Source organism: Dasypus novemcinctus, chromosome 10, assembly GCF_030445035.2.
Source record: "Dasypus novemcinctus isolate mDasNov1 chromosome 10, mDasNov1.1.hap2, whole genome shotgun sequence".
Classification (NCBI taxonomy): domain Eukaryota; kingdom Metazoa; phylum Chordata; class Mammalia; order Cingulata; family Dasypodidae; genus Dasypus; species Dasypus novemcinctus.
Window position 1 is genome coordinate 394,609 of NC_080682.1, and position 135,349 is coordinate 529,957.

Below are 135,349 nucleotides of genomic sequence, written 5' to 3' on the forward strand. Positions count from 1 at the left end.
ACCTCACACCATATACAAAAATTAACTCAGGGAGCAGCTGTAGCTCAGTGGTTGAGCACCTGCTTCCCACATGAAAGGTCCCAGAATCAATCCCTGGTGCCTCCTAAAAAATCTTTTTTTAAAAGTTAACTCACCCAACAAAAGAGAAAGAAACTGAGCATCTGAGTAAACTACAACCTGATCAGATGCCGACACATCAGCAAACCATCACGAGTCATACTAAGAAAATGGAAGAAAAGGAATGTACCAAAGCCCCAGAAGAGGTGCAGGATTGGAGAGAATTTAGCGAGATGCACACGTTTCCAAAATCAAATTAATGAGTTGAAAGACAATATGACTAAAGAGATAAATGACATCAAAAAGATACTGAGTGAGTGCAAAGAAGAATTTGAAATCCTGAGCAGAATAGTAACAGTTCATGGGAATGAAAGACACAATAGGTGAGATAAAAAGCACAGTAGAGGCATAGATCAGCAGACTTGAAATGATAGAAGAATAAGTAATACAGAAGACAAAACAGCTGAAATTGAAGAAACAAATGATCAGAGAGAAAAGAACAGGAAAAAAAATTAGCAGGGGCTCAGAGAGTTGAACGACAACATGAAACACAACAACACACCTGTCGTGGGAGTTCCAGAAGGAGAAGAGAAAGGAAAAGGGGCAAAAAATGTATTTGAGGAAATAATCACTGAAAATTTCCCAATTTTCATGAAAGAAATGAAATTTTATGTCCAAGAAGTGCACTGTACCCCAATCAGAATAAACCCAAATAGACCTACTCTAAAACACATACTACTCAGAATGTCAAATGTCAAAGATAAAGAGAAAATTCTCAGAGCAGCAAAGGAGAAGCAAAGCATCACCTACAAATGAGGCCCAGAAAGGCAGTGTGGATTCTCTTCCAAAACCATGGAAGCAAGAAGACAATGGTATGATACAATTAGGATCCAAAAAGAGAAAAACTGCCAGGCTGCTTTGAAGGAAAATTGTCCCTCAAAATTGAGGGTGAGAATAAAATATCCACAAACAGAAACTAAGAGAGTTTGCAAAAAAGAATCTACCATTGCATGAAATATTAAAGGAAGACTTAGAACCTGAAATAAAAGGACAGGAGAGAGAGGTCTGAAGGAGAGTGTAGAAGAAAGAACAGAGAAAGGATAACCAAAAGAGTAAAAAGACAGACAAATATGATATGACATATGAAAACCAAAGAATAGGGGGTGGGGGGTATATGGGGACCTCATATTTTTTGAATGTGAGATTTAAAAATGAATAAAGACAAAAAAAAAAAAGTAAAAACACCTGAACTTAAAAAAGAAAACCAAAGAATAAAATGGTAGAAGTGGATAATGCATTTACAGTACTATCATTGAATGTGAATGGATTAAACTCCCCAGTCAAAAGATACAGGTTCACAGAATGGATGAAAAAACATGAGCCATCCATATGCTGCTTACAAGAGACTCACCTTAGACCCAGGGATACAAAATGGCTGAAAGTGAAAGGCTGGAAAAAGATACTCCATGCACATAGTAACCAAAAAGAACAGCAGTAGCTATAACTAATATCGGAAAAAACAGACTTTAAATGCAAAAAAACGTTATAAGATATACGGAAGGCCATTATATATTAATACATGAGACAAACTCTGGGATAACTGAAGAGAGAAACAGACATCTTTACAATAATCACTGGAGACTTCAACACCCCACTCACAACATAAAATACAACAACTAGACAGAAGATCAACAAGGAAACAGAGAACTTGAACAATGTGATAAACAAGTACTACTTAACAAACATATACAGAATACTACATCCAAACTCAGAGGGTGTATTAGTCAGCCAAAGGGGTGCTGATGCAAAATACCAGAAATTGGTTGGTTTTTATAAAGGGTATTTATTTGAAGTAGGAGCTGACAGATACCAGGCCATAAAGTGTAAGTTTCTTCCCTCACCAAAGTCTATTGTCACGTGTTGGAGCAAGATGGCTGCCGACGTCTGCGAGGGTTCAGGCTTCCTGGGCTCCTCTGGGCGCAGCTCCTCTCTTTCCTCCACAAGGTCAGCTGTAGACTATGAGGCCAACGGCTCTGTCTCTCTCCCTGGGGTTTCTGCCGTGTCTAAGGAGCCATGTCTATTCCTCTGTGTTCTTCTCCTGGCTCAGGTCCTCTCTTCCTGGCTTCTCTTTCCCTGGGTACTGACTTCTCAGGGCTCCAGCTTAAGGCTTCAGCATCAAACTCTAACATCAAACTCCAACATCAAAAGCCCTTAACTCTGTCCTTTGCTGCCTTTTATCTGTGAGTTCCCACCCACCAAGGGGGGGACACAATGCTCTAATGATGTGGCCCAGTCAAAGCCCTAATCATAACTTAATCATGTCCAGGTACCGACCAGATTACAAACATAACCCAATATCTATTTTTGGAATTCATAACCATATCAAACTGCTCTAGTGGGTTCTACATTCTTCTCAAGTGCCCATGAATCTTTCTCCAGGATAGACCACATGTTAGGACACAATGCAGCTCTCAATAAATATAAGAAGACTGAAATTAATCAATGTGCCTTCTCAGATCAAAATGAAATGAAACTGGAAATAAGTAACAGACAGGAAAAAAGTAAATTTGCAAAGGTATGGAGGCTGAATAACACACTCCTAAATAAGCAGTGGGTCAAAGAAGAAATTCCAAGTGAAATCAGGAAATACATTGAGACAAATGAAAATGAGAACACAGCTTATCAAAACTTATGAGATACAGCAAAGGCAGGCTTGAGAAAGAAAATTATAACCTTAAACACCTAGATTAAAAAAGAAGAAGAAGAAGAAAAAAGAAGAGCTAAACTAAAAAAAATTAACTGAACAACTAGAGAAACTAGAAAAAGAGCAGCAAACCTATCTCAAAGCAAGCAGGAGCAAAGGAATAATAAAGATTAGAGCAGAAGTAAATGAAATTGAGAATAGAGAAATTCAACAAAACCAAAAGGTGGTTCTTTAAGAAGATCAATAAAATTGACAACCCACTAGCTAGACTAACAAAGAAAGAGAGAAGACAGAAAGAGATGCAATCCAAAATGAAAGGGGGAAGTTACAACTGACCCCACAGAAAAGAATCATAAGAAAATATTATGAGAAACTGTATGCCAACAATCTAGACAACCTAGATGAAATGAACACATTCCTAAAAATGCACAAACAACCTACACTGATGCTACAAGAAATACAAGTACGTAACAAACCAATCACATTTAAAGAGATTGAATCCATCATCAAAAATCTCCTAGCAAAGAAAAGTCCAGGACCAGACAGCTTCACAGGTGAATTCTACCAAGCATTTTGAAAAAAATTAACACCAATCCTGTTTAAACTCTTTCAAAAATTGAAAAGGAAGGAAAACTACCCAACACATTTTATGAAGCCAACATCACCCCAATACCAAAATCAGATAAAGATACTACAAGAAAATTATAGACCAATCTCTCTAATGAACATAGATGCAAAAACTCTCAACAAAATACTTGCAAATCGAATCCAACAGCATATCAAAAGACTTAGACATCATGACCAAGTGGGATTTATTCCTGGTATGCAAGTCTAGTTCAACAAGAAGAAAATCAATACACAACAGTAACAAATTGAAGGAAAAAAACACAATCTCAATCGATGCAGAAAAGGCATTCAACAAAATACAGCATCCTTTCTTGATAAAAACACTTGGAAAGATAGGCAGAGAAGGAAAATTCCTCAATCTGATAAAAGTTAAGTATGAAAAACCCACAGCCTACATCGTACTCAATGGGGAAAGACTGAAAGTTTTCCCTCTAAGATCAGGAACAAGACAAGGACGCCCACTGTCACCACCATTATTCAGTTTTGTAGTAGAAGTCTAGGGCAATCAGACAAGAAAAAATAAATAAACAAAAGGCATCCAAGTAAGGAAAGAGGAAGTAAAACTCTCACTGCAGACGACATGATCCTGTATTTAGAAAATTCTGAGGTATCCACAACAAAGCTTCTTGAGCTAATAAAAGAGTTCAGCAAAGTGGCAGGATACAAGATCAACAGGCAAAATCAGTAATGTTCTATACACTAGTACTGAACAATCTGAGGAGGAAATCGGGGGAAAGTCTATTTACAATAGCAACAAAAATTCCTCAGAAACCTAGGAATTAGTTTAACCCAAGAAGTACAGGACTTATATAAAAGAAAACAGCAAAATGATGCTAAACGAAGTCAATGAAGACCCACCGAATGGCAGAACACTCTGTGTTCGTGGGTTGGAAGAATAAGTACCGCGGAGATGTTAATCTTCTCCAAACTGATTCATAGATTCAACGCATTATCAATCAAAACTCCAAGAGCCTACTCTACAGGAAAAGTGCACCTGAATAGCCAAAAGCATTCTTTTTTAAATTTTTTATTTTTTCATTTATCCCCCCCTCCATTGTCTGCTCTCTGTGTCCATTCACTGTGTGTTCTTCTGTGTCAGCTTGTATTCCTGTCAGCGGCACCGGGAATCTGTGTCTCTTCTTGTTGCGTCATCTTGCTGCATCAGCTCTCCGTGTGTGCAGCACCATTCCTGGGCTGGCTGCACTTTTTTCGCACTGGGTGGTTCTCCTTACAGGGTGCACTCCTTGCGCGTGGGGCTCCCCTACGCGGGGGACACCCCTGTATGGCACGGCACTCCTTGCGCACATCAGCACTGCGTGTGGGCCAGCTCATCACACTGTCAGGAGGCGCAGGGTTTGAACCTTGTACCTACCATGTGGCAGGCCGACGCTCTATCCGTTGGGCCAAATCTGCTTCCCACCAAAAGCATTCTAAAAAAGAAGAGCGATGTAGGAATAATTTCTCTGCCTGACCTTGAAGCATATGACAAAGCTACAGTGGTCAAAACAGCATGGTACTGGCATAAAGATAGACACATTGATAAGTGGAATAGAACTGAGAACCCAGAAATAAACCCTCACCTCTACAGTCAACTAGTTTTTTTTACAAACCTACCAAGTCAATGGTTTTTTTCTTGTTTTTTTTTAATGTTACACTGAAAAAATGAGGTTCCCATATAGCCCCCACCCCCCTCACCCCACTCCTCCCACATCAACAGCCTCTTTCATCATCGTGGCACATTATTTGGTGAATACGTTTTGGAGCACTGCTGCACCACATGGATAATGGTTTACATTGTAGTCTACACTCTACCCCATCCACCCAGCGGGCCATGGCAGGACACACAATGTCCAGCATCTGTCCCAGCAGCACGACCCAGGACAACTCCAAGTGCTGAAAATGCCCCCACATCACATCTCTTCCTCCCACTCCCTGCCCCCAGCAGCTACGGTGGCCACTTTCTCCACATTAACCAAGTCAATGTTAATGGGACTAAACAGTCTTTTCAACAGTGTTCAACAACTGAATATCTATAACCAAAAGAATGAAAGCGGACCCCTATCTTGCTCCCTATACAAGAATCAACTCAAAATGGATAAAAGGCAGGACTATAAAACTCCTAGAAGAAAATGTAGGGAGCCATCTTCAAGACCTTGTAGTAGGTGGTGGTTTCTTGGACCTTACATCCAAAGCACATGCAACAAATGAAAAAACAAATGGGACCTCCTCAAAATTAAACACTGTTGCACCTCACAGGGCTTCCTCAAAATGGAGAAAAGGTAGCAACTCAATGGGAGAAAATACCTGGAAGTCACATATCTGATTAGGGTTTAATATCCAGGATATATAAAAAGATATTATAACTTAACGATAAAAAGACAAATAACCCAACTTAAAAATGGGCAAAAGACTTGAACAGACATTTGTCCAAAGAAGAAATAATACAAAAGACAAAAAAAAAAAAAAACACATGAAGAAATGTTCAACATCACTAATGATTAGGGAAATACAAATCAAAACTACAATGAGATCATTTCATACCTATTTGAATAGCCACTATTAAAAAGACAGAGAACTACAAGTATTGAGAGGATGTGGAGAAATAGGAACATTTATTCATTGTTGTGGGAATGCAGAATGGTCCAGCCACTGTGGAGGACTGTCTGGCAGTTCCTAAAGAAGTTGGACATAGACTTGCCATGTGACCCTGCACTATCACTACTGGGTAAATACCCAGAAGACCTGAGAGCAGAGACATGAACAGACATCTCACACCCATGCTCATAGCAGCGTTATTCGCGATTGTTAAAAGTTGGAAACCCTGATGAACATCAACCGATGAATGGATAAACAAACTGTGGTGTATACACACGATGGAATATTATGCAACGGTAAGAAGAAATGAAGTTGTGAAACATCTGACAACATGGATGAACCTAGAGGGCATTATATTGAGTGAAGCAAGCCAGACACAAAAGGACAGATACGGTATGATTGCCCTATTATGATCTAAATATATTGTGTAAACTCTTGGAGTTGATACCTAGAATATGGGTCACCAGAAAAATAGAACGAAGTTAGAGAACAGAAAGCTGAGGTTTAATCTGTGCAGAATTGGTAAAAAGGTTGCCTGTAAATCTTGGGAAATGAATAGAAATGGTGAAAGCAAATCATAATGTTTATAACTGGCAGTGCTATTATAAGGGTATGACAGTGACTGATAAGCAAAGGTCATGTATATTACTAGAAGGAAAGCTAAAAGATGTAACATGGCACGGGACAGCATAATAAAATCTCATGTGAAATACGAGTATGGATAGTACTGCACATATAAGGCTGTTTACAAAATATAAATACCAATAAACTAGAGAGATGGCAACAGAATAGAAGGTACAGCAAGGGAAGCAGAGAGAGATTGAGAGGTAATAGTTTTGTCTATTTTTAAAATTATTATTGGAATAATGAAAGTGTTCTAATAATGACTGAAATGATGAAGGCACAACTGTGAGATTATACCAAATACCATTGATTGTATACTTTGGATGGACTGTATGCTTTATTAATATACATCAATAAAATTTACTTTTTAAAAATTGTAGAAAAAATATAGAAAATCTGCTTGATCTTGGGTGTGTTGGTAAGTTTTTAGAGAAAACACCAAAAGCACAATATGTGAAAGTAAAAACTATTAAATCAGACTATATAAAAATGTAAAACTTATGCTCAGTAAAAATGGTGAAAAGAACAGACTGGGAGCAAATATTTTCAAATTCAATAAGAAAACAAACTACCCAGTAATGACAAATAACCGAACATACACTTTATCAAGTAAGGTAAACATATGGCAGATAAACACATGGGAAGATGCTCAGTATTCAAGCCACTGTGAGGTACAACTGCATACCCATTAGAGTGCTAAAATCCAAAACACCAACAAAACCAAATGCTGACAAGGATGCAGTGCAACTGAGCTCACATTCACTGTCGGTGAGAATAGAAATGGTCCAGCCACTTTGTACATTTTGGCCATTTCTTACAAACCCAAAGATCATTTAATATATGGTTTTTAAAAAAATTTATCTATTTATTTCTCTCCCCTTCCCCCCCCCCCCCCCCCCGCATTGTCTCTTCTCTGTGTCTATTTGCTGCATCTTCTTTGTCTGCTTCTGTTGTCAGTGGCACGGGAATCTGTGTTTCTTTTTGTTGCACCGTCTCGTGTGTCAGCTCTCCGTGTGTGCGGCACCATTCCTGGGCAGGCTGCACTTCCTTTTGCGCTGGGCGGCTCTCCTTACGGGGCACACTCCTTGCGCGTGGGGCTCCCCTACGCGGGGACACCCCTGCGTGGCAGGGCACTCCTTGCGCACATCAGCACTGTGCATGGGCCAGCTCCACACGGGTCAAGGAGGCCCAGGGTTTGAACCGCGGACCTCCCATGCGGTAGACGGACGCCCTAACCACTGAGCCAAGTCCACCGACCAATATATATATGGGTTTTTATGCAACTGATTTAAAACTTACGTTCACATAAAGCCTGCATATAAATATTTAGAGCAGCTGTATTCATAATTGCTAAGAAGTGAAAGCAACCAAGATGTCCTTCGACAAGGAAATGGATGGACTGAGGTATGTCTGTAAAATAGAATACTATTCAACAACGAAAAGGAATGAGCTATTGAGTCACACAATGATGTGACTGATTCTCATATGTTTTGCTTCGTGAGGGAAGCCAGACCCAAAACATGAGGCTACGTGTTGTAAATGCCCATTCGTGTAACACTCGGGAAGGCAAAGCTACAGAGTGGACACGCGGCAGGGCTGCCAGGCGCTGCTGCAGGGGCGCTGTGCCACTGAACCCCAGCAGGCCCTGCCCTGCAGGGCGGCCAGCAGGGCCTCCCGGACCTCCCCAGGGCAGGGCCGCTGCGTCCCAGGAGGCCGGATGCCAGGGTGGGCAGCCCCGACGTCTCGCAGGGGAACTCGCATCGTGAGCGGCAGCCTCCGGCCACGGCAGCCTGCTGGGGACACGTCCGCGCCTGGACGCGCCAGGGCAAGCGCTCTGCAGGTGGCGCTGGCCGAGGGAAGAGGGCGGGGCTGCGCATGGGACGCACCCTGAGCCCTTGGAGGCTGCTTCCAGGGGCTTGGGGGGGAGCCTGAGGGGGTGGGGATGCGGTCCACAGACGGCCACAAAGGGACGCACGGACACGCGCTGCCCTGTCCGGTGCTGCAGAGTGGACAGGCGATTCGAGGCTAAAGCCGACAGCAAAGAACCAACAGTGACTATGCGACTGAAAGGAACCACCCGGGACGTACGGAGGTACCTGCATTTCACTGTGTGTAGATTTTACTCCAAAAAGAAATAAAGGACGCAGCTCCGCGCCCTCCAGGCCACGCCGAGCCTGGGTTTTGGGGTCAGGGTTAAACAAAGCTGACGTGACACATGGGCCACCTGCCCTCAGCTCCTTCCCCAGGCCAGCCTCGCTCACGCCTGCGCCCGCCCGCTCCATTTGCAACACCGCGAGGACGCAGGGGGAGCTGGGCAGTCACCGGGCGGGACATCCAAGTCGGGGGCCCTCTGCCGGCGGGTGGGGGGGGCAGGTGTCGGGGCCGAGCCCACCACCATGGGCACGACAGGTAGTGACTCTTTCCTGCCGGGTGGCTCCGAAACCCCGTGACTTGGCAGTGAGGCAGCCAGTCAGTGACGGGTGCTGCTGTGGCCAAACCGGCGCCCCGGGGACCATGGAGCTGAGCGCCAGTCCCCACAGCAGGAGAGCGGGCAGGAGAGCAGTGGGGGCCGGCTCAGCGGGCGCTGACCCGCGCCTCGCCCCGCCCACCCCCGTCCTGTGCCCGCTGCGGACCCCCAGCCCTGCTCGCCCTGCAGGGCGCCTTGGGGTGGCGGTGCAGAGCCTGCCGTGCTGCACAGGGTGCCCAGGAGACTTCCCAGGGGCCCAGGAACCCCCCTCCCCAGGATTCGGGGCATGGCGGCCTCACCACCCAGGTTGGGGACCCCAGGGCCCTGCGCCCACTCTGGGGCCCCCGGCGCCTGCTGTGAGCTGATGGCCCCCACGAGGACGCCTCCTGGGCGCTGGCCGCACTGTGGACTGGACGGGCACAGGTGTTGGGACCCGCAGCAGGAGGGACGCCCTGGCGTCTCGGGTACTCCCTGGGCCCTCAGGGAACCACACGCTCTCCCAGGCCGTCGTCGTCCCCCCCCCCCCAACAGCCTCCCTGGGGCCTGTTCATCCTCGTCCCTGGGCCTCTGCCCCCACCCGGGGCCCTGCTGGCCGCCCTTCATGTCCACGCAGCCACGTGGGCCCTTCGGTGCTTCAGGACTGGGTGGGACGCCCGGGGTGGCCCCAATCCCCGGAGCCCCTGAGCCCGGAGCCCCTGGTGCGCCCAGTGCAGGCGGCAGGCGGCCAGGCCACCCGACACCAGCCCTGCAAAGCCAGGTGCATGGGGTGCCCCGCGCCCGCCCGGCGCCCACCCCGGGTGGAGCCCGCTCCAGGAAGAGGCGGGAGCCGGCGGCCGTGGCTGGAGGGCAGGGGTATGTCCCAGGCGGGCCGGCTGGACCCCAGGAAGCGCCAGGGCCGCTCATGCCGCAGGACTTGGCGGCGTGACCTGGGGGTGCTCCCCAGCCTGCCCCCTGCTGGGGCGCCCAGGCCCATGTGTCACTCCCCCCGGGGCGGCTGCTCCCCCAGCCTGGGGCCTGCGCCCTGCAGTCCCTGCGAGCACCTCGTGCCCCTGGGCAGGGACCTGCCCGCGCCTCGGCCACTGCGGCCGCCCAGAGAGTCCTCTGCGTGAGAAACTTCCAGAACCCAGGTGAGGCGCCGCGTCCCTCCCCCAGCGACGGGGAAGGCTCAGAGAAGACGCGGAACGACAGGCGCAGCACGGGGCAGGGGCGTCCCGAGCCACAGGGCCTCTCCTGGGCCGTGGCTGTGGCTGCCGGACAGCAGGGGCGATCCTGACCAGTGGCCGAGATGGAGCCTGAGCCTCTGGACGCCGGGCCAGCCCGACCGCACGCCCCTGCCCCGGGGTCAGCAGCCCCCGCCCCGTGGCGTCCTCAGGGTCAGAGCAGGGGCGCTGGGCACAACCCGGTGGACGTGGCACCCCAGGTCAGGGCTGGCCCCAGGGCTGCCCTCCTCCGCGAAGCCTGAAGAGCCCCGGAGGCCGCGGGTGAGTGGGCGCCAGCCTGACCCCCGCGGGCCGGTGCGCCCCCTCCTGGGCCTCCCAGCACCAAGACGCACAAGCACGAGGGCAGGCCCATGGGGCGGCACCGCCTTCCACGCTCAGCTTGTCTCCGCACCCTCGCCCGGCCGGCCCCAACACCGCCCTCCGCCCCGACCACCGGGCTCTCCTCGGCTTCCAGCCTCTCCCGCCAACACCAGCCACGGCCGCCCTAGGCTGACGCAAGCCAGTCCCTGCAGGCCCGAGGGCCGAGCGGCTGAGCCAGGCCGGCGGCCCCGGCAGCAGTGGATGCCGCCTGCTGGTCCAGGTGCGAGGGCCCGCCGTGCTGGGCCTCCCATATGGGGGCTGGACAGCCAAGCCCTGGTGCTCCCACCGCCCCGGCCAGGCCCCCCGGAGACCGTGTCCTCCCTGTGCCCCAAAGAAGCCAAGCGGCAGCTCGCGGGGGTAACCGTGACGCGCCGTAGCGGGGGCAGCAGTGCCAGGGCAGGCAGCACAGGCCCCACTTCTGGGGGCACGGGCGTGGGTCCCTGGCTCTGCCACCCCTGTCGGGACCCTCGGGAGGGGCCGGGGCCTGAGAAGCCCAGAGGTGGCGAGGGCCTCAGGCTCCTGGCTGGCCGCGGGCCAGAGCCCAGGGGTCGCGGGGCCTCCTCATGGAGCGCCCAGGGCCCTCGTGCCTGGAGCGAGGCCAGACACCCGGCTCCCCAGCTCAGAGCCAGACTGCAGATCAGGACCTTCCAATAATTTACTGTGGTTCAGCCCCCACCCCGCGGGGCCAGGAGGGGGCGCCGCCGGTCGCGGCGCCGGGACAGTTCACGACAGTCTGTGCACGGCGTCCGGGAAGCTGAGATCACTGCTGTCCACCGTCCTGGGGCTGGCCGGGCGCCGGCGGCACTTCCTTCCTGCCAGCTTCCTTCCGCCTGCGCCCCCTCCCTGCGTCCTGCACCCTCACGCCTGCGCCTGCACCAGGAGAAGACAGAGGGTCGGTGACCGGCCGCCCTCGCCCTGGGCTGTGGGCAGGGCAGGGGGCGCCCGAGCCGCCTCACCTCGCGGTCAGCACAGCGTGCACTTGCAGTCGGCGCAGCCGGGGCCGCTCTCGTCGGGGGGGTTCAGCTTCCGCAGCTTGTGTTGCCGGATCTCCCGCACCAGCGTGTAAAACGCGTCTTCCACGCCCTGAGGAGGGGGGCGGCTCAGGGGCCCGCCGGCACCGCGCCTCGAGAGGCTCCCGCCCCCACCGCTCCCCAGGTCTGGCTTGGGGCTGGACCACTCTGCGCCCACGCCTGCCTGAGCTCCGGCCACGTCTGCAGCGGCCCCAGGAGGGGCTGAGAGCTGGCTGGGTGTGTGAGCCAGAAGGGCAGGGGTCCCCGGGCGGGGTGCCCCGGGGGGAGGGGCCAGGGTCACCGCTCCGGCCTGGCTCAGGGCTCTCCAGGGACCTCCGCCCCCCCGGGCTGTGTCCGCCCAGCCCGCGGCCCTCGCCCCCCTCTGCCCTGCCATCGGGGGGACTTACAGCGCGAGGGGCCGCTGGGGTCGCTGGGTCACACAGGTCCCGGGGGGCCCCGGGGGGTCCCGGAGCTGAAGCCAGGGCCAGAGCGGCTGCCCTGCGCAGAGGGAAAGGGCGATGAGCGTGGCCCTGGCGAGGGTGGGCGTGGCCCCGGGGCGTGGGCGGGGCGTCCCTGCACTAGCTCCGGGCGGGGCGGGGCTCACCTGCCGGGTCTTGGCGGACGTCTCCACGTAGGGGAGGCCGTAGCTGCAGGCAAGCTCTTGGGCCTGCCTCGCGTCCACAGTGCGGGCGGGCAGGTCGCACTTGTTCCCCACCAGCACCATGGGCACGTCGTCCGAGTCCTTGACCCGCTTGATCTGCTCCCTGCAAGGACGGGCGCGTGAGCCGCTGGAGGGACCTGGGCGCGGCGGATCAGGGCGCGGGCAGACGCTCACCTGTACTGATGGATGTCCTCGAAGGACTTGGTGTTGTTGATGGCGAACACGCAGAGGAAGCCCTCGCCCGTGCGCATGTACTGGTCTCGCATGGCGCTGTACTCCTCTTGGCCCGCCGTGTCCAGAATGTCCAGCAGACACGTCTCCCCGTCGATGACCACCTGCTTCCGGTACGAGTCCTGCGAAGGACACGACCCGGGGATCCTCACCCCTCTTCGGCTGGAGCGTTTAACCTACCAGTCCCTCCCCGGTTCTAAATCCAGGATTCCCCACCGTGGGGCAGGTGCCACGGGAGGGCAACGCCCCCAGCCCGTCTGCTCCGCACGCGTCTGCACGGGCCCGGGAGGTGCGTGTGTGGCAGCGGCACAGCGTGGCTCACCTCTATGGTGGGGTCGTACTCGTCCACAAAGTGGTTCTGGATCAGCTGGATGGTCAGGGCGCTTTTCCCCACGCCCCCAGCGCCCACCACCACCAGCTTATACTCCGTCATCGCTCCTCAAGGCCCTGGCGAAGGGCACGCAGCACCGTCTCGCTTGCCCCACCTGCCAAGAAAGATGCATCAGTGCAGAAGCAACCCGGCAGGGTGGCCTGAAGGGGAGGCCCTGCCCAGCTCCCCGGGCGGCCTGCCCTGGCCCTGCCATCCACGGGGAGGCTGGACCGGGCCAGCTGCTCACCTGTGGCACCTCCAACCCAGGGGGAGGCCGAGGGAACACCCGGTCCAGTTGCACTTAACAAGAGCACGAGGGAGGCAGACAGCCAGCCCCCTCCCCCCCCCCAGACAGAAGTAACAGCTGACGGCGACTACCAACTACGCACCCAAATTAGAAGCTGCTGGGTCGGCGGAAAGCCTAGGCTGGAGGCGCCCGAAGGCTGAGGTTCCCCCCCCCTCCAAGAACAGGTCCTGCCACAGCCCGAGCTCTCCTCGGCGTGCCCAGGCAGGCCGGCACCAGCAAGCCACCGCTGGGAGCGCACAGCGGCTCAAGCCCATGCGCTGGACACCCGTGCAGAGTGCTGCTGGGCAGGTGCTGTCCTAGCCGCAGGGTGGCCCTGACAGAGGGACGCAGGCATCCTGAGAGCATGGGACAGTCCCTGGGTTGCAGAAAAACCCTGGAGGAAAAGCCAGCGGGGCGGGCCAAGGCCCCCAGAGAAGCCGGCCCTCGCCCAAAGATCCAGAGGAAGTGGAGAGAGAGAAAGCAAAGGGCTCTGGGAGTGGAGGCCCCACATGGGGCTCACGGGGGACCCTCACCCCGGACGAGCAGCTGTGATGGGCCCGGGGCCTCCAGCCACCTGGACGACCTCATCTGGCATCACGACCACAGGCCAAAGCCCGGCCCTGGGGGCAGCCCCACTCTAGGGTGCGCTTGGGGGACCCCCCAAGAGTAAGGGGGCTGGGAGCCAGACACCCGGAGAAACCAGTTTGGGCCAAGTAAAAAGGTCACACCCACCTAAACAGTGTACTCACAGATAAACCTATGACAGAAAGCTGCCCGCCTGCCCCCGAGGCTCACCTGCGCCCCCACCCGCCCCCAGGGGCTCACCTGCGCCCCCACCCGGTCCCGAGGATCCCTGCACAACCCCCTATCTCCGAGGCTCACCTGCACTTACCCCCCGCCCGCCCCCGCGGCTCACCTGCGCCCCCGCCCGCCGCCGCAGCCTCCCGCACCGATGACAAGCCAGTCGGCCGCCCGTCCTCCGCAAGGTGGGGCCCGGCCCCGCACGGCCCCGCGCGCTCCCGCCGCCGCCCCCGCCCGCGCCCCGCTCGGGGACAGAGCCTGCGCCTCGGAGGGGGAGGGGGCGCCCGGCCCACCCCACGCGCGCGCCGCGGCCCCGACCCCTCGCCCGCCACTCACCGCCCGCTGGCGCGTCTGCCCCCGGGGCCGGGGCGGAGGCTGGGGCCGGGGCCGGGGCGGGAGCGCAGCTCGCCCCGCGCATGGGATCCGTCCGCGGCGGGTGCGGCTCCGGCTGCGGGCGGCGCGGGCGGCGTCGGCGTCGACTCAGCCCGGCCCGCGCACGCCCCGCCCCGCGTCCGTCCGTCATCCCGCAGCGGCCCGCCATTGGCCCGCCCGACAGGGCCCCGGCCCGCGTCCGTCCGTCAGCTCGACGCGGCCTGCCATTGGTCTGCCCGATCTGGCCCCGCCCCGAGGCCGCCCCCAGCCCCGACCGCTCTTCGGTTGGCCACGCGGCCCGCCCGTCAAATCGCGGCAGGGCGGGACTTCCCGGAGCGCCGCGGAGGGCGGCCCACCCGGAGCGGGGCTCGCGGCTGCGGGCGCGGCGCGGGCGGAGCCCGACTCGGGGCGCGGGGCGAGCGGGGTCTGCTGCGGGCCGCCGAGGGCGGCGGCTTCTCCCGGGAGGATCCACGGCCTGGGTCCAGCCCCGCCGCGGCGCCTCCCCCCACCCCGGGCGGGGCCTCGCCCTCACCCGCCCCCGCCCCCCCCCGGCCTGCAGCTCCCCCCCACCCGGAGGCTCCGGCCGTGAGCCCCGAGGGGCTCAGCTCGGACTTGCACGCCCCCAGCCCCAAAAGTTGCCCTCGGGGGCTGAACCGCCAGTGTCCCCCGCCCCAAGAAGACTCAAAAAGATAGTTTCAGACGTTTTCTTGAATTTCCTTGTTTAAAATAAAAGGAAAGGGCCGCCGAGAAGGCTCCGGTCCCCTTGCCGGCCAGCTGCGCCCCACGCGGGGGGCCGCGTCCTCCGCCCCCCGGGCCCCCGCCCCGCCGGTCCCGCGCGGGGGGCTGGGCCTCGGTCCGCCTCGGGGAGGGCCCCACGCGGGAGGGGGCCGCGCGCCCGGAGCCCCCAGGGCTGCTCCAGCAACTGCTGCCGGGGCGGCTCGGCCCGCGGGGCTCGGCGGCGGGGACCCCCGCGGCTCCTGCGTGCTAGGCCCCGCCCGCGTTGCCATGGCGCCCGGGCCCGCAACCCCGCGGCCGGAAGAACAGCCCCCAGTCCCGGAGAGCGCCCGGCGGTGGAGGGCGCCCAGGCCGAGCCCCCAGGTGAGAGCCGAGCGCGCCCTCGGGCCGGGGCCTCAGGCACCCCGACCTGCCCCGTGCCATCGGGGGAAACTGAGGCGCGCCGCGGGGGGGCAGCGCAAGTCGGAAGCGTTGATGGTCGCAGGTGTCAGAGCTGGTCCCCTGGGGACACAGACCCTGGCCATGTTTTGGGAGGAGTCTCCCATTAGGGTACCCCCAAGTGCTGCCCCCAGGGGGGAAGACAAAGACCGGGACCCAGGCTCTGCTCTGGGGGTCTCCACGGGGGGGGGGGGGGGGAGACACAGGAGAGAGGAACCAGTTCCACAGGACCTCATGCACTGGGGTCACAGGACGGGAGCAGCCCTGCACCCCCCATGCGGAGGAGGGAACCCGGCGAGCTGAAGGGGGGCGGGAGCACGCGGGGAGTGCGGGGCTTGAGGCTGCGGAATGGCGGGGCGGGTGCTACCGGGTCGTGAGAGCGGTGGGTGGCACCAGTGTTCGGCTGGGGGCTCGGGCCAGGCTCTCGCCCTGGAGGTCGCTGGGAGCCCTGGCGCTCCCTGCCCACCTCCCCCCCGCCCCCCGGAGCGCAGCACCCTGGCTCATACCCTCCCCACGGCCTGGAGCTGGCAGGCCGAGAGTGGGGCGAGGGGTGGTGGGCACGTCGGCCCGAGAAGGGGCAGGGGATGGGGGTCACAGCAGGAGGCTTGGGGCCGTGTGGAGGCTGGACATGCGCAGCAGCAGGTGGAGCCTCTGGAAAGAAACCCCGCGCCCTGCTCTACGGGGGCGTCCCCGGAGCCATCTTAATTTCCTGCTCCCCAGGCCGACCTCACATCAAACCCAGGAGGGGGGCAGACAAGCGGCCAGGCCGGGCTGCAGCGTCCCTCCCCCGGCCCACGACTGCCTGGCCCATTTTGCTGCCAAGGGCTCAGCTTTCGCTGAGTCCCCCGGCTGGGGTCCCCCAGCTGTCCCCAGCCCTTCTGCTCGACTCTGACCACGGCACCCCAGTGCCCAGCTCCGAAGGGGCTCTCGCCTGAGCAAGGCTGTGCCACGGGGCAGAGCCAGCTTGCTTCTCCACGGCCGGCCGGCCCTCCTGTCGCACCCCAAGTCCAGCCTGCACCCCACTCTCACTCCATGTGCCCATGTGGCCGGGGCACTCCCAGCGAGCTGGGGTGGGATGTTGGAGGGTGGGGAGGGGTCAGGCAAGGGGCCGCAGGCCCTGCAGCTGGAGGCGGGAGCTCGGAGCCGGCCTGCTTCCCAGGAGAGCAGTTGCAGAAAAGCCTCCCGCTCAGCTGTCCCCGGCTTTAAGGAAATTGTCAAGGATCTTTAGCTGCGAAGATGCTCATCAGAGCACTTATGAGGCTCTATTTGCGGGGCCTGCTGGTGAGAGGGGCGATTAGTTCATTTGACACGTCTTCACCTACCCCATCCTCCCTGAGGGGCTGAGGTGGGAAACGGAGCTGGGCAGACCTGCCCTCGGCCCAATTCCACGTGGCGACGTGGACCTTCCAGGCAGCGACGCAGCAGCCGGCCAGGGACGGGGACGGCAGCCCCGGGCTTGCAGCTCACAGGCCCCAGGCCCCTCTCAGCACGTGCCGCCACAGGCCGGCCTGGCCCTGACCCCACGCCCAGGTGCTCGCCATCCACTCAGGGAGCACGTGCTTGTGCGGCGCGTGGCTGTGCGCGTGGGCGTGGCCAGCACGTAGGAAGCGAGCCACACTGTGGGTCATTGCAGGCAGGCCAGTGGGCCCAGGCCGGAGCCGGGCACTGAGCAACAAAGGTGGAGTGGGCGCTGGACTCGGGCGTCCAGGCCCCTCCAGGACTTGCCTCTGGGGAGGGCTTGGAGGGGCTGGGGGTCACGGGATGGCACAGAGCGGGCCGACCCCAGGCACAGGGGTGACTTTTTAGCAGGCACGGGGGAGGGAGGGGGGGGCCCGGGGAGCCTGGGTGTGGGCCGCCCGCCCTGAGGTCACTGGCTCTGTCCTGTCCTCCTCGACTGAGCCGGGTGCCCCGTGAGGATGGCCGAGTGCTGACCGCCCCCTCCACACACACGACCTCAGCCGGCCTGGCCCGCTGGACGGGCAGGAGGTGTGAGGGCGGGGGCCGGGCTGGGGCCTGCCTCCCGGCCCACCCCTCGGCGTGCTGGCGCGGCCTGGAGACTGACCGGCTCTCATTGGCAGGCGCCGCCTAGGGCAGCATGCCACCCCCCCGCCCGGATGTCTGACTCACGGCCGGAGAAGGCAGCCGCCTGCAGGTATGGACGAGGCCCCACCGTGCCGCGCCAGTGTCGGGGCGTCGGGGCGAGACCGCCGGGCGGAGAGGGGCCGGGACAGGGTCCGCGCTGGCCCAGGGAGCCCGCCAGGGGCTTGACGCGGCAGGGAGGACCTGGGGCCCCGTCCCCCTGTGGGCTCTGGAGGACGGTGGAAGCGCAGGCTGCGCCCCGGGCTGGGTGGGGGCCCAGGCTGGGGGAAGACCCCCAGAGCAGGGCAGGGGTGGCCGGTGGGCTGCAGCTTCCACGGAGCACGCGGCGCCCTCGGGGCCAGCCCTGGAGCCTTCCCTGGGGAGGGGGGTGTGGGGCAACCTGTGCGAGCCCTGAAGAGGCCAGGCGCTGGTGGGGGTCCCAGGGCACGGTTACCTCCAGAGGCGGGGGGCCCCAGAGGCAGGAGAGCACCCTGCAGGGGCGGCACCGGGCACCTGGCTGTCTGCCTGCGCCCTGCAGCGCTGGCCTCTGGGCGCCGGGGCCTGGGTCTCATGCCATCCGCTCCGGCCGAGGGGTTGGTCTGTGCACCTGACGACTGGGGCACTGAGAGGGTGCGACTCTCCAAGTAAGAATCGGGGCTCGCGGTGAGAGGCAGGGGATACAGAGCCCCTGCATGAGCGGCCGGCCCTGGTGGCGTCCCCTGGCGGCTTAGCCACGCAGCTGGTCCGGAGCCCGTGCCAGAGGCCCGACGCCCCACCAGCCTGAGTACTGCAGCCCCCACCCCAGCCGGGACCCAGAGCTCAGGACAGGGGCTGGGCGGCCCCTCAGGAAGCCACCCACTCGCACAGCTTGTGCCAGGCCAGATTGTCCAGAACCAGCCACGGCAGGCACTGGACACACGGCACTGAAAGGCCGACAGGCCCAGGGGAGCTGTGCCCACCAGCCGCAGAGCACAGGGCAGGTGACCATAGCGTGACGTGGACACTCATCGAGGATGTGCCAGGCTTGTGCAGGGGCGAGGGTGGCAGCTGGCGTGGCTGCTGGCCTCCGGGGCTGGGGCCGGGGGCCATGGGCACTGAGACCCCAAGGCCTGACGTGGGCCTGGAGTGGGGAAGGGGAGACCCAGGTGTGCTGGTGCGGAGATGTGGGGGAGGGGAGGCAACCGGGCAGGTGGGGGCGCGGGGCAGGCAGGGTGTGCCCGGGGCTCCTGGACCCCGCCCGGCGCGCCGCCCTCTCAGCACCCGGCCAGCGGTTGAAGCGCGCTCGCTCTGCTGCAGCCCTTCGCGTGGCTCTGCTCTCGACAGGCCCATAGCCGCAGCGGGAACCAACTCCTGGATCTTTGCTCACTTCCCGTTGGCATCCTAGGACGGCCAGTCCTGGGGGCCTGGACAACACTGCCCTGGACAACAGGCGCCAGCACACGCTGGTACACGCCAGCACACGTGCTAGTATACACTGGCACACACCAGCACATACTACCACACACTGGCACACACGTTAGCACACACTCCGGCACACACCGGCGCACATGGGCACACGTGCCGACCCATCAGCACACACCAGCGCACACACATTTTTGTATTCTCCCTCTGGGGTTCCTGCTGGTTGGTTGCTGCAGATCCCGGGTTAATTTTGGCCACGTATTGTCCGTTTTTTTGTGCTGCATCCTGTTAGGTTCCCACAACTTCATTTTCTGGACCATCAGTTGAATGTTCCTTTTGTGGGGGAGCGGGGGAAGAGCATCGTACTTTCGGTCTTTCGGAGCCCTGGTCCCTGTGCAGCGTTGTTTTTGGAGAAGTGGGGGTGCAGGACCACCGTGGGGAGAGGCAGGCTCCCACCCCCCTGCTGGAGCCCCTCGCAGGTGGGGACACGAGGTAGTCGAGGAACGACGTTTGTATCGTTGTTCTGTTAACCCCCCGTGGTCTCACTGCGGGGTGCTGCCTGGGTAGTTCGTAGATTTAAGAGTTTTAGTTCTAGCACCGTGGAACGAGCAGCTGCCCTCGCGGGGTAACCCCGTGCTGTGGGTCCCGCTCTCCAGGCTGGGCCCCCAGCCTGGCCCCGGGGGCCACGTTCTCCAGCCTGTCCCGGCCGCCCCAGCAGGTCTGTCCCGGCGTCACGCGGCTCTCGTCTCCACCCTTGACCGGGTCGTCCTGATGGTCAGTGCCCCCCCTTGGCCCCCGTGGTCGGGCTGGGCCCACCCTCGAGGCAGACATCCAGGTGGCTGGCACGGGCCACCTAGGGTGCCTGCCCCCGCCCGGGGCCCCCACTGCCTCTTCACACCTCGCCCAGGTCGCGGCTGCCAGAGCCTTGACCGGGTCGGCGCTGGGCTGGGGCCAGCAAGGCCGGGTCGAGCGGCGCCAGGTCCCCCGCTCCGGGCTCCAGGCCCCCACTCTGGACTCCGCTGTGCCCCTCGGCACTGCCCCCAGGCCTGGGCCCCCTGAGGCCCGTCGTCCCGCCCTCACGAGGGTGGGCCCAGCCCGGCCAGTCCAACATCCTGGCCAAGCCCAGGACACGGAGGCGAGTCTCCAGCCCCCGCCCGGCCCAGGATGCAGCAGCGCGTGGCCGCAGGCTTTGCGCCTCTGCCCTGCGCCGGGTGAGCCCTGGGGGCACCAAGATGGGGGGACCAGGCGGGAAGGTGCCGGAGGGTCGAGGGGGGCGGCTGCCCACTCCCCCCGCCGCGCCGTCCTCAGACCCCACCTGCCCCAGCCCCACGGCCACTTAGCGCCTTGAACTGCCCAGCAGACATCAGCCGCCGGGCAGGTCTGGGGGGCCCCTGCCAGGTTACCCCGAAACCCCATCCTCCACTTGGCCTGAGCCCACTGCAATTGGGCTTCTTGGGTGTCCCCACCCAGGGCACCCCGAGGAGCCGTGGGGGTGGGTTCAGAAGCTGGCGCCTGGTCCAGCAGGTGCTCCACGACGTGCACCCAGTGGCTGGAGAGCAGCGTCCATCCCAGCGCGGCCTCGGGTGTGCGCAGAGCCAGGGCTGGCGCCACCCGGCAGACAGTGGGTCGTCCCTCTGTCTGGGTGGGGGGCTCCTGTGCCAGGGCTGCCGGGGGCAGGCGGCGCAGGCTGGGGGCGCCCATGGGGCGTGGGGAGGGCACGGCCCAGGGCGGCGGAGGTGGGCCAGAGACCCCCAGGGACAGCCAGCTGGGTCCTGCCTGTCCGGCAGGTGGGACGTGGATGGACCCTGCCTGGGACGGAGCCCGTGGGCCTCGGCCGAGCTCGGCCAGCGTCCGGGTGCGGGAGCTGAGCCAGCAGCGCCTGCAGAACCCCCGCCCGCGGAGCAAGGGCCCAGGTGGCCGCAGCGAGCAGCTGGTGGAGGGACGCCTGACGCCCGCCCGGCTGGTGAGTTGTCCGCGCCGTCCCTCTGCCCGTGCCAGCCCGCCCAGCCGGTGGCCGCCCCGGCCCAGCAGCCACGGGTGTACCATCCCCTGCGCTGCGCCCCCCACCTGGGCCCCAACAGCCCGAGGGGCTCGCGGGTGGCAGAAGGGCTGAGGCAGGAGATCCCACCTGGGTGCTGGACTCCGGGGACCCCTCCCCAAACCAGAGGAGACCCCAGGCTGGAGGCGACGCCTGGCAGGTCCCTGTAGCAGCGGAAACCGTGTGGCCGCGTGGCTGCAGGAAGCCCAGGGCGCCAGGGAGACGGCCACCGGCCGCGAGGGCACCCGGGCAGCCGGAGGGCCTGCAGTTCTGACCTTGGTGGTCTGGGAGGGCTCGCTGGGAAGGCGGAGCTGACGGGGGCCGTGGAGTTGGCCCCATCCGGCCGGCCTGTGCAAAGGCCCTGGGGCGGAGGAGCCGTGCAGCGGGGGCTCGGGAGGCTTGGACCTGGGCTTGCGCGCAGCGAGGGGCACTCGGCTCTGTGCGCGTCACAGACGCGTCCAGACGGGTCGCTGTGCAGGGGGGTCAGCCGCCTCCAGCGTCACTGTCACCTGGGAGCGCGGGCTGTGGAGGGGCAGGTGGGGCTGGACCGGATGTGTGGCCGGGCGCTGGGGGACGCCTGCGGGGGCAGCAGGAGGGACGCCCGGACCGGAACGGGGGACGCTGGGCTCGCAGGCTCGGCCGGGGCCGCCTCGCCCCCTTGGGTGGAAGGGTGGGGCCAGCTTGGGGCCCCCCGGGCGTCTCGGGGCAGCAGGCCCAGGTGTTCCCGGACTGGAGCTCACCCCACAGTCACCCCACAGGCCTCCCGCCCAGGCCGCGCCTCCTTGGACCTGCGGCCCCTGCCCCCAGGCTGCCCCCAGACCAGCCCCACGCCCGCCCACCACGCCCTGGCGGCCGCGCACTCTCCCCACTGGCCCTTCTGGGAGCCCCAACCTGGGAGGCAGCCTCCTCCCCACCCACCGAGCTCTGCGCCAGCCCCAGGAGACAGCTCGCTGCTGTGGCCACGCCAGGTCCCAGCCAGCCCTGGGGTCCTGAGTGCCGGGCCGATGGAGGAGGCAGCATGAGGACGGTCCCCGGCAGGAGGGGGCGGGCCGTGTCCAGAGGGGCAGGTCCAGCTGGGAGCCAGGAGCTGAGCGCAGCAAGGGGCAGAGGGCGGCAGGTCTGGAGCTGTGCCAAGGTCGGTGGGACCGGTCGAGCCCCCCTTGACGCCTGTCCCAGGGCTGCACCCCGTCAGACATTTCTGGGTGACTCTTGGATGCCTACTGACAGAGGAGATGGCCTTCTCCTTGTTGGGTCTCCGTGTCAGTCAGCTACAGCCACAGATGCTGCAAAACAAACTGCCCAAACTCGGTGCTTCCAATGGCCTGCATCGTTCTCAGCCCGCGGGCCTGCAGGCTGTTGGCTGCGCATCGAGACCACCCTCGGAGGAGGCTGAAGGGGCAGTGGCCACCCAGAACTCAGAACTGACCTCATTTGGAAAAGGCCTCTTTGCCTAAGTAGTTGGTGAAGATGAGGTCGCGGAGCAGGACACACCCTGCATCCAGCGGCCGGTGTCCTTTCAATAAGAGGAGGGGGACGGGCAGACCGAAGGACGCCAGGCCTTGCCGGCTGCCCCAGGCGCCAGGAGAGAGGCAGAGGGAGCGCGCCCGCCAGCCCCTTGGCTTCGGACCTCGGCCTCCAGAGCTGGGAGAGTTGGTGGTCCTTCACCCCGGGCCCACCCGGCCAGCCCCAGGCAGCGGCCGCTCCTGCTCACCACGCCCATGCCCTCGGCCGGAGCAGGACACGGCCTGGCCTCCGCTGGGCCTCGCGTGCCGTGGATGGTCACACGCTTCGTGCGGGGAGGCTGTGATGCACGACTCTAGCGCAGGAGGGAGTGGAGTGGGGGCGAGGACCCCGCCCTCCCCCGCTGCAGCGCTGGCGTCCTGGGCTCCCCAGTCGCATTCAGGCGGCCCGGCACCTTGGGAGGGAGTATTTGCAGGTCACAGGTGCAACCAGGGCCTTGCCAGGAGGCTGCTGGAGGTGAGACCAGGTGGGGGTGCCCCGGGCAGCGGCTAGTCCCGCTGGGCAGAGGCTGGGAGCAGGGGCCTGGACGCCACAGGGCGGGGCTCCAGCCCGCTCTGCAGAGGGGACTCGCTCCCTGCCATGCGGACACCTGCTAAGCAGCCGACCATACTTGCTTTTTAAAAGTTTACCTTATCTTGAAACGAGTGCAAACTGTCAGGACAGTTACAAAAGTAACACAAACCCAAAATACCCCAACACCTCTGCCCATCATGCCCAGATCCACCAATTTTAACATTTCCCCACATGTGCCAAATCTTTCTATCCATCTATCAATCCATTTTCTTAATCCTGCCACGTACATTCCTAGGAACAGGGACACTCACGTGCGCCCGCCGCACAGCCGCCGAGGCCGAGCAGCTGACCGCGGATATGCAGCATCTTTCTGTGTTCCAGTTTCAGCCTCTTCTCCCTTTCCAGAGCGCATCCAGGGCCTTTGATCATCACCGTCCCTTCCTTGTTCTTGCTTGCTTTACACACAACGTAAACTCTCCCATCCCAACTGTTGGAGAGAAATGGCGCTTACTGGGACACGGAGACTGATCGACTATAGACAAAGATTTATTGGGACGCTCTCCCAACGCAGGGGGTCTGAAGAACAGACCAGCATGGTGGGGTCTGAAGAGAGACTTCAGTTCCCTCCTGGAAGGGGGGACTTGAATTTATACAGAACTTTCCTGGGCGGGGGAATGACGGTGGGAGGGGTGAGGGTCCGAGTGAGGGGCAGGGGCCAACAGGAAGCCCTGGCGGTGGCAAAGGTGGCAATGTTCCTGGGCAGTGGCTAGGAGACAGCGGGTTAGGGAGCTAGGGTTTCTTGGAATGTGGCAGGAGCAGCTGTTTCTTTGTTCTGTAGGAATTTTATCTCCCTCTGGTAAGCAGGTAGGGAAGGTTTCCATGTCCCTTTGCTCGCGTCTTTATGGGGTTTCTGTATCTAACCTGTGGGAAGTGCCTGCCCTTGGACACGTAGGCTTATGGGGATGGGTTAGCCTTTCCCCAGTGCGTATCAGGGGATCTGGGCTGCAGCTTGTTAATTACCGGGAACCTCTAACACCAGCCCTCCCTCGCGCACGGTTCTGGGGCTACTCACACTCGCATTGCGCACCTCACCACCTTCTGTCTCCCCAAACAAACCTACCCCCGTTTTGCACCAAATCTCCACGGGCCCTGCTGCCAGCCCCTGCCAACCTGCACCTAGCTTCTGTCGCTGTGACCTTGCAGATTCTCCAGTATTTCCTTTGTACTTGACTCAGGTTTAAATGTAACATCCTAGATCTGCAACCATCTTGTTTGCTTTGGTACCAAACTCAATGTGTGTATGAACCATGTTCCTGTACCCATAGCCCCTCCACCTTCCCTAGCTCTTGCGTACCTGGTTGTTTTTTGCTGTACCAGATTCAAGACACTGTATGCCAGCATCTACGCCCTGCAGCCGCCTGTTTTCCAAAGAGCTACTTATTTATTCCCCCCCATTGCCTGTACTCGCTGTGTCTGTTCGTTGTGTGCTCATCTTTTTTTTCAGGAGGCACTGGAACTGAACCAGGGACCTCCCGTGTGGGAGGGAGGCGCCTAATCACTTAAGCCACCTCCACTTCCTGCTTTGTTGTGTCTCTCATCTGTGTTCCTCCTTGTGCCTCTTTGTTGCATCATCTTGTTGCGTCAGCTTGCCACACCAGCCCGCCGGGTCAGCTGCTGTCTTGCTCGTCTTCTTTAGGAGGCACTGGGAACCAAACCCAGGACCTCCCGTGTGGTAGGCGGGAGCCACATCCACTTCCCCTGCAACCACCTTTGGCCACTCTTCCCTCTAGGCTAGACCGTGGAAGCTCAGGGCGCGTGGGGCTTCCTTGGGGTTGCGTCTTGTCTCCTCCCGCGAGCCCCTGCCCCCGTGGCTGAAACATGCACGCAGCAGTCTGGGGTTTTCTGAGACTGCATCTGCCTGGGACCTTCTAACTCCAAACACTTCTCAATCATTTCACTGATTGGAGTTAAGAAATCATCTTCTTTTTCAAGCCTGCATGTCCCCTTCCTCAGCTCTCTCTATTCCTTTGAATTCTGTTTTCCTTTCCACCTTATCCAATGCAACCAACCACTGCCGGTGCGCTCTGCCAGCGTCCTGCCTTGAGACGTCTTTGTCCAGAGCCACGGGTCCCTTGTCTGCATTCCTGCCATTCCAGGTCATCCAGGAGACAGTTTTGCCACGTGTTTCACCCCCAAAGTACATGGGTTGCCATCTTCCAGCCCTAAAATCCAAGGCCATGTAGTTTAGGTTTTTTCTATGAAAGCAATTGGAACGACATGTAAGTCCCAACTTTTGTATGAGTCAACTATTGGTGCGATGATGCTACGTAACAAACAGCCACAGAACTCAGCGGCTCAGTGTATTTCTTGGTCGTGAGCCTGAAGTAGGCTGGGGCTCAGCTCTGCGGGCTGAGCTGTGTATCCTGTGTGCCTTCTTGGGGACCGGCCAGCTCTCCTCTTTGGGACGCCCCCAGCCTCTGCTCCCATCACACCCCTCCTGTCCCACCGAAGGCCCATGGCAGAGCCCACAGAGGTGAGGCAGGAGAAGGCCTGTCACCTGCCCCGGGGCGAGGGCACCCCTGCACCTGAGGCACGGCCGCGCACGGCAGCGGAGCCCAGAGCCCGTGCCGCCCGCCAGGCTGACTCCCTGTTCCTGCAGCAGGCCCTGGCCCAGGCGGACGACCTGAGAGGGGTGAGCGTGCTGGACATGCGTGTCGACACCCACGAGAGCAGCCTGGGTAGCTTTGGTGAGGCGCCCCTTCTCCGTGAGCGGCAGCGGGCCCTGCCCGGGGGCAGCCCACCTGCCAGGGCGCCCGGCGCGGAGGTCTTGGGCAGGCGGGCATGGCTGTTTGCAGCGCTCCACCCCCCACACCTGCCCGCCGTCAGCCCCAGCTAGAACAGGGCCAGGCCCGTCGCGGCGGCACCCGGTGCGCTCTTGAACCTGACCTGGAAGCAATTCCAAACATACGGGAACTCTTGTATGCCCCTCTCCCGATGCCCAGCAGGGCACGGTTGCCTTGCCGTCCCCTCTGCCTCTCGTGCATGTACACACGGGCACGCACACGTGACCCACACGTGTGCACATACGCGCTGGTGCAGCGTGCTCGCATGCATAGACACGTGCCCTGTGTGCACTCGGACATGCAGGCGTGGCCCTGCACACGGGCTCACACACGTGCGCGCACACACCATTAGGCGTCCTTACGGGCCCTCACGCTGGAGGTGCCCCTTTTACCACTGACACTTCAGGGAGCGGTTCCCAGGTTTAAGGATCAGAGCGGGGAGCCTGGCGCCACGCCCTGCGCTTAGCTCTAGTCAAAACCCCGAAACCTCGCCGGCTGCCCCCCCCCCCTTCGCCCTCCTCCCTCGTCTGGGCGGGGCGTGGCCCCTGGAGTGAAGCCGCCGGCGGTCAGGGCTGCCGCTGCAGCCGGGAGGGACAGCTGCAGCCGGTGGGTGCCCCCGCGAGCAGCAGGGGCCGGGGCGCTGATGCCCCTGGAGGCCCGGCGGGGAGAAGGCCCCAGGCCGGCGCCAGCCTGCTCTTGTCGCCCCCAGGGCTGCACCTGCCCAGCCTGAGCCAGCTGAAGTTGACCGGCAGCCGCCTGGCCTCCATCAGGTGAGTGCTCCCGCGCCCGGGGCAGGCGCCCTGAAGCAGGCGCACAAGGGGGCTGGGCTAAGGGTGGCCCCAAGGGGCCTGGGACACGCTGGCCTGGGCTCTCACCAGGCCGGGGGCTCTCCAGGGGGTCCCTGCAGAGAGGACGGGCCCGGGGCCTGGCCGGCCCAATGTCCCTGTGCTGGGGGCCTTCGTCCCGTGTCCCGTGGGTGGACCCCGTCAGGGCCGGGCCGTCCGGCGAGGTCGTGGCTGGTGGTCCCCAAGGGCCCGTCCTGGGGCCCCCGAAAGGCCCCTTGTGCCCTGGGCAGAGACCCCAGCGAGGGGCCGGAGGCTGCGTCTCCGCTGGACGACTTTCTGGTGCCCCTGCCTGGGGCCTGGGGCGGGGCCAGGTGCTGGTCTCTCCCCCTGTGGCCCAGCGGGCGCAGACAGACCCCTGGGCACCGTGAAGCGTCGTCCCACCGTGGAGGCCACTCGCCCCACACAAATACCGAATTCAAAACCAATGACAGTTTAATGGGTTTTGTAAGAACAAAGCTGAAATAGCAGCGGCTTTATATTGTTGCCGCTTGAGCAAAGTGGGTTTTGCAGTAACACCTGGTTTTGTGTAGCCAGTGTCAGCCAGGGGGAAGCCGGACAAAACTCCGGATGTTAACTGGGCTGTAAGTCACTATAGCCAATTATTTCCAGGTGCGCCAATAAGAATGTTTAGCGAACAGTCTCACTTTAAATACTTTTCAACTTTATTTATTTATACCACTGTGTGTCAAATACCTAAAAAGAATTTAATAAAACATACAAAGATCAGGAAATGGTAAAGAAAAAGAAAGGTCCCCCCTGGCTCTCCAGAGCCTTTGGGAAAGAAGCCTGGAATTCCCACCTGGACTCAAACAGGCATCCAGGAGAACTGGAACTGGAAGCAGGTACAGATTTGGAAAGTGAACTTTGTAGAAATGTGCCTTAAACACACAATTAAATGATATCCTAACACAAGTGTTAATACTTTTTTAGTCTGGCATATTAGTTCAATGAACGATGAAAGGATTTGAGCACATAAATTCAATGAAGAGCGCAAGCTATGAAAGAGAGGTGAATGTGTTATAAAATTAATATGCTATACCCTTTGAAACAAATAAATCATTAATACCAGTAAAATGATTAGATCATAAGTCATATGAAAATGTTTTTCAATAGCAGCAGTGAACACGGTGGTGAGCCTTTAGGTTCTTTATGTTCTTGGACCCTCACGCTTGGCCGTGTGATGTCTGCAAATCTTCATGGATGAAGGTGAACAAAAATGTGTTAAAGGAAACTAATTAAATGTGATGGTCCATGTAGCAGTTTGATATGGTTATGAGTTCCAAAAATAGATACTGGATTATGTTTGTAATCTGATCCGTACCTGGGCCTGATTGAGTTATGATTAGTCTCCACCAAGGGGTGGGGACACACAGATAAAAGGCCAAGAACAGAGGTGAGGGTTTCTGATGTTAAGAGTTTTGATGTTGGAGTTTGATGCTGAAGACTTAAGCTGGAGCCCTGGGAAGTCAGCATGTGGAGGAAAGAGAAGCAAGCCCCAGGAAGGAAGGAACCTTGAACCCAGAGAAAAGCAAGCCCCAGGAACGCAGGAACCCAGGAAGCCTGAGCACTCGCAGACGTCGGCAGCCATCTTGCTCCAAAAAGCGAAAATAGACTTTGGTGAGGGAAGTAACTTATTCCTTTTTTTTTTTCCTCTCCCCTTCCCCCACTCCCACCCCCCACTCCCATTGTCTGCTCCCTGTGTCCATTCCCTGTGTGTTCTTCTGTGTCTGCTTGTACTCTTGTCAGTGGCACCGGGAATCTGTCTCTTCGTTGCATCGTCTTGCTGCGTCCTCTCCGTATGTGTAGCGCCACTCCTGGGCAGGCTGTGCTTTTTTCTCGTGGGGCGGCTCTCCTTACGGGGCGCACTCCTTGCTCATGGGGCTCCCCTATGTGGGGGACACCCCTGTGTGGCACGGCACTCCTTGCACACATCAGCACTGCGCATGGGCCAGCTCATCACACAGGCCAGGAGGCCCTGGGTTTGAACCCTGGACCTCCCAGGTGGTAGGCAGATGCTCTACCAGTTGAGCCACATCTGCTTCCCAGTAGCTTATTCTTTATGGCCTGGTATCTGTAAGCTCCTACCTCAAATAAACACCCTTGATAACGCCCAGCAGACTTCTGGTATTTTGCATCAGCGCCCCTGTGGCTGACTAATGCAGTCCAATAACTGTTTTGTAACTTAGCTGATTGTAGAGATATTAAATATATTAACTTCTCAGTATTAGAGGACTGGAAAAGCCCTTATAATATAACAATACATATCATAATACAATTAAAAGTGGACTGTATGTTCTTCGGAAGCCGAGAGAGAACTCCGTGCCGTGAAGACATCCACGACGTGAAGACAGAGCTGCGCGGACGGGCCCCGTCACCCAGCGGGCGCCCGGGGATCAGGAGCACTTCCGCCAGCCAGGCTCGGCAGGCGTCGTTTACGCAGCACTGCTGCTGGGAAAAGGTCATGAGGACAACGTCTGGACTGCCTTGGGGCTCCCTGCAGTAAGTGGACAGGTTTCCCTACGACCTCATCACTTACGTTTCTCCCATTGCTAGGATGCTGACCCTCTCTTCACGGACCGGTTACTGTTTGTGTTTCCCCCGAGCCAGTTTTTCGGGTGGCTCTTGTCCTGCCCTCATTGATGTCTGCAAGTTCCCTGTCTATCCGGGTGCATTTCAGACCTGCAAGGTTCTTCCTCAGGCTCTTCTTGTTGACCTTGTCGCTGGCATCCTTCACTGAATAGAAATCCTTCATTTTTTTGGGGTGACATCCACCAATTCTGGTTTATGCTTTTGGATTTTATTTAAGAAGTTTGACCACATCCCCAGGGTCACGGAGATCTGCTTTTTCTTCTTTCCACTTTGTGGTCTCACTTGTCCCTTTCAGGTCTTTAATCCAATCATCTTCAGTGTCACCTCCGACTGGTCTGAGGCAGGGACTCGGCTTTATTTTCACCATGCAGTGAGTCGGTTTCCCACCATAACCTACCAAGCGACCTGGCGTTCCCTACTGATTGTAGTAACCATCTCTCTCGTTTATCAGGTTCACGTTTAGATGTGAGCATCGGTGAGCCTGTTCTCGTGCCAGCGCCACTGGTCTTTATTCGCTCGGCTCTGCCATATGTGTTGATGGATGAAAGAACAGTAGCCTCATCTTTGCTCTTTTCAGAATTGACCTACTGAATTATGAACGTTTGCTTCTGCATCTGAATTTCACTATCAGTTTGTTGAGTTTCACACACACGCAAATTTGTTGGGATTTTTATTGGACTTATGAAAGATTTACAAGCTAATTTGAGTTTGCTAAGTTGTACAAATCCATGAATAGCGTATATCTTTCCATTCATTTGTTCTTTTATATCTTTTAATAGAGTTTTAAAATTCCCTCTGTCAAATCTTATCAGTTAGAATACTTTCCACTGAAAGTAACAGAAGCTGTGTCAAGTTGGCCTAAACAACAGGAAATTATTTATTCCTTCAGTATCTACTAGGGCTAAACCTGTTCTAAGCACTGAGGAACAGAACAGGCAAGAATTCCTGGCAACAAGCCCAGAGGTGGCTCTTCCAGGGCGACTTAATTCAGCAGCTCAGTTCTATAACTAAAGGCAAGGCTCTTCCCTGCAGTGTGTGACCTTTTGTCCTTGTAGCCGTCCCTTCACAGTGCAGGATGGCTTCTGCAGGCTCAGGGACCTTACCGCTACATGCTAGGAGAGGGGATAAACGCATTAGGAAGAGCAAGCAAAGCCCAGCACACTACCCCAGAGCTGCATTGTGCGTCCACAACCCTGCGCCAGTAAGTGGTAATAAGGAGACAAGTATGATTGGCTTGGACTAGCGAGGATACCCCCCCACCCCAGCCCCACAGCCACTTGGGTCATTGAAACCAGAACTAAGTTAATTCCCCCATACTGTAATCGTGTTTTTTGTAATCATGGCTGAGGTCTTGTTTCTGTTGTATACAGAATACAACAATATAGAGAAACACTACTTATTTTAATAAATTGGTTTAGCACTATTGTATCTGTTATATTTAGCAATATTTCAGAAATCTTATTAGTTCAAATAATTTAATTAATTTGAGATTTCTGTATTGATGATCATATCAGAAAATAATGATAATGTTGTCTCTTCATTTCAAATCCTTATACTTCTTATTTCTTTTTCTTGTCTTATAGCATTGGCTGTGATAGTAAATAGCAGCAGGATAGCAGCAGGCATCTTTGTTTTGTTCCCAGTCTTGATGGGTATGTGTGGTGGCTTGGAGCTCTGTACCCCAGAAAAACAGGTTCTTAAACCCGACCATCCCTGGGTCGTGAAGTCTTTAAAGAGCACTTTTGAGGAGGCTGCTTCAGTTAAGGTGTGGCCAAGCTGGTGGGTCTTAATCCTATTACTGAAGGCCTTACAGGGAAGGTCACAGAGTGACAGAGAGAGGGAGGGAGAGAGAGAGAGAGAGAGCACTGAGAAGCTGAGTGTCAACAGAACCCAGAAGAGAAAGGAGAGGCCAGGGGCAGCCGCCATGGGCATGGCAGAAAAGCTAAAGACTAAGACTGACCGTAGCCGGCCCCAGAACACTGGCTTCTGGGAGAAAGCATCGTCTTGATGACGCCTTGACTTTGGACTTCTCCTGCCCTCAAAACCATGAGCCAATAAATTCCCATTGTTTAAGCCAGCCCATTGCATGGCAGTGATTTAGCAGCCAGGAGACAAAATCAGCGTGTCCAAGATGTTCCATCACGGATGAGGTTTGCTGTAGAGCTACATCTGTTGAACTCATCATAAAATGACATTTCTCTTTTAATTTATTAATGTAGTGAACTCTATTGATAGATTTTATGATGGTTATTCTTCCTTGTAGTCCTGTAGTAAATACTACTTGATCATGACACATTCTTTAAAAATCATGGTGATAGGGGGAGCGCTGTGGCTCACTCGGTTGAGCTCCCGTCTACCACATGGGAGGCCCTGGGTTCACGTCAGGGGCCTCCTTGTGAGACAGGCTCACCTGCGAGTGCCGTGGAGAGCCAACTCAGCAAGGTGACACAACAAAAAAGGGAGACAAGTGAAAAACACAGAAGAGCACACAGCAAATGGACACAGAGAACAGACAGCACACAAAAAAGCCACGGTGGGGGGGATAAAAAAATCATGGTAATATTAAAATAATATGTACTTAGCAGTTTACACATCTATTTTCATAAATGATGGGTCTTTTAATTTCCTGGTATTGTCCTTATCTAGTTTGGGAATTAAGGACTGACTCATTAAATAGCTCTTACTCCTTTTTGTTATTTTCAATTTCTCCATTTTGTGAAAAATTTTGTATACTCTAATAAATTATTGTGGAAGATAGAAATGATCTATTTTATGATAGTTAATTAAAACTTACTAGTAAAACTGGTCCAAATCTAGGGATTTTTAAAATTCCTTTAATGGTTATAAGTCTAATCAAGTTTTCTACTTCTTCGGGTGCCAACTTTCTCTAGGTTTTCAAAAGTGTTGGTGGATGGTTTGTTCATGATGGTTCTTTTTTTTTAAAAGATTTATTTATTTAATTTTATTTTTCTTTATTTATTCCCCGCACCCCCCCCCCCATGGTTCTCTTGTCTGTCTGCTCATCGTCTGCTCCAGGAGGCGCTGGGAACCAAACCTGGGACCTCCCACATGGGAGGCGAGTGCCCTTCGGCCTCAGCCACATCCACTCCACAGGCTACGGCCTCTGCTTGCTTGTGGCACCTGCTCGCTGCAGTGGGGGCGGCATCTAGCTCGTCGCGGTAGGGTGCGGGAATTTGCTTGTCTTTTAGGAGGCACTGGGACTTGAACCTGGGACCTCCCATGTGGTAGGAGGGTGCCCAACTGGTTGAGTGACATCTGCTCCCCAATGATGGTCTTATTGTTTTAAGTTGCTGTGAAATTGATTTCTCTTTTTCAATTCTGTATATCTTTTTTTTAACTTTCTTTTTTTTTTTTGTACATTTCTTTGCATTGTCTCCCTTTTATCTTTATTCAGTCTTGCCAGAGGATTATCTGTCAGTCTTTTTAAAGAATCACCTCTAGGCTGTTCATCTTCTCTGTGATTTCCCTGCTTGTTACTAGTTTTGTCCCTACCTTTATTAGGCCCTTTCTTCTTATTCCTTGTTATTAGTTGTTCAACTTCTAGCTTAACTCAGTTGTTCTATTCCTGCTAGTCTTTTCTCTTCTTTTGAAAATCATTTTTATTGATACATATTCATAAAGCATACAATTCACCCAGTGTGTACAATCAGTGGTATTTGGTATAATTACGTAATTGTGCATTCATCACTTCAATCATTAGAGCGTTTTCATTACTCCACTAATAAAACTAATAACAATGAGCAGGCACATGCAAACTCTGCCTCTTAATAGTCAACTCTAATCTCTCTGTGCTTCTCCTGCCATGCAGAGCTGCTATTCTCTTTCCATCTCTCTAATTTATTTGTACTTATAGAGATGGAGTCAAACAGTATGTCTGCTTTCTTTCACTTAGTAGATTTCTTCTTTTTTTTAACCCTTAAAGGAAGATTATTAATATATTGCTATACACTATTATTAATGGTTTGTTTTAGTTGTGTATATACCACAGTTTATTTAATGGTCGATGGACGCCTGGGTTATTTCCATCTTTTGGCAATTGTGAATAACACTGCTGTGCACATCAGTGTGCAGCTGTCAGTTCATGTCGCTGCTCTCAGTTCTTCTGGGTATATACATAGTGGAATTGTGGAGTCGTGTGGCAAGTCTATGTTAAACTTCTTAGGAACTGCCACACAGCCCTCCGCAGTGGCTGTACCATTCTGCATTCCCACCAATAGTGAATATAATAAGTGTTCCTATCTCTCCACATCCTCTCAACACTTGTAGTTATCTGTCTTTTTAATAGTGGCCGTTCTGATAGGTGTGAAATGATATATCGAGGATTGTGGGAAGACAGCAATGGACTAACAGGCAGAGCTGAATGCTCGCACAAAAACAGTGGAGAAAGAGCCAAAAGCTGTCTGAGGGACCTGCTTTGGTATGTGGTATGTGAATATATCTAAATAAAACTGCTTAAGAAACAAATAACTGTGCAAGAATAGTCAGAAAAGCAGCTATATACAGCAGGGGAAGCAGATTGAGAGAGGAGGAATTTCCTTGTTTGTCTGTTTTTTGTTTATTATTATTATTGAAATAATGAAAATGCTTTAATAATGATTGAAGTGATAAATGCACAACTGTATGTTATACCAAACACCACTGATTGTACACTTTGGATAAATTGTATGCTTTATTAATATGTGTCAATAAAATTGATTTTTTAAAAAAAATAAGGTGGGTTGGAGGAAAAATACACAAAGTGTAAGATATGGACTATAGTTAAGTAATATTTTGAAGATGCTCTTGCATAGTTTATAACAAATGTATCACAACAATGCACGGTGTTGGTGGACAAGTGACGTATGGGACCCCTGTATGATGTTATGCATGTTTATTTTATAAGTTCACAACTTTTACTATAACTTATTTATATATGTTCATGTATGAATGATATACTTCAATAAAAATATATTTAAAAAAAGAAATGATATCTTATTGTGGCTTTGATTTGCATTTCCTTAATCAGTAGTGATGTTGGGCATATTTCATGCGTTTTGTTTTTTTTATTTCTCCCCCCCATTCCCCCTGTTGTCTGCTCTCTCTGTCCATTCGCTGTGTGTTCCTTCTGTGTCTGCTTGTATTCTCTCATTAGGTGGCTCCAGGAACCGATCCTGGGACCTTCTGGAGTGGGAGAGAGATGATTACTCTCGTGCGCCACCTCAGCAACCTGTTCTGCTACATCATCTTACTGTCTCTCCTCTGTGTCTCTTGCTGTGTCATCTTGCTGTGCCAGCTCTCCGCGTCGGCCGGCATTCCTGCGCGGGGCAGCTTTCCCGCACAGGGCGGCATTCCCATGCAGGGCAGCACTCCTGCACGGGGCCACATTCCTACATGGACTGGCTCTCCCTCATCAGGAGGCCCCGGGCCTCAAACCCTGGACCTTCTATATGGTAGACAGGAGCCCAATTGGTTGAGCCACATCCATTTTCCTCATGTTTTTTTGTCATTTCTATTTCTTCTTTGGACAAATGTCTATTCAAGTCTTTTGCCCATTTTTAAATTGTTGAGTTGTAGCATTTCTTTATATATCATGGATATTAAACCTGTATCAGATACGTGATTTCCAAATATTTTCTCCCACTGAGTCAGCTGCCTTTTCACCCTTTTGACAAAGTCCTTTGAGGTGCAAAAGTGTTTAATTTTAGGAGGTCCCATTTATCTATTATTTCTTTTGTTACTCGTGTTCTAGGTGTAAGATCCAAGAAACCATCACCTACCACAAGATCTTGAAGATGTTTCCATATATGTTCTTCTAGTAGATTTATGGTCCTGGCTTTTATAATTACTTTTTTTTTTTAAGATTTTTAAAAAAATTTCTCTCCCCTCTCCCCCTTCCCCGCCATTGTCTGCTCTCTGTGTCCGTTCACTGTGTGTTCTTCTGTGACTGCTTCTATCCTTATCAGTGTGAATCTGTGTTTCTTTTTGTTGCATCATCTCATTGCGTCAGCTCTCCGTGTCTGTGGTGCCATTCTTAGGCAGGCTGCACTTGCTTTCGCGCTGGGCGGCTCTCCTTACAGAGTACACTACTTGTGCGTGGGGCTCCCCTGCGCGGGGGACACCCCTGCGTGGCACGGCTCTCCTTGTGCGCATCAGCACTGCGCATGGGCCAGCTCCACACAGGTCAAGGAGGCCCAGGGTTTGAACCGCGGACCTCCCATGTGGTAGGCAAACACCCTATTCACTGGACCAACTCTGCTTCCCTATACTTACGTTTTTGGTGCGTTTTGAGTTGATTCTCGTATAGGGAATGAGATAGGAGTCCTCTTTCATTCTTTGGGTTATGGAAATCCAGTTCTCCCAGTATCATTTGTTGAAGAAATTGTTTTGTCCCATTAACATGAACTTGGGCACAACTTCCGGGAAGACGGTAGACTAGAAAGACATGGAACTCTCTTCTCCTCAGAAAAATAGCTAGAGGACAGACTGAAACAGCCTGGAAAAATATCTTCTAGCGTCTAGGACACCAGGTGAAGGCTGGATACCACCCAGAGGAGGGACAAAGGAAGGGAATTGCTGCGATGGAACTGTGCGTTGAAACCAGTGGCTGCTGCTCCTGGTACCCTCCCCTACACTAAAGACACTAAAGAATTCCTGGGCCTCTGGGCCTGCGGCTACAAAGGAGGCTCCAGGGATCCACCACCCCAGGAAAGGGGAGAGAGAGGGACATGGTCCAAGGCTGACTCAGCTTCTGACCACAGATTTGGTCTGCTGTGACCCAGGAGCCCTTCAACCTGGTGGGGCCCTTGGGAGCCATCAAGGGGCTAAAGATACAGGACCCCCCCAATCGCCTTCTCTAACCGGGACTGATTGCTGAGGACTCAGAGGGCAGTGGAGATGTTTCCTACCCAGGAAAGGGGAGGGGGCTGCCAGAGAAGGCTGGAGAACTGTCTCAGAGAAAGTTTGGATCACAAGGCTCCCAGCCTCCAGACAGGAAGCTCTATCACATTGATCAGTCTTTGTTTCAACAAACAAATACACTCTGACCAGGCACGGAACTGAGAGCTGCCAAAGAACCTTGTCTGCTGGCTGACCAAGGGAGTGCACGAGAGCAAATTAAAAGTAAGTAAGAGAGGCTTTTCCCCACCTATATAGCCTCCCTCCCAAGGCCCTAGGAAGTGACTCTACAACCAATTACTGGGTCCAGTGCCCAGTTTGAGTAACCAGCAGGACAATCCTAACAATCCAGGTCCAGGCAAGAATCAAAAAGCCTCCAGCCAGTAAATCCCTACAAAAGAGAGAGAAACTGAGCATCTGAGTAAACTACATCCTAATCAGATGCCTAGATAACAGCAAAAAAAAAAAAAAATTACAAGCCATGCTAAGAAAATAGAAGACATGACCCAAGAAAAAGAATATATCAAAGCCCCAGAAGAGATGCAGGATTTGAGAGAACTGATTAGTGGGATGCACACACATTTCCAAATTCAAATTAATGAGTTGAAAGACAATATGGCTAAAGAGATGACATCAAGAAGACATTGAGTGAGTGCAAAGGAGAATTTGAAATCCTGAAAAGTAACAGTTTATGGGAATGAAAGGCACAATAGGGAGATCAAAAACACATTAGAGGGGAAACGGACTTGGCCCTGTGGTTAGGGCGTTCGTCTACCATATGGGAGGTCCGTGGTTCAAACCCCGGGCCTCCTTGACCCGTGTGGAGCTGGCCATGCGCAGCGCTGATGCACGCAAGGAGTGCCATGCCACGCAAGGGTGTCCCCCGCGTGGGGGAGCCCCACGCGCAAGGAGTGCGCCCGTGAGGAAAGCCGCCCAGCGTGAAAAGAAAGAGCAGCCTGCCCAGGAATGGCGCCGCCCACACTTCCCGTGCCGCTGATGACAACAGAAGCGGACAAAGAAACAAAAGCAGCCAAAAAACAAGACGCAGCAAATAGACACCAAGAACAGGCAACCAGGGGAGGGGGGGAGATTAAATAAATAAATAAAATCTTTAAAAAAAAAAAAAAAAAAAAAACACATTAGAGGGAAACGGACTTTGGCCCAGTGGTTAGGGCGTCCGTCTACCATATGGGAGGTCCGCGGTTCAAACCCCGGGCCTCCTTGACCCGTGTGGAGCTGGCCCACGTGCAGTGCTGATGCGCGCAAGGAGTGCCGTGCCACGCAAGGGTGTCCCCCGCGTGGGGGAGCCCCACGCGCAAGGAGTGCGCCTGTGAGGAAAGCCGCCCAGCGTGAAAAGAGAGAGCAGCCTGCCCAGGAATGGCGCCGCCCACACTTCCCGAGCCGCTGAGGACAACAGAAGCGGACAAAGAAACAAGACGCAGCAAATAGACACCAAGAACAGACAACCAGGGGAGGGGGGGAAATTAAATAAATAAATAAATCTTTAAAAAAAAAAACAAACACATTAGAAGCATACAACAGCAGACTTGAAATGATAGAAGAAAGAATAAGTGATGCAGAGGACAGAACTGAAATTGAAGAGAGAAAAAAACAGAGAAAAGAATGGAAAAATTGAGCAAGGGCTCAGATAGTTGAATGATAACATGAAATGCAACAACATACGTGTCATGGAAGTTCCAGAAGGAGAGGAGAAGGGAAACAGCGCAGAAAGATTATTTGAGGAAATAATCACTGAAAATTTCCCAATGCTCACAAAAGAAATAATTTTACATGTCCAAGAAGCACACTGAACCCCAATCAGAATAAATCCAAATAGACCAACTCCAAGACACATGCTACTCAAAGTCAAAGATAAAGAGAAAATTCTCAGAGCAGCAAGGGAGAAACAAACTACCACATACAAGGGATGCCTGGCAAGACTAAGCATGGATTTCTCTTCAGAAACCATGGAGGCAAGAAGACAGTGGTATGATACGATTAGGATACTGAAAGAGAAAAACGACCAGCCAAGAATTCTTTATCCAGCAAAATGGTCCTTCACATATGAAGGTGAGTATAAAATATTCACAAATAAATGGAAACTAAAAGAGTTTGCAAAAAAGAATCCACCTTTACAGGAAATTTTAAATGAAGCCTTAGAACCTGAAATAAAGACAGGAGAGAGAGGCCTAGAGGGTAGTATAGAAGAAGGAATAGCAGAAAGGATAACCAAAAGAGTAACAAAACAAAAATATATGATATATTAAAACCAAAGAATAAAATGGTGGAAGTAAATAGTGCATTTACAATAATATTGAATGTGAATGGATTAAACTCCCCAATCAAAAGATACAGGCTGGCGGATGGATAAACAGGAGCCACCCACACGCTGCCTACAAGAAACTCACCTTAGACCCAGGGATGCAAACCGGCTGAAAGTGAAAGGCTGGAAAAAGATACTCCATGCAGATAGTAACGAAAAAGAGCAGGGTAGCTATACTAATATCAGACAAAACAGACTTTAGATGCAAAAAAGTTATGAGATACAGAAGGCCATTATATATTAATAAAAGGGACAATCCACCAGAAAAATATATCAGTCATAAATATCTATGCACCTAACCAGGGTGCCCCAAAATACATGAGACAAACTCTGTGAAAACTGAAGGGAGAAGTAGACATCTCCACAATAATTGTTGGAGACTTCAATGCCCACTCACATCATCAGATAGAACAACTAGACAGAAGATCAACAGAGAACTTGAACAATGTGATAATTGAGTTAGACCTAATAGACATATACAGAACACTGCATCCATACTCAGTGGGTTCTACATTCTTCTCAAGTGCCCATGGATCTTTCTCCAGGATAGATCACATGTCAGGGCACAAGGCAGCTCTCAATAAATAAAAAAAATATTGAAATTATACCAAACACCTCAGATCATAATGGAATAAAACTGGAAACCATTAATAGGAATAAAAAATTCCTATCAGCACACTCCTAAATATTCAGTGGGTCAAAGAAGAACTTGCAAGTGAAATCAGTAAATATATTGAGATAAATGAAAATAAGAATACAATTTAGGGAAGCGGACTTGGCCCAGTGGATAGGGCATCCGTCTACCACATGGGAGGTCACGGTTCTAACTCCGGGCCTCCTTGACCCGTGTGGAGCTGGTCCATGCACAGTGCTGATGCGCACAAGGAGTGCCGTGCCACGCAGGGGTGTCCCCCACATAGGGGAGCCCCACGCACAAGGAGTGCGCCCCATAAGGAGAGCCGTCCAGTGTGAAAGAAAGTGCAGCCTGCCCAGGAATGGCGCTGCATACACGAAGAGCTGACACAACAAGATGACGCAACAAAAAAGAGACACAGATTGCCGTGCTGCTGACAACAACAGAAGTGGACAAAGAACACGCAGCAAATGGACACAGAGAGCAGACAACCAGGGCGGGACACAGAGAGCAGACAACCAGGGGGGAGGGGAGAGAAATAAATCTTAAAAAAAAAAAAAAAAAGAATACAATTTATCAAAACTTACGGGATCCAGCAAAGGCAGTCTTGAGAGGGAAATTTATAACCCTAAATGCCTATATTAAAAAAAGAAGAGCTAAACTTAAAGATTTAACTCAACAACTAGAGAAACTAGAAGAACAACAATCCAATTCCAAAGCAAGCAGAAGGAAGAAACAACAAAGATTAGAACAGAAATAGCTGAAATTGAGAACAAAAGAACAACAGAGAACTTTTTAAAAAAATTTCTCTCCCCTTCCCCACTTTCCCCCCACGTTGTCTGCTCTCTGTGTCCATTCCCTGTGTGTGCTTCTTTGTCTGCTCATGTTCTTGTCAGTGGCACAGGGAATCTGTGTCTCTTTTTGTTGTTTCATCTAACTGCGTCAGCTCTCCGTGTGTGCGGCGCCACTCCTGGGCGGGCTGCACTTTCTTTCACGCTGGGCAGCTCTCCTTATGGGGCGCACTCCTTGTGCTTGGGGCTCCCCTACACGGGGACACCCCTGTGTGGCAGGGCACTCGTTGCGCGCATCAGCACTGCACATGGGCAGCTCATCACAAGGGTCAGGAGGCCCTGGGTTTGAACCCTGGACCTCCCATGTGGTAGGCGGACGCCCTATCCGTTGAGCCAAATCTACTTCCCCAATAGAGAAATTAAACAAAACCAAAAGCTGGTACTTTGAGAAGATCAATAAAATTGACAAACCCTTAGCTAGACTAACAGAAAAAAAGAGAGAAGATGAAAATAAATACAATCAGAAATGAAAGAGGGGGAGTTAAGACTGATCATAGAAATAAAAAGGATCATAAGAGGATATTATGAGAAACGGTATATCAACAAATTAGACAACCCAGATGTAATGGGCAAATTCCTAGAAATGCACAAACAACCTACACTGACGCTACAAGAATTACAAGAACTTAACAGGAAACGGACTTTGGCCCAGTGGTTAGGGCGTCCGTCTACCACATGGGAGGTCCGCGGTTCAAACCCCGGGCCTCCTTGACCCGTGTGGAGCTGGCCATGCGCAGTGCTGATGCCCGCAAGGAGTGCCGTGCCACGCAGGGGTGTCCCCCGCGTGGGGGAGCACCACGCGCAAGGAGTGCGCCCGTGAGGAAAGCCGCCCAGCGTGAAAAGAAAGAGCAGCCTGCCCAGGAATGGCGCCGCCCACACTTCCCGTGCCGCTGACGACAACAGAAGCGGACAAAGAAACAAGACGCAGCAAATAGACATCAAGAACAGACAACCAGGGGAGGGGGGGAAATTAAATAAATAAATAAATCTTTAAAAAAAAAAAAAAAAAAAGAACTTAACAAACCAATCACACTTAAAGAGATGGAATCCACCATAAAAAATCTCCCAGCAAAGAAAATCCAGGACCAGATGACTTCACAGGTGAATTCTACCAAGCAATTTGAGAATAATTAACACCAATCCTCTTTAAACTCCTCCAAAAAATTGAAAAGGAGGGAAAATTACCCAACATATTTTATGAAGCCAACATCATCCTAATACCAAAGCCAGATAGATACTACAAGAAAAGAATAGACCATTTTCTCTAATGAACATAATTGCAAAAATTCTCAACAAAATACTCGCAAATCAAATCCAACAGAATATCAAAAGACTTATACATCATGACCAAATGGGATTTATCCCCAGTACGCAAGGCTGATTCAACATCAGAAAAGCAATCCACATAATATACCACATTAACAAATTGAAGGAAAAAAACAATGATCATCTCAATCGATGCAGAAAAGGCATTCGACAAAATACAGCATCCTTTTTTGATAAAAACACTTCAAAAGATAGGAATAGAAGGGAAAATCCTCAATCTGATAAAAGGCATATATGAAAAACCCACAGCCTGCATCATACTCAGTGGGGAAAGGTTGCAAGCTTTCCCTCTAAGATCGGGAACAAGACAAGGAGGCGCACTGTGACCACTGTTATCCATCATTGTACTAGAACGTTAAAGGGCAATCAGACAAGAAGAAAAAATTAAAGGCATCCAAATAGGAAAAGAGGAAGTAAAACTCTTACTGTTTGTGGATGAATTTAGAAAATTCTGAAGGTTCCATGACAAAGCTACTTGAACTAATAAATGAGTTCAGCAAAGTGTCAGGATACAAGATCAACATGCAAAAATCAGTAATGTGTTGTACATGAGTACTGAACAATCTGAGGAGGAAATTGGGGGGAAATTCCATTTACAATAACAACAAAAAGGCTCAAATACCTAGGAATTAATTTAACCAAAAATACAGGATCTATATGCAGGAAACTACAAAACACTGCTAAAAGAAATTTTTTAAAAAGACCTAAACAAATGGAAAGACATTCCATGTTCATGGATTGGAAGAATAAATGTCACAAAGATGTCAGTCTTACCCAAATGGATTTATGGATTCAATGTAATACCAATCAAATTCCAACAGCCTACTCTACAGAACTAGAAAAGGCAACTACCAAATTTATTTGGAAGAGAAAGTACACTGAGCAGCTAAAAGCATTTTAAATAAGAACAACAACAATAGAAGAATTCCACTGCCTGACCTTGAAACATATTACAAAGCTACAGTGGTCAAAGCAGTGTGGTACTGGCATAAAGATAGACATATTGATCAGTGGACTAGAATTGAGAGTCCAGAAATAAACCCTCACCCATATGGACAACTGTTTTTTCACAAACCTACCAAGTCCACGTTAACAGGGAAAAATAGTCTCTTCAACCAATGGTTCTGGGAGCACTGGCTATCTATAACCAAAAGAATGAAAGAGGAAGTGGATGTAACTCAACTGATAGAGCGTCCATCTACCATATAGGTGGTCCAGGGTTCAAGCCCAGGACCTCCTGACCCATGTGATGAGCTGGCCCATGGGCAGTGCTGCCATGCACAAGGAGTGCTGTGCCACACGGGCGTCCCCCACATAGGGGAGGCCCACGCACAAGGAGTGTGCCCTGCAAGGAGAGCTGCCCCATGCAATAAAAGTGCAGCCCACCCAGGAGTGGTGCCGCACACATAAGATGACATAACAAAAAGACGCAGTTTCCCAGTGCCACTGAAAATGCAAGCGGACACAGAAGAACTCACAGTGAATGCACACAAAGAGAGCAGACAATGGGGGCGGGTAGAGAGAAATATATAAAAATAAACCTTTAAAAAAAAAAGAATGAAAGAGGGATGAGGATGTGGCTCGAGCGACTGAGCTCCCGCCTACTGCGTGGGACGGCCCAGGTTCGGTTCCTGGTACCTCCTAAAGAGAAGACAAGCAGACACAGAAAGCACACAGCAAATGGACAGAGAAAACAGAAGTGAGTGCAAACAACGAGAGGGGAGAATAAATATTTTTTTTAAAAGACTGAAAGAGGACCCCTTTCTCACTCCCTATAAATAATCAACTCAAAATGGATCAAAGACCTAAATATAAAAGCCAGGACCATAAAACTGCTAGAAGGAAATGTAGGGAAACCTCTTCAAGACCTTGTAGTAGGTGGTGGTTTCCTGGACCTTACCTCCAAAGCATGTGCAACAAAAGGAAAAATAGATAAACGGGACCTCTTCAAAATTAAACACTGTTGTACCTCACAGGACTTTGTCAAAAGGGTGAAAAGGCAACCCATTCAATGGGAGAAAATATTTGGAAATCACATGTCTGATAAGGGTTTAATATACAGGATATATGGAGATGTTACAACTCAATAAAAAGACAAATGACCCAATTAAAAAATGGGAAAAGACCTGAACAGACATATTCTTTTTTATTTATTTTTTATTTCTCCCCCCTCCCCAGTTGTCTGCTCTCTGTATCCATTTGCTGTGTGTTCTCTGTGACCGTTTCTATCCTTATCAGCGGCACCAGGAATCTGTGTTTCTTTTTTTTGCGTCATCTTGCCGCATCAGCTCTCCGTGTGTGCAGCACCATTTCTGGGCAGGCTGCACTTTCTTTTGCACTGGGCGGCTTTCCTTACGGGGTGCACTCCTTGTGCGTGGGGCTCCTCTACACGGGGGACACCCCTGCGTGGCATAGCACTCCTTGCGCACATCAGCACTGCACACAGACCAGCTCCACATGGGTCAAGAGGACCTGGGTTTGAACCCTGGACCTCCCATGTGGTAAGTGAACATTCTATCCATTGAGCCAAATCCGCTCCCCCAGACATATTTTTAAAGAAGAAATACAATTGGTGAAAAAGCACATGAAAAAATGTTCATCACTGGCTATTAGGAAGATGCAAATCAAAGCTACAATGAGATACCATTTCACACCTATCAGCATGGCCATTATTAAAAAGACAGAGAACTACAAATGTTGGAGAGGAAGTGGAGATAGGAACACGTACTCGCTGTTGGTGGGATACAGAATGGGACAGCCACGGTGGAGGACTCTCTGGCAGCTCCTAAAGAAGCTGAATATAGACTTGCCATGTGACCCTACAACACCACTCCTGGGTCTATACCCAGAAGACCTGAGAGCAGCGACACGAGCAGACGTCTTTTCAGGAGGCACCAGGAACCGAACCTGGGACCTCCCATGTGGGAAGGAGGCGATGAGCCACCTCCGTTCCCTGCTTTGTTGTGTCTCATGTTTTCCTCACATCTCTTGTTGTGTCCGCTCGCCGTGCCTGCTTGTTGCTTCCGTTCACCATCTTGCTCGTCGTCTTTAGGCGGCATCAGGAACCGATCCCAAGACCTCCCGTGTGGTAGGTGGGAGCTCAACTGCTTGAGCAACATCTTTCCATTTCCTCACGTGCACTTCCTTGGCCCACCAGCAGACAGCGCCCTCGGGCAGCCCTCTCTGTTCAGGGCCTGGTTGGCGCGTTTTTGCTGCACCTGACAGAGGGTCCTGCCCAGAGGCCAAGAGCCTCAGAATTCCACCTTTTTTGGGGGCAGTTCTCTGACCTTTGCTGGCAGCCCCTCCCTTGTTTCCCAGCTCAAAGAAATTTCCACTCAGCTCTGCAACCTCAACCCAGCCCGGCAGCAATGCTGGGCCCCTCCCCACCTGGAAGGGGTCCTGGGACTTGGCCACCAGACCTCTGGGCCAAGAGCTGAGCCAGCCCCAGGCCAGGCCCTCCCTCTCCCCTTCCCTGGGGAGGGGGGCCCCCGCATTCTGGGTGGGGCGGGCACCAGCCCCCCAGCCACAGCTTCCGCTCGCCGTCCTAAGGGCGAGGTTCTCTTCCCCTGTCCTAAACCCGAGAGCTTTCCTCCAGGCCACTCCTGCCGTTCTCCAGACCTGCCTCTCCCTAATCCTCCATCTTCCCAGGAGTCCTCCCGGCTAGATTTTTGATAACTCTAAAGATCTAAATTTCTTTTCGTGTACAGCTTTAGTTTGGGTTCCACAATTTTTTATATGCTTTGCTTTTTTTCACTCTATTTTGTCATTTTCCTGTTAATTTTCTTATCAACCCAAAGTATGGAAAAATCTACTAGTTAAACCCCAATACTTATTCCTCTATAACAATAGGAATTTTTAGTGCGAGTGTGGCCATCCAAAGTACACCTGAGGTCTCGCAGCCTCCCTTGTATCTAGGTGTGTGGTAGCCCGTCTCAGCTGTGAGTCACAGGATGCGACAGAAAATGTGTGAAAACCCAGGAAAGAATGGAGTAAAGTAACGACGCCACCCCAGGAATGCAGACAAAACTGCAAGCAATGCGGTAGAAAACCCAACAGAAGATATGGAGGGATGCAGATGTGGCTCAAAGGATAGGGCATCCACCTACCACATGGGAGGTCCAGGGCCTCCTTGACCCGTGTGGAGCTGGCCCATGCGCAGTGCTGATGCATGCAAGGAGTGCTGTGTCACACAGGGGTGTCCCCCGCGTAGGGGAGCCCCATGCGCAAGGAGTGTGCCCGGCAAGGAGAGACGCCCCGTATGAAAAAAAGCACAGCCCGCCCAGGAGTGGCACCACACACACAGAGAGCTGATGCAGCAAGATGACACAACAAAAAAGAGATGCAGTTTCCCAGTGCCGCCTGATAACGCAAGCAGATGCAGAAGAACACAGTGAATGGACACAGAGAGCAAACAACAGGGAGGGGAGAGAAATAAATAAAATAAAGCTTAAAAAAAATATATGGAAAAGTCAGGAGTGCTAAAAGTGAACAAAACTATGAGTGGAAATTGAAGGAGTCGGGGAGATGACAGATACGGAGGCAGAGAGGAGGTCAATAGGTACATAATTGCAACCACTATGGAAGTAAAATGAAATGACAGAACAAAGCTTTAAAAATATTAAAGAACCTGCTGGAAACTGTCTGGGTTTCCTGGCCACTATCACAAATACCCTGCAGTGGGCCAGCTTAAACAATGGGAATTTACTGGCTCACAGTTCTGAGGCCAGGAGAAGTCCAAAATCAAGGTGTCATGAAGGAAACACCTTCTTCCCAAAGACTGAGGCGTTCCTGGGCTGGCTGCCGGCGAGCCTTGTGTCTTGGCTTTTCCGTCAGCTGGCAGCGCGGGTGGCAGCGTCTCCTTCCTCTCTGGGTTCCTTGACTCCCAGCTTCCGCCTCCTTCCCTGTGCTTTCCTTCTGTGGCTTCATCTATGAGGCCTCAAGGCACAGGGCCACGACCCAGATCAGCGGGCCACCCCTTAACCAAAACCGACCTCTGTAGCAGGTTCTATTTATAATGGGTCACACTGTCAGAAGGGACTGAGATTGAGAACCTGTTTTTCTGGGGTTCATATTCAACCTTCCACAAAAGAGAGGACTTTCATGTATAGATTGAAAGGGCATGCCATGGCTCAGGAAAAAGTGAAACTAAATTGCTGACCCCAAAATGTATCCTAACAAAATTAGTGGACTTCAAGATAAAGATAAAAATTTGGGGCAGAAAAAGAAATGACCATTTTTTTTCAGAATATAAATTGTGCATGTATTTTTTCCCATTTAAAAACTATTGTGGCAGTTTGAGATTATTTATGAATTCCAAAAAGAGTGATTATGTTTGTAAACTGTTCTGTTCCTCTGTATAATACGCTCAGATCGTTTTAGATTCAGCTGAGACTTCTGATTAAATTGTATTAAGATTAGGGCTTGGAGTCAACGACATCATGAGAGTGCTACTCAGCCCTGAGTCCAGCCCCCCGGGTGGGCTGATAAGACAGACGCTGGCACGGAAGTAGACACACAGGAAAGACACGGCAGAGGGAGACACAGCTCCTTGGACACGGTGGAGGTCCTGGGAAGAGAGATGAGCCTGATAGTCTACAGCCGACCTTGTGAAGAGAACAAGTGGCTGAGCCGAGAAAGAAGCGAGCCCCGGGGAAGAGACGAGCCCTACGGCAGCCTCCAGCTGCGATCAGAAGAAGCTGGGGCCATGGAGCCTTAGGGAAGAGGAGGGCTGAGCTCTCACAGACGTTGTCCTCCAGCTTGCGTCAACATGTGTCCAATAGCTTTGGGTGAGGAAGTACCTCTTATGGTACCTGGAGTTCGACTCTTTAAGGCCTTGTAACTGTAAGCTTCTACCCCGGATAAATGCCCTTCATAAAAGCCAACAGGGTTCTGGTACTTTGCATCAGCTCCCCTCTGGCTAATACAACCCAACCATTTTAAGCGGATAATTTTTTGACTGTAAGTACATTGACAATATTATTTCCAGACTATTTTCATCTAAACTAAAACTCATACTCATTTCACAATAACTCTCCACCCCTCACTCCCGCTACTCTGGTAACCGCTATTCTCGTTCTGTCTCAGTGAGTTTGCTTCTGCTAAGGATCTCGTAAAGCAAAATCATATGATATTTGTCCTTTTGCATCTGGCTTATTTCACTCCACATGGTATCTTCAAGTTTTCTCCATGTTGAAGCATGGACCAGCACTCATTTATTTTTATAGCTGAATAATATATGGATATACCACATTTTGTTTATTCATCTGTTGATACTTACACATTTTGGCTATTGTGAATAATGCTACAATGAACATTGATGTACAAATATTTGTCTAAGTCTCTGCTTTCAATTCTTTGGGGTGTATACCTAGGAATGGAATTGCCAGGTCATATGGTATTTTTACCTTTATTTTTCTGAGGAACAGCCAAACTTTTCCACAGTGGCTGCACCATCTTACATTGCCACCAACAATATAGAAGGGTTCCTATTTCTCTGCATCCTTGCCAATGCTTGTTATTTTCAGGTTTTGTTTTGTTTTTTAATAATAGCCATTCTATTGGTTGTGAAGTGGTATGTCACTGTAATTTCATTTTGCATTTCTCTAGTGTATAACAGTGTCAAGAATCTTTTCACATACCTGTTGGCCATTCAGATATCTTCTTTGGAGAAATGTCTTCAAATCTATGGCCCATTTTTCAATTGGGTTGTTTGGCTTTTCATTGTGAGTTGTAAGAATTCTTTTTATATTCTGTATATTAAACCCTTATCTGATGCGTTCTAAATATTTTATCCCATTCTGTCAGTTTTATTTTTGCTTTCTTGATAATGTCCTTTGATGCACAAAAGTTTGTAATTTTGATGAAGTCTTATTTATTTTTTTCCTTTTTTTGTTTGTGCTATTAGCATAAAATCTAAAACCCATTGCCTACTACAAAGGTCCTGAAGATATTTCCTTGTTTTCTTTTAAGAGTTTCATAGTGTTAACTCTTCTGTTAGGTCATTAATCCATTTTGAATTAAATTTTGTGTATAGTGAGAGGTAGAGGTCCACTTCCATTATTTTGCATGTGGATTTCCAGTTATTCCAGCACCATTTGTTGAAGAGACTAGTCTTTCTCCATTGAATGGACTTGGCATCCTTGTCAAAACTCAACTGGCCAAAGATGTGTGGATTTAACTTTGGACTCTCAATTTGCTTCCATTGGTCTATGTGCCTATCCTATGCCAGTACCACACTGTTTTAATTACTGTAGCTTTGTAGTAAGTTTTGAAATCAGAAGTGTGAGCCTTCCAACTTTGTTCTTCTTTTTCAAGATTGCTTTGACTATTCAGAGCCCCTTGCAATTCCATATGAATTTGAGGATAAGCTTTTCCATTTCTGCAAAAAACAAACCAAAAAGGCTGCTGGAATTTTGATAGGGATTGTACTAAATTTGTAGATTGCTTTAGGCAGTCTTGCCGTCTCAACGCTGCAGGTTTTCCAGTTCATGAACAGGGGATGGCTTTCTGGTCATTTAGGTTCTTTAATTTCTTTCAGCAATGTTTTATAATTTTTAGTGTACAAATCTTTCACTTCCTTGGTTAAATTTATTTTTGGGTATTTTATTTTTTGATGCTATTGTAAATGGAATTGTTTCTTTGATTTCCTTTTCATAGTGTTCATTCTTGGTGTTTAGGAACCCAACGTAGTCTGTATGTTTATCTCGTATCTTGAAACTTTGCTGAATTCATTTATTATTAGTTCTATTAGCTTTCTTGTCCTATACATAAGATCATATCTGTGAACAGGGATAATCTGACTTCTTCCTTTCCAGTTTGGATAACTTTTATCTCTTTCTCTTCTCTGTTTGCTCTGTCTAGACCCTCCAGTACAATGTTGAATAAAAGTGGTGGCAGAGGGCATCCTTGTCCTGTTCCTGATCTTAGAGAAAAGCTCTCAGTCTTTCACCACTGAGTATATTTACTGTGTTTTTCATAAATGCCCTTTACCTTGTTGAGAAAGTTCCCTTGTATTCCTAGTTTTCTGGTTTTTTTTGTTTTGTTTTTTTTTTTATCATGAAAGGCTGTTAGATTTTCTTATGTCTTTTCTGCATCAATTGAGATGACTCTGTGGCTTTTTTCCTTAATTATATTAATGTGACGTATTATGTTGATTTTATGTTGAATCATTCTTGCATTTCAAAAAATAGTAAGTCCTACTTGGTCACGGTGTATAATCCTTTTAATATACTATTGAATTCAGTTGGCCAGTATTTTGTTGAGGATTTTTCCATCTATAGTCATAATAGATATTGAACTGTAATTTTCCTTTCTTGTGCTATCTTAATCTGGGTTTGATATCAGGGTTTACAGAATGAGTTAGGAAGTAATCCCTCCTCTTCTTTTCTTGGAAGAGTTTGAGAATGGCGTTAATTCTTCTTTGAATGTTTAGTGGATTCAGCAGTGAGATCATCTGGTCCTGGACTTTTCATTATTGGGAGATTTTTGATTACTGATTCAATCTCTTTCCTTGTTGTTGGATTTTCCATTTCTTCTTGTATCTGATTTGGTAATTTGTATGTTTCTAGGAATGTGTCCATTTCATTTAGGTTTTCTAACTTGTTGGCATGTAAGTGTTCATAGCACCTTCTTGTAATCCTTTTTATTTCTGTTAAGATTTAACCAGTTTTATTTTCAACCAGTTTTATTCCTGGTTTTAATTATTTCTGTTTCCTTTTTATTTTTCTTTGTCAGTCTAGCTAAAGGCTTATCAATGTTATTGGTCTTTTCAAAACAACTTTTGGTTGTGTTGATACTCTGTTTTTCTATTCTCTATTTCATTTACTTCTGCTCTAAGCTCTACTATTTCCTTCCAATAGCTTTGAGTTTAGTTTGTTCTTCTTTTAGTTTCTTTAGGTGTGAAGTTAGGTTGATTCCTGCCCCATTCCCACCCCCGCTGTTTTTGCTGTGTCTTCACTGTGTGGTCTTGTGTGTCTGTTTCTTTTTGTCTTCTCTTCTTGTTTTCTCCTCTAGGCTTCACTGGGATTCGATCCTGGGGAAGTCTCGCCTTTACTCTCCCCCGCGTCTTTCGTTGTGTCACCATCTTGCTGCAGAACGCGCCATGCTGGTCTGCACGCCGTTAACGGAAGCCTGGGGGATCAGACCCAGGTCCTCCCATATGGTAGATGGAGCCCAATGGCTCGAGCCACATCTGCTTCCCAGTTATTGAATTCTGATCTATCTTCTTTTTTAAAGTAGGCTTTTAGAGCTTTAAATTTCCCTCAGAGAACTGCCTTTGCTGCATCCTGTAAGTTTTGGTATGTTGTGTTTTCATTTACATTTGTGTCAAGATATTTTCTAATTTACCTTGTGACTTCTTTGACCTGTTGGTTAATAGTGTGTTGTTTAATTCCCACATATTTGTAAATTTTCCAGTTTTCCTTCTATTATTTATTTTTGGCCTTATTCCATTGTGATCCAAGAAGATACTTTGTATGCTTTCAATACTTTTAAATTTGTTAAGATTTGAGTTGTGGCCTAACATATGGTCTATCCTAGAAAATGTCCATGTGCACATAAGAATGTATATTCGGCTTTGATGGGGTAGACGGTCTATATATGCCTGTAAAGCCTAATTGTTAGAGTTTGTTCAAGGCCTCTATTTCCTTATTGATCTTCTGCTTAGAGGTTCTATCAGTTATGGAAAGTGTGTATTTACATATCCAACTATTAGTGTAGAATTATCTATTTCTCCCTTCAATTGTCAATTTTGCTTCATACATTTTGGGACTCTGTTGTGAAGTACATAAATGTTTACAATAGTTATATCTTCTTGCTGAATTGAACCTTTTATCTATATATAATATTCTTCTTTGCCTCATGTAACCTTTTTAGACTTAGAGTCTGTTTTGTCTGATACTGGTAGACTGATAATAACACAGCCCCTATCAGCTCTCTTTTTATAATAGTATAACCACTCCATACTGTTTGCATGGATTATCTTTTCATTTTTCTATCATTTTCTTTCAACCTCTTTGTGTCTTTGTACGTCAAATGAGTCTAGTGTAGACCGCATACATATGGATCATGCATCTTCATCCAATCTGCCAATCTCTGCCTTTTAACAGGGGAGATTAATCCATTGGCATTTAAGGTAATAGCCAAGAACAAAGAATTTTACTTCTGCCATTTAGCTATTTGTTTTCTGTACGTCTCGTATGGTTTTGTTCCTCAATCACTCTACTACTGCCCCTTTTTTTTATTTAGTTGCTTTATTGTAGTGTATCATTTTGGTTCTCTTCTTCTTTCCCTTTCTCTATATTTTTTAGTTATTTTCTTAGAGTTTACCTTTGTAATTACAACTGACATCTTAAACTGGTAAAAACCTGGTTTGACTAGTACCAAGCTAGTCGTATTAGTCAGACTTTCTACTAGACATCTCCGTCCCTCCCCCTCTACCTTGTCTCAGATTACAGGTTTGTTTTTTTTAACATTGTCTGCATTGTACATCAATATACACAGATGTATATTGTTATTTTACACATTTGCTGTTAAGTCATATATCAGAAATACAACAATAAAGGACTTTTATCAACCTATATAATTAACTTTACTAATATTCTTTATTTTGCCTTATGGCTTTGAGTTTCTATCTTTTTTTATTTCAGCCTGAAGGATTCCCTTTAGCATTTCTTGTAGGGCAGGTCTTTTGGCTTTTATTTGTAAATATCTTTATTTCTCCTTCATTTTTTTTTTTAGGAGGTACCAGGGATTGGACCCAGGACCTCGTACATGTGAAGCAGGGAATCACCCACTAAGCTACACCTACTCCCCTCACCTTCATTTTTGAAATATATGTTGCCAAACATAGGATTTTTTAGTTTCTGGTATTTATCATGTGTGATGGTTGGGCTAATGTGTCAACTCAGCCAGATAATTGTGCCCAGTTGTTTGGTCAAGCAAGCACTGGGCTAATTGTAATACAAGGACATTTATGGACTTTAATCGCCAGTGAGCTTACTGCATAGATGGCTTGATTACACCTACAATCAACCAGGGAGATTGTCTTCAGCAATGAGTGACATTTTACCCAATCAGCTGAATGCCTTAAAAGGGCATTCAGAGAGAATTCCCAGCTCATCTTGGGACAGCCAGTATCTACCAGAAACTCATCAAGGACCTTCCTTGGACTTTCATCGGAGCCCCTGGGTGCAGCCTGCCTGCGGAACCTGGACTTGTGCATCCCCGCGGTCACGTGAGAAAATCTCATACTATTTACGGAGATCTCCTGTTGATTCAGTTTCCCTAGAGAACCCTGACACACCGTGATTTACCGGCCTTTTCCCCCACTCCCCGCTAGGGGCACGGTGTTCCACTAGAAGCAGAGATCCAAAACAGGTGGTTCGGGCGGCTCCCGCCAGTTCAAGAGTCGTGCTGCTGGAGGGACTGATTCCCAGCGCTTCCTACCCCACCACCTTCCCACAGCCCTCCTCCAAGTCACCTCTCCAGAGGTGACTCCCCACACTTCTCCACAGAAACAAAGCCAGAAGTCAGCTGGACACGGCCTGCCAAGCCCAGGGAAAAGAAGGTACAACCAAGAATCTTGTCCCCAACCAAATGGCTGTATAAATGGCAAACATACCTGAATGAGTTAGAGATCGAGGAGCATGGCTTCCATAGCCCCCTTGAAGAAAGTACTAGACACAAATTCCAGCCAACTATGATATAATTGGAAAAGTCATAAAAGACAACAGACTGGGGTAATCAGTGAATCCTGGTGACTGAAGGACAAAGGTAGAGATTAATGTGGCAGAATAAAGCCTAAAACTCAATGTGCAGATTAAACAAAGGGGGAATTCATGAACTGGAAAACAGCCAAAGAAATAACCCAGACAAACAGAAATCTGAGGTTTCCCAGGGACCACCTAAAAGATAAGGGAACATTTTCACGTGGCTGAGGTGAGGAGACAAGCCTCTCAGTGGCTGGAGAAAGAACATTGCAAGCAAGGACAACAGGCGGAAAGGCCTTAGGCTTGAAAACGCGCCGTGGGTGTCAGGAGCCAGTGGGACTGGACGGGCCGAGCCATGGGGAGGGACGGCAGTGGCCACAGGGGGAAACAGCGCGTGCGCTCAGGAAGTGGCGCAGCCCAGGCCCGCCGCTACCCCCAGTGGCCGGTCCCCACCAAGGAAGCTGGCTCACCCCCTGCCCACCCTGCAGGGAGGCCCTCCACCAGCACCCCGACGACCCTGCACTTCCAGGCAGCCTTTCAGAGACTCTCTCCCACATGTAATGCCAAGAAGCCACTAACAGTATAATAAGAAATACTACAAGAGCTTCAGCATGCAAGGGAAAGGAAAAAAATTTAAAAAAAACTCAAAAGTGATCCCAGAGGAAACAGAGGCAATGCAGGGAGCAGGGAAAACTTTCCCCAGATCTTCACTTTATATTCCCAGAGACATGAAGAAGATGTGGTTTCTTTGCATCTACAAAGTAAGAACAGCATGCTTTGAAAAAATATCAGGGGGAAGTGGACTTGGCCCAGTGGTTAGGGCGTCCACCGACCACATGGGAGGTCCGCGGTTCAAACCCCGGGCCTCCTTGACCCGTGTGGAGCTGGCCCATGCGCAGTGCTGATGCACACAAGGAGTGCTGCGCCATGCTGGGGTGTCCCTGCGTAGGGGAGCCCCATGTGCAAGGAGTTTGCCCCATAAGGAGAGCCGCCCAGCGCAAAAGAAAGTGCAGCCTGCCCAGGAATGGTGCCGCACACACGGAGAGCTGACACAGCAAGACGAAACAACAAAGAAACACAGATTCCCGTGCCGCTGACAACAACAAAAAGAAACACTGATTCCCGTGCCGCTGACAACAACAGAAGCAGACAAAGAAGAACACGCAGCAAATAGACACAGAGAACAGACAACCGGGGTGGGGGGGTGGGGGGGAACGGGAGAGAAATAAATAAATAATAATAATGAAAAAAAGAAAAAATATCAGGGATTCATGAAGAGCTCTTGGAAATTAAAAATATGGCCAATATAAAAATATTAATAACAAACTTGGAAGAAAAAGATGAGGAAATCTCCCAGGAAGCAGGAGAAAGATAAGTGTGTGGAAACATACGTAAGAGAATGAGAACCACTCAGGCTGAGCCCCTGACCTGTGGTAGCTCCCGAAAGTGAGAACAGCGAGGACCTGGAAGCAAATGCAAAGAAATAACATCTGAGAACATCCCAGAAGCAAAGGCCACTGTTGGGCCAAGGGAAACGATCTGTAGTGGTGGGTGGGCGCGCACCTGCCAGGAGACGCGGGCACCCAGGCCAAGGGGCCTGCAAGCGGGGGTGGGGCCCAGAGAGGCTCAGGGCGCGCAAGGCCTGCCTTCCCCAGCTGTCCCACATGGGAGCAACCTGGCCACCTGCAGGGGAGGGGCCGGCAGAGGGAGGCGGAGGGAGAGGGCCAGGCTGCAGCAGCCGGGCTGGGGAACGGCCGGCCTGTCTGGGTGTGGCCTGCTGGCTGTCGTTTTCTCTGTGGAAGGATGCCACTCGTCCACGAGAGAGACCACAGGCTGGGAGAAGAGAGATGGAGCGAGGGAGGGAGGGGGGAGGGAAAGGGAGCGAGCACAGGCCCGGCATTCTGAGCAAAGCCCCCCTCGCAAGGGACCTGCTCGCTCACCCTCATTGCTTCGGGCAGCAGCTGGGGCTGGACGCAGCTGCCCAGCAGGAGGGCAGCGTGCCGTGGCCAGCCCAGGCACTCGGGGTCCACAGAGGTGGGGGCTCTCTACCGCTTGGGTCTGAAGAGCCCTACCTGTGCCCAAGACCGGGGGGCCAAAGCCTGGAGCTGCCACAATTCCCGGTCCCACCGTCCCTGGAGACAGCCAGGTGGGGTGGGGGCCGCAGACACGGCCTTCCGCCCAGCAGGGCACTGACCCCCTGCCCTGCCGCCCACAGAGACCTGGGCACGTCCCTGGGCCGCCTGCAGGTGCTGTGGCTGGCGCGCTGCGGCCTGGCTGACCTGGACGGCGTGGGCTCCTTCCCGGCCCTCAAGGTGGGTGTGCAGCGCCCCGGGCCGGGCGGGGGGTGCGTGGCCAGCCCAGGCTGAGACCCCCCGGCTGCCGCAGGAGCTCTACGTCTCCTACAACAACGTCTCCGACCTGAGCCCGCTGTGCCTGCTGGAGCAGCTGGAGGTGCTGGACCTGGAGGGCAACTGCGTGGCGGACCTGGGGCAGGTGCGCTACCTGCAGCTGTGCCCGCGGCTGGCCACGCTGACCCTGGAGGGCAACCCGGTGTGCCTGCGGCCGGGCCCCGGCCCCTCTGACGAGGTGCGTGGGGACGCCGCGGGCACGGGGGGCATTCTGCGGTCCCAGCCCTCAGCCCCCCCACGGTCAGGGGCCCACTGCTGCCCTTGGAGGCCAAGCAGCCCACCCGGCCCCCGCCCACGCCACCGCACACGCTCTGCACAGGCTCCCCAGAGAACCGCGTGCTTGCGTGCTGCGCATACAAATACGCCCAGCCCGCAGCACAGCTCGCCAGCGGGGCTGGGGAAGGGAACCAGGGGACGCCCGAGGGGCCCACCGGACCCAGACGTCCCCCACCACCCCTGCAGGCGCCCTGGGGCTACAACTACCGGGCAGAGGTGAGGAGGCTCATGCCCCAGCTGCAGATCCTGGACGAGGCGCCAGCCGCACAGACCAGCCTGCCCGCTGCCCGGAAGCTGGACCGCGATTGGCTCCTGGTGAAGGAGGCCATCAAGGAGGGCGGCGGCCTGCACAGCCTGCACCCCGGACCGGGTAACGGGCTGCGGCCCCTCGCCCGGGAGCCTGTCTCGCTGGGCCCCACGGCACACCCCAGGAGGAGGGGGGGTCTCCAGGCACCCCCCCCGGAGGAGGGGGTTCTCCGGCCAGCCCCCTGGGAGGAGGGGGGTCTCCAGGCCAGCCCCCTGGAAGAAGAGGTCTCCAGGCCAGCCCCCCCAGGAGGGGGGTATCCAGGCCAGCACCCCGGGAGAAAGGGGGGACTCCAAGTCACCCCCGTGGGAGGAGGGGGGGTTTCCAGGCCCCCCCGGGAGGAGGAGAGGTCTCTAGGGCCCCCCCGGGAGAAGGGTGTGGTCTCCAGCCATCCCAGGAGGAGGGAGTTCTACAGGCCAGCCCCCTGGGAGGAGGGGGGGTCTCCAGGCCAGCAGCCCAGGAGGAAGGGGGGTCTCCAGGTCAGCCCCCTGGGAGGAGGGGGGGTCTCCAGGCCAGCCCCCCCAGGAGGGGGGCTCCAGGCCAGCGCCCCGGGAGGAAGGGGGGTCTCCAGGCCAGCCCCCTGGGAGGAGGGGTGGTCTCCAGGGCCCCCCGAGGAGAAGGGGAGGTCTCCAGGCCCCCCAGGAGAAGAGGTCGCTGAATCCAGCCCCCCAGCCTCTCAGGTCATCTTCTGCTCTCACCCGGCCCTAAACCTTTGTCAGGGTCCTGCACCCCAATCAGGGAGCGCACCCTCAGCACAGGAAGAGGAGGGGGCTGAGGCTGAGGGTCTCCCCAGTAGAAGAGGGAGCCCCCGTGCCAAGACCTGGCCCCAGGGGCCGCTGGACCTTGGACACGGCTGCCTGGCCTGGGACACAGCGGGGACCCTCAGGCTGGCGTGGGCTCGGCCAGCTCCAACTCTGACCCTTGGCAGGTCGTCCCCACGGAATGCCCACGCGGCACCACGGCCCCGAGACGCCCCTGCCTGAGGCCCATCCCTGGGCCCTCGGGCCCTGGCCCCTCTCCCTGCTGGCCCCTGGGGGCCTCCTGCCCGAAGGGCTGCTCCCCGAGGACTCGGCCCCTGGCGACGCCGCCAGCAACCTCACCCACGGTAACTGACCTGCCGCGGCCTGGAGCGGACCTTGCAGCCCCCAGCCCCTCGCTGCCAGCCCCCCTCTTCTGCAGGCGCTGGCCGTGTCCTCTGCGGGAACCCCACCAAAGGCCTGCGCGAACGCAGGGGCCAGGGCCAGGTACACCCTGCACCCCAGGGCCGGAGCCCCCCACTGAACCAGCGTCCAGGGCCCCCACCTCCCCAGAGAACAAGCATCCAGGGCCCCCAGCTCCCACTGAACCAGCGTCCAGGGCCCCTGCCACCCCCAAAGGAACCCTCCACCCAGTCCCCCACGCCCCCCACCCCCAGGAATCAGTGCCCAGGGCCCCTGGCCAGTTGAGGTCCGCTGAGCGAGTCCCTCCTCTGCAGGCCTGGGAGCCCCTGGAGCCACTGCGCCACCTCGGGCCAGACGACCTCACTGCCCACTCCCCTGCCCCAGGGCCGGACCCTGCCGACAGCAGCAGCCTCCTGGCCTTGGCCGACCTTTGGGCCTGGAGGGATGGGCACCTGCAGTGGGTACCCCTCCCCGGCCCCGCACTACCTGGTGGAGGGGATCGGGGCTGGGGGCTGCCTTGGCTGAGTGGCCACTGGCCTGGGATGGCCTTAGGAGCTGGCCATGGAAGCCAGAGGCCGGAACCGTCCAGAGCCTCACGCTCATTCCTGACCAGAGAGGGGGACAGCCTTTCCCCTTCCGCCCACACCCAGCCCGCCCCCCCCCCCCCGCAGGCCCCTGGAATCCCGGCAAGGAGGGGGCACAGCCCCCTGTGGGCACAGCCCCTCCCTGGGCTCCGAAGAGCCAGAGGACGGGCCCAAGACCTGCCCCCGCCTCCCTAGCCTGGCTCCAGGTACTGCGCGTGCCCGCTGCGCCGACAGGGGCTGTGGCAGGGAGGCCTGTCCCGGGGTGGGGGCGTGCAACTGAGGGAGGGGCTACGGCAGGTACCAGACCCTCTCCCGGGCTTTCGGGAAAGGTGGTGGGGCCAGGGGTGGGGTCCAGGACGGCGTGTCGGCTGCGCCCTCTTCCGTCATGGGTGGGCCTGTGCCGCACTCGGGGTGCGGGGCCCTCTGGGTGGGACGCTGGCTCAGAAGGCAGCGGAGGCCCTTGGCCCAGCGCGGGGCACCGCTGCTTCCAGCGCTTTCCTGAACACAGGCGCTTGGGGCTGGTCCCGGGACCCCTCTGCCGGAAGGGACCCCTCCAGGAGGCTGGTGCAGCGGAGGTGGGCAGCAGTGACAGGCCGGGCTGACGCCGGCTCCTTGCTTTGCAGTGCCCGTCGGGGCCTCGGGCTACACGCTGACCCCCTCGCCACCCAAGTGTCCCATGCCACGGGGCTCCCACACCGGCTCCTGGGGGCCCACAGAGCTGCCGTTCCGGGGGCGTCGTCTCAGGGTCCTGGGCAGCCTGGGGCCTGGCTCCCCGGAGGGCACTGCCGGGGATCAGGCCCCGGCTGCTGGGACCGCCCTGGGAACGCTGGCTGTGGCCCCAGGACCAAGCCCTCATGCCCAAGGATGCACGGCCCCAAATCGAAGCCCGGCCCCCATGGCAGGACCCCCAAACCTGCCGTGTGGACAGCACCTGAGTCCCATCACCCCAGCCCACTCCCACCCTTGGTGGTAGCCCCCACCCACCGGGCGTGCGGGCCAGGGTGGCACCTCATTCTAGCCTGGGGTGGGGGTGGAGTGGGCTCCTGGGGGCTCCTCCCATCAGTGGGGGGGAGCAGGGAGCTGGGAGGGAAGGTGCAGCAGAGGGGCCTGGCTGAGAGTTTGGAGCAAGGTTGGGTCTAGCCGGGGGCACGCCCCACTCCCCCTGGCTGCCCCCCTGGCTGCGCGGGAGCCAGCACCTCCCAGGGGTCTGGTCAGCCAAGCAGACCAGGAAGGGGCTGGGCCTGCTGGGGTTCAGGGGAGCTGGAGTCCGGCGGGGGTCTGCGGCCGGGGGTGAGAGGCCAGATCTGCGCCTCTGTCCTAGCTGCCCCCCCCCCGGCGCCTCGGGCTGCCCCCGGGCTGGGAGCGCTGCACCACCCCGTGGACTGCTGTGGCCGTGAGCGCGGGCGGCGCCCTCGGCGGATTTGAGGGGCCTTCCCAGGCAGGGGGTGCCGGAAGCCCGGACACGAAGCGAATCATTTCCGACTCTCAAGTGCACAGAAACGCAGTTTACTCTGTAGACGACGTCGGTTAAATAAATTATGCAGCGGGACGGCCTGCCTCCGGGGCTTGCTCTCAGGGACACCCGCCGTTGTCGTGCTCGGCCCGCGCCCGTGCCCCGCGCCCGTGCCCCGCGCCCTTCCCGCGCCCCGCGCCCCGCGCCCCGCGCCCGCCGACGCCGTCCCTCCCGGCCGCGGAAATCACGGAGGCGGCGGCTGAGCGCACGCGTGTATTGCCCGCCGCGTCCGAGGGGGTGGCGTCACGCGCGCCCGCCGGGCCCCGCGGTGATGGGCGGGCAGCCGAGGAAGCGGAAGCCGTACCTGCTCCGGGCCGTGCTCTGCACCGACAGGGCCACCATCGGGCAGCCGCGGTCCACGCGCTTCCGGCAGACCTGGGGGCGGCGGCGGTGAGGGCGGCCGCGGGGCTGCGGGGGGCGCGGGCGGGGCTCCCGGGACCCCCGCGACCCCCGCTCGCTCACCCGCACCGCGCGCTCCTTCCTGGCCAGGCCGTCGTCGGGGCCCGGCCCGACCTCTGCGCGGAAGAAAGCGGGAGGGGTCAGGCCGGCCGCGCGCCCCCCGCGCCGCCCCCCGCGCGGCCCCGGCCCCCCGCGCGCCGCCCCGCGCGCCCCTCGCCCCCCCCCCCCCCCCCCGTGCCGCCCCGGCCCCACGCGCATGCTCACCGGGGATGGCGGGCAGGGGCTCCACGACCTCGGTCTCGACACTCTCGAGCTGCGCCGATGCCTCCCGTGGGCGGAAGAGCTTGTTGGGGCTCAGGAGCGGCAAGGACACCCGAGATCTGGCGGGCGAGGGTCGTGAAGGCCAGAGCCCGCCCGTGGTCAGGGGCGAAGCGGGCCAGAGGCGGGGCGGGGGAGACTGGGGGGGGGGCAATGTGGGCGTGACCTAGGGGCGTGACCTAGGGTGGAGGAACGACCCTGGAAGGGCGTGGTCTAGGCTGGGGGCGCCCTGGGGGCGTGGCCTGGGAAGGAGGACGGTTTGGGGGCGTGGCCTTGGTGGGGCGGTTCCGGGGCAGGGTCCACGATGGAGGGGGGTCCTGGAAGGGCGTGGCCCAGGGTGGAGGGTGGTCTTGGGGTGTGGCCTAGGGTGGAGGGCGATCCTGGGGGCGTGGCCTGGGTGGAGGCGTCCCTGCGGGGCGGGGCCTGGAGAGGAGGGGGGGCCCAGGACCCGTGGTCCCCACCTCGGCCCTCGCCGCGCCCCGAGCCCCCGCGCCCTGCCCTTGCGCGCGGGGCGAGGCCGACGCCGCTGCTCGCCGCTGTCGGCGCCCGGCCGGGCCTCTGAGAGCGGGAAGCGGTCGATGGACAAGTCGGTGTTGTCCGCGAAGACCCTGGACACGGGGGTCACGCAGTGCGGCGCGCGGTGCTCGCTGAGGACCTGCAAGCGCGGAGCGGCCGGCAGTCACCACCCACCCCCGCGGGGCTGCGGCCCCCGGGCCCGGCCCGCACTGACCTCGCCCTTGGGGCTCAGGAGCTGGGTCACGCAGCCCCGGCTGGAGTGGAAGCGGACGGACCCGCGGCCCAGCGACGCGCCGTGCTTCCTGGTGTGGCCGGTGCCCTCGCCCCACACCTGCGGGCCGCAGGGGCCAGGGGCCGCAGGTGAGGGCGGCGCGGGGCGCGCGGGGCCGGGGAGGGGGCCGGGGCGGGCCGCACCGTGACGTGGTGCCGCGGCGGCAGCAGCGTGCCGGGCGGGAAGCGGAACAGGCACGCCGGGAAGCCGCGCACGAGCTGCTGCAGCACGAAGCCGCCCAGGTCGGCCGTCTCCTCCGCCGACTGGTTGAGGACGCGCACGAACTTCTCGCGGCGGCTCACGGCCACGATCTTCAGGATGGAGCTAGGCCGGCGGGGGCGCGGGCGCTGTGCGGGGATGCCCAGGCCGTCCCCACAGCCGCCCGACCCGGTCTCGCCAGGAGACCCCTCCGCGCGCGCCCTCAGGGCTGGGGTCGCCCCCTCACCTCTCGCCAAGCGTGTATCGCAGGGACTCGGGCTCCGCGCTGGGCTCGGGCGCCAGGACCGTCCCGCAGGGCTCCTCCGCTTGGGGTTCACAGCTATCCCGGGAGGGGCGGCCTGTGCGGGAGGGGAGCCTCCATGTCGGGCCACCGCCGAGCGAGCCACGCGGGCAGGGAGTGGCGCGGGGAATCAGACGGGGGCGGTGAGGTGCGGGCTTCCCAATGCTTGGTCTGGGCAGGAGCATGGAGCCCGTGGCCTCCCAGGCCAGGCCCCGCCCAGGGCCTCCGGGTAGACGCGCTGGCCCACGGGAGATCGCAAGGCCGTCCCTGGGCAGCTGTGACCCGCGAGGGCCGCGGGGGGTGGCAGGAGAGCAGCCCTACGCACCTTTAGTCCTTGCCACCGCATCTGCACTGAGGGTTCTGGTCTGGGCCTTGCCCTGATCGGAAGAGGAGTCATGCGACCCCCGGGGCGGGTGCCCTGTCACCTTTTGCACGGGGGAGAGCTCGGCCGGCTGGCTGCTGGGGAGCTCGGACTCGGTCCCTTCAGAGCTGCTGGTGTCCCCCACGGGCAGGGAGCTCCACTCCACACTCTTGTGCTGCCGCCCCACGTGCTCACGGGGTGACTCCAAGCTCCACCTGTCCTGCGGCATTGACCGTGAACACCTGTGGGGCCGTGGACCACTCCCTGGGCGGCGGCCAGCTGTCACACACCGAGCTCTGCCCCACCTGGCCCCTCCAGGGCAGGTCGTGGCATCCCGGCTTGTGGCCCCATTAATCAGGGGACACCTGAAGAAGAGGGTTCACAGCAGGGCAGGCGGTGCCCAGGAGCCCCCTTCCTTCACCCCGGGGCACCACCTAACTCCACCTCACAGGTGGAGAATGAGGTTCAGAGGCTTAGTGACTGGCGCACGGGGGCTCGGACCCAGTTCCACATGTGGCAAGGCTCTGGGGGGGGGGGGGGGCTGCTCGGCACAGTTACTTGTTCTCCAAATTGGGCTCCACATTGGTGAACAGGTTGGGGTATCGGTGGGCGATACTGTTCCAGTCGACGTTCTCCAGCCGGAAACCCTGGCCAGGAAGCAGGAGGCACTTGACCCTCCGCTCCTGCGGCTGTGGGGCTCCGAGCCCAAGCCCATGGCGGGACCTTGCTCACCTCCCGCGCAGAGGGGCTCAGCAACTCGGAGGAGTCACTGGGCTCCATCAGTGTCTCTGCGGTCACCACCTACAAGAGGCGGGCAGAGACCAGCTGGCGGGGGCTGGGAAGGGGGTCCCCTCCTCCCACCCCTCCCCCTCGGCCTCACCTGCACCCAGAGGCGCACACCTGCTGAGGCAGGCTCCCCAAGGCAGGCCAGGACACCCCAACAGAGTGGTCTGGAGAGCGTACACCATCCGAGGAGGGCTGGGGAAGGGGAGCTGGGAGGCGGGCGGGGGGGGGCCAGGTGGGGGGGCGGCTCACCTCCACGCTGCCGGTCTGGGAGCGCAGCGTGCGGCCCACCCAGGAGGAGTGGGCCAGGTTCAGGAGGCAGGACTTCTGGAGGGCCTGCAGCTCGGCCTCCAGCTGCTGCAGGGTGTTGGTGGCCTGTGCCAGCCTCTCCTCCAAGTGATCCTTCTCCTGTTCAGGGAGGGCGGGCCCATGGGCGCCCCACCCCCGAGCCCTCGCCCCAGCCTGGCTCCCCTTCGCCTGGCCCCTGACCCCTCACCAACTGGGCTTGTTCCCTCTGCTCTTGCAGCTCCAGGGTCAGCTTCTGGACCTTGCTCTGCAGGAGCCTTTCCTGAGCGTGGTAGCTCCTAGGAGGAGAGCGTGGTCTCAGCAGCCCCCACCTCTGGGCCAGCGGAGGAGAGAAAGGAGGGTCTCTTCATCCCGGGGCTCAGCTCTGACAGGTGGTCTGGGCAGGGGTCCAGGTCTGGGCCAGGACTTGGTCTAGCACTGGGCGGGAGTTCAGGTCCCTTCAGGGTCAGGCAAGAACTAGGGCTAGAGGCAAAGGCCAGGGAAGGGCCAGCAATAGTTGGGCAGATACCAGGAGTGAGGGTGGCAAGGACGAGGGCCAGGGTAGGGCTGGGGCACTGGGCACTTGGCTGCTGACCTCTCAGGTGGGATCCCCGCCACCTCCTGCAAGATGTAGCAGTGCCGGCCCTCTCGGCCACCCTGCACTGCCCACCGCAGGGCCTGGATCTCCAGCTCCCGCTGCCCCCACAGCAGCCGCAGGGTACGGGGGTCCAGGAACTCAGGGGCCGACCTGTAATGCCAGTGCCCCTGCCACTTGGTCAGGCCCAGCCCAGGCTGGCCGCCCCCCTCCACCCCACCCCACCCTTACTGCCGGTTGCTGGAGAAGACTGGCGTGGACCGGGGCTTGGTGTCCTGTGGGCGTGTGGGAGCCGTGGGGTCCGGCGGTGCTCCAGTTAGAGGCCCCAGGTTGCCGCTGACCGGCTCTCGGTCCACCAGGGATGAGGGCATCTCCTCCTGGGCCTCCTCGGCGTCCTGGCAGGACTTGCTGGCCATTCTGGAAGTTGTTAGGGAGCTGGGAAGGGCGTGGAGCCTGATGGGCCCTGGGTCCTGTGGGTGGGCGTCCCTGACAGGCCCCTGCAGGCCCCCTGTGGTGCCACCCACCCACGGGTTCATGGGGCATCTCTGTGACGAGGCCCACGTGTGCATCTAGGGCAGCAGGTCGTTCCCACAAACATGTCACCTGAGCGCTCGCTCGTTCCCTGGCTCCTACGCCCTCTACGTCCCCAGAAGCGCCGGCTCCCTGCCCGTGACTCCTGTGTGCCCCCAGACCCAGGGCCCCGCCCACACTCCCCGGAGGTCTGAGCTCCAAGCAGGCCAGGGGAGGGAGGGCTCTGTGCTGTTGCCATGGCACCGGCACCCTGCGGGGCGGGGCTGTTTGTTATCATCAGCCTCCTGGGAGCTCTGGGTGGCCTGCTTCCCTCTGGCGAGGTGGGGAAAGGGGTAGGAGAGGACTAACCGAGAACTGCCTTCTAATAGCAGCGGGAAAGCGAGTGCCCAAGGCCTAGCGCTGGAAGATTCCAGATGACAAAGGCCCACCATTGCCAGATGACCATTTGCTCCCCGCCCCTGGACAGCTCCCACACCAGTCAGCAGGCATACGGAGCCAGCCAGTAAGAAGTTTTTGTAAAGGAGAAACAGCTTCCAAGCCCTCTTCTGCAGGAGGGAGGAAAGTGGAAGAAGCCTAAGCCTTAACGAGACGACACTCTGAACCACGCAGGCGCGACGCCAGCCGCTGCCCAACGCGCCCACACTCCCTTCTCGAGTGTGCTTTGGCTCTGTTAAATTCTCCTGCTGCCATTCCACTTCTCCTCCAATTCTTCCTTCCTCGCAACTATGTCCAGAACCCTCCTCCCTAGGTCGAGGTCTGTGTTAGTCACCAGACGGGTGCTGAGGCAAACTCACAGAAATGGGTGAGTTTTATAAAGGGTATTTATTTGGGGTAGGAGCTTACAGAGACCAGGCTGTAAGCATAAGTCACTTCCCTCACCAAAGTCTATTTTCACGTGTTAGAGCAAGATGGCTGCTGACGTCTGCGAGGGATCGGGCTTCCTGGGTTCCTCTCTTCCTGGGGCTGGCTTCTCTTTCCTCTGTGAGGTTACTTCCCAGGGCACCAGCTTAAGGCTTCAGCATCAAACTCCAACATCAAAAACACCCCAGCTCGGGCAAGCGGACTTGGCCCAGTGGGTAGGGCGTCCGTCTCCCACATGGGAGGTCCGTGGCTCAAACTCCGGGCCTCCTTGACCCGTGTGGAGCTGGCCCATGCGCAGTGCTGGTGAGCACAAGGATTGTGCCTCATAAGGAGAGCCGCCCAGCACGAAAGAAAGTGCAGCCTGCCCAAGAATGGCGCCACACACACAGAGAGCTGACACAACAAGATGATGCAACAAAAAGAAACAGATTCCCAAGCCACTGACAACAGAAGCGGACAAAGAAACAAGACGCAGCAAATAGACACAGAGAACAGACAACCGGGGTGGGGGGGGGGAGAGAAATAAATAAATTAATTAAATAAATCTTTGAAAAAAAAACACACTCCAACTCTGTCCTTGGCCATGGGTGGGGACTCAACGCCCTGCTGGCACAAGAGGTTTACATAATTACTTAATCAAGTAAACCTATGAATCCAATATAATATGCCCAGAGAAGATCAGTTTGCAAACATAATCCAATACTTTTTTTTAGAATTCATCAATAATATCAAACTCCTACAAGGTCTTTCTCCCAGACCTCCCAGGGCCTCTCCAACCACCACTGGGAGACTGGGAGGCCCAGGGGACTATGGCATGACCAGCAGAGTTCACCACTGCCACCCACGGGTCCTCTGACACCCCCAATCCTGGCAGAGGCTCCTGCAGGCCTTCCCCAGCCTGACGTCAACCTTGGGGCCATAGGCTCTGGGCACTTCGCCCTCTGTACCCGACACTGCAATCCATCCTGGGGTACAAGTCAGCTCAGGAAGGCATGGGGAAGCCATCCAGTCACCAGCGGCGTTGAGAAGCTAGGGTAGCCCCCTCCTGTGTCCCCCTTGAGTTCTGCCCTTGGTGGCTCTTGCTCAATTATCTTACACCCCAGCCTGCAGCCTTGCCTCCTCCATCATCATCTCCACTCCATCATCAGACTGGGGGGGGCACCAAGAGGCTGGGGGCATCTCCACACCCAAGGCCATTGTTCCGGTGACACCCTAGACCAGCCGGCCAGCTTCCCCTGCACCCCTCCTTAACTCAGAACTTCTACTCCAGCTCATGGGCTTCGCAGGCTCCCGGCCAGACCCGGGGCACAGCTCTGAACGCTCCCCCCGCACCCCCGGCCTGGAGTCTCCCCGGCGCACAGCAGGGCACATGCCCCAGCTTCAAGCCCCCTCGGTGGGGACACGGGTTGGACGGCAGGGGCAACTGGGCCTCGGGCAGCGCGGCGGAGGAACGGGCGGGAGAAGAAGCCTCAGACAAAGAGCCCGAGGCCTTTGTCCCAGGCGCCTCGGCGAGCCCCCTCCCCCACCGGGGCAGCCCTCGGGGCTCCGCCTCCCCCCGCGGGCCTGGGAGCCCCCTCCCCAGCACAGCCCCGACCCCAGCGCGTCGGGCCCGTGATGGAGCGGGGTTCTGGTCAGGAAGCGCGGCGCCCTGGAGCCGGCCAGAGCCGGGGACCCGCCACCTGCGCCCCGCGCCGCCCGCCAGGCCCGCACGCGCTTCCGCGTTGCGCGCGGGCTTTAAGCGCGCCCCGGCCCGGCCCGCCCCTCCGCTCGGCCCCGCCCACACCTGCAGGGGCGGGGCCGGGCGGGACGGCGACCACTGGGCGCGCAGCGGGGGCGGGCGGCTGGCGCCGCGGGCCAATGGGGGCGCGGCGGGGCGGGGCGGGGCCGCGGGCCAATGGGGCCGGGCCGCCGGCGGCGCGGCGAGCGGCAGGTTGCGGCGGCGGGGCTCCGGGAGGGCCGGGGCGGCCCCGCGCGCAGGTGAGAGCCGGGCGGGCCCCGGCCTGCGGGCAGCACCTCCGACCCAGGGAAGTTTCCCGCGGGGCCGGGGGCGGGGGAGAGGAGCGGGCCGGGACGCCCGTGGGGGCGGGGGTCGCACCTGCACCCCCGCGGCGGGAGGCCGCCTGGGGCCCTGGCTCTGGGGCGGGGAGGGACCCGCGCGGGGGCTGCGGGGGCCGCGCCTGCGCTCGCGGACTGCCGTGCGGGATGACCTGCGGGACGGGGCGGGGGTCTCAGGCCTGCGGTTCCGGATGATCGAGGTCTGGGTCGTGACTCTCGAACGCCCCCGGGGCCTGAGAAGGTCCCTTCCAGCGGAGAGAGGCGTGTTTGCGCGCGGGCGCCCTTGGGCGCCCGGGGACGGCCGCGGCAGGGGTCAGTGCCCTCTGCGCCAGGTGAGCGAGGGGACAGGAAATCCTGGATGTGGTTAATAATTTGCCTCGTTCCTGGAGTGGGCGGGGCAAGGGGAGGCCAGTGGCGCCCCGAGAGCCAGGCTAGTTTCTTCCTGGGGGTGGGGGGGAAACTGGCCTGGGCTTCTCCCCACCCCAGGAATGTGCGCCTGGGGTGGGGCTGGGCACCAGAGGAGGACTGGGCGGAAGGAGAGGGGCGGGAGCCTTGAGACCAGTTTGGGGGACAGGGAAGAGCAGAGGAGAAGCGCTGGCCTGACCCCACCTGTCTTACCCACCTCGGGACAGGCATGGTTTTGGGGCTGGCCACCATGGAGCTGAAGGTGTGGGTGGACGGCATCCAGCGTGTGGTCTGTGGGGTCTCAGAGCAGACCACCTGCCAGGAAGTGGTCATCGCACTAGCCCAAGCAATTGGTGAGTTGGTGTCAGGCGGCGTGGGGAAGGGCCCAGCATCTGCTCTGTCTTGCTCTTCCCGACCTCTCAGGCCAGGTGGACAGAGCTTAGGGGTGGCTGGTTGCCCCTCTGATCCTCCTACCACTGGCATGTGAACAGGAGGCGGGGGGACATAAGCTGACCTCTCCCCTCCCCCACCAGGCCAGACTGGCCGCTTTGTGCTCGTGCAGCGTCTGAGGGAGAAGGAACGGCAGCTGCTGCCCCAGGAGTGTCCAGTTGGTGCCCAGGCCACCTGTGGCCAGTTTGCCAGTGACGTCCAGTTTGTCCTGAGACGGACAGGGCCCAGCCTGGCCAGTCGGCCCTCCTCAGACAGCTGCCCACCCCCTGAGCGCTGTCCAGTTCGCGCCAGTCTCCCCCCAAAGCCACGGCCAGCACCGGCCCGCGAGCCCCACAGAGTACTGGCCTTCAATCAGGGGTGGCCTGGACAGGCCCCCAGCCCGGCGACCCCTGAGCTTGCGGCCACTGCGGCACTCGTGACGGCCTGCACAGACCTGCAGGGCCTGGAGAGGGCCGTGCAGAGGGGCGCGGCGGAGCTGGGCCAGGAGGCCTTCTGGGAGCGGGAGCTGCGGCGGGAGCAGGCCCGGGAGCAGGAGGGCCAGGCACGCCTGCGGGCATTGAGTGCGGCCACTGCTGAGCATGCTGCCCGGCTGCAGGCCCTGGACGCCCAGGCCCGTGCCCTGGAGGCTGAGCTGCAGCTGGCTGCAGAGGCCCCAGGGGCACCCTCGCCTGTTGCATCCGCTGTCGAGCGCCTGCGCCTCGACTTGGCTGCCCAGGAGCGGCAGAGCGCGGAGGTGCAGGGCGGCCTGGCCCTGGTGACCCGGGCCCTGGAGGCTGCTGAACGTGCCCTGCAGGTGAGCCCACGGGACCCCGTTGCCCGGCTCCAGGCACGCCCTTGGGGTTTCAGGGGTGGTCCAGGGTCAGACTGGGAGGCCCACAGGCCGCAGAGCCCCCTCTGAGGGTTCCACGTGCCCCCAGGCGCAGGCTCAGGAGCTTGAGGAGCTGAACCGGGAGCTGCGCCAGTGTAACCTGCAGCAGTTCATCCAGCAGGCGGGGGCCGCCCTGCCACCGTCCCCCCAGCCCGGCAGGGGCCCCCCCAGCACACAGGTCAGAGCAGATCTGGGATGGGGTCGCCACCCGACCCAGCTCCCAGCCGACCTGCCCTCTCCACAGGACCTCCTGCCTCCAGCCAGAGAGGAGCCCCTCCCGGGACACCCCCGGAGTCCTGTCCTGGTGTCCAGCCTGAGCCCTGAGGGTATGTCTGTCCTCTTCCTGTGGTGCTGGGACGGGGTCCTCTTAGCCGCCTCAGCCCCTCCTCAGTCTGCGTCTTGTCCCCAGTCGCCCCTGTGAGGCAGAACTCCTGGAGGTAGCAGCGCCTGCCCCAGACAGATGTCCACTGCCAGGCCAGACACTGGACACGCAAGGGTGACCAAGACCAGCCCGGCCCGGATGGCAGAAGGAGTCGGTGGTCAGAGGATCCCCCCACAGCCCTGGTTCCTGGGACTGGAGCAGAGGACTCCACTGGACTGGGGGGCAGGCTGAGGGTGGGCCAGCCTCCCGAGAAGCCTGACCCGCAGGCCACAGCTCCTTGTGGGAGCAGAGAGCAGGAGCGGGGTCCCTGCTCCTGGAGGGGAGGCGGTCTCCGCAGCGTGTGTGCGGGTGGCGTGTATGCGTTGGCACGTGGGTTGCCTCCCCGGACACCAAAACCACAATAAACTGACCAAGGGGGCCTGAGAGTGGGCTGAAGTTGTGCTGGGCAGGGTCTGGGGCCCACAGGTCCCTGGAGAGCGACCCCTAGGAGGAACCAGTGGTCAGTCGGGTCCAAGGCTGGGACCCTGCGTCCCCACGTCCAGGGGTTCCTCTGCAGCCTGGGCTCCGGCCTCCTTCCCTCTGTGCCCGACACTGGACATGTACGGTCCGGGACTTCCTGGCCCTGGACCCTGTCCTCTGTGGACCCTCGACCACCTGGCTCCCTGCTCCGGCCTATATCCCGCCAGCAGCCGGAACCGACACCCCCCCTGGGGTGGCTCCTGCAGTGAGGACGCTGTGGCCAGACCTGCCTGTCAGGTTCCCTGAGTCTTCCTGGGCATGCGTGGGGGTGGAGTCCCTGGACTCCAAGGCTCCAGCATGGCTGTGGCCCTAGGGGTGCTCGGGGGTAAGGTGCCTCGCGCCCACAGTGGGCACGCCTGCAGAGGCCGGCCTGGCCCTCGGGCTGGCATCCCCCCGGCGCCACGTCTCCAGGGTGGGCCAGATGCTCCTGGCCCCAAGGCCTGTTGCTGGGATGGGAGAAGAGCTCTTTATGGCCCAGAACCCGGTGGTCCCACTTCCAGGTGTGGCTGTGGATGGCACTGGGGGTCACAGGGGCCTTTGTGCTGGATTTGAAGGGTGGGCAAGTTTGGACTAGACTCAGCTTCCTGGGGTGGCCCCTGAGCCAGACCTAGTGCTCCCCATTTCTTTCAGGCAGTGGAGTCCTGAGCCCCCGCACTGGGGACCTGGGCAAGCAGCTCCTTGAGGAATAACAGGTAACTGAGTATCTCCTGCTTGAGGCAGGGAGCAGGGGTCAGGAATGGCTGGATGGGCCAGTCAGTGGCCAGAGGCCTCTGGCTCTGCGGTCAAGAAGCTAGAACATGGCCTTTTGCACCCAGGAAGCCCAGTGGCCAGACCCAGTTCCCGTGTGCACTGCCACCTGAGCCCTCAGTGGGAACACTGGGGCAGGGACCAGGCCTGACCCACCTGTGTCCCCAGACACTGTTGGGCGTGGGGTCACAAGGACACAGCCTGGGGTGCAAAGGCCAGATGGGGCTGTGCCCTGGGCGGAAGGTCTGGGGGAGTGGACAATTGCCGAGGCATCTGAGGGGCCTGCTTTCCCCCCCTGCAGCCCCCACCTCCGAAGTCTGGAGGGCTGGCTAGACCTTGGTATGGCTCCAGACACGGTTCCGGGCTCCAGTGTGGACACCCTTGCCCCTTCCCTGTGTTTGGAGTATGCTGGCTGTGTTCCCAGCCCGACCCCTAGGGGAGCCGGCCGAGGCCACACACTTGTGGTCCTTGTGTGCCGTGTTTTCATCTTACGTGTTCCTGAGGGCCATTGCCCAAGGCCCGTGTCTAGGGCCACTGTCGACTCGGCCCTGGGGGGTGGGAAGGGGGCAGGCTAGAGCCCTCCCCTGGGGCTGGTGCAGGCACAAAATACCACACTCCCAAAAAGCTGCCAGAGCACTTCAGATTACTCAGCAAACCTTTGAGTCGCTGAAGTTTACTTCCAAGTTCTAAACTGTGCTTTGAAAGCAGTGGTGCGTTTGGAGGAGGGCTCGCTGCCCTCAGGTCCAGTCCAAGGCAGGAGGATCAGGGAGGCCAGGCCTGGCCCCTCCCCAGGGAGGGGGATCGAAGGGGAGCCAGGCAGGCTCCAGCCTGGACAGTTTCAGGCCAGGAGGGCAGAGCTGGGCAGTTATAGCCGGCACTGGAGCTGTCCTCAGGTCCCCAGGGCAGCTGAGGACACAGGGGCTCCCCGAGGGTCACCCCACTGCCAGTCACTCCCCAGCACCCCTAGTTCTTCCCCCAAAGGCCACCCACAGACCCCTCCTGCCGGGTGGGATGTGACCCCGTGAGGAAGGGCCCTCGGAGACCAGCCCTGGAAGGAGTCCCTCTTTTGGGGTGACAGCACTGAGCAGATCCAGCCCAGGTCAACCCCAGGGGCTGGCAGGTGCTCTGGGCCCCCTCCAGCATCCAGCAGGTTTTCCCAGTGGTACCTGAGATGGGCCAGGGGCCCCACCCAGCACCCATCTCTGGGAGGGGCACATCTCTGAGTCCACAGGTGCATCCTGCAGGGTTTCCTCTGAAGGGAACAGGAACAAGGAAAGGGCCAAGTCTGTTTAATTCCCTCCTGCAAAAGGGAGGTCCGGCTGGCTGCAGGTCTGACCTCACACTGGCCTGCCCAGGTCTGCCCTGAGCTGGTGACATCTACACAGCGTGCCACCTTGGGACACACAGGAAGAGAAAGTTCCCTCCAAGGGGGCGTCTGGCCCGAGGTGAGCGCCCGCATGGCCGTCCTGCTCCCCTCACCCATTCGTGCTAAGCGCAGACACGCAGATCTCGTCCACGGGGCGTCCCGAGTGGCCGCCCACCCGCGCGCCGCACCCGGGTCACCGTAGGGCCAGGCCGTCGCGCTGCCAGGGACAGATCAGCCGCTGTCACACGCACAGTGGGTCCGGAGCAGCGCAGTGTGCGGTGGGCAGGGGCTGCCCTGCGCCTGGAGAACGGCGCGGGGCGGGCGCCCCCTCCCTCCGGGGTCCCCACCAACTTGGGCGTCCGAGCCACGCCGCCCCTGCCCAGCCCCACCCCGCCGCCGCCCCCGGGAGGGCGGCCTCGGGGTGCCCCCGCCCGCTGGCCCGGGACCCCCCGCGCGTCACCTGCGACCCCGGCTCTCAGCGCTACTTCGGCGGCTGCGGCCACCCTCCCGCCCTGCAGCCCCGAGCCCGGCCTCGCATGCAAATGAACCGGGCCCCGCGGCCAATGGGCGGCCGCGCCGGGCCCGCCCTGCCGCGCCGCAGCCAGTGAGCGAGAGGGGGCGGCCCCGAGCCCTGCCGCGCGTTCCTTTCGGCACGTCGGCCTCGGGCGGGGCGGCCACCTGCAGGGCGAGGGCGGGGCCGGGGGGCCCGGGGGACGGGGGGCCGGGGGCCGGGGGGCCCGGGGGGCCGGGGGGCCGGGGGGCCGGGGGGCCCGGGGGGCGGGGGGCCGGGGGGCCCGGGGGCCTCTGACCCCGCCGCACTGCGCTGCCGTGCCCTCTCCCAGCCCCACGCCCCCTCCCCAGCCCCGCGCCCCGGCCCCTCCCCGACCTCTGGGGCCCCGCCTCCGGGAGCCCGTTCTGGTTCGGCCTCGGCGCACGTAGCCCCGGCCTGACCCGGGAGGAGCCTGGACACGGCGCCCTCGGGACGCACGTAGCACCCGCGCCCGTCGGAGCGAACTCTTGGGCGGGCCTGCGAGCCCCAGAGACGTCCGGGGCGGCCTGGAAGGTGGGGAGGGAGCAATGAGCGACCCGCGTGGAAGCCCCAGCCTCGACGGGCTTCTGCTGAAGGCCAGTGCGCCCCGCGTGGGCTCTCACGCGCGTCTCTGCCGCTCCGACTGCTCCCCCACGGCCCGAGGCCCGGCTGCAGAGGGAGCAACGTCCAGCTCGGCCTGCATTGCCCAGCGACCCCCGGAGTCTGGGTCCCACCCCAGGGACGCTCCGCCACGTGCTCCGGGACACTGCTCAAATCAAGGGAAGAGATCGACGCTGCACCATCCTAAGGATCTGCAAGGCGGGCTTCCCACGCAGGTGCCAGGTGGCGGCCACAGAGCCGGCCCACGGCCCCCTTCTCTTGGCACTGCCCGCCGTGCCTCCACATCCGAGGGGACCCTGGAGTCATGGTGTATCTCTGCCCCAATCAGGCAAGAAGGTGCCTGCTCCCCTTTTGTTCCTGAGAGGGGGGTCCCCATAAGCCCCTTTATTCTCCCTCCCCCAGATAAGCAGGACCCCACCCCGCCTTTCTCCCAGACGGTCCCCCTAACTCAACCAGGCACCACCTGCCTCAGAGCCCTGACCTTTGGATTCCTGGCAGTCCATGGGCCCCTAACAGGCACCCCAGTCAGCCTTGGCTCAGCCTTGGCCCTGAGCCAAGGGCATGGGCGGCTCCCACCCTGCCACTGCCCTCCCACTTTGTCTTCCCTGGTCCCCAGTGACTCCGCCCCCCCTCCCCCAAAAGTCAGCAGATGATCTTCCCACTCTCAGGTGAATGCCTGTCTTGGCTTAGAGCCCTTGTGGGGGTAACAGCGCAGGTATGCCCAAGGCACCCCACCCTGCCGAGGACCTCAGGAGGGTGGAAGTGGGGAAGGAAGGGGGTGTGGCCACGTGGAGACTCCTAGCTCAGAAGTCAAGGGTCCAGCAAGGCCTGGGCAGGGTGGGCACCAAAGGATCCCCTAGGAATCGGTGTTTGCTGGGCTGACCCTGTAGGCTTAGAAGTGACAAAATGAAACAAAAAAAAAGCATGGACAAAAACCCTTTATTTTTAAATTGTGTTATATACTTAAGATAGAATAAAATGAGAATATAGGAAAGTATAAGAAAGGAAATATCACTGAGAAAAAAAATAATTTGTAAGTTTTTTAAAACGTAGAGTTAGCTTTTTTTTTAAAAAAAGATTTATTTCCCCCCTTGCGACTTGTTCCTTTCTTTGCTGTCTCCTCTCTGTTTCTATTCGCTGCATGTGTTTTTTTTCTGTATCTGCTTGTCTCCTTTTGTTGCGTCATCTTGCTGCGCAAGCTCTGGGCAGTACACCGGCCATCAGCTCTCCGTGGACGCGGGCCAGCCTGCCTTCACAAGGAGGCCGCTGACGTGAACACAGGGCCTCCCATATGGTAGACGGGAGCCCAGCTGATTGAGCCACAGCCACTTCCCACTTATAAAGTTTTAGTGTACATTTTCCAGATTTTTTTTTCTTGCATATATATATATGTACGTGGATTGGCAAAAATGGTATCGCACTACTTTATCTCACAATCTCCTTGTTTTCATTAACAGTATATTATGGGCCTCTCTCCATCCCTTAGAATAAAGCTATAGCTTCAGGATGTGATGCCCAGAATTTTGGGGCATGGCATGACTAGGGGGTGGACAGCAGAGGCAGAGGACAAGATGATGCCACTTCCAGTTCCGATAAACCTCTTGTCAGGGTCCTTCCCTTGTCTAAGAACGCAGCACTGCCTGTGTCCTCCTGTGGCTCTGGGAATTTGGTCCTCCTCCTCCTCACAGTGCCCAGCCCTCTACTATCCTGCCCGGCCTCCCTTGGGCATCCACCTGGCTCTGGAGACTCCCTACTGCAGCGGGTAGGAGGTGGGCCAGGAGCTTACCGAGCCCTGCATGCACCTGCAGACGTGATGGCAGAGGAGGGGCTGGCCAGGGCTGGCCAGAGCACACGTCCAGGAGCCAGCAGGGGCTTGGTGCAGGCCTGTGTGTGGGCAGTGTGCACATGTGTGACTGGTGTCAGGAGAGTGGCCTGCCAGTGTCCACGGGAAGTGACAGTACCTGTGTGTGGGGGGAGCGAGAAAGGGAGACGTCTGTGCCCTGGCTGTGTGTGTGTCAGGACAGGCGGGAAGTGCTGATATGTACCCATGCTGGGTTGCACCCAGCCTGCCTCTGGGCAGCTGACACCTGAGCGTGGGTCATCTTGGCTAAGCAGGTGCACAGTGCCTGAGGATGCCTGCGAGGAGGTGCGCTTCTCACCAGCCCATCCGCTCCCAGGAGCAGCTCTGAATGAAGGTGGGCGAGGCCTCTGCCCTCAGACCTCTGCTCTGCAGTGACTGGCTGGTGTGTCTGAGGAGGCAGGTCACATGTGCACAGGAGGGCCAGAACATGCCAAGACCCAAGAGGGAGGGAGGATGTGATGGTTATGGTGTTCAGGGCTTGGTCAAGCCAGCTCTGGCCTGATGTGTGTTGTGGGGATATTTCTAGCTGGATTTGCATATACAGTCAAATCTCCCTTCTCCCTCCTCCCCATCCTGTCCCTGTGGCCACAGCACCCCCACCTCTTCCCTTTGGGCAGAGTGTGTCCTCAACAAACAAATGGGACAACCCTCTCAACTTACTTCCCCTGCCAGCTTCTGCCCCACCTGCTCCCTCCCCTTTGAGCAAAAGGACTTTTCTCCCGTTTTCGAACCACTCCAGCAACCTGCCCAGTGATACTGTCCTCTGGTCCCCAGCAGCCCAAACCAGCCCCTCCCTGACGGGCTCCCCTCCATGGCTTCCAGCGTTTGGTGGTTTGGAGCTGTTTGCACCTCAGAAAAACATGTTCTTAGACCTAAAGTCCTATCGCTGGAGTCCTTTATAAGAGACTGAAATTCAGAGAGAGCGAGCCACGGGACGCAGGAGCTGACGGTCGAGGGAGAGGCCGGGAGAGGCCGCCAGGAGCACTGCCCCGGGACAGAGGAGCCCAGCAGGGGATGGCGGCAGCTGGCTCAGAACGCCAGGCTTGGGAAGAGCCCGCGGCCTGGATGAGGCCTTGACTTGGACTTTTTCTAGCCTCAAAGTCGTGAGCAGATCAGGGCCATGGCTGGAGCCGACCCCTGCATGGGGTTTGCTTGCGCTCCAGGAAGCTAAAGGCAGGGGCGCATCGCCCGGCTCCTCCAGTGCCCATGGCCCCCTCTGGGGCGCCTTGCCTTTGCCACCCCTTCCCTCGGCTCTCCCGCCTAGCAGCCCGCCTCTCAGGCCTTGGCCTTTCGGAGCCTCATTATGCGTGAGCCCACCAGTGCAGCCTCTGCGCAACTCCAGGGGCCCACCCTCCGCCGCCTGGTCCCCCCACGGGGCCTGCCCGCCCTCCCCACGCCTGGAGGGCGCTCCGTCCTCGCTTCCCTGCGCGCAGTCTGTCCCCACGCACACCTCCGCAGCCCGCTCCCCGGCCCCGCGCACCGACCCGCTCCTCCGAATTCCAGCCCGGGTCACCGCTGAACAGGCCAGCCCTCCCGGGCTCAGACCCCAGGGCACGTCCACCCTCTCACGCTCCACGCGCGCCCGCCGTGGACGGCGCTCACTGATTACGGGTGCTCCCGCACGCGAAGGGACCGGACGCGGAGCTGCGACCGCACCTGGGCTCCAGCAGGTGTGTCTACTAGCGACGCGTGCGGCGAGGCTGCTCGTCGCGCAGCCGGCGACAAAGCCGACCCTCCGCCGCCGCGCGAGCCTCCCACCCGCCAACAGCGACCCCGCGGGGCCGCCGGCGCGGGGCGGGGTCTCGGAGGGAGGCGGGCGCGCGGGGGGCGTGGCCCCGGCGCGGGCGTGGCCAGCGGCGCGAGGGGCGTGGCCCCGGCGTGCGGCGAGGCTCCTCCCACCGCGCAGGGCGCGGGGCGGGGGGCCCGGGTCCCTCGGGCGGGGCTCAGACTCCACAGGGTCCTCAAGGACTCTGGTCTCCTTGGGCCGTGGGTTAGCACTAAACAGTGTGTCCAAGGGAGAAGGACTGTCCCAAGGTTTGAGACGCCCCCACCACCAGGACTGCCCCTCTCCGGCCCTTCAGGCCTCCCTTCCCCGCCCGAGTCCCAGTGGTTTCCGCCAACGGGCGGGGCGGGAGGCCCCGGAAGTCGGATCCGTGCACTTCCGGGTCAAGGAGCGCGCGGCGACGGCGGCGGCGGCTGTGGCCGTAGCGTCTGGGCCTAGTCGCGTTTCTCGCTCCGGCGGCGGCGGGGGCCGGGGAGCGGGGCGGTGCGCGCGGTTCCCGGGTACGTGCGGGGCCTGTGCCGCTGCGGGGTTCCTGCCGCCGGCGGGCCGCCCCCGGCGCCGCGCGCTTTGTCTGCGGCCTGGCCGGCGGTGTGAGGCCTGCGGCCGGCGGGCGGGCGTGGGCGTCCCGGTCGAGGTGGGAGGGCCCTCGGCCTGCGGGCGGGTTTCCGGGGCCGCCCGCCTTCCTGCCCGGGCTTGCGGGGACGTGGTGCGGAGCCCGCCGCCTCGCCTGCAGTCACCCCCGCCGCCCCTGACCGCGCTCGGCTCGCTCGTGTGGGGAGGGTGTGACTCTCTGCTAACTTGTTTCCAGCTCCTGGTCGGCAGTGCGTCGAGCGGCCTCCTCGGCACTTCTGCGGGCCTGTGTGGTTGACGGGATGGTTCTCGCATTCCTTAGCTCGTGTAGTCTTCACAACAGTCTCTCAGGAGTAGGTATCGTTTCTGTTCTGCAGGTGAAGAGAATGGAGCCCAGACGAGTCAGGGGACTCGCCAGCACCCCTTAGCTACTGAGCAGCCCTGTGTTGACTTGACCCACGTCCCCTGTGTCGTCCTCTTACACCGTCAGGTTTTTAAGTTTACGCTCTTCTTATTTCGACAACTGCGGAAAGGTAGTCTGCTCAGTGAAGTTTTTGTTCAGCATGTGACATCTGTGGTCACCTGGACAGATCTTGAGGCTGCAGCGAAATTTGACTTGGGACTTAGCACACCTGCTCTGTCCCCTCAACCACTAAATTTTCTTTATGGGAAGAACGTTGAATCAAAATAACAGTAGCTGATGTCTTTTCGTCAGTGCTTTCTGCCTGGCTGGGTGGTAAGGCCTTGACACAAGCAGCCGGCTTAACCCTGGGCAGCTCTCCAGGATAGACTCTTGGTGTCCATCTCTCAGCTCTCTGAGGCCTTTGTGGAGCCCTAACTTCTTGACTTCCATTGTAACTTACTTTTTGGGGAGAGAGCTAATTACAGGAAAATTGTACAATACAGAGTTCCCCTAATCGGTTCCCTCAACGGGCAGTCCCTATTAGTAACACTTTGCATGAGTGCGGTGTAATTTACCATCTTGAACTCTAGTTGAAGCCTGTGTGCCAGATGATGACAGATGCTAAAGTTGGCCAGGAATGGCCTGCCTGTAGTCTCATTCATTGCCCATGACGGACGGTTCTGGCCCTGCCGCAGCTGTCAGTTTATTATGTGTCAGAAGCCTTTTTGGTTCTGTGTTGCAATTGCAAGTGCTTTGGGTCTTTTCAGTTTGAAAAGAAAGAAATAATCTTTTCTGCCTTTCTCTTTCTCCTCAGTCACCAAAAACTCGGTGGCTGTCGCTGAGCACAAGAACCTCAGTGCCTGTCCGTCCCAGAGCATTTCTAGCACTGCCAGTGGGGCAGCAACAGTGAAGGCTGCAGGCTTTTCTACAGAAATGCTTCCTGGCCCTTGGTCTTCAGAACATGTGAGCGGAGATGGGGGTGGGAACCAGGACAGGCATTCCTGAGCTGGGCTGTTGGTGGGCCCCGGAGGCCCTAAGCAGGAAGGCGCCCCTTACACAGGCTCCTGGCCAGTGGGTTCCCGACAGGGAAAGGAGGTGGCTGGTAGTCGCAAACTGTGGTCTCTTTCTTGGCCTTCGTTCAGAGGTGCTTGCTGTGGAGGTACCTTCAGGGACTGCCTGCGTGCTTTCCTGCCTCCCTGCTCCCTGCTGGCAGCGACTGTTTTGTGATGGTCCATGAAGGGAGGTGTACGGTCTGGTGTGTCCTGGACTGTCCGGTTGCTGTGGTTGACGGGTGTGGAGGCATCTGGAGGTCTTCCTCACTGCTGTGGAGCTGTGCAGGAGGCTCCCAGGACTTGCCCACAGGTGTGTGCGTGTGGACTTCAGTCTCACTCTTTGCCGGTGTTCCTGGCTAGCTTCTATGAGCCAGACCCGGTCTGTTGCGGCAGTGCTAAGGCAGGCCCCAAGTCACAGTCATCCAGGAGAAGGTCGGGTTACTAGTTCATAGTTTTGACCTCGTGTGTGTGTGAAACTCTTCATGACTGTGAGGATTTACACTCAGGCGGTCAGACCTAGAGCTCCCCTCGGCTCTGCTCTGCTGCCTCCTGGGATGCCTTGGGATTTCAGTTCCTGGTGTCTTGGAAGCATTCCCTGGTTGTGAATGTATTTCATATCCCTGGGTGGCTCTCCAGGCAGGGATGGTGCCGCACTCCCAGGCGTGCTGTGCTTGTTGGCACCGGTGTCCCGAGGCGACACTGGGGTCCGGTTGTGGGAGTGGTCAGCTTTGACCAGAGAGTTAAAGGTCCTCCAATCTGAAAGCTGCAGGCCCTGCTAGGTCTCACCTTCGTACATCCCACTGGGCAGGGGTCACCCTCCTGGATGATCTGTCTTTTTGTACATTCTCCAGAGTCAGAGTCTCCAGCAGGGCATGGGCACAAGACAAGCAAGGGTTCTACTAGGGTAGGGCCAGGGGGAGAGTCCCTGGCTCCTGGACGGCATGTCTGGTCATTGCCATCCCGCAGCGTCTGCAGTGATTACTAGGTGGCCGGCACGTTGTGCCATGTTTTTGGTGTTTCCAGATGACAGCATTGGGGCAGGTGTGACTGCCAGATCGCCTTACAGGGAGTGTGTTGCTCTCTGCAGTCTGCAAGGCTCATTACACAGGAAGCAGGAAGTCCAGGGTTGTGTGTTCATGGGCCAGGAGGCTCCATCGTGGACTGAGACCTTTGTCAGCAGGTTGGAGTGATGGCCAGGGCCTCCATCAGGGGAGCCAGCCAGCAGGCCGGGGCTCTGGAGCGGGGCTGCCTGGGTGTGCTGTCGGTGGTGTTTGCACCAGCTGCCTGAGCCACACCTGGTGCCCAGTCAGCTGGCCTAGGCAGAGGGCTTGGAGCCCTGGGCGGCAGGGGTAGGCGGGAGCAGGATGCAGGCTGTGGGCCTTCAGGCAGGCAAACCGACGGCTATCCCTTTTTCCAGGGTGGTGGCGTCAGAGGGGTAAACCAGGAACGGGCGTCTGATCCCGGTGTTTCCTTCCATTAAGTGTCTTTCCCTGACATTTTTAGTGTTTCTGAGCTAAAAATGTTAAAGTGTAACTTTACGTAGTGCTCTTGCCTGAGGCAACTGGGGATCTTCCAGCTTCCGAGCAGTCTGTCCGGTCCTCATGTCCTGTGCTCTGAGCCGTCACCGCCTGCTGCGGGATGTGGGTGTCTATTATTCCAGATGATGGGCTCTGTTAGGGTTAGGTTAGCTGCAGTGCAGTGACCATGGTGCCAGCGAACAAGGGGAAGTGAGGAAGCCTTCGCACAGCTCTCATGTCCGAGCTGAGGGCCACGTGTAGGTCCGTCAAGCAGCCTGTGACCCTCTGCCCAGGTTCACGCTTGTCACCCATCTTCCCTGGCGTACGGGTCAGGGACACTCCCTGGAAGGAGCTTCTGGTTTTCTTTTAATTGAAGTGCACCAGGTTGGAGAAAAGCTGCTGCTTTACTGGGATTAGCACTTGACCAACTGCTTCTCAGTTTACTCTTTCCAGGGAGCAGCAAATTATGGCAGTTTAAAAGTTTCATCAAATTAATGTGCACTCTCTCTTTTAGAATCCGGGGGCTTTGTAGCCCATCGTTGTTGAGTGGGGAGGTGAGGGACCTGCCTCAGCCTCCTCAGGAGACCAAGGTGGTGGTCATAGCACCCTCCCCTCCCCACGGTCGCTGTGGTGCATGGAGCTCACTGCCTGCCGGGGAGAGGCATGGGACCTGGGAGGGAGGTCTCGAGCAGGAGCCCGGCCCAGTCCCTCAGCACGCCGACCTTGGCCAGGAAGCCGTGGCCTAGCCCACGTCCCCCAGGCTCTGGCTTTGCTGCTCCCTGCCTGCACGTTTCCTTTTGGGCCCTCTTCCCCCTGCCACTGGGATGGTCTTGATCAGATTTACGTGTTCTTCAGCTGTGAGCTGTAGGGGGCGGGGGGCTCTTATCATACCTGGTGGAATGACCAAAGTATCTCCTCCTTTCAGAAGTGACTGGCCCTGGACGAGAAAGCAGCTGTGTGCAGTGATTGTCCTTATTTGGGGACCAGGTTGGAGATCTTGGGTAGAAAGAGGTGTTGAGGAATTGGAGTAGGACTGTGTGGCTGCGATGGTGCGGTCGTTTGTGTCAGCCTCCTTTCGGCGGCCTTACCAGGGGACAGGACATATGTTCCCGGTTAAAGAGCAGGGGCCCAGGAAATGACGGTCACCAGAGACAGGGCTCATGGTAGTCAGCCTCACTCCAGAGAGGGCTTTGCAGCCTGGGGACAGTTAGAGAGTTTTTGCCTCTGGTTGATTACAGAGCTGAACTCTAATGTCCAACGATGGATGGTGACAACCTGGATGAGCTCACGGACCGAGGCATCGGGCGGGACGGACATCTGCGGCCCAGCTCTGCCAGCCTGGCAAGCGACACTGGTAAGCACTGCCCTGGGCTTGGCGCGTGCACGTGGCTGTGGCCCTGGGGAGCAGCCGCACGTCCCTGCGTGTTTTCTGCATGTGGGTGGCTCTTGGGCCTCTGGGAGAAGCAGAGGTCCCTTTGGGGGGTTTTCTACATATGTTTAATTTTCAGCTTTCAAAAGAATTAAGAAGAATTATTCTCTGATTTTAAAATTGAAGTACTATGTTTTTTTGCCTCTTGTTTTACCCTAACGCAAGTAATAAGTAATACAAACGTATTACCTAGGGACCCTTTCTCTGCATCTTTCCGCACTCGGTCCCACCTGGCCATCCCAGGGCAGCCCCAGTGGCCCGCTGGCTGGGTCCTCTGTGCCTCTGTGTGTGCAGGCCAGCCCTCGCTGTCCGCACTGCACTGATGCTGCCCGTGGGGCCTGTGCTTCTACCTTTGTTGTCTAGAAGAAAGCAGTGGCGGAGGCAGCGTCGACTGCGAGGATGGCACGGAAGGGGAGGACGAGGAGGGGGAGTCTGCCAGCGAAGACCTAGAAGACCGATCCGGTGAGAGAGCGGTGTTGCGCGCGGCACCCAGTGTCTCTTCACGCAGCCCAGGTGCTGCCAGTCAAGTGTCCTGTGAGGTTCTGGCCTGGATCGCAGCCTAGCTGGCGTGCGGGAGGTTAGAAGCAGCCCCTTTGCGCGACTGGCCTTGTTCCCAGGCACCCTGTCTCCGGCAGCGACGTGCTGCTGGGAGGGAGCGACGTGCTGCAGTCCTTTGGCAACACACCTCAGTAGGTCTCTTCTCTGGCAAGGGCAGGAAATACAGGAAACTGAGCTGCATGTGTGTAGTCTCCAGGGAGGAGTGTGATGAGCCTGGAGTTTCTGGCAAGAACAAGCAGCAGGGCCTGACTGCAGCTCACAGCCCCCCGAGCAGGAGGCCCGGTTTGTCGATGGGTCAGTGCCGTGGCTCGCTCTCCTCGTCCAGCCGGGAGAGAGCTGGCAGAAGTGTAAAGTGACGTCATTACAACTGGATGGGCTGGGAGCGGCTGTAGCTCTCTGCTTGAGCACCTGCTTCCCATGGATGAGAGCCTGGGTTCGATCCCTAGGACCACCTAAGAAGAAAAGAAAAAAACCTAGTGGGGAAACAGTCCTCAGCACATTTGCATGGGTTGGCGTCAGTGCCCTTGGAAGTCTCTGCAGTGGGCATCGGTGCCTGACGGCTGAACCACCCCACTCTGGGGGTCTCGTGCCCCCTCCCTCCCCTTTTAGCCCCTGGGCTGTTGCCCTCTCCCATCCATTGTGGCCCTCACTCTTAGAGGGACGGCCACCACTGCCTGGGCAGTGGCGGCAGGCACCTGGCTCACCAGTACTTGCTGTCTGGTGCGGTCACAAGTCAGGAAGTACACATCCTAGGGAATCTCTCCAGCAGCCATGGTCCCTGGCATCCGAATGTCCCCTCACGTTCGGGAAGGCGCTCATAGCGGAGGAGGCACTGCGCGAGTCAGGTGGGTTTAGAATTTTGTGTTGCAGCTGCGTATTCTTCCCGAGTTAGATTCTGAACTCTGTTTGTAGACCTGGGCTTCTGTCCTAGATCTTGGGTTCACCATGTAGCTCTTGTGCTTACTTCCCAAAACTGAGCTGTGGCACCAGGCTAATGCACAGCAGGCCTCAGGAGTGGGCACGTGGCGTTGGCCAGAGGCTGAGGTCGCCCAGGGCTCTGTCGGGTCAGATGACTCACTGACCGTACTTCCCTTGAGCCAGGGTTCGAGGGTCTTCTGGGTGCCTGAGAACGGGGATGTGCGGGGAGTGGGGGGTGGGCCCGGGAGCCAGGGCAGAGCTGGGGCGGCGCCATCCCCATGGCCTGGAGCGCCCCACCTTGCAGCAAAGACAGTTGAGCAAGAAGCCAAGAGAAGACACATGGGCGATGCAGGGAGGGGGTGAGCCACGGGGACTTGGGATGGTGAGGAAAGGCTTCCCCGGGAAAGGAGCTGCGAAATCCCTGGCAGTCAGACTGGGCGTGGGGCCTGGGGCACCCAAGACCGGAGCTTAGAGGCGGCCGAGTGCCTGCCCCCAGCAGGAGAGCGGAGGCGCCACGGGAAGGGAATGTTGGCTTCCAGACTCGACTGAACCAGTAGCCGAGCAGAATCGAGCACCTCCCTGGTGCCTCCGTCACTGGTTTCTAAAGCACGTGAGGAAGAGCCAGGGTCTCTAGCTGGAGAGAAGGACGGTTGGCTTTTGACACTGAAGTGTCTCCACAGGAGTCTTGACAGGCCTCTTTCCAGGTTCCCGTCCCCACAGTGGCCTCTCTGCCTTTTCTCGTTGCTTTTCCCGCCCCGGTGCTCCTTCCTGAATGCCCAGTGACCACACAGCCAGTGGAGCTCAGACCCAGGCCTCAGTGCGCCGTGGGGTGCCGCGTGGGGGTGGGGGTGGGGGTGTGGCCACTGCCCGGGTACAGCCCCCCCTTCTTCTTTGGCACAGTGGGGGCTTCTCTCCAGCTGGCGGCCGCTGGCCTGGGGGTCTGCTGGGAGGCTGAGGGCCTCGTAGTTCAGAGCGAGGCCCCACTCTTTTTTCTTGGCCTGCCCACCTGTACCAGGTGTCGGCCTCTGCCCACATGGGGAGCAGGTGACTGGCCAAGGGCTCCGAGTGTTCCAGCGCTCATCTTCTGACCGGTCCCTTTTCCATCCACGCCACATTCTGCCTTCAGTTCTTGGAGCCCTTAGTGTTTGGTCGTGAGAGGCGAACTCTCCGGCTTTCCCTGCAGAACAGGAGTGCTCCCTCCGTGCCGTCTTCCAGGGTTTTGTGGAATCCTCTCACTACTATTTTTTCCCGTAGTGACATGTACAGTCTGATATGATCAATTTTAACCCCTTTGGAGTGTGCATGTCAGGGCTGTTGATTCCATTCAGAGTGCTGTGCTCCTGTCAGCATCCATCACCAAATCCTGTCACCCAAACGGAAAATGTGCCCCTCAGGCAGTGGCTCCTCCCTTTTCCCTGGTTACCTGTATTCTGCTTTCTGACTATGAATTGGCAAATTCTGATTATTCCATGTCAGATCCTGCAATACTTCTCCTTTTGTGTCTGACGTATTTTGTGCAATATGATGTCTTCTTTTTAGGGCTGAATAATAATCCATTGTATGGCTAGATCATGTTTTATTTACCCGTTCACCTGTTACTAGTTTCTTCTTGCTGTATAGCAAACAACTACAACTTGGTGACCGAAGACAACACCTTTATTTCCTCACCTGCCACGGGCCGGGAGCCCAGGCACAGGTCAGCCAGGCACTCTGCCTGGGTCTTCTGCTGGCGGGGGCTGCCCCCAGCTCCCTGAGGCCGCCCCTCCCCACCAGCAGGCACAGCTCAGCTTCTCGCGTTTTCCTCCCGGCGAAGCATCTCTCCAGCTTCACCAGGCCTCCTGGGGCCGGCACAGTCACTGGGTGCTGTCTTGCCATCACCACAGGTGTCGCCCCTCAAGGCGACACCAGCAGGCAGTAGTCGGGTCTTGGAGCTCTACCTGCCTTTGTCTGTGTGAATTTATACGCTTTTTATGTTAGTGACATTTTCCTCTCCTTTTCTGCTGGTTAAACCCAAGTTTTGGAATATTTAGAAGTTGATCAGAACTGTGTGGCCAAATTGCTCAGTTAGGAGTCCGTGTTCTGTGCCTCCCAAAGGACCCTGGGTGGAGGTCCTTTCCGAAGGCAGGCACTGAATCGTCGTCCTGCTGGGGAAGGGATGTTGAGGCGCTCGTGGGCCTGGCATGGCTCCTGGGGCTCTGCCTCACCATGCGTGGTCTGAGCCGACGTGGCTGCCCAGCATCCCCGCAGCTCCGAGGTGGCTGCCGTGGGAGAGGTCGGTCTGGGTGGAGGGCCAGGGCATTCCCTCCTGGCCCAGGAAAGGGCTTCTCGGGACCGAAGCTCCTGGCTTTGTGCCCTGTGCCGCTGCGTCAGCTCTCCCTTGAGCGTGGACTTGCTGTTTGTCCCCTCACAAACATTTGATGGGGTGGGGGCTCTGAAACTGGAAACTAACTCCCTTCAGAGTGGCTGCAGGCCTGGTCACTGCCAGTCTTTGGTTTCACTTGACAACTTTTGTTTTATCTTTTTGTTAACGTTTCATTTCCTCAAGGTTCTGAAGAATCTGAAGAAGATGAGGACGAAGACGAAGAAGATGTAGAAAACTCAGCTGACACCCAAAAGGGGGTGTTGGAAGCAGTTGGATCACTGAATTCTGACGATGAGGCAGAGAGCTGCCCGATTTGTCTCAATGCGTTTCGAGACCAGGCTGTGGGTACGCCGGAGAGCTGTTCTCACTACTTCTGCCTGGACTGCATTGTGGAGTGGTCCAAGGTGAGCCCCTGCCTGGCCCTCTCCCCTCAGCCGGCCTCTTGCCGGCTCTGAGTCTCTGCCCGCACAGCAGGTGCCGGCCCCTAGGCCGTGCTGCCCTCCAGCCTCCAGGAGCACCGGCTCTCCCTTCCTTGTTCTGTGCTGCCCTTCCCCCGCCTGTAAAACACCCACATGGGGGGCGTCTGCTAACAGAGGAACTTCTTTCTCTGACGTTGCCACAATTCCAGCAGGGCCAGTCCTGAAACACAGACCTGCAAACTCCCTCCCCAGAGAGGCCGGCAGTGTCGTAGACAGCTTGTGTGCTTGGGGTGGGGCCTCAAGAATGGGCGGAGGCGCTCCTGTCGCCCTCCTGGCTTGGTGGCCCCTGTGGCCGTCTGAGGCCCTTCTCCTCCCCAGGACTTCCTGTGCTCGGGGAGAGCTAAAGCCCAGGTCATAGTGGTAGCTTTTCTTTTCTGTTTTTTGTTTTTCTTGGCAAGGAGAACCTTCAACTTAAAGTGAGAGCAAGATGGTGTTTGCCCTGTGTTCTCTAACCGTATTGGACTGGATTAGTCCCAGGGGAAAATAGAGGCAAAATAATAAGTTATCTATGTGAAAATTTGACGATGAACTATTAGTATGCTGAGTTTAGTGATTTTCCTAGATACAAAGCTAATAAAAACTTAAAATGACAATGTGCTTAGACTTTAATGTTAAAAAAATGTGTAAAGTGTTTAGAGCTTTTCTAAAGAGTTGAGACCGATTGACTGAAAAACGTCTCCAAAGAAGTCTCATCACAGATAGCCATTTCCCTGTACCTTTCACCAAAATCCAAGCTGATTTTTTCAGAGTACTTGAGAGTTGGATCGTAAAATTCACTGCCAGGATGACTTTGAAAGAGGGAGGAATCACCTGATTGCACAGTAAGGTTGTAGAACCTTAGTGATGAGAACAAGTACTCAGGAGGGTCCAGGGCCGGAGGTAGACTGGGCAGCTGGCCGTTCGTGTGCGGAGGGGCTGCCCCGTGGAGGGCACAGAGAGACGGGCTTGGGGCCTGCCCTCCCCATCCAAAGCCGCAGTTCCTGATGGAGTCAAGGTCTAAAGTTAGAATGAAAACTCTGAAACTCCCAGGAGCACAGAGTGGGCCCTCAGCCATGTAGATACAGAGGTTTCCAACACCAGGCACACGAATGGGCAGCGAGCATAGGGAGGAGGCAAGGTGCTGCGTCGTCAGGATGGCCAAAGATGGGTGCTGTCCCCAGGGACAGGACAGAGCCCCGTTCCCTTAAGTCCTGGCGCTCCAACCCCAGCATTGCCCCAGAAGCACAAAAGCATACACACGGCCACGCAGAGCAGCTTCCTGTGAACCCCCACCCCGAGCAGTCCTGCAGGGTGCGTGCAGGGTGGGTGGAGCCGGCACAGTCTGTCCTGGGGCAAAGACGCAGTGCTCCCTGCAGAGCGGGGACAGACGGACCCAGCCCCACAGACAGAGGCAGATGGGTGGGGCGGGGCAGGGATGTTCTGCCGTGCTGTGGTGGCTACCTGAGATGCAGATTTGTCAGAGCACAGCACAGCCTGTGATTCAAATGAGCGTGTTTTGTTGTGTCCAGAGTACAACTCCGTACAGGTGATTTAAGTCCAAACCTTTAACGTGTGTCAGAACACCGTTTACAGTGTTTGGAGCGTCCATCTGATGGGGAGCCACACTGTGGAAGATGTCCTCAGTGTTTACCAGGGAATGTCAGTCTCATGGAAAAGTCTGCAGAGGGTCCGAGCACAGCATGGTGGCCAGAAACCCAGGTGGTCCTGCAGTGCCAGTCCCACCCTCACTCCTCCCGTCTCCTCAGCCCCGAGCAGCAGTGTGCTGTGTCTGTCCGTGTGCACACGCTTACTCACCTGCGTGCTCCAGGACAGAGGCTTCGTCTTGTTCACGGCTGTGTCCCCAGAAACTTCGTGTGGGTTTGGCATGTAGTGGGCACTCAGTAAATACTTAGTTTTCAATATAAAAAGAATTTTTGGCCTGTGAAAGGTGATTCTACTGATTTTGATTCAATTTTTATTTCTTACAGAATGCCAACTCCTGCCCAGTAGATCGAACTCTATTTAAGTGTATTTGTATTCGAGCTCAGTTTGGTGGGAAAATCTTAAAAAAGGTAAGAGCAGGTGCTGGAGAAGCCCTTTGCTGTTCATGTTCATCACATGGGTCTCTTGTCCTGTGTGAAATGTTTTAAAAATTGATTTGGGGGAGTGGGTGTGGCTCAGTGCCTCCTTCTCATGTGCAAGGTCCCTGCTTCCCACATGGGAGGTTCTGGGCTCGGTTCTTGATGCCTCCTTAAAAATAACAACAAAAAATCAACAAGCAAACCAAAGGAAAAATCGACTCAGGAGCCGTTGTAGTTCAGTGGTTGAGCGTTGGCTTTCCACATACGAGGTCCTGGGTTTAATCCTTGGCCCCAGTTCCTCAAAAAAAGTTTGAAGAGATTTGCTTCCTTGAAACAAGTGAGAGTTGATGAGATGCTTTTTTAGAAACCAGCCAAATGCTGTTGCCAACCACGAGCCTGAAGCCTGGTGCTCAGGTTGCTGTGCTCTCGGCTGGTTTTGTGTTCAGGGTGGGAGGGGTACAGAGGCAGTGGGGGAGTGTCGGAGTGGGGCAGACCAGGCGAGGAGGGTAGTTCTCAGGCCAGATTTGTGCGCATCATCCAGGGCTATAAAGGCATTTCACTTTGCTCAAATGAGTCGCTTTTGCTCACCTGCATTTTGCAGACTTATTTAAACGTCTGTGTGCCTCTTCCCTTGTTGGTGAATGGCGTTAGAGGCCTGTAGAGATGTGCCTGAGCTTGTCCGAGTGCCAGAAGAGGCCCTGTGTTCTCGTAGGCCTGAAGAGCGCCGTGGCGCACCCGATCTCCGGGCCTGGGATTGCGTGCTTGTAAAGCATGCGCAGCCCCACGGAGGTGGGTCCCTGTGGTGCTGGTTTGTGCTAGAGGAGGCAGCTGAGGCTTTGGAAGTTGGGTGTGGGTCTGCTCACCACTCGCCCCGAGCGCTCTGCATTTCCTCGTCAGTGCAGTGCTGGCACCTCGGAGCTGGCAGCAGTACCAGCAGCGGCCAGGCGCCCCACTGCCGGCCCAGGCCTCTGGGCTCTGTTGGCTCGCAGCCAGTTTCTGCTAGAACTCCTCTTCTGCAGGTAGTCTTTGTTTACTGTGCCCAAGTGTGAGGGTTTGGACCTCGTCCTCCACATTCAGATGTGTGCGGGCGGTGTGCGGAGGGAGGCACGGGCAGCCGAGGAGGGAGTCAGCACCAGTCCAGGTCTGGGACGGGGAGCTGAGGGCGGCAGGCGTGAGGATCCCTGCCCGCCCTGGAGGAGAGGCCACAGGGCCTCGGGGGCACAGCCAGTACACAGGAAGGGGCAGCCTGTCGGCTGAGACACAGAAAGGGGACTGACCACGCGAGGGACACTGAGTGACTGAGGAAGGGGCACCCGAGGAGGTGGGTTGGGCAGGAGGCTGTCGTGTTTGAAGCGTGTATTTCCACGTACGTCGCACAGTAGCGAGCTTGGATGGCTGAAGACTGTCCCCGAGATCAGTGATGGGAGGGGTGTGCTCCCCATGCATGGGTGGGTGGCGCAGGTGAGCATCAGGGAGACAGCTTTTCAGAAACTGGGAGAGTCCGCTGCCCAAGGCTTCACGTCTGCCTTGTGGCCCAGCGTTTGGCTCAGGGGCTGCGTTTTAGTTTCGGTGCTAAGGCCAGGACCGTGCCGTGGGTGGACCGGACACCAGGGGTTTGTTGGCTGGTGGTCTCAGGTAGAGCACTTGCTTCCACCCGGGGCTGGCAGTCTTTGAGGTTCCCGTCGCAAGGCAGTGCCCCTGGCGAGTCTTCATGGCTGCCAGCTTCTGGCTGCTCCCCGGGGCTCCCTTCTGCGTCCACATGGGACCAATGCCCATGCCATTCGGCTCGGGCCTCCCGTGTCCTAACCACATCTTTAGAGGTCCCACCGCAGGATGGGGTCACAACAAAGAAGGGGCGTAGGGCTCCAGGCCACCGCCGGCGTGGCGCGCCCTCTGCGCCCCAGCTTTGGCTCTGTGGGCCTCACCGCCCCTCCTGCTCCCTGTCGTGTCAGCTGGTACCTCTCCCGCGTGATGGACCAGATGCCTCTGCATCTCGTCTCTCGGGACCTCTGCTCCTTGGGGCCTGGGTCAGTCCCAAGAAGCCAGGAGCTCTGCCCTGTTCTGCTCACTTTTTTTAAATTTCTCTTTTTCTCTTCCCTCCCCTCCCCAGTTGTCTGCTCTCTGTCTGTTCGCTGTGTGTTCTGTGTCTGCTTGCATTCTTGTCAGCAGCACCAGGAATCTGTGTCTCTTTTTGTTGCGTCATCTTACTGCATCTGTTCTCTGTGTGTGCGGCGCCATTCCTGGGCAGGCTGCACTTTTTTCATGCAGGGCGACTCTCCTTACAGGGCACACTCCTTGCACATGGGGCTCCCCTACGTGGGGAACACCCCTGCGTGGCACGGCACTCCTTGTGCACATGAGCACTGGGCGTGGGCCAGTTCCACACGGGTCAGGAGGCCCTGGGTTTGAACCCTGGGCCTCCCATGTGGTAGGTGGACGCTCTATCCATTGGGCCAAATCCACTTCCTGGGCTAACTCTTAACTTGACACAAACGTTGGTTTTCGCGAGTTTGTGGTCGACTGAGCTTTTTTCTTAGATTCCCGTCGAGAGCGCCAGCCCCTGCGAGGATGAGCAAGAAGACCCGACCTTCTGCGAGGTGTGCGGCAGGAGCGACCGCGAGGACCGGCTGCTGCTCTGTGACGGCTGCGATGCAGGGTGAGCCGCCTGGGGGGCGCACATGTATGGGGCCAGGGGGCGTGGCCCCCACCCCTGCCCTGCCCTTTCCCTGCCCAGAGAACAGGAGGTGCGCCAGAGCAGCCTTGGTCTCGTGTTGGTGAGGAGGCTCCAGTCTCTCCGCACCGTGACTGCCCAGGTGTGTGGGGGAAGCTCCTCCTGTTCTGCCGCCTGAACTCCAGGGTCGCGGAGGAGCTCTCCCTGCCCTCGCACCAGGCGTCTTACCCCAGCACTGTGTGATTTGGGTGAGCAGCAGGCACCCCACGTGTTCCTTTGGTTTTTGGGATTCACACCTTCTACCTTTCTATCAAAACTTTGTGCTCCCGTACAGGTGGCAGGTGTGGGCATGTGCCTCTGGCCTCATTCGCTGCCATGAGCTGCCCTGGGCTCCAGAAGCAGTTTGTCCCTCTGTCATCTTTTCTTCCCCCGTCCCCGTGAGCCTCCTGTATTTGAAGTATTTTTCTGTTGTGAAACTGTGGTGTGGGGATCATGAAAAACCTTTCTTTGGGGTCATGTGTCCCAAAAAGGCACTGGAAGAATCCAGTGATGCTGGTAGACGTGCAGCGTTCCCTTGGGCGCGGGCCACATGCAGGCGAGAGCAGGAAGCTGGGCGGGGGCGGGGGGACCTCTCGCTGCTTGGGGCTGACGTGGCCCCTTGCCCGTGGCAGCCCCTCTGTGGCCGCGTCCTTCTGCTTGGCGTGCTAGTCTTGGCGTGCGCACTCCCGCTGCATAGCTGAAGCTGCTATAGGCAGTCAGCGTCCACCCGGCTTTCTACGGCTGGCTGGTCTTGTAGGCTGCTGTTACTTGCCTAAGGCGCTGTCTCCTGCATTTCACCCTTTGGCCTCAAAATAAACCTAAGGTGTTTGTCCTGGAATTTGCTCCCTGCCTCCTTTCTCCTCTCCTTCAGCAGAAGAGCTAGCAGGGCACACACCCGCAGACAGCCGGCCCCTGCACTCTACTGTCTCAGTTCTCAGGTAGCCCCGCCCCCGTACACACCTGTGCTCAGGCAGCCCCGCCCCGCACGCACCTGTTCTCAGCGCCTGACCTTCCCTCGAGCCTGGGCTGGAATCCACGGTCCAACCTCTGCCCTCGGGGTTGCTGGAGGGTCGCCCCTTGGCACCCTTGGTGGCCGTGTCTGCCCGCTGCTCTGCAGGCCATGGTTCCTCGTGTGGTCTCGGGCCTGTGGCTAGGAGGGCCAGCAAAGCTCAGAGAAGACGTTGGGCCGCGTCGTTCGAGGCCCCCAGCACTGTAGGAGGTGCCTGTTGTGTCCGGGGATGCTGTCAGGTCCCCCAGGTGTCTGTCCCGTCGTCCTGGCCAAGGGTCCCCATCCTCCCTGGAGGGCTCCACGCCTTCTAGCTTCCTGCAGGCAGCCGTGGAGGCCAGGCTGCTCTTCTTGCGCCTCGGGTCCCGATCGCGGCCCGGTGCAGCACTGCCATTAGCACGCTTCTACCCCGGCTGAGTCGGGGCTGTCTTCAGGCACGTCTCGGCTTGGCCTCCCCCTGTGCCAGGAGTTGCCTAAGTCACGGCTCTGTGGGAGGGCTTCTGTGTGCGCTCGTGGGACGGGGTTTTGGCTGCATGAAGGGCAGCAAATGGTTGGGGCCATCACCGGCTGGTCTCTCAAACTACTTTAATGAGGACTAGATAGAAGAAGCAATTTTTTTTTTTGAGATTTTTTTATTTCTCTCCCCTTTCCCGCCACCCCCCACCCCAGTTGTCTGCTCTCTGTGTCCATTCACTGTGTGTTCTTCTGTGTCCACTTATATTCTTAGCAGCAGCATCGGGAATCTGTTTCTTTTTGTTGCGTCATCTTGCTGTGTCAGCTCTCCGTGTGTGCGGCGCCATTCCTGGGCAGGCCGTACTTTCTTTAGCGCTGGGCGGCTCTCCTTACGGGGCGCACTCCTTGCACATGAGGCTCCCCTATGTGGGGGACACCCCTGCGTGACACGGCACTCCTTGGGTGCATCAGCAATGCTTGTGGGCCAGCCCATCACAGGTCAGGAGGCCCTGGGTTTGAACCCTAGACCTCCTGTGTGGTTGGCAGACACTCTATCCGTTCAGCTAAATCCACTTCCTTTTTTTTTTTTAGACCTTGGTTAGGTAACATTTCAGTTTACCATCTGCAAACAATTTTTTTATTAGTTGCTCAAACTTAAGCTGTGCAGGTCGAAAACTGCCAACGTTGGAAACTTCTTGAGGACCTTTGTGAATTAAAATGGAGTGGATGGTGCCCTGATGCCCCAAGTGGTTAGAAACGAGCCTCTCGGGAAGCCGAAACTCACACAACGCCTCTCAAAATGAGTCTTATAGCCCCAAAAGTGCAAAACTGTAAAAGATTTGCAGGCAGGACCTGGCTCCAGAGCTGATGGGCTCTTTGAACTTCGAGTTTTCTGTCTTCATTCCTATGAAGAATGCTCTCTCATGTAGAACCTAGAAGTTGTTTCCCATTTCTAAGTTCATTCCCTCAGGAGGACAGAAACGCAAACACGTTGTATTAGTTAGCCAGCTAAAGGGTATTTATTGGGGGTAGGAGCTTACAGATGCCAGGCCATAAAGCATAAGTTACTTCCCTCACCGAAGTCTGTTTTCACGTGTTGGAGCAAGACAACTGCCGACATCTGCCAGGGCTCAGGCTTCCTGGGCTCCTCTGGGCTCAGCTCCTCTGTTTCCTCCACAAGGTCAGCTGTAGACTATGAGGCTCTCTAGGCCTTGCTTCAGTCCAAAGATCAGCTGGAGGCTATCAGGTGAACGGCTCTCTCTCTCTCCCTGGGGCTCCATCTTCAGCATCAAACTCCAATATTAAAAGCCCTCAGCTCTGTCCTTTGCCTTTTATCTGTGAGTCCCCACCCCTTGGGTCCCCAGCACCCTGCTGGCACAAGAGGTTTACACAATTACGTCATCAAGGAAACCTATGAATCCAATATAATCTAATATGCCCAGAGGAAAAGATCAGTTTGCAAACATAATCCAACATTTCTTTTTGGAATTCATCTATAATATCAAACTGCTCCACATGCCCTGGGCAGGAAGGGAGTACGGCGCTTTCTCAGCTCCCTTTTGCCCCACCTGAAATGCCTGACAGAAAGGACTTTGGAAAATGGGTACAAGGAGACGCCTCAACTCGGATGTGCTTGGCCTGAGCGGCAGAGGCCCTGCTGTCCTCTCTAGTGGGGCAGCACTGCCGACAGGGTGGGCAAGGCCGGAGTGCTGGCCCAGCGCTGACGCTCTCCTGTCCTGCAGGTACCACATGGAGTGCCTGGAGCCTCCTCTCCAGGCCGTGCCCGTGGACGAGTGGTTCTGCCCAGAGTGCACTGCCCCTGGCGCCCCCCCTGCCCCTGGTAATCTCCTCGTGCAGACCCTGGGTGGGGACCGGGCAGGGCTGTCTCTGGAGGGGCCTTTCTGTTGCTCCCGGGTGGCTGTTGAGCAGCACCCCTCGTGCTGCATGTGGAAGGCTTGGTTGGCAAGAAGTCCAGGGTCCCCCGTCACTCAGCCCCCCTGGCTTCCTGCAGTGCCAGGGGTACACGGGGGGCAGTGGCCCTCCCTTGTGAGCGTTCTGGTGTGGCTGGCGCGGGGCAGGTGGCATTCCTGGTTGGCTTCTCTGCAGTGGGCAGAGATTGAAAACACGGGAGCTTGGGACCTGCAGACATGTCCCAGGTTTTCTTTCTTCCTAAGACCCAGGTCACGTGAGTGAGGACGAGGTCTCCCAGCTCTTGGCCGACGTGGTCCCCACCACCAGCAGGCTTCGGCCGAGTGCAGGCAGGACCCGGGCCATCGCCAGGACGCGGCAGAGCGAGAGAGTCAGGGCCACCGTGAATCGGAACCGCATCACCACAGCCAGGAGGGCCCAGGTAGGCGGGCGTGGTGCTGTGCCGTCCCAGCAGCACTGGGGGCGAGGGCCGCAGCTGTCCCCACGAGACTGTGGCATCCACGCCCCCCCGGTCTGGGGAGGGCGGCAGGGCTGTGCCGGAGGACGTGCGGCTGGGTTCTTCCAGGTGCTCAGTTCTTTCCTGGCCTCACAGTCGCCTCCCGCTGCTGCCCCCCAGCAGGCCTTGTCGTGACCTGGCGCAAGCGCACCCCCTCCTCCGCTGGCCCAGGTACACACGGCCCTGCCGAGAGCAGCACCTGCCTCTCAGGTGCCATCCCTGAGCCTCGGTTGAGAAGGCGTCTGCCAGCATCCGCCTGTGAAAGGCGGGGTTGGCGTCCTTTCGTCGTGGGCCCACCTCCCTACCTGCTTGGTCCCCCCACACGTCCTCGCACGTCTACGTGCACGTGTCCCCTCCTCATGTACTTCCTTCCTGCCCCTTTCCCTAAGCTTGGGGCCACCACGTTACTCTCGTGTAGAAGACAACCTCACGGCTTTCTCCAGTCTGCAGAGTAAAAGCAAAGGGAATTAAACGGGTGGGCAGTGTGGCATTTTTTCCCCCTAAGGTTGGGATGTTCATCTGTGAAGAACGTAAACACTGAGTAAATTAAAAATGGACTGAGAAAGTTTTCCATGAAACTTGGGCCCCAGTATCCCCAACTCTCAGTAAGCACCACAGCCAGTCCTCCAGTTTCTCGGCGCAAAGCCTGGAGTCCTCCCTGGCTCTCCTGACACCTCTTCCAGTTGCCCACCACGTCCTCTGGACTTGGCCGCACAGCCGCTTGCCCTTGCCTCATCCCCACCACAGCCCTGCCTCGCCTGAGCACTCGCAGAGACCCCTCATTTCACCAGAGTTCTGACATGGGCTTCGCCTGCCGCAGTTCTGTGGCTGGGGGCGCAGGCCCCCTCAGTGCTCTCTGGACCTTCCTCCTTTGGAGGCCCTCCAGGTCCCCTGCACCCCTTCATTGCTGGGAACGGCGTCGCTAGCCCTTCACCCACGGCACAGGGCTCAGCGCCTGCCTGTCCACAAGCGCTTGTGGACCGGGGCTGAGGAGGAGGTGTGCCGTGTCCATGTGGGGGTCCCGGGCGGTGTGCAGGATCTGGGCGCCGTCGTCCTGACCCGGCGCGCCGTCGTCTTGGGTGCAGCACGTCCCGAGGCACCTCGTGTCTTCGCTGCTGGACGAGACCATTGAAGCCGTTGCGACCGGGCTGAGCACCGCGGTGTATCAGCGGCCTGTGGCTCCTCGAGGCCCCGGTAAACGGAAGAGGAAAGCAGGTAAGCCGGGGTGGCCGCTTCTGGTGGAATCGGGGTGTGTCTGGAACTGACATCAGCAGGTCGTCCATTGGGCCACCACCTGGCTGAGGTGTGCCGCACGTTTGTTTTCAAGCCTCCTCCCTCTCTGCAGCTTCGCTTTCTAATTTAACCAGATAATGCCACCAGGAGCTCCTCCAGGCCAGGCAGCGTGGGCCTGATGTCCCCTCTGAGTTCCGGCCTCAGATAACGCGGTGTAGGCAGGCACTCCCCTTCAAGTGGACATTCAGGTCACCTCCGGTCTTTTCACCACTGCCTCTCGGCAGACATTCTCCACTTGTATTCCCAGGCTCTGTGCTTCATTTCTGTCAGATAGTTTTCTAGGTGTGGAGGGGGCAGGAGGTGTGTGTTTAGTTGGGGGTTTCTTTTGAGGGGGAGGTACTGGGGGTTGAACCTGGGACCTCATGTATGTGGAGCAGGTACTCAACCACAGAGCCACCTGCCCCTGTGCCTGGGTGGCAGCTTCTGTTGCTCCCTCTGCAGGAGCTGCCCTGAGGGCATCTGCTCTGCCGCAGGGTCCCATCCCTGCTCCTGCTGCCAGGCACGGGGCCTGCAGTGCCAGCGCCATGAGCTCCCCACCCTCGGGTCAGGACTGGCGTCTCCTTGAGCCGTTCTGACTCCTGAATCCTCATGTGTTTGCTCCGCCCCTTGTCCAGCTTCCAATGTCACGCTGCAGCTAGAGCGCTCTCCTGGCTGCCCTGCGTGGTCACTCCCGCGTGCCGCGCCTTTGATGGAGAGCTTTCACACTGTCCCTTAGTCTATTCAGGAGCCTCTTGCACTAAGTGGGGAACGCACGGGAGCTGCTCCAAATCGTGCTGGACACCTGGAGTGTCCATCTGCCATTTGTGTGTCTTTGGTGAAATACCTATTCAAATCTTCTTGCCTAAATTTTAATTGGGTTTTTTACCACTGAGCTCTGAGAGTTGTTCACGAATTCTGGATACAAGTGCTACAGCAGATACATGATTGCAAGTATTTTCTCCCAGTCTCTGGAAGGCCAAAAGTTTTTCTTCTTTTTTAAAATTTTTCTTGTATGGGTTGTACTTTTGGTATCTAAGAACTCTTTGGTTGACTTAAGGTCATGAAGATTTTCTTTGTTTTCGCCTGAGTCATATGGTTGTAGCTGTTACTTTTAGATGTATGTGGGGTTTTGTTGTTGTTTATTTAATTTATGGGGAGGTACCAGGGAGTGAACCCAGGACCTCGTACATGCAAAGCAGGCGCTCAGCCACTGAGCTACATCCACTTCCCAATGAGAGGTGGTTTTTTTCGTTTGTTTTGTTTTTAGGAGGTACCAGGGATTGAACCTGGGACCTCGTACATGGATAAGGCTCTCAACTACTTGAACTCCAGCCACTCCCCTTAAACTCTTTTTAATTAAATTTTGTGTAAGGTGGGAGAGAAGGGTCTCATTTGTTGGAAACACTGTTCTTCCTGGTGGAATTGCCTTGGTGCCTTTGCCAAAAGCCAGTTGTCTGGGAGTGGATACAGGTGGTGGAGCGCCTGCTTCCCACCGCTGGGACCCTGGGCTCAGTCCCCCGTACCTCTCAAAAAGGCCGTTGGCTGTTAACTGTGAAGGTGTACAGCTACATTGTTCTCTGTCTCCTCATGCCAGTATCATGCTGTCTTGATGACTGTAGCTTTACAATAAGTTTTGAAATCAAGAAGTGCCTTTTTAATCAAAATTATTTTGACTGTTCTGGGTCCTTTGTCATGACCATATGAATTTTAGAGTCAGGCCATCAGTTGCTTCGATTTTGATAGGGATTGCAGTGACCTGCACATCACTGCGGGTAGACTTGTCTTTTTTTTTTTTTTTTGAGGTACTGGGGCCAGGGGTTGAACCTGGGACTTCATGTGTGGTAGGAAGCGGGCGCTCAACCACTGAGCCGCAGCGGCCCCCGTACCTCCATTCTCCTAACCCAGCAGCGCAGGATGTCTCGTGATGTAGAGTGTCTTTGATTTCTCTCAGCAGTATTGGTGTCATTGTCGTGTACAAGGCCACACTTTCGTTAATATTTCCAGAGTAAAATTTTTATATGTTCATCATATTCTGCAACATACTGATGTAGTTTATTCCAGTAATTTTCTGTGTGGCTTTCTTAGCATTTTCCACACACATGATCATGCCATTTGCAAATAGAAAGGATTTGGTGCGGTCTTGTTTCCCAGCCCGGGGACTGTCGTTCTGCCTTGCTTTATTGCGCTAGCACGGTAGCACTGGCAGAAGTGGTGAGAGCAGACGTCAGCCCAGCTTCGCCTGGGGAGTGAGATGTCAGCTGGCGCTTTCGTGTGCCCTTTGACCAAGGTGGGGAGTTCCTGTGCATTGCTAGTTGGCTGCGAGGTGCGACTGTGAAGGGATGTTGTGTTTTGTCAGGTGTTGAGAAGATAGTGTAGTTTTGGCCCTTTATGAACATGGCGTTTTACATTGATCTTTAGATGTTAAACCAACCTGCATTCCTGAGAATAATCCTTGGTCATGTGCATACCGTATTTTTATATGTTGATAGGTTCAGTCTGCTAATGTTTCATTGAGGATTTTTGCATCTATATTCATGAGAGGTATTTGTCCATAATTTTCTTGTGATAACTTTTTCTGGTGTTTGTATCAGGGCAATACAAGCCTCATGGAATTAGCTAGGAAGCATTCTCTCCTCTTTTTCCATGAGAGATGGTGGAAGGATTGGTATTATTTCTCCTTTAAACGTTTGATAAGATTCATCAGCACAGACCTCTGGACTGGGCTCCTCCTGGGCGAGAGGTGACATTACTAATTCAGTGTCTTTACTTGTTTTAGTTCTAGTCTAGTTTCCTGATCCTTTTTTGAGACTTTTAAGAATTTGTCCATTTCAACCGTTACCTTATTTTTGTTGGCATTAAGTTGTTGGTAATATTCCCTTAAAATTCTTTTAATTTCTCTTGTGTCTTAGTGATGTGTCTCTCTTTCATTCCTGATTTTGGTAATTTGTGTCTTTTTTTTTTCCTTGGTTAGTCTGCCTAAAGGTTTGTTAATTTTGCCAATCTTTTCAAAGAACTGGCGTTACTTATTTTTTTCTGCTGTTGTTGGGTGGAAGCGTGGTCTGTGTGTGTCCAGCGTTATAATATATATGTTTGGTTAATAAGAGTTTTGTGCAAAGCAGGCACTTAACCACTGAGCTACACCCACTCCCCAGGCTTTTTTTAATATAAAATTTCTTTAAAGTATGTCATTCTTACATAAGCATACATAAACAATAAGTGTGTAGTGTGTGTTGTGTACTCAGAAAACAAACATGCGTTTGTTCTCAGAGCTCCCTCACATCTCCCCACCACCACCTTGCATTGTGAAACATTTGTTGCAGACTATGAAAAGGCAAAATATCAAATATCAATACTAACTGTAGCTCATATCAAAGAGCTGGCTTTTCTTAGGATGTATTTTAATTGATCTTAATCTACTTCAGATCAATAGGATTTTAATTGCAGTAGAATTTAGAGACTTTGCTCCAATTTAGCCCTATTCTCTCTCCCATTTTCTGTTCATTGTCAGATATGTTACATCTTTATATATCAAGAGCCCAATAATGCAGTTTTACAGTTACTCTTTCATGCAGTTGTCTTTTAATTTATTTAGGAGAAGAAAGAAAAAAAAAAGAAAAAAGTATATTTACCCATGTAATAACCTTTAGTAGGCTGTTGTCACTTTTTTTAAAGCCTGATGTACTTTATTTCATGTACAGTCTTGGCTAGCAATGAATTTTCTCAGTCTTGTATACGTAGGAATGTTTTTAAAGGAGGTACCAGGGATTGAATCTGGGACCTTGTACGTGGGAAGCAGGTGCTCAACCAGTGAGCTACACCTGCTCCCGCTGGGAATGTTTTCATTTTGCTGTGACTTTTTAAAGGATAGTGTGACTGGATATAGCATTTTCCATATGCTGTCCATGGCTGTCTGCCCTCCATTATTTCTGAAGGGAAATCAGCTGCCAGTCTTACTGAGGTGCCCTGTTTTTTTCTTGCTGCTTTCCAGATGTTCTCTGGTCATCTTTCAGTATTTGATTATCCTACTGTGCCTAGGTGTGCATCTCATCGTATTTCTTCTCCTGTTTGTTGAGCTTCTTGAATTTGTAGATTAGTCTTTTTCCTCAAATTTAAGAAGGTTTGGGGAAGTGGACTTGGCCCAGTGGTTAGAGCATCCATTTACCACATGGGAGGTCCACAGTTCAAACCCAGGGCCTCCTGACCAGTGTGGAGCTGGCTCACGCGCAGCGCTGATGCACGCAAGGAGTGCCCTGCCACGCAGGGGTGTCCCCGCGTAGGGGAGCCCCACACTCAAGGAGTGCACCCTGTAAGGAGAGCCGCCCAGCGCAAAAGAAGGTTCAGCCTGCCCAGGAATGGCGCCGCACACACGGAGAGCTGATGCAGCAAGGTGACGCATCAAAAAAAAAGACAGATTCCCGGTGCTGCTGACAAGAATAGAAGTGGGCACAGAAGAGCACACAGCAAATGGACACAGAGAACAGACAACTGAGGGGGAAGGGGAGAAAAATTAATAAAAATCCTTAAGAGGGTTTGGTTATTCTTTCTTGGGGGTCCCTTACACATATTGGCATACTCAGTGTTTCGGGGTCTGTGTGCCAATCCCGTTCCTTCCTGTCCCTGGTGGTGATTTCCATTGGCCCGTCTCCAAGTTCCTGCTTCTGTCAGCTGACTGCTCTGTCCGCTGAAGTCCTCTAGTGACTTCAGTCCAGAGTTGCTGTTTGGTTCTCTTTTTTTCAGGGCAGTCTCCACTTGCTTAGACATTGTTGTCATTCTTTTCTGTAATTCCTTAAATGTGAACAGCTGCACAGGAGCTGCCAGGTCCATCAGCTGGGTCCCCTGAGGCAGTCCCGTTGACTTTTCCTCCTCTGAATGGACCATCCCTCCCGGGGTTTTTGATGTTGTTGTTTCCATGTCTGATGATTTTATGTCAAAAGTGAACATTTTGGATAATACATTGTAGCACCTCTGGGTTCCAGTTTCTCTCCCCAGAGGTAGCAGTCATTGTTTATTCCCTGTGTTTTCATAAAGTGTGTAATGACCTGCCTGGACTAATCGTGTGGTGTCTGAGTCTCTGTTCCCTGTGTTCCTTTTCTGCTTTGTTTTTATTTTTGACGCTGACTTCTAGGGGCCACCTGAGTCGGCCGGTGACTGGCCTTGCACCCCTGGAGCCAGGCGGCTGCTGGCCTGTGGAGCTTTGTGTGGGCTGGGAAACACACTTGAATTTCCAGAGCTGTTGACAGTTTCGTCCAGCTTTTTTGGGAGTGGCATCTATGGCAGTAGCATCTTTTTTTCTTTTCATGTTTTTTTTTTTTTTTGGTCTTTTTTTTTTTTAGGAGGCACTGGAAACAGAACCTGGGACCTCCCGTGTGGAAAGCAGCAGCTCAGCTGCTTGAGCCACCTCCACTCCCCAGTAGTGTCTTTTTAACGTGTCCTTCTGTGCCCTCTGCCTCCTGGAAATTGACCGCAGTAGCTTTCTTGCTTTTTGATGTGGTGAGGTGATCTAGGCTTGTCTTAAACTCCTCTGTATGATCAGTTATTTCTCCAAGGAGTTGTGGTTTTTTTTAGAGAGAACTGGCATATAGAAACCAGAATCTGAGCTCTTGAGTGTTCACTGCTAAGTGGTTGGTCATTGTTTCTAGGGCCTCAGGGCATACTTTTTTTTTTAATTAAAATACATCATTAACTGGTAATTGTGATGAAAATTCAGGATTATTGTGTGCTTTGGGGTTTTTTTGGTTTTTTTTTTTTAAGATTTATTTTATGTATGTATTTATTTGTCCCCCCCTTGCGGCTTGCTTGCTGTCTGCTCTGTGTCCATTAGCCATGCGTTCTTCTGTGTCTGCTTGTCTCCCTTTGTTGTGTCGTCTTGCTGCGCCTGCTGTCCACAGGGCACAGGCCATCAGCTCTCCGCAGGCGCGGGCCAGCCCGCCTTCACAAGGAGGCCGTGGGATGCAAACCCAGGGCCTCCCATATGGTAGATGGGAGCCCAATCGATTGGACCACAGCCACTTCCCAGGATTATTGTGTTTTTACTTAACTTCTTATACCTTACATCTGTATCTCCTTTCTCTCATGCCAAAAATCGCAACATTAACCAATGTAATTATTCATTTACTCATTGGTTTCATTTCAGTTACCCTGACCCCTGTCTTGGAAAACTACCAAATTTTTTCCAGCAACCTGATTATAAAGTCAGTAGTGTCAGGACTTTCCCCTTTCGTTGCTGAAGCACACCCCACTAGGGGTGTGTAGTGTGACTTAGTGTAAGGGTGTTCGCCAGCACGCTCCTGAGTCAGGACTGTTAGGAGGTAGACGTGGTAAAGCGTGGGGTTTATCCCAGGACCTGCCTCGCACAGCGGTGGGGACGGGCAGGTCCAAATTCCCTAGGGCACATGTCAAGTCGGGAACTCCGAGGAAGGTTCCAGTCGATTGCCCAGGAGAAGCTGGCTGAGCGAGCTGGGAATTCTCACGCTGTAAGGCTTCCAGCTGACTGGCGAAGGCCCCTCCTGTGCTGACGGTAGACACAGTCAGCTGGCTGATGGCTTCCGCGCACGGAGAACCCCACAGCACAGGCCAGTGCCTGCGTGACCTACAGTCAGGCCCTGACGCAGCTCAGGTGACCCGTGACCCCAGCCGTCACCCTTGGTGGCTTAGAATGGTTCCTCTGCATTTGGGTGTGCCTCAGTGCACTGTGTTTTGCTTGAGAAATTTAGGGATTTCTCTCTTTTTGGCTTTGCTGGTAAACCCCCCCCCCATGTGTCCAAGGGGACAGAGGCCCCCTCCAGCCCAGCACTCACGGCCAGCTCTGCGTCGCCTCTGTCGCCCCACCCCACGTATTATTTTGAAGCAAATCCATCACAGCACTATCATTTCATTTGTAAATATTTTGAAATATGTTACTAGAAAAGGAGTTTTTCAATGTGTTGAAATTTCCAGTTGTCACAATGCAGTAAAATTTTAGTAACCGTCCCCTGGAGTCCAGACCCAGGAGGTTCCTGTGTTGAGATTGGGTGGTGTGGCCCTCGGTCTGGAAAAAACCAGGGCGCGCGTCTGGAGGCTTTCTCCGCGCCTGGGTAACACGCTCTTAGCGTCTTCCCCTCCACCTGCGCTGTGGTCTCAGAGCTTGGAGCGACGAGGCTCCAGCAGGAGCAGGCGGGAGTTTGTCCTTCTTTTCCGCCAGTGTCTCCCTGGCGTGGTGTGTCCTGTCGGGAAGCACAGGGGGCTCCCTGGCTCCCCGGCGCCTGTGCTGCCGCATCACCAGCCTTGGCAGCTGGAGGACGTCTGCAGACCGTGCGCTCCGCGGAGCCGTGGCCGCGTTCCTTCCTGTGCTGTCTCCAGAGTAACTGCCCTGCTCAGTAGCACCCTCTGAAGGAGACCAACACAGACCAAATTATGCACTCATTTGAATGTCTTTGTTGCATTTTCACAGCATGTTTCATGAATTCTGACCTCTTCTTCCATGCTGAGAGTCCTGGCTTCCCAGGGCCCTGGGGTGGTGGGGGTGGAACACCGTGTGGCCGCCCACTTCTCAAGGCCCCGGTAGACCCACAGCCCCCACCCATGGGTGTGGGCGGCCGCTGAGGCCTTGGCAGATGCTTGTTTTCATCTTGAAGTGTGTTCTACAGGAGGTGTGCAGGGAGCTCCTCTGTGTTGACGTCTCCTGGTTGTACCGTCTGGATAGAGTTAGGCTCACCTGTCAGTTTAATTTTGCTTTCGATTATCAAGGTTTGTTTTTCCTCATTTACCTTTGTTTCATAATTACGTAAAATAGTGGTTCCCAAAGTCAAGCCTACAAAACAAGGTAAATTCGAGGGAGTTGGCCTTCTGTCCCTCCCTCCCTCATAGAGAAGAATTTAGTAAGTTTTTATCGTGTATTTTTCAATTTTTATGGATGGTAGTTTATTCTGATACATTAATAATCCTTCAGTAAGGCTGAAAAAAAAGGAAATATACTAAGGGAAAGAAACTAGACACAAAATATATATTGCTTGACTCCATTTATACAAAAAATAAATACAAATAAACAGGAGAGACAAACAGAATAGCTGCTATGTACGGCAGGGGCCGCATAGATTGAGTGGTAAAGAGTTTTTGTCTTTTGGTTTGTTTCTTGACATGATTGTTATTACTGTAATAATGAAAATGCTCTAATATGATTGAAGTGATGAGCGCACTACTATGTGATTACACTAAGTACTGTTGACTGTACATTTGGGTGGGTTTAGGCTTGTGACCGTAAAGTGGATCTGTTTAGAGAAGCCGCACACGCTCGCCAGCTCTGGCCCCGGGCTCTGGCCCCGCGCGGGCGGCCCAGCCCTAGTGGCGCAGAATGCAGTGTTTGCTTTCCAGGAAGGCGGAAGAAAGTGCTGGGGAGGAGGCCGGCGCCCAGCAAGCTTCCCGGGAAGGCCCAGGGCTCAGGGACCCGACCGAAGAAGCGTCAGCGTCGCAGCAAGAGGAGGAGAGGGAGGAAGATCAAGGTGAGGCTCGGTGGGGGCGGTTCTGCGTGTGCTCCTGTGAGTGTCGCAGTGACGGCCTCTTGGATGTGTTTCTGCAGCACAGATTGAGGAGGAGGCGGCGGGTGGAGATGTCTCTAGGGCCCTTTTGGAGCTTGGGGGCTCTGCCAAGCCCGAGGGGCCCGCAGGCCGCCGTGGGGCGCCCAGAGCAGCGCCACCGGAGACCCAGGACCTGCCTCAGCGCAGGCCAGGCGGGGCCAGGTGGGTGGTAGGAAGGGAGAAGCAGTGTCCATGGAGGGCACATGGGTGTTCTGGACGATCCCCTCTTCCTGTCTCTGGTGACGACACCGGGCGCGGCTCGGCCCTGCAGCTTGCAGGGAGCTCGCACCGCCTGCGCGCCTGGCCCGCATCGCGTGGCTCTTCTCTGAAGTGCGTGTCTGCACCGAGTCCCCGACTGGGCATTGGAGACACTGTTCCAGCCTTTGCTCAGTGTACTGATGTGAATTTACGTTCAAGATTATCACTCATTCCCTAAAATTATTTTAGTTTCAAATGGAGTATTTGAGCATCTCGTCTGCGTGACACTACAGCTAAACCAGACCTGAAGCTGGTGCTTATCTGTCGTTGCCTGGGTCCAGGACACAGGTCCTTCCCGCCTACACCTGGGGCAGTTTTCTCCTCCACCTGGTCAAGCAGGACCCATGATCCCTGCAGCCCTGCCAGGCTGAGTGGCTGCCCTTCCTGGGCAGGGGGCCTGTGCCTGGACCCCGTTAGGAATGTGCTGTCTGCGTCCCAGGGGTCTTTAGAACTACTAGTCAAAAGCTCAATCTCTTGTTTCTTTGTAAGTTTCTGCTCAAAACTAAATACTACTTAATGGCAGTACCATTGGGAAGTCCTGTGGTTGGTTTTGCAGCTTACGGGTTAGCAGTGTGGGTTCGTGTCCACTTGGTGAGTGCCCTCCCCAGCGCACCACGGCTTCGGCCTTGCACCTGCTGGGCCTTGGGCTGTCGTTCAGGTGGCATCTCTGGAGCCTTCGGGTTCATTCCTGTTTACCAGGCATTCTCCTCTGTTGCTCAGGTGGAAAACGGAACCACAGCTCGCTCTCGCATTGCAAAGACGCTGGGCCTCCAGAAACCTGCCCGGGGAGCCTCCCTCCCATCTGTGTGCAAGCCAGCAGACCCCTCGCTGGGGCTGCTGCGCGCAGACATCGGAGCAGCTTCTCTGTCTCTCTTTGGAGACCCTTATGAGCTGGACCCCTTCAACAGGTGCCTGCACTTGAGCAGCGAAGCCCCTTAGCGCCACGTGGCCAGGGGCACGCTTCAAAGATCGGTGATGCTTCCTGCCCCTAGAGGTGTCTGCTGGGAGGCGCTCTGCAGGGGCAGGGTCTGCCCTCAGACCAAAGGCAGCGTCTGCCTGTGCTCAGAGCCCGTCCCGAGCCGCCCCCCGGCTGCGGCCACACAAGGACACAGTGTGTGTGTGCCGCCCTGCTGGGTGCAGATGTGGCGTCACGAGCACCCGCACCGGGTGGCTCTCAGCCATCCGCGCTGAGCGCTGCTGAGGTTTCTGAGCTGGGGGAGGCCTCCCGGGGCCCAGGGGTCACCTGCTGCCTTTGACCTGTGCTCTTCCCTCAGCTCTGAAGAACTCTCTGCAAACCCCGTGTCCCCCCTGAGTGCCAAGAGGAGGGCTCTGTCCCAGTCGGCCCTGCGTTCACACCAGCCTGTGGCCAGGCCTGTTTCCGTGGGCCTTTCCAGGTGCGTGGACAGTGCTGGTGATGGGGAGCACCAGAAGGGACCCGGGACCCACAGGCAGGCCCCTATAGGGACGGGACCTGCTGGGCTCTGCCACCACCCCTGCACCCTGGTTTCTCTGTGCCCCGTGCTGTGCGTCAGTGTGTCCCCTCAGCCTTGACAGGCGTGGGCAGGACCACAGAGGCAGGCTGCGCGCCGGGCGCTGGGGAAGCGGGGTGCACTGCCGGTGCCGGGCTGTCTGTTGGGGCTTGCTCAGCACAGCGTCACAGGCCGCACGAGGGGCTGCCCCTGGGCGGGTAAGACCCGCCCCACAGGAGCCGGGGCTCGGGGCACTGTTGGGGTGGGGGCTGCCGCTCGGCCAGGTCTGCTTTTCTGCCTGTTCCCTTAGAGAAGGAAAACAACAAATCAGCAACTGGGTCAGTGCCCACTGCTCCGCGGGGAGGCAGGGCCAGCAGAAGCGTCAGGTGTGCCCTCTCCAGAGCTGCCGGTGGGCTCCAGCCCCACCCCTGCTCAGCAGGCAGCCGCCTCCTCAGAGGAGCCTTGCCTGAGGCGCTGGCTTGGCCCTGGGGCACTGTGTGACCCTGCCCACCGCCCGCTGCAGGAGGAGCGCTGCACCTGCTGCTCGAGCGCGTGTGGCCCCGGCCCCCGACCTTCTGGGGAGCATCCTGAGCAGCCAGAGCCTGCTGATGCTCAGCAGCAGCGACATCGTGATCCACCGGGACGGCTCCCTCAGCGCCAAGCGCGCAGGTGAGGCGTCGCTGCTGGGGCCGCCACAGGTCCTCTCACGTGGCCTCTGGGTGTGGGGGTGGTGGCCTGGCAGAGAAGACGCAGGTGGGGTCGGTGTTCTAGGTGTTCTTTCTGTGTTCTTTCCATGGGTAGAACAGGTGTAGGTCAGTGGCGAGGCCCGTCCAGCCCCAGGACCCCCCAAGCCTGAATGTGGCCCGTCCACACAGAGCCACCCGGGCAGCCACCACGGAACCTCTGAAGTCTCTGGGTCCTGGCAGGGTTTTGGGGAGACCCTCTAGCAGGCCCCACGTACTTGGTCATGGAGGCCCTGGGGTGCTGGGCTCCGCCCTTGTCAGGGGCATCTCAGGCATGGGCGCTTTCTAATCCACAGAGAAAGTCACTCACAGGAAAGGGGCCTGTGGGCGGGCAGGAGTCGGTGGGGACTGTAGACGCACAGCTCAGGGCTCGTCTTGATGACAATGAAAGAAACCTCTCCACTTGGTAGGGAAGGCAGGGAGATGATTGCCATTGAACTTTTTCACTTTTTAGCTCCAGTTTCTTTTCAGCGGAACTCATTTGGTTCGTCTGGAGACGGCGGCCCCCGGTCTGGGGACAGCCCGCAGGCTGGAGCCCCTCCCTCGCAGCGAGTGGGAGACGGGCCGATGGAGAGCTCACCCGAGAGCCCGGCCTTGACCACGCGCAGCAGGCCCGGCCCGGCCCCAGCCCCCGCCGCCTCTGCACCTGGATGTACCTCAGGGGCCGCCCTGAGGCCAGACACGTCGCTGGTCCCTCGGTCAGTCCAAGCCCAGAACCCGTCCAACGTGAATAAACTTTGTTTAAAGAGAAGTGCCGAGCCCCGGTTTAATGGAGACAGCAAGCGCGCTTTGCCGCCTGGTTCCGTGTCATCCAAGATGTGCAGCGGCAGCTCTCGCTCACCACTCAGGAGCCCAGGGCTGGGACAGCCTCCAAAGCCAGGGCCCAGGAGGGTCGACGTCTCCGCGCTCCCCCGAATACCAAAGATGAGGAGAGGTGGTGGCCCAGGGCATGGGGACTCGGCCCCAGCCTCTGGACAGCGCGCAGAGATCCCCAGCGCCTGCATCAGCCGGCTGACCGGCAGGGGCAGCCCCGGGGGACCCGGGCAGGGGGCCCGGGCCGAGGGCGAGCCTGGCAGCAGGGGCCCCCGGGAGCCCGGCCGGACCCCGGCAGGCGGCTCCCAGCCCGCAGCCCCCAGCTCCCAGAGCAGCCTGGCCTCACTTGGACCCTCAAGGGGAAAGGGCATGGGGTCGACTTTCGAGAGTTTCAGGATCAATATTCCTGGAAACGCGGCGCATTCCAGCAGAGCTCCCAGCCCTGGGTTCTGTAACACCTTCCGGCCTGTGGACAGCAAGGCGCCCAGGAAGGACAACCCTGCCCCCCTCTTCTCCATCAAGAAAACAAAGCAGCTCAAGAGCGAGATCTATGACCCGTTTGACCCCACAGGGTCCGACTCGAGCTCCCCCTGTAGCAGCCCCGAGAGGCCTGGCCCTGGTCTCCTGCCCTCCGAGATCACGCGTACCATCTCCATCCGCCGCCCCGAGGCCCCCGTGCTCCAGGCCGTGCGCTGCGTCACCTCCTACGTGGTGGGCGACGCCATTGCGGCAGGACCCGAGTCGTCGCGGGGACCTTTCTACGGGGCGCGCGAGGTGCTGGGCGAGGAGGAGCCCTCGGGAGAGCGGGGCCCATGCATCCGGCGCCAGAGGCCTTCCCTGCTGGAGCCCTGGGAGGACGAGGACAGGGCTTGCCGCAGCTCCTTCTTCAGCTCCCAGGGGCGCACGGTGACCTGCGTGGCTGTGGTAGGCCCCGACGCCCCGCCCAGCCCACAGGCACCGCTGCTGGCCACCCACAGGGTCGTGGAGCTGCGCTCACCCTCCCGCTCCCGCTCCCGCTCCCTCTCCTGCGGCAAGGAGAAAGACAAGAGGGAACCGGAGGTGGAGGAGAAGACGCAGGCAGGAGCCCGCTCTAGGTCCCGCTCGGGGTCCCGCTCGGGGTCCCGCTGCAGGGCAAGGAGCTCCCGGTCAGCGTCCCTGTCGCCGGGCGAGGACCACGCCAGGAAGCACCGGGCCAAGGCCAAGAGCCGGCGGTCGTCCAGTGATGGCTCGAGCAGCCGGGACCGAGCCCGAAGGAAGAAGCCGGAGGACAAGGGCCGCGATAGGCGGCGGGGCGCCCGGGGCCGGCGGGCAGGGTCCCCCGTGGGCAGCCCCGGCAGCTCCTCCCATGAGCACCACGAGAGCAGAAAGAAGCGGCGGCGGGGGGGCTCCAGGCCTCGCGGGAGGGAGGGCTCTCCGCCAAGCAGCCTCGACAGGGTCCACAGGCATGGGCGCCGCAGGGACCCCCGGGGGAGGCGGCGCTCCCCGGACAGGGGCAGGCGGCGGTCCAGGTCCCCCGACCTGGATCCCCGGCCCCGGGAGCGCCGGCGGCCTCGTTCCCGGGAGAAGCGGCCCCAGACCCGCTCCCCGGAGAGGAAGCTGCCTGCCAAGGTGGCCTCCCCGCCCCCTGCGCAGGAGCCGAGGCCCGCGGCAGACCTCGCAGCCAGGCCACCCACCCCAGCGCAAGTGGAGGTCTCACCAGACCCGGGGGGGCCCGCAGCAGACCATGCCCCCCTGGCTGTGGCGACACCGGCCGAGGCTGCGCCCGGCGACTTGGATTACGGCGACACCGTGGAGGCGGGCCACGTCTTCGAGGACTTCTCCTCGGAGGCCTTCCTGACGCAGCTGGACGACATGAGCTCCCCGCCCTCCCCTGAGAGCACGGACTCCTCCCCCGAGCGTGGGCTGCCCGCATGCCTGGCGCTGCCCGCAGCAGGCCAGCAGGACGGGGCCATCCCGGCCGCGGCCATCATCGGGGTGGAGACATCACTGACGCCTGGCGACGGCGCCACACTGCCCCCGCCGCCCGCACAGGGCCCCCCAGAGCGGGGCTGTCCCCCCCAGGCCTCAGCTGCTGCTCCGCAGGGTGGCTCCAGGGGCCCGACCGCGGAGGCGGCCCCGGGGGTGGAGGAGGAAGGTCCTGCGAGGGAGAGGGCGGGTGCCACCGCCAAGCCCCCGGACGCCCCCGGCCACGCCCCGCTGCTGCGGTCCCGAGCACCAGTGAAGAGGGTCACCTGGAACCTCCAGGAGGAGGGCAGCGCCCTGCCCGAGGACCAAGCGCCACGTGAGTCCTGGGTGCGCGAGCGGCCCAGCTCGACCCCGCGCCCCCACTGTCCTCTGCGCCTCCTGTGCCGGCTGCCTGTGGCCCAAGAGCACGCGGCTCCTTCCCAGCCCAGCCACCCATGGACCTGGCCTGGTCCTCGTGGCCCATGCTCTGCCAAGCGCCTGCAGCCTGGAGGGAGCCTTGCCGGGCCTGGCACAGAGCACCCACCTGCCGTCTCTCTGGCCCCAGGGACGCCGCTTCACCGGCTGCAGAGGCCCCGGGACGGGGCGTGGGAAGTGGAGGGCCCCAGCCCAGTGACCTTGAGCCAGGCGCTGCCTCCTGAGCTGCCTGCCCCTGGCCCCCTGCTCCCTGCGCCCGCCTTCCTCCTCCCCAGTTCCTCTCAGGTGGGTGCACGCCGAGGTGGGCAGGTGCGGGTGGCGCGTGGGCACTGGCCACAGGGCTCTGACATGCTGGGGCTCTCGTCCAGGTTTACAGTCCCAACATGCCTCTGACGCCGGCCCCGCCCTCAAGCGTCCCGCCCTGCGCACCGGTCAGCCAGCCCGTGGTCCAGCTGGTCACACAGGGGAGTCTGAGGAGCCTTCCCCCGGTGGGCTGCGTGGCTGCCCCAAGCCTGGCGCCAGTGCCCCCCGCCCTGACTGCAGCCCTGGAGCCAGCCGGCCAAGCCCCCACAGCCCCCGACTTGGAGGAGGGCACCGCTGCCGCCAGGCCCGCCCTGGAGAGGAGCAAGAGCGAGGAGGTGAGTCCTGCCCGGCGTGGCCCGCCCCCTCTCCGCAGGCCCAGAGTTCCTGGGTTCAGTTTAGGGGCAGAGCCAGCCCCGGTGGGCTGTGCAGGGGGGCAAGGCAGGCGTTGTGCTGGAGTCGGCCGCAGGCCTGACCGGGCGCCTCCGCCCCCAGTACCTGAAGAAGCTGCAGGTGCAGGAGCGGGCGGTGGAGGAGGTGAAGCTGGCCATCAAGCCTTTCTACCAGAAGAGGGAGGTCTCCAAGGAGGAGTACAAGGACATCCTGCGCAAGGCCGTGCAGAAGGTGGGTGTGCAGCCGGGCCCCGCTGCTGCCCCTTGGGCTCGTGGATCTGGTGCACAGCGAGCGGCCAGGAGGCACCTGGGGTCGTCAAGGGCAGCTGTGCCAGGGCGAGGCCCGAGGTGAGCAGGCGTGAGGTTTGCCTGTGGGCACGCGGCCTCAGAGCTCCAGCGGCATCTGTGTCTCCTGGTGCCGGCCGGCTGGCAGAGACCCCGACCCCCCGGGGCCAGGACCCGGACCCGTGGCGGTGACGGGTGTCTGTGAACCCCCTTTCCAGATCTGCCACAGCAAGAGCGGCGAGATCAACCCCACGAAGGTGGGCAACCTGGTGCGGGCCTACGTGGACAAGTACAAGCACATGCGCAGGCACCGCAGGGCAGAGCTGGAGGGGGGCACGCCCGCCCAGGAGCCCGAGGGCTGAGGTGGCCGGGCGCTGCCTGCAGCAGGTTAAAGCTGGACTTTTTATATGTATATTATAGATATATCCTGTTTCCATTGTGTTCTAATTTAAGAAAGATGGATTCTCTTTAGAAACTTCTCCACGACTCAGTACTTGATGAGGGGCTGCGGGGGCGGGCTGGGGGCGGGACTGGCAGCACTGCTGCGTCTGTGTGGGAACTTCCTGAAACCCTTGTGCAGCCTGTGCTTGGCCTGCTCGACCCTTGTTTTTTGTTTTTTGTTTTTCTCCCCCCCCCCCCCCCCCAGTTGTCTGCTCTCTCTGTCCATTCGCTGTGTGTTCTTCTGTGACTGCTTCTATCCTGGTCAGCGGTACGGGAATCTGTTTCTTTTTGTTGCATCATCTTGTGTCAGCTCTCCGTGTGTGTGGCGCCATTCCTGGGCAGACTGCACCCTGTTTCACACCGGGCGGCCCTCCCCATGGGGTGCACTCCTTGCGTGTGGAGCTCCCCTACGCAGGGGACACCCCTGCGTGGCTGGGCACTCCTTGCGCGCATCAGCACTGTGCATGGGCCAGCTGCACACGGGTCAAGGAGGCTCGGGGTTTGAACCTTGGACCGCCCTTGTGGTAGACGGACGCCCTAACTTGCTGGGCCAAGTCTGCTTCCCTGCTGGACCCTTCTGGAGCCCTGTCGGTGCCAACGCTTATGGCCTCTCCGTTGAGACAGAAGTGGGTGTGCATGGGGCCCGCTGGGGGCCACCTCCCTGCCCTGGAGCGTCCTCTGCGCCCCCCACCCGAACCCACTGCCCTGCCTGCCCAGCACCCTCCTGAGCCCCCACCAAGCCGGGCCAATCAGGACACCACTGTCACTTCTGGGACTTCTTTTATTAGGTGGGGAGGGAGCGTGGCCAGCTCTAGGCTGACTGCTCCAGCTCCATGAGGAAGCTGTCCAGGTCGTCGTAGAGGCTATTGGAGCTCGACAGGCAGAGGCTGAGGCTGTCGAGAGAGGATGCGCCCTCGCGCTGTGCGCCCTCGTGATACGCCCTGCAGAGCCATGGCTCCAGCTGCAGGGAGAGAGCAGAAAGCACGGGCAGGGCTGGGGCGGGCAGGGGGCTGGGGGGGGCAGGTAGGGGGCTGAGGGGCTGGGCGGGGCAGCCGCACCTTCACCAGGACCAGACTCTTCTCCTTTGGCCTCCCGGCCGACAGGTCCTGCCCAAAGCCCAGGTAGATGGTGTAATGGGGGGAGCCGCGGCGCCGCTGCGCCCGGAATTCCATCAGCTCTGCGGGACAAGGGCCCCGTGAGTGCCAGCGAGCATCCCGGGGTGGGACGGGCGGGGTGCTCGGGGCTGGCGCGCACTGACCCTGGAAGAAGGTGCTGAAGTCGAAGAGGAGGGTGTCGCAGTTGCGTGGCAGCAAGCGGGCGGGCGGCGCCGGGCCGGCGGAGCCCAGGGGGCCGCCCACCTCCCAGTAGACCTTGCACTTGCCCAGGCGCCGGGCCCAGAGGCTGCGGCCGCCACGCAGCTCCAGCTGCAGGCCGGGGGCCACGTGCCGCAGCAGCTCCTCGGTGTAGTGCAGCTGCTTCTGGTCGGGGAGCGCAGCGGGGCTGGGGAAGGCCACGAGCTGCTGCGGGGCGGGGGCGGTGGGGGCCCTGCAGGGCAGCCCGTAGAGGAGCAGGCAGCTGGCGCGCCCCACCAGCTCCTGCAGCACCGTGCGGCCCTTGTACATGATGGTCACGTCCAGCGCCGCCGGGCCGGGCCCTGTGCAGACAGGCGTGAGCTGCAGCAGTGCGGGGCCCCGCAGCCCCTTCCCCACCCCGGTAGTGGGGCCCTGCTCACCTGCCGGCGGGGGGCAGGCGTGGGGTGGGGGCAGGCTGGGTGCCACCTCCTGTGCGGGCCCCAGGGCCGGCGCTGCCCATCCCGCCAGCTGCCCCTCCCCGGGAAGCTGAGGGCCTGGGGCCAGCGCCCAGGCGGCCAGGTGGTCCTGGAGGCAGCTCTGCTGCAGGGCTTGGTGCAGGAGGTCACCGCCGTCCCTGGCCGGCGCGGGAGGAGGCCTCGGGTAGCAGGGCTCAAGGCTCGGACCTGCTGCGCTCGTCCACCCCGGCCCAAGCTCAGGCCCCTCAGCACTTGGGAGGAGTGGTGCGGGAAGCCCACCCTGCAAGGCAGATAGCGCCCTGAGCAGCTGGCCGCCGGCAGGGAGAGCGACGCAGGCAGGCCTTTCCCTCCTGGTGGGACACCTACCAGGGCCGCCGCCGCCGCCGTGCCACAGCCGGGGACTTCTGAGGAAGAGGGGGGACGGCGTCAGGGCAAGGCCTGGGCAGGGGCCAGCCACCTCCGCTGGGGAGCTGGCCACGGCCGCCCACAGCGACTTGGAGCCACACCCAGTCCACGGCAGCGGCCTTAGCGATGGAAGGCCAAGGGGGTCTGCCTGCACCTTGACCGGTGGGTTGCCGACCCTCCCCACCCGGTTTCTGAAACCTCCCATCTGCCCCCGAGCCAGCAGCCCCCGCGGCCCTCCTTACCTCCCCACCCCGGCTCAGGGTTGAGCGCGTACACCTTGTGCGGGTCGGCGGGGTCCCCCGAGTTGTCCTGCAGCATCACAAAGCGGCGCGTGCTGCGCAAGGCGCAGCGGAAGTTGGTTTTCCAGCCGGCGCGCTCCCGGGCCTCCAGGGATGGTGCAGCCCCGCAGCCACCAGGCGGCCACCTGCCGCGGGCCACAGCCCAGGCCTGGGGAGGGGGCAGGGGGCGTGGGCACGGCGGGCCGGGCCGCGGGGTCCTGGGCCGGGCCCCCGGGGCAGAACGGCTCCCACCTTGAAGATGCGCGAGTCGGCCTCGCCCAGGTCCTTGCGCGCGAAGTGCTTCCAGGGCACGCGAAAGCGCGTGCGGGCCGCGTCCAGCCACCGCAGCCCCTCGTAGCGGCCGCTGCCGACCTCGCGCAGGAGCCACTCTCCGAAGAGCACACGCGGGTCCCCACTGCGGGCAGAGCGGCCACGGCCGGGGTCAGTGCCGTGGGAGGCTCAGGCCCTGGCCGGCACGGGCAGGCGCGGGCGCTCACCTCTCGGAGGCTGAGGCCATGGCTCTCCCCAGGGGCGCAGCGGGTGAGGTCGCAGGGGGCGGTCGGGCTGTTCAGCTGTCAGGGTGTGACCACTCGGAGGGCCAGTCGTCACAGGTGTGGCCCAGGTGTTAACCGGTGTTGGAGGTGGTCGCAGACGTGGACTGGGGGTTGTGGCCAGGCTTCGCCCAGGTGTGGATTTCTTGGCAAAGGTGGCTAGTGGTGTGACTACAGATGTGTCTGGTGAAGCCACACGTGACGTCACAGGTGTTGAGCCAGCGTCCAAGTCTGCACAGGAGATCGCAGGCTGGACCCTGCAGACACAACGGGAATGGCCGCCAGGAGGGGGCGAGGCCCAGGCGTGGGGAAGCGAAACCCCGCGGGGTCCCGGAAAGCGAAACCTAAGCGGAGAGCGGAGAGGCGGAGGCGCGGGCAGGAGGCGCCCTCCCTCTCCCACACCACCCGCCACCTGCCGGCCCTCAGGCCACGCCCTCTGCGCCTCCGCGACCTCCCCCCTGCACCCCCATCTCCCCACCTCCGCGCCCCCTGCGCCCCCATCTCCCTGCCCCTCTGCGCCCCCATCGCCCCACCTCCCCCTTCTGCGCCCCCATCTCGCTCCCCCCTCTGCACCCCCATCTCGCTGCCCCCTCTGTGCCATCTCCCCACCTCCCCGCCCTCTGCGCCCCCATCTCCCCACCTCCCCGCCCTCTGCGCCCCCATCTCCCCACCTCCGCGCCCTCTGCGCCCCCATCGCCCCACCTCCCCGCCCTCTGCGCCCCAATTGCCCCACCTCCCCCCCTCTACGCCCCCATCTCGCTCCCCCCTCTGCGCCCCCATCGCCCCACACTCCCCCCTCTACCCCCACCCCCACCTCCCCACCACCCAGTCCCGGACCTGGGCGCCCTGACCCTCCGCCTCCCCCCGCCGCGGCCGCGGCTCTGCGCAGTGAACCAGGAGCCCCTGTCCGGCTCCGCGCGGGTCGCGGGTCGCGGGTGGCGGGTCCCAAGTACCTGGACGCCGGAGCCGCCGGTGCGGAAAGTGTGTCTCGCCGAGAAGAGCGCAGCGCGCGCTTTTATGGGGCCGGGGCCGGGGCGGGGCCAGGGCGGCCGGGGCGGCCGGGGCGGGGCTCCGGGGGTGCGGGGGCGGCCCGCACTCGCTCCGCGGCCGCGGCGGACCCCTTCGCTGGCGGTCCCGGGGCTGGGGTCGCTGCGGGGCAGCAGGAGTGGCCGTCGAGTCCGCCCGCCTGGCTCGGCCTCTGCGGGGTCCCGCCGCCCTTCCGCGCAGAGGCTCAGCGGCTGGTGGGATAAGCGGGGACCCCGCGAGCGGGAAACGAGCCGGCCCGAGTGGGGACCGGCGCCCCGCGGGGGGGGGCTTGGCGGGGGCAGGGCCCCAGGTGCTTCGGGCTCAACGCTCAGAAGGGCCCCGTGTCGCCCCCCCACGGACACACGCCCACCGCCCACGGGGGTCCCGGGCCTCTGCGCCCCGCGCCCAGCACCGCCCCTCCCGCCTCGGCCCCCGTGGTGGGCGGCAGACCCCCGCTCCTGTCGCCCCGGCCGCCCCCAGCGTTTCCTGCCCCTTCCGTGCGCCGCAGCACAGGCTTCCCGAAGGGGTTGTGACCCCAGAAGGCCCCCGGACCACTCCCCAGACGTGAGCCTTCTTGGGGGGCTTGAGGCGGCCCCTTAGCAGGGAGCACCCCTGTGGGGCGCAGAGCAGGGAATCAGAGCTGGGAAGGGCGCCGAGACCCTCAGTTGAGGGGCTCCCCCTGCCCCGGGCTCCCGGGGAGGAACTTCGGCCGACCAGCTGCGCGTCTCGGGAAGCCCTCTCGGGAAGCCGGGCCCGGCAGGTGGTTTACCCGAAGCGGCCTGGGTGGGGGCGTCGAGCCCACTCCCCACCCCCAGCCCTGCCTCCTGTCCCCGCACGCTCCCGCGCGATGACGCGGGCCTCGAGGCCTCGGTGGGGTCGGGCGCGAGTGGCCGCGTGGGGAGCCGCCCCCACCCCCGCCGGCCTCTGCAGGACCCCCAGGCGCGCCTCGGACTCGCCCCCACTGCGGGACGCCTCGGGCGGGGATGCGAAAGGGACACTTTATTCAGTGCAAGGGGAGGGAGGGGGCGCCCAGACCCGCTGGGGGGGGCGGGCGGGCCGCGCTAGATGTAGGTGGAGTCGGGGTCGGGGTCGGGGTCGGGGTCGCCGTCACGGTCGCCCGGGCCTGCGTCCTCGGCGCCGCTGCCCTCGCTGTCCGAGGCGCCGGCGCCGTCCGCGCCCGGGGCGGGCTCGTTGAGGATGACCACGTCGGCCTCCGCCCCGATGTCCTCGCCGAACCACACGGCCTTGTAGCCGCCCTCGGGCCGCCGCTCCTTGGTCAGGATGGACCTCACGGCCGCGGGGCTGCCCCCCGCCTCAGCCGCCGGGGACTCCGGGGCGCGCGCGGGCTCGGGGCTGGGGGGCGCGGGCGGCGCGGGCTCGGGGGGCGCGGGCGGCGGGGGGCTGGGGGCCGGCGCCCAGCTGGACTCGCCGTCCGCAGCGAAGGCCTGGTTGTCAAAGCTGCTGGGCTGGAGCTCCTGGGGGGCGAGGCGCCGGCTCCCTTCTGCGGTGGGGCCCGGCCCCTCCTCCCCCGCCCAGCAGCTCCCCTGCAGAGCCCGCTCCCCCTGGGGCGCTCCCCTCGCCCACTCCTCTCCGCCTGCATCCCCCCTCCTCGCCTGTCCAGCTCCCCCCGGGCCTCACCGGAGCTTTGCCTGAGCAGCACTTGAGCTTCTGGCCGTAGTGCCTGTGGACGAGGACCGCCAGGGCCACCAGGGCGAGCAGCAGCAGCGCGCCCAGCACCCCGCCGAGGGCCGCCACCTCGGCCGTGGAGAAGCGCCGGTCCCCCGCGCCGAGCCCGGGCGTCGCTGGGGATCACACAGCACCCACGGCAGTCAGAGCTCGCCGCCCGTGCCACGCCGAGCCAGGCCCCAGGACACCCCGAAAGCAAGCGAGACCCCAGAGCCGAGAGCCCGAGCAGCTCTGCCCGTCGCCACTGGCTCCGGGAGGGAGAGCGGGGGACAGTGCTGGGGCCAGGAGGTGACCGGCCGGGCGTTGAGGGCCCCTGGATCGCACGCCTGCACCTGCCCTGCTCGCCGCCTGCCTCCCCACGGTGACCTCGCTGGAGCCCCCCGCACCTGCCCGCCCAGCCCTGTCCAGCGCCCGCGCAGGTCCAGCCCAGGATGACCAGTTCACAGGATGACCTGGGCCTGGGCAGACTGCCCCACAGCTGCCCCCTACTCCCCCAGCCCAGGGCTCAGGGGCCGGGACAACACCACAGCAAATGGGGCTGGGGGCTACCTGAGGGCAAGGTGGGCCTGCTGGGCCCAGGGGTCACTGGCTGAGAGGATCCTGGCTTCGGGGTCGGCGTCAAGCCCCCACTGGACGTGGCTGATGAAGAGGAGGTGCTGGTTCCCGCACCGGGAGGCCCAGGGGTGGGCGACGCAGGAAGTGGTGGGCGGGGGCCAGTGGCCCCCCCAGAGCCGGTGGTGGAGGGTCCCTGAGAGGGCGTGGGGGCTTCCACGGTGGTGCCGGTGGGTCTGGGGGCTTCCACAGTGGTGGCAGAGACCGTGGGGGCTTCCACGGTGGTGCCGGTGGGTCTGGGGGCTTCCACAGTGGTGGCAGAGACCGTGGGGGCTTCCACGGTGGTGCCGGTGGGTCTGGGGGCTTCCACAGTGGTGGCAGAGACGGTGGGGGCTTCCACAGTGGTGCCGGTGGGTCTGGGGGCTTCCACAGTGGTGGCAGAGACCGTGGGGGCTTCCACGGTGGTGCCGGTGGGTCTGGGGGCTTCCACAGTGGTGGCAGAGACCGTGGGGGCTTCCACGGTGGTGCCGGTGGGTCTGGGGGCTTCCACAGTGGTGGCAGAGACCGTGGGGGCTTCCACGGTGGTGCCGGCGGACCCGGGGGCTTCCACAGTGGTGCCGGTGGGCCCAGGTGTCCTTCCGGTTGTTGGGGATGTGGGAGGGTCTGGGGGGCCTGGGGGGACAGGGCTTGGGCTTGGGACCTGCCGCCAGGGCAGGAGCCACCTGGGGAGCCGGCCGTGTTCACCTGGGGTCTCACCTGTGGGGGGCTCCTTCTCCCCAACGGTCACTTCAACCACCGTGGCCGCCGTGCCGGAGGTGATGGTGTTGGTGGCCTGGACCTGGGCGGGCAGGGGGCGTGTCCGACCTCGGGTCCCTCCCGAGCCCCAGCCCCTCCGGCCGGCCCCGACCGCCCCTCACCTCTGCGTAGAGGCGGCCGGCGAGCGCCAGCGTGGCCTCCGTCAGCAGCTCCTCGCCGCGCATCCTGAAGGACGAGTGGTTGGTCACTCTGTACGTGATGGCCGAGTTGATGTCCTGGAACCGGCCGAGTGAGTCCCGGGCCGCGGAGCCCACGCCCACCCCAAGGCGCGCGCCGCACGCGCCCGCGGGAGGCCAGGCCGCGGGATTCCCGCAGGAGGGGCTTCGGGCCGGGCCAGCGTCCAGCGCGGGCGCTGCCTACCGGGAAGTCTGGGTCCTGCGCCTGGAGCCTGAGGGGCTGGGAGGGGTCGGCCGCGTCCCTGACCACCTCGCCGGGCGCAGCGCCAAGGGCCACGATGCCGCGGTACAGGCCCTGCGGGAAGCGGGGCGGGCTCCCCGGGGCGGCGCGGGCCTCCACCGTGACCAGGGTCACGGAGTGGCGGGCGTGGTCGGCCTGCTCGCCCTGCGGGGGGACAGCAGTGACCGGCAGGCCGCAGAGGCCGCGTGCGCCAGGAGCCGGGCTCGGCGGGCGGGGCCGGGGACGCACCTTGACCACCAGGAGGAAGGTCTGGGGGTGGGGGACGCTCCTGGACATGGTGAGGTTGCCCGAGTCCCTGTCGATGGCGAACGTCTCGTTGTCCCCTGGGGGCGGGAGGCGAGGCTTGAGCCGCCGTCCCCTCTGGCGGGTGCCCCGGGAGCCCCCCGGATGCGCACTCACCCCGCTCGATGCTGTAGAGGATGGGCTGCTGGATGCCCCGGTCCCCGTCCACGGCGTAGATGGGCCCCGGGCGCAGGGTGAGGGCGGTGGGCTGCGGGGCGGCGCGGCAGGGGACGGCGTAGGCTGAGCCCGTGGCCCTGGCTCGCCCCGCCCCTCTCAAGGGGTCAAGTGGCAGACCCCTCCCTTACTGAGGCAGCCGTTGGCCAAGGGGAGGCACTGGGGGGGGCGCCGGGCAGCCACGGAAGGCTCTGCCCGCCTCGCGTCAGAGAGGCTGGGGAATTTGGACACTTGTTTGAAAATGACAACGGAAACTGGTGCCATGGCACAGTCAGGGCGCCCGGGCTGCACCCCTGAGCGCCCGGGCTGCACCCCTGAGCCTCTGTGACCCCAGCCCTGCCTGACTGTCCCCCAGCCCTGTGGCCCCGGGCCCAGCCCCCCGCATTGCCCCCTACCAGCTGGATCCCCGTGGGGATGGCCCCTTGGTACTGGGCTTGGAGGCACACGTGGGCGTCTGCATAGGCGCAGGGCAGGAACCAGGGCGGCCGCAGGTCAGCGGGCAGGACCTCCAGGGTCAGCGTGGCTGTGGCCGTGTGGCTGGGCTGCGCGGCTTCCTCCTGCGTGTCCTGTGACGGCCGTCCCCGGCTGGTCAGGCCTGGGAGCCTGGGCCGGGGGGGCGGCGCTCAGAGGGGCCAGCGCCCCGGACCCACTCACCCGCACCAGCAGCAGGAAGGTCAAGCTCGGCCACCTGTCGAAGTCCAGGCGCTGGTCCAGCCTCAGCGCAGGGCGGTTGGTGCCCACCAGGGAGAAGCTGCTGGTGCCCTGGGGGGGGGGGGGGAGGTCACAGCCTGAGGCTCTGGGGAGACTCGGAGAAGCTGGGGGGCATCGAAAGTGGGGGTCTGGGCGGCACGGACTGGGGTCTCTCCCTGGAGGGTGTAGAACAGGATGTCATCTTTGTCGGCGTCCGTGGCCTCCAATTCTGTCTCGGGGATGACGATGGAGCCCACTTTCGTGTCCTAGGGGTGGAGGGGGCTCAGTTCGGGCCACGCGCACGGCCCCCGGGGCCCGCGGCCGGCCCCCTGCCCCCCTTCACGGGACGCACCTCGCTGACGTTGATGGCCTTGCTGGCAAAGGGGAACTCGGGGGCATTGTCGTTGATGTCCAGCACGGACACAAAGACCCTCAGCTGCGAGACCTGGGCCAGGGGTGCCGTCAGCCTCCCCGGGGTCGGGCCGGCGTGGGGCGCGCCCCACCCCCTTCCCTCTGAGGGCCCCGAGGTGGGGGCCTTGGAGTGGGGTGGGGTGGAGGAACTTGGGCGCGCCAGAGGAGGGGGCGCCCCACGGCCCCGGGGACCCCAGCTCGACCAGGTGGCGGCGGGGTGCTGAGCCGGGAATCCGAGGGAGGGGCCTGTGGCGCGGCGGCGCTGAGCTCTGTGCGCTTGAAACGCTCCTTAATGAAAAGCGTTTTAAGAAAACGGGGTCTGGACTGGGGGAGGCCCCGTGGAGGGCGGGGTGCGGGCCAGGGAGGGGGCAGTGCGGGGGAGTGGTGGGGCAGGGACCGCGGGCAGGCGGAGGTGGACGGCTGGCACGGGTGTGGCCCCAGGCCTGGGACCCCGAGGAATCTGGCTTTGATGGGGTGAGGAGGGGCCACGAAGGGCCAGGTGGGGCGGGGGTGCGGGGGCCAGGAGCTGGAGGGAGGGGCTCGGGCCAGGCTGGGCAGGGGGAGCCGACTCCAGGTCAGGGCCGAAGGCTGCGCCGGCAGGTGGGCACCAGGGAGGGGCAAGGGGGCCGGGCCGCTCCGGGTTTGAGGTGAAGCTGAGGCACCTTCCCCCAGGGGCCCGCAGCCCAGTCTGGGCCGGCGCTGTGGGTGTCGCCGCGCGGGGACGGCCTTCAGGCCCGCTCGGCGCGGGGGTCCCGGGGGCAGCGCCTGTGGGGGGGCACTCACCACCACATCCCTGCTCCAGCACTCCAGGTGCGCCTGCAGCAGGGGGTGCTCCTGTGGGGCACAGGGACCGGGAGTCACCCGTGCCCGCCGCACGGCCGCCCACGGCAGCCCCCAGGCCACCCCCAGGGGTCAGCCGCTGCCTGGGGTGCAGAGCCCCAGCCGCCCCGCCCAGCCCGTCGCCCGCACCTCGTAGTCAGGAGTCATGTTGAGAAACAGCTGGTTCTCCAGGATCCGAAACGCCGAGGGGGTGGACGAGGGCCCCAGGGTCACGTTCTGGCCGGGGGGGACGTACAGTTCCACCAGGGCCCAACTGACAGTCGTGTTCTCCCGGATCTCCAGCAAGGTCTGGTTCGCGGAGCAGGCTGTGTGGTGGGAGGCGAGGGTGGGTGCCCGGTCCCCAGGGGCGCCCCCTGCCCCCCCCACCCCGCCCCACCCCCACCCCCGGCCCACCTCCACCCCCGGCCCACCTACCCTGAGCCTGGGCCCCCGGAGCTCCCCCGAGCAGCCCCAGCAGCAGCGGAAGCAGCAGGGGAACCCGCGGCAGGCCCCGCGCCCCCATCTCGGCGGCCGCCCCTCTCCAGGCTCCCCGCCGGGGGGTCCCAGCCGCGTCTGGCGTCCGGGCCCTGGGACAGCCTGCGCTGGCGCAGTGTCTGCCTCAGCGACCTTCGCTCTTGCCAGGCGCCGCCCCACTTTATGGCCCTTTACGAGCAGCCTCCGCCGAAGGGGCTCCTGCCGGCTGCCCGCGTGCCCTCGGCCAAGGGGCCGCCCAGGAGCCCCCGGCCGATGGGGCCACGTGGCAGCCAAAGCCCGGTGGAGGGGGCTTTGGGGAGATGGCGACCCCCCGACAGCAGGACGCGAGGTGCACAGGGGCCCCGAGAGCGGCTCACGGCAAGGTGTGTCGGGGGAAGGGTCAGGGGACACGGAGCCGGGCAGTGGCCCTGCCTTCGTCCCCTGGGTTTGCTGTGCCCCTCCCAGCCTGCCCTGTCCCTCCTGTCCTCCTGGACAAAGTCCTTAAGGCCACCCGGGGGGTCAGAGCCCAGCGGCCCCTTGCAGGCTGTCCTTCCTCCCGCGCAGCCCTCAGGTCGGGGAGGAAAAGACTCTGTGTGCCGCTGCGCAAACAAGCCGCTTCCTCAGGTGCGCGGGGTGGGGTCGCACAGCTGCCGGGAGGGGTCAAGGTGAGGGCCTGTGCCATCTCTCCTTGTCCCCATGTCCCCTTGCCTGTCCACCCCTGGCTCCCCTTGGCCACCAGCCCCCTCCCCCAGTCCCGAGGTCAGCAGGTGGGGAGAGGCCACTGGGCAGAACAGGGGTGGGGTGAGCCCCCCTCCCCAGCCTTGGGTACCAGCTGCTCCCTCCCCAGCAGCACCTGGTTTTCTCTTGCACCTGTCTGCTTCCCGGCGGCCTGGGCTCCTTGTCTCCCCCTTGTCTCTTGCAGCCCCCTCCCCCTGGCCTCCCGGGGCACCTCCCGGGGGTGCCCCAGCCTCAGAACAGTCAAGCAGCGGGCCCGAGGCCACGGGCCCGGACCCCGCCCCCTCATCTCTTCCTGTGGGGGGGCTTGCTCAGCGGACCCCCGAACTCTCGCCCACTTGCTCCTTACATCCCTGGCCACACAGCCCCTGGGAGGAGGGCGTCCTGAGCCCCGAATTGCTTAGGGGACCCCGGGGGTGGCGGCGGGGACCCCGGGATCTCGCTCCGGAGGAGGGAGGCAGCGCCCAGACCGCCATGGAGGCCAGGGTGGAGGCGACTGCTCCTCCAGGGGTAAAGGGCAGTGGGCGCGGCCAGGGCGGGGGGCTCCTTTCCCCGCACGCCCCGGGGCGGGGAGCCCTAAGGAAGCGCACAGCGAGCCAGGCTTAACAATTCCTTCTTTATTGATCCGTGCCTGCGCGAGCCCTCCTCCCCGCCAGTCGGGGCTCGGGGTCCGGGGACACACTTCCTCCTGCGCCGTCCGGACTTCGGGGCTCCTTCAGCTGCCCCCCGGTAGCTGGGTCCAAAATCCTAATCCCAGACCCCGGCCTGGGAGGCGGCGGCGGAGGCGAGGTCCAAAGCAGGGGGTCGCTCAGGGGCGCCCTGGGGAGATGGGCGACGTGAGGGGGCTTGAAGGTGCAGACCCAGGCCCGCCTGCTGAAACGCGGCTTCCTCTGCTCAGGAGCGCTGACTCAGTTTACCTTCCCAGCGCACCGGGCCCGCCGCCAGCCCAGTTCCTGCCACGGAGGGGAGGGGGCCGCCGGGGACGGGAGGGCAGGCCCGGCGTGGGGGTGGGGCTCTGCGGTGGGGAAGGGTGCCCCCCAGGCCCGCCTGGAGCGAGAGGGCAGGGGCGGGGGGCGCTGGGAGGGGCGCGCGCACCTGGACTGCGGGGCGCGCGGCTGGGACCACAGCAGGCAGAGGCGGCCCGCGGGGGGCGTGGCGGAGGCGGTGTCCTTCCCCGCGTCCTGCTCGCTGCCCCCCCCCCAAGTCAGAATCAGTCCTGGGGTCTGGAGACAGGTGCGGCCACGCCAAGCAGAGCCTTCTCGGGGATGCCCCCAGCCCGCCGCGTCTTTGGCCGCCTCCGCTCCAAGGCGTGCAGCCCCCGGCCCCCGGCGCCCCTCACCTGCGCTTTCCCACCAGGCCCTGGAGCAGCCGCCGCAGCTGCGCGCTCTCCCGCAGGCGGCTGAGCTCGCTCGTGAACATCCCGTCCGAGTGTCGCGGGGCCCTGGGAAGGGATGGCCGGGGTCAGGGCCGGGCCGGGGGTCGGACGGCGTGAATCGGGGCGGCGGGCTCACCTGGGGGCGGCGGCTCACCTGGGGGCGGCGGGCTCACCTGGGGGCGGCGGGCTCACCTGGGGGCAGCGGCTCACCTGGGGGCAGCGGGCTCACCTGGGGGCGGCGGCTCACCTGGGGGCGGCGGCTCACCTGGGGGCAGCGGGCTCACCTGGGGGCGGCGGCTCACCTGGGGGCGGCGGCTCACCTGGGGGCGGCGGCTCACCTGGGGCGGGGGCTCACCTGGGGCAGCGGCTCACCTGGGGGCGGCGGGCTCACCGGGGGGGCGGCGGCTCACCTGGGGGCGGCGGCTCACCTGGGGGCGGGGGCTCACCTGGGGGCGGCGGGCTCACCTGGGGGCGGCGGGCTCACCTGGGGGCGGAGGGCTCACCTGGGGGCGGCGGGCTCACCTGGGGGCGGCGGCTCACCTGGGGGCGGCGGGCTCACCTGGGGGCGGCGGCTCACCTGGGGCGGGGGCTCACCTGGGCGCGGCGGGTCGCGCGGCGGGACCGCGGAGCAGCAGCAGCAGCAGGAGCGCGGCGGCGGGTGCGGAGCCCATGGCTGAGGCGCGCCCGGGCGGTGCTGAGCGCTCACAGCCGCGGCGGAGCCCCGCGCAGCCCCTTTATAGCGGCGGACGGGGGGGGGGGGGTGCGGAGGGGGCCGGGGGGCACGGTCCCCCCCCCCCCGCCCCGCGCAGCTCGGGCCGCGCCCCATCGATCGCGCTGGAAGGTCAGGGCCGCCCCCCCAGCTGTCGCCCCGGCCGCCCGCCCGCTCCCTCCGCCACGGCGGCGCCCCTCGGGCTGCGGTGTGTGTGTGGGGGTGCAGCCGGACGGGGACAGGCGGTCGCGGATGGCCCACGGAGACCCGCAACCAGCGGGGGCCGGGAACATTTCAAGAGCGAGCAAGGACCCCCGGCGCGTCGTTCCCTGCTGGCAGAGGGAACAGCATGTGCAAAGCGCGGGAGGCTCCACTGAGCGCCGTGGAGGCCGCGGCAGAGCCCAGGTGGACACTGTCCAGCGGGGGAGAGCCGGCCTGGAGGAGGGCCAGGGCGTGGAGTGGCTGGACCGCTTGTGCAGTGGGCGTGGGGGGGAGCGGGAAGGGGTTGCACACTTCTAGATGGGCCGGCGAGAATGAAGGGAGGAGGGCGGCTGGGGTCGAGGACGGAGAAGGGGGAAGAGACCAGAAGCCACAAACGCCCTGGATGGCCCCAGGGGAGGGGAGCGAGCACGAGGCCAGGCGCTGAGTGGGGGGCTAGCCCGGGCGCTGAGTGTGTCCAGCCTTCTGCCAGCACCACGCTGTTCTAACTACTGTAACTTCGTAGTAAGTACAGCAATCTGGAAGTGTGCGTGCTCCGAATTTGTTATTCTTTTTCAAGATTTGTTTAGGAATAAATAGAGATTAAAAAAAAAAAAAGATTCTTTAGGATATTCAGGTCCCTTTGTAATTTTATATACGTCTTTTTAAAAAGAGAAGTTGTGGGTTTACAAAACAATCATGCATGAAACAGAGTGTCCTGTACACTGCCCTGTTATTAACACCCTGCATTGATTTAGTAAATGTTACAATTGACGAATTTGTTGTAATTGTTCTATTAACTATAGTCCATGGTTTAACATGTGTTCACTGTTTGTGTTGCCCAGTTCCACGGATTTTTAAAAAAATGTATTCCAGTAACATATATACAAACTAAAACCTCCCCTTTTAATCACATTCAAATATATAATTGTGTTGTTAGTTACATTCACAAGTTGTGCTCCCATCACCACCATCCCTTTCCAGAGCTTTCCCATAATCCCAAATAGAAACTGGGCATGTTAAGCCTTAACTCCTGTTCTCTACCATCCCCTGGTAATCTAGATTCTAGATTCTAACTCCATGAATTCGCGTATCCTAATTATTTCTTAGTCGGTGAGATCATATAATATTTGTCACTTTGTGTCTTGTTCATTTCTCTCAGCATGATGTCTTAAGGGTTCATTCATGTCATCATGTGTATCCCTTTTAAGGCTGAATAATATTCCTTTGTATGTATATACCACATTTTTTTTATCCTTTCATCTGTTGATGGACATGTGAGTTGCTTCCATCTTTTGGCAATTGTGAATTATGCCACTGTAAACATTGGTGTGCAAGTATCTATTTGAGTCCCTGCTTTCAATTCTTTGGTGTATATACCTAGAAGTGGGATTGCCATATGGTAATTCTACACTTTATGAGTGACTACCAAATTGTCTTCGACAGCAGCTGCGCCATTTTACATTTCCACTGATTATGAATGAGTGTTCCTGTTTTTCCACATCCTCTCCAACACTTGTAATTTTCCATTTTTTAATAGTAGCAATTCTAGTGGGTGTGAAATGGTATCATGTAGTTTTGATTTGCATATCCTTGGTGGCTAATGATATTGAGTACATTTTCACTTGCATTTTGGCCATTTGTATATCTTCTTTGGAAAGATATCTATTTAAGTCTTTTGCCCTTTTTTATATTGGCTTTTTTGTTGTTGAATTGTAGGATTTCTTTATATTCTGAATATTAAACCCCTATTGGATATGTGGTTTCCAATTTTTTTCTCTTACCATGTAGGTTTTTGTTTTACTTTTTTTTTTTTTTTTTTTTGAGGTGCTGGGGGCCAGGGATTGAACCTGGGACCTCATATGTGGGAAGCCGGCACTCAACCACTGAGCTGCCTGAGCCACAGCGGCTTCCCTTGTTGGTTTTTTCATTTGTTTTGCTTGTTGTTTGTTTTGTTTTTGTTTTTCATGAGGCACTGGAACCAAACCCAGGACCTTCCATGTGGGAGGTGGGAGCTCAAACTGCTTGAGCCACATCTGCTCCCATCATTTTACTTTTATGACAAAGTACATTGGTGCACAAAAGTTGTTTAATTTTGCTGAGGTCCCATTTATCTAGTTTTCTTTTTGTTGCTTGTTCTTTGCATGTAAAGTCTAAGAAACTATCGTCTAACACAAGGTTCTGAAGATGCTTCCCTACATTTTCTTCTAGGAGTTTTATAGGCCTTTGATCTGTTTTGAGTTGATTTCTGTACATGGTGTGAGGTAGGGGTCCATCTTCATGAAATCCAGTTTCCCCAGCACCGTTTGTTGAAGAGACTATCTTTCCTAAATGAGTGGATTTGCCCCCTTGTCAAAAATCAGCTGGCCATAAATGTGAGGGTTGATTTCTGAGCTCTCAATTCGATTCCATTGGTCACTATGTCCTGTCTCTGTGTAGTGGATATTTGGACGACTGTGGCTTTCTAATAAGGTTTTTTTGTTTTTTGTGTTTTTTTGTCTTTTTTTCTTTTTTGGTCTTTTTTATATTTTTTTAAATGTCACATTCAAGGAATATGAGGCCCCCATATACCCCCCATCCCCCTCACCCCTCCTCCCATAACAATAACCTCCTCTACCATCATGGGACATTCATTGCACTCGGTGATCTAATGAGTTTTAAGATTGGGAAGTGTGAGTCTGCCAGCTTCATTCTTCCTTTTCAAGATGAGTTTGGTTGTTGGGCAATTTATTCTTCCATATAAATTTGATGGCTGGCTTTTCCATTTCTGAAAAGAAGGCTATTGGAGTTTTGTTTGGGATTACATTGTATCTGCAAATCATTTTGTGTAGAACTGACATCTTAACAACATTTAGTCTTCTAATCCATTTATTTGTCCTTCCATTTATTTAGGTCTTCTTTTGATTACTTTTTGCAATGTTTTATAGTTTTTTGTGTACAAGTCCTTTACATCCTTGGTTATATATTGGATTCTTTTAGATGCTTTTGTGAATGGAATTTTTTTCTTGATTTTTTTCTTCTGATTGTTCACTACTAGTGTGTAGAAACACGACAGATTTTGGGTGTTGATCTTGTACCCTACCACTTTGCTGAATTCATTTACTAGTTAGTTCTAGGAGCTCTGTTGTGGCTTTTTCAGGATTTTCTGCATATAGGATCATTTCTTCTGCAATTAGGGAAAGCATTACTTCTTCCTTTCCAATGTGGATAACTTTGATTTCTTTTTTCTTGCCTAAGTTCTCTGACAAGTAGTTCCATCACAATGTCAAGTAACAGTGATGACAGTGGGCATCCTTGTCTTGTTCCTAACCTTGGAAAGCATTCTGTCTTTAACCATTAAGTAGGATGTTATGTCCTTTATCATGATGAAGAAATTTCCTTCTATTCCTGTTTTTCTAAGTGTTTCTATAAAGTCGGGGTGGTGGAGTTTGTTGAATGCCTTTTCTGTATCATTTGAAATGATCATGTGTTTTTCCTTTATTCTGTCAATGTGGCATATTACATTAATTTCCTTTTTCTTTTTAAAATTTTTTAAAAATTTTAATTAAAAAAAGGTATTTAGATTACATAAATGGTACATCAAAAATATAGAGAATTGCTATATGCCCTTCTCCCCACACCATCCACATTTACCCCCATTAACAACATCCTTCATGAGTGTGGTACATTCATTGCAGTTGATGAACGCTTTTGAAGCATTGCCACTAAGCATGGTTTAGAGTTTACTTTTAAGTCTACTTTCTCTCCCACACAATTCTGTAGGTTGTGGCAAGATATATAATGGCCTGTATCTGTCATTGCAGTGTCATTCAGAACAATTCCCAAGACCTGAAAATGCCCCCGTATTACACCTGTTTTCCCTCTCCCTGACCTCAGAACCTCCAGTGGCCACTGCCTCCACATCAATGATATACGTTCTTTCATTGCTAGAATGACAATAAATCTATATAAACTATAAAATAAGTCTATTTTATCCATAGTTTGTTCCCCAATCCTGAGGATTCTGGGATGGTGATGTATACTCCACCTCTAATTTGAGAGAGAGTTTCAGTCCCATATGACTGATGGATGGGGCTCTCTTGCTTGCAATTGTAGGTTCTCTCAGTTCCTTGGTATGGTGGTTGTCCATCTTCACCTCCTTGTTAGTTGTCCTGGGTAAGTCCAATGAACTGGAGAGTAGGTGTTGCAACTTTGTTGAAGCTCAGGGCCCAGCTGGCACATGGGCAGTCCAAAGATTCAAGTCTCTTGGATGAACACCTACCAATTCCAGCACCAAATCTAGGTTCAAATAGAAGGGACCAAAGAGCCAAGTGTAGGGAAACCACAACTGAGTCCAATTCTGTCACACTGGAGAGCACAAACCCCAAAGTAGGGCCCACTGGCAAGGCACCAAACTCATGAGCTATCTGCACTGACCAGAGTGCCTGAGTGTCTTCAGACCTCTCAGGAGCCCCACTCTTTGGGGTAGTGTCTAATTTGGCAGTCAATGAAATCCTGCTGAGATATGCATAAGCATAACATCTGGAATGACCTCCTGACTCACTTTGAAGTCTCTTAGCCATATAAACTCATTCGTCTTTACCTTTCTCCCCTTTTGGTAAAGGTATTTTTCCAGTTACATTGCTAATTGGCACTTGGTAGTAATCCCTCAGTGCCGGGGAGGCTCATCCCTGGGAGTCATGTCCCATGCTGGGGGAAAGGTAATGCATTTATATGCTGAGTTCAGCTTAGAGAGAGGCCACATTTGAACAACAAGGAGGCTTTCAGGAAGTAACACTTAAGCACCCTATACTATTAGGTTAAGTTTCAATTTCAAGAGTAAAGGTTCATAAGCACAATCATCAATATCAAGGGCCTGTCAATGGAGCATCCTCCTTCACTAGCCATTGCTCCTGTACTTGCTGTTCCATCAGAGAATTGGCAAAGCTCCCCAGGATGGGAATTCAATATTCTTTCAGTTATTGTGTGACTCTCCACCCACCATGTCAATCCCTATGAACATTTGAACACATTTATATGCCTTATATGTGTGCCCAGACAAACCTCCTCCCATATATCTCCCTTCACTGACACTCCACACAAATGGTCCTCTCCTGCCACAGTTGTTACATTCTGTGATCCAAAACTTCTTCAAAACTGAAGCCAAAAAAGTAGCCAAATACAATTAATTAGAAAATGAAATAATAATGATAGTTTTAAAAATAGGAAATAAATACAAAAAATTAAAAAGATGAAAAAATAAATGGGATAAAAAATAATGAAAAATATTTTTTAAAATTTTTGAACATTTTGCTTTCATCCCTGTAAGATCTGTTGTTCTGCATGTACAGTGGCATTTTCTTCCATTTATTCCCCCAATGTCTTCTTTTTTTCATTTTATCTTGAGGTTTTATGTTTTGTTTTTTTTTTTTTAAGGTTTTATTTTTCCTCCCTCCCAGTTGTCTGCTATCTGTGTCCATTTGCTGTGCATTCTTTCTGTGTCTGGTTGTATTCTCATTAGGTGGCTCTGGAAACCTATTCTGGGACCTTCTAGGGTGGGAGAGAGGTGATCTTTCTCTTATACCACCTCAGCTCCCTGTTCTGTTACAACTTCTCATCATCTCTCCTCTGCGTCTCTTGTTGTGTCATCTTGCTGCGCCATCTCTCCGTGTCAGCTGGCACTCCTGCGTGGGGTGGCATTCCGGTATGGGGCAGCACTCCCACATAGGCCAGCACTCCATGTGGGCCAACTTGCCACACGGGCCAGCTTGCCTTCATCAGGAGGCCCTGGGCATTGAACCCTGGACCCTCCATATGGTAGACGGGAGTCCAACTGCTTGAGCCACATCCATTTCCCCAAAGAGGTTTTTCAATTTTTTTTAAAGTATATTTTGCTCATTGTTTCTATTCGTTGTCTGTTTTTTCTTTAGGAGGTGCCAGGAACTGAACCCAGGACCTTCCCTGTGGGAGGTGGGCACTCAACTGCTTGAGCCACATCTGTTTCCCTCCAAAGAAGTTTTATGTCTTAGCTTTCTCCCATATTGCCAATATCCCCCCCCCTTTCCTCCTTCCCCTATTAGTAACATTTTATATATGGATGGTACATTTGTTAAAACTGACGTACAAATATTGGAAAATATCTACCAACCGTGGTCAAGGTTTTACATTATGGTTTATGTTTTGGACCATACATTTATACATTTTGATGTAACTTAACATGACCCATATCCATCACTGCAAGATCATGTGGAACCCTTCCATCACCCTCAAAATGCCACCTGTTCCATCTAACTGATCTTCTTACACTGAACCTCCCTTGCATACCTAGCATAAATCCCACTCGATCACGGTGTATAATTATTTTAATGTGCTATTGGATTTAGTTTGCTATAGTTTGTTGAATATTTTGCATCTATATTATTGGTCTTTAATTGTCCTTTCTTGTAATATCTTTATTTGGGTTTGGTGTGAGGGTCAACTCATAGAATGCATTAGGGAGCAATCCTTCCTCTTCAATTTTTTGAAAGAGCTCCAGCATGATTGGTGTTAGTTCTTCTTGGAGTGTTTGGTAAAATCCCCCTGGGAAGCCAGCTGGCCCGGGGCTTCCTCTTGGGAAGGTTCTTGATCACCGATTCCATCTTTTTCCTAGTTATTAGTTTGTTGAGATTTTCTATTCCTTCTTAAGTCAGTGTAGGTAGTTTGTGTGTTTCCAGGAATTTGTTTATTTCATCTAGGCTTTCTAATTTTATCTTTTATATCCATTTTAAAATTTTATTTTTAAAGAGGGTTTTGATTACATAAAAGTTACATTGAAAATTACAGGGGATTCCATAGGCCACACCCCCTCCCCTCCCACACTTTTCCCCATTAACATCTTTCGTTAATGTGGTATATTTGTTACAATTGATGAACACATATTGAAGTATTGCTACTAACCTAGGCTTTCTAATTTGTTGGTGTACAGTTGTTCATAGTATCCTCTTATAGTCCTTTTTTATTTCAGTGAGATCATAAGCAACATTCCCCCTTTATTTGATTTTAATTGTGTCCTCTCTCTTTTTTCTTTATCATCCTAGCTGAATGTTTGTCAATTTTATTGATCTTTTTAAATAACCAATGTTTGTTTGTTGATTCTTTCTATTGCTTTTTATCCACTATTTCATTTATCCCCATTCTAATCTTTGTTGTTTCCTCCCCTCTGCTCATTTTTTTTTTCCCCTAGTTCTACCGGTTATTATATATATATATATATATATTTTTAGGAGGTACTGCAGATTGAACCCAGGATCTCATACATGGGAAGCAGGCACTCAACCACTGAGCTACATCCACTCCCCTCTTTTTTAACATAAGCATTTAGAGCTATAAATTTCCCTCTGAGCACTGCCTTTGCTGCATCCCATACATTTTGGTATGTTGCATTTTCACTTTCATTCACCTCACAACATTTCCTAATTTCCCTTCTGATTTCTTCTTTAACCCATTGGTTGTTTAAGCATATGTTTAATTTCCACATACTTTGAATTTTCGATTTCTCCCACTGTTATTGATTTCTAGCTGCATTCCATTGTGGCTGGAGAAGATACATTGAATGATTTCAATGTTTCTGAGTTTACTGATCTGAGTTTAGGATCACTAGTCAAAAGTGGTGGCAAGGACTCCTTTCAGCATTTCTTGTAGGGTGGGTCTTCTGATAATTAAGTCTTTCAGCTTTTGTCTGTCAATGTCTTTATTTCTCTTTCATTTTTGAAGGATTTTTTTTTTGCCAGTTATAGAATTTTTGGTTGACCGTTTTTCCCTCTCAGGACTTTAAGTGTGCCATCCACCGTCTTCTGGACTCTATGGTTTCTAATGAGAAGTCTACTTTTAGTCTTATTAGAGATTCCTTATGTTTTAGTTTCCTTGTTGCTAGAGCAAGTATTATGAAATATGTTGGCAAACAATGAGGATCGTTGGCTCATGATTTTGAGGCTAGGCAGAGTCCAAATCAAGGCCTCATCAAAGTGATGCTTCCCCGCCCCCTAAAGACTGGCGTCCTGGCTCCTCTGTCACATGGCGGTGCACACGGTGGCCTCTCCCGGCCTCCTTTGGCTCTGGGATCCCCTGACTTTCAGCTTCATGGAAAGCTGCTCTTTCTGTGGCTTTCTTTCTGCTTGAATTTCATTCTGCTTATAAGGCCTCTGCTGAGAGGATTAAGACCCATCCTGATGCTGGGTTGCATCTTAACTGGAGTTTCCTCCTCGAAATGTACTACTCACAAGGGGTGCGTGCCCGCAGGAATGGACTAGGTTTAAGAACACGTTTTTCTGGGATACACACAGCTCTAAGCCACCACACTTTATATGTGACCAATCACCTCTCTCTTGCTGCTTTCAAAATTCTTTCAATTTTGACAATTTCACTGTAGTGTGTCTTGGTGTAGCTCTCTGAGGCTCTATCCTGCTTGGAGTTCTCTGAGATTCCTGGATGTGTAGATTCGTGTCTTTTATCAAACTGGGAAATATTGGGCTATTATTCCTCTAAATATTTTTTTGCCCCCTTCTCTTTGTCTTGCCCTTCTGGGGCCCCCACTGACACATACATCACAGAAGAAAGTTCACTGATCCTTTCTTTTGCGCATTAAAACATGCAGTTGAATCCATTCAATGGGTTTTTTCATTTCAATTGCTTTTACTTTGCAGTCCAAATTTTGTTTCTTTTAAAATAATTTTCATCTCTTTATTTTGTTCCATCAACATTTTCCTAATTTATTTAGCTCTTTATATTTCCTTTATTTCACTGAACATATTTAAGATAGTAATAATAATAAATCATAATAAAGATATTGATTTAAAATCTTTGACTAAGAGTTCCAATGTTTGAACTTCCTCAGGGGTGGCTTCTGGCAAATTCTCTTTTTGGTCATACTTTCCTATTTCTTTGTGTGTTTTAAAATTTTGTTGTTGTTGTTGAGAACTGGACATTCTGAGGATTATGTTGTTATCACTCTGGAAATGTAGTTCTCCCACTCCTCTGGGACTGCTATTGTTTTTGGTGGTGGTGGTGGAGCCATCAACTTGTCTCTTTTCCAGACTATTTTTGTTCCCAAATGGGTAAATGGAATGAGAAAAGAGAGAGAGAGAAGAAAGGGATTCCCTCTTTAAGACTCCTCTGCTGCTTTTGCATGAGGGTGTTGGAACAGTGACCACCAGCGATCTGAAGTAGCTGGTCAAAAGCAGCGAGGGGGGACTGGACCACACACCCTGGATTTTGGAGGATTAAGTCCGTCTAGCCCACTCTGACACCAGCACTCTGCCCCAGGAGCTGGCTGGAGGCTGGGGGCTGGTAGCCACTGCAGGGAGAGTGAAAGTCACTGGTATTTATGACAATTTACAAGCTTCTTCCTCCAGCTTCTCCCTGGATGCTACACAATGTTCCATTAGATGACAGAGTTCCAAAAGAGTTGCTTCAGACAGCTCCTGCCAGTTTTGGCAGAGGGACCGATTTCCGGAGCCTCCTGCTCCACATCTTCCCACGAGCCTCCATCCAGATGCTCTCTCTAAGTACCTGTTTGAGACTTCTGACTTGGTTAAAAATTGGGTTGTCTTTTTCTTGTTGACTTGACAGAAGTCTTTACACATTCTGGATCTTCATCCTTTGTCAAAGATTTTATATTGCCCTATTCTTGCATGCATTGGCCTTTCCTAGTCTGTCTTACTCTATTCAGCCTCTTAACGGAGGCAGACGGGGATCAGGAGGCGGTTAACTGAACGGGAGGCTGGTCTGGGCTCACCACTTGGCACCAGCTTGAGGCCACTGGGCCGCCCTGGCTGGATTCCTGCCCTGCGACTGTCCTGGCCCCTTGCACTTGCGTTCTCACTCCAGGCTTGGAAGGAAGCGTGGCTGCCCCGAGTGCGCTCGAGGGGCTCGGGTGAGCACACCGTGGACGCGGATGCCGGCATCTCGGCGCCCCCTGAGCCCCTATTTCTCTTGAACACCCTGTCTCCTGAGAGTCTGTCCAGCTGGGCCCTCTGTCCTCCAAGATCTGTGAACGGGCCCTTGATGGCTGGCCACGACCCAGGGCCCATCTGGCGCTTTCCTCTCCTCTCAGACCGTCCCGCAGCAAGGTGTGTGGCCGGCACCTGTGCGGCCCCTCTAGTGGCAGGGCTGGGAAAAATACCTAGGAAATGGCCATTCTGATCTTACTAAGCCTGGTGCGGACGCCGGGTCCGTGCGGACGCCGGGTCCAACCCACCCTTCGTGCACACCTTTTGCGAAGCCCCTGCCCACCCTCCTGCCCCAGCTCCCGGCATTGCTCCCACAGTGGGTACGGCGGCAGGTGATGGCACCGGGGCAGGTGGGTAGTGGGCGCTGGCGCATGGCTGGATGGTTCTCGTTTGGGGGCTTCTCTGCTCTGGGCAGGAGGTGGGACTTGGGTAGAACCACCTGTGTGCAGGGCACACAGAGCCACGCGACCGCCCACGCTGAGGTGCCTGTGCTCCTGCTTTCCACACGGATCTCAGCCATCAGAGGGACGCCCCACTTCGCAGAGGAGCACCCGAGGCTCAGCGGGGCCAGAGTGCACCCAGGGTCGCAGCTTAGGGAGGTGCGGCGGGGACTGGAATCGCGGGGCCAGCTGGGTGGACCATTCATCGCCTGCCTTGGGCGACGGAGGGTCAGGAAGTGACCAAGGCCGCAGACCCCTCCACAATGGGCCTGGCTGCCTTCGAGAAGGGCCAGGGCGCGTGGTCTCGGGGACGAAAGACGAGGCTGCTGCGGGGCAGGTGCTGGGTCCAGGGCCGGCCC

The 135,349-nt window shown here is 57.2% G+C and overlaps 7 protein-coding genes across 21 annotated transcripts; 3 read left to right on the forward strand and 4 right to left on the reverse strand.

Annotated features, from left to right (window-relative positions):
- Positions 1–11,291: 11,291 nt before the first annotated feature.
- On the reverse strand, positions 11,292–14,485 carry HRAS (HRas proto-oncogene, GTPase). 2 transcript variants are annotated; one of them, XM_071217875.1, is made up of 6 exons: positions 14,350–14,485; positions 12,879–13,041; positions 12,500–12,678; positions 12,269–12,428; positions 11,611–11,737; positions 11,292–11,524 (listed from the first exon to the last, which is right to left on the reverse strand). In XM_071217875.1, exons 2-5 carry the CDS (start codon positions 12,987–12,989, stop codon positions 11,618–11,620), a joined length of 570 nt encoding a protein of 189 aa, XP_071073976.1. In that variant the 5' UTR covers positions 12,990–13,041; positions 14,350–14,485; the 3' UTR covers positions 11,292–11,524; positions 11,611–11,617. The 2 variants fall into 2 exon arrangements, with proteins under 2 accessions (XP_071073976.1, XP_071073977.1); XM_071217876.1 differs by lacking the exon at positions 11,292–11,524 and adding an exon at positions 12,072–12,162 and having other exon boundaries at positions 11,613–11,737.
- Positions 14,486–15,347: 862 nt separating this feature from the next.
- Positions 15,348–59,404, forward strand: LRRC56 (leucine rich repeat containing 56). 4 transcript variants are annotated; one of them, XM_058304870.1, is made up of 13 exons: positions 15,441–15,483; positions 17,637–17,710; positions 20,826–21,001; positions 25,770–25,857; positions 26,663–26,723; positions 55,339–55,435; positions 55,509–55,709; positions 55,994–56,177; positions 57,040–57,216; positions 57,291–57,355; positions 57,586–57,728; positions 57,943–58,061; positions 58,479–59,404. In XM_058304870.1, exons 3-13 carry the CDS (start codon positions 20,837–20,839, stop codon positions 58,826–58,828), a joined length of 1,650 nt encoding a protein of 549 aa, XP_058160853.1. In that variant the 5' UTR covers positions 15,441–15,483; positions 17,637–17,710; positions 20,826–20,836; the 3' UTR covers positions 58,829–59,404. The 4 variants fall into 4 exon arrangements, with proteins under 4 accessions (XP_012381088.2, XP_023444953.1, XP_058160853.1 ...); XM_058304871.1 differs by having other exon boundaries at positions 25,773–25,857; XM_012525634.4 differs by lacking the exon at positions 25,770–25,857 and having other exon boundaries at positions 15,348–15,483.
- LMNTD2 (lamin tail domain containing 2) lies at positions 59,341–66,489 on the reverse strand. Its single transcript, XM_071217853.1, is given in 11 exon segments — positions 59,341–59,883; positions 60,032–60,740; positions 60,816–60,932; positions 61,016–61,503; positions 61,697–61,974; positions 62,291–62,379; positions 62,465–62,533; positions 62,768–62,923; positions 63,012–63,099; positions 63,396–63,548; positions 63,627–66,489. Coding segments are annotated over 11 exon segments (2,604 nt in total). The 5' UTR covers positions 63,812–66,489; the 3' UTR covers positions 59,341–59,611.
- A 198-nt stretch (positions 66,490–66,687) lies between these two features.
- Positions 66,688–69,372, forward strand: RASSF7 (Ras association domain family member 7). 4 transcript variants are annotated; one of them, XM_071217877.1, is made up of 7 exons: positions 66,698–66,764; positions 67,020–67,174; positions 67,475–67,600; positions 67,781–68,490; positions 68,615–68,743; positions 68,810–68,891; positions 68,975–69,372. In XM_071217877.1, the coding sequence occupies exons 3-7, from the start codon at positions 67,477–67,479 to the stop codon at positions 69,004–69,006; spliced, it is 1,077 nt and encodes a 358-aa protein (XP_071073978.1). In that variant the 5' UTR covers positions 66,698–66,764; positions 67,020–67,174; positions 67,475–67,476; the 3' UTR covers positions 69,007–69,372. The 4 variants fall into 4 exon arrangements, with proteins under 4 accessions (XP_058160856.1, XP_058160857.1, XP_071073978.1 ...); XM_058304873.2 differs by having other exon boundaries at positions 66,688–66,764; positions 67,084–67,174; positions 68,615–68,891; XM_058304872.2 differs by having other exon boundaries at positions 68,615–68,891.
- Positions 69,373–76,745: 7,373 nt separating this feature from the next.
- Positions 76,746–111,257, forward strand: PHRF1 (PHD and ring finger domains 1). Of its 7 annotated transcripts, none has more exons than XM_012525638.3 (20): positions 76,754–76,873; positions 77,182–77,296; positions 78,161–78,309; positions 81,154–81,269; positions 81,708–81,806; positions 85,366–85,586; positions 87,629–87,712; positions 90,259–90,377; positions 93,633–93,730; positions 94,065–94,240; positions 95,401–95,530; positions 103,937–104,064; positions 105,118–105,305; positions 105,672–105,791; positions 106,390–106,535; positions 107,064–109,703; positions 109,932–110,086; positions 110,170–110,439; positions 110,597–110,725; positions 110,997–111,257. In XM_012525638.3, exons 4-20 carry the CDS (start codon positions 81,176–81,178, stop codon positions 111,138–111,140), a joined length of 4,941 nt encoding a protein of 1,646 aa, XP_012381092.1. In that variant the 5' UTR covers positions 76,754–76,873; positions 77,182–77,296; positions 78,161–78,309; positions 81,154–81,175; the 3' UTR covers positions 111,141–111,257. The 7 variants fall into 7 exon arrangements, with proteins under 7 accessions (XP_012381094.1, XP_012381092.1, XP_012381097.1 ...); XM_012525643.4 differs by having other exon boundaries at positions 107,070–109,703; XM_012525642.4 differs by having other exon boundaries at positions 76,760–76,873; positions 81,711–81,806.
- Positions 111,258–111,982: 725 nt separating this feature from the next.
- IRF7 (interferon regulatory factor 7) lies at positions 111,983–115,247 on the reverse strand. The gene is made up of 9 exons (XM_058304876.1): positions 115,175–115,247; positions 114,168–114,478; positions 113,923–114,085; positions 113,635–113,839; positions 113,354–113,391; positions 112,952–113,267; positions 112,478–112,873; positions 112,278–112,396; positions 111,983–112,180 (listed from the first exon to the last, which is right to left on the reverse strand). Exons 2-9 carry the CDS (start codon positions 114,185–114,187, stop codon positions 112,031–112,033), a joined length of 1,407 nt encoding a protein of 468 aa, XP_058160859.1. The 5' UTR covers positions 114,188–114,478; positions 115,175–115,247; the 3' UTR covers positions 111,983–112,030.
- Positions 115,248–116,231: 984 nt separating this feature from the next.
- Positions 116,232–122,027, reverse strand: CDHR5 (cadherin related family member 5). Of its 2 annotated transcripts, none has more exons than XM_058304878.2 (15): positions 121,530–122,027; positions 121,245–121,420; positions 121,059–121,109; positions 120,217–120,309; positions 120,029–120,130; positions 119,829–119,936; positions 119,570–119,740; positions 119,118–119,208; positions 118,947–119,041; positions 118,662–118,862; positions 118,403–118,516; positions 118,242–118,323; positions 117,483–117,572; positions 116,886–117,049; positions 116,232–116,722 (listed from the first exon to the last, which is right to left on the reverse strand). In XM_058304878.2, exons 1-15 carry the CDS (start codon positions 121,615–121,617, stop codon positions 116,309–116,311), a joined length of 2,040 nt encoding a protein of 679 aa, XP_058160861.1. In that variant the 5' UTR covers positions 121,618–122,027; the 3' UTR covers positions 116,232–116,308. The 2 variants fall into 2 exon arrangements, with proteins under 2 accessions (XP_058160861.1, XP_058160860.1); XM_058304877.2 differs by having other exon boundaries at positions 117,483–118,157; positions 121,530–122,026.
- Positions 122,028–135,349: the final 13,322 nt, after the last annotated feature.

What these genes read in the sequence shown, in the direction of transcription:
- CDHR5 (XM_058304877.2), bottom strand. Translation starts at nt 121,617, where the DNA reads ATGGGGGCGCGGGGCCTGCCGCGGGTTCCCCTGCTGCTTCCGCTGCTG. An exon ending in AGGCCATCAACGTCAGCGAG is followed by an intron (nt 120,131 to 120,216) that starts GTGCGTCCCGTG and finishes CTCCACCCCTAG; the next exon opens with GACACGAAAGTGGGCTCCAT. An exon ending in CCTTCCTCCTGGTGGTCAAG is followed by an intron (nt 118,863 to 118,946) that starts GTGCGTCCCCGG and finishes GTCCCCCCGCAG; the next exon opens with GGCGAGCAGGCCGACCACGC.
- PHRF1 (XM_012525640.3), top strand. Translation starts at nt 81,176, where the DNA reads ATGGATGGTGACAACCTGGATGAGCTCACGGACCGAGGCATCGGGCGG. An exon ending in TGTGACGGCTGCGATGCAGG is followed by an intron (nt 90,378 to 93,632) that starts GTGAGCCGCCTG and finishes CCTGTCCTGCAG; the next exon opens with GTACCACATGGAGTGCCTGG. An exon ending in TAAACGGAAGAGGAAAGCAG is followed by an intron (nt 95,531 to 103,936) that starts GTAAGCCGGGGT and finishes TTTGCTTTCCAG; the next exon opens with GAAGGCGGAAGAAAGTGCTG.
- LRRC56 (XM_012525634.4), top strand. Translation starts at nt 15,391, where the DNA reads ATGGCGCCCGGGCCCGCAACCCCGCGGCCGGAAGAACAGCCCCCAGTC. An exon ending in AACGCAGGGGCCAGGGCCAG is followed by an intron (nt 57,356 to 57,585) that starts GTACACCCTGCA and finishes CCTCCTCTGCAG; the next exon opens with GCCTGGGAGCCCCTGGAGCC. An exon ending in TGGAGGGATGGGCACCTGCA is followed by an intron (nt 57,729 to 57,942) that starts GTGGGTACCCCT and finishes CCCCCCCCGCAG; the next exon opens with GCCCCTGGAATCCCGGCAAG.
- RASSF7 (XM_058304873.2), top strand. Translation starts at nt 67,477, where the DNA reads ATGGTTTTGGGGCTGGCCACCATGGAGCTGAAGGTGTGGGTGGACGGC. An exon ending in CGCACTAGCCCAAGCAATTG is followed by an intron (nt 67,601 to 67,780) that starts GTGAGTTGGTGT and finishes CTCCCCCACCAG; the next exon opens with GCCAGACTGGCCGCTTTGTG. An exon ending in GTCCAGCCTGAGCCCTGAGG is followed by an intron (nt 68,892 to 68,974) that starts GTATGTCTGTCC and finishes TCTTGTCCCCAG; the next exon opens with TCGCCCCTGTGAGGCAGAAC.
- IRF7 (XM_058304876.1), bottom strand. Translation starts at nt 114,187, where the DNA reads ATGGCCTCAGCCTCCGAGAG. An exon ending in ATGGCCTCAGCCTCCGAGAG is followed by an intron (nt 114,086 to 114,167) that starts GTGAGCGCCCGC and finishes CTCTGCCCGCAG; the next exon opens with TGGGGACCCGCGTGTGCTCT. An exon ending in CCGACTCGCGCATCTTCAAG is followed by an intron (nt 113,840 to 113,922) that starts GTGGGAGCCGTT and finishes CCCCCTCCCCAG; the next exon opens with GCCTGGGCTGTGGCCCGCGG.
- HRAS (XM_071217875.1), bottom strand. Translation starts at nt 12,989, where the DNA reads ATGACGGAGTATAAGCTGGTGGTGGTGGGCGCTGGGGGCGTGGGGAAA. An exon ending in AGTACGACCCCACCATAGAG is followed by an intron (nt 12,679 to 12,878) that starts GTGAGCCACGCT and finishes TGTCCTTCGCAG; the next exon opens with GACTCGTACCGGAAGCAGGT. An exon ending in CGTCCGCCAAGACCCGGCAG is followed by an intron (nt 11,738 to 12,268) that starts GTGAGCCCCGCC and finishes CCCCCTCCTCAG; the next exon opens with GGCGTGGAAGACGCGTTTTA.